Raw genomic sequence first — 141,627 nt, forward strand, 5'->3', positions numbered from 1 at the left:
GCTGACTCACTGAATCAATCCTTTAGTATTGATTCCAGTTCTTGAAAGACAACAGGAAAACGTAAACCAGATTTTAGAAAACATAAAGATCAAATATGCTCAAGCTCCCATTTCATTCATTGCTGTGGTTCAGAGAAGTGCAGGGCCACTGGCCAAATTTGGTAACTGCTGCTTCTTTGACAGTCAGAAGAAGCAATTTCAAAATCAGAGAAAATATGTCCATGCAAACTTGTGCTACAGCATGACATTCAAGGTTTGGGCCCTCCTGCATTGTCTAAATACTTAAGTCACCCTCACTTAGCACAGCTAATGCCTTCAGAAATTCATTGAAAGCTACAGTTTCCTTCCAAGCACCTGTTTTGCTCTGATGCTTTAATAACAGTTATGCTTATCACCATCTTCTTCCAGTTTCCATGCTCCTTCTCAGATGCCAGGTTGGGATTCTTTCTTTGTTGTTAGCAACAACTTTGACATTGCAAGGTTACAATTTAATGGTGCAGTCAACAGCAGTGCATTTGGTTCAGATGTGGGAGACATTTCAAATTCCTGATTAATTCCAACAGTCCAGTGCAGGGACTTAAGTCTGAATTTCCAATGTCAGAGGTCAGCGGGCAGTCCTGGGTAAGTGGGAATGTCTGATGTCAGGAAAAGGCATGTAAATATAAACTATGAGCTCAACAACGCAATGATATCTTGCAAAAAATGTCAAAAAAACTGCAAAACCATCTTCCTTGCTCACATCTGTAAGCCAGACGGAGCGTGGGGCTACTTAATTATCCAATATACACCACCAACCATCTCTTACTGTACAAGTTCCTATAACATTTGGATTCTATCCTGCATGGCAATCCAATATACTTAAATTCTACTGTTGACAGGTGAGCTGCAAAGGCAGCTTTACACTAGCTCCATTCTCTAACTCATTCCAGTGGCCAGAAAGAAACACTCCAAAATTTACATCATCCTGCTGTCTGCCAGATCGTGCTTACTGTTGCCACTTGCCTCTTGAACAGCCAAACCTCAGTCTTAAGTTAACAGGTGGTAGCCACCAAATGAAAAAATGGGGAGCTGGGAAGGAGGCATTTGAAAAAATAGCTACTTGGATTGCACAGAAATTCTCTGCCTGACCTTGGAAATGTGTCAGTGAAGGTTTTGTCAATGCCTGTGCTGTGTTTGAGAAGCTTGGAAAGTTCGGTTTAAAACACAGCCTCTGTTTATCTGCATCTGAAGCAGAGTGGTGATAGAAGGAAAGAAAAGTGTTTGGCAAATGGAACAAAACCCCCTTAATTCTGAATGGCTATGTACAGCAGGACTAATCTATTCTTGAATGCGTATCTTTAGCCAAAAGGTAATTTAATCAGTTATTTTTTCTCTTTTTTTTAAGTATTGTGAGGAACTATTGCAATAACAAGCAGGGCTTTGTGGCATTCAGGCATATCCCAAATATCCTGGTGTGTGAAGTTTCCCTAAGTGCCTGTCATTAGGGTGCTCAGTAGTAATGCTGACATGATTAAGCCATTGCATTTGCAGTGTCCTGAGCTTACAGGGAGGGTAAGGAGCTTCTATGATCCTTCTTAACCCACTTCTGTGGATTCTGTTGCAGCATTCAGGCAGTTTTGAGATCTGGGATTTCACTGATCTTTTCTAAATAATCAGACAAGACCTGGGTGTCAGAATTTATCCCCCTGTCCTTGGCACTGATGGAGCAAAGCATGTGCTATGATGGATTAGAAATGTCTACATGCATGTGCTGTCTCTTTGAAGGATGCAGAGCATCTCTAGTCACAGGTAATAGGTCATTTTTCAGTTGATTCCTTCATGACAGCCTGCCTGTGATGAAAAAAATCTTATGGGGGGATATTTAAACACAGATTTATTTTTTTTAAATGAAAATTAACTGAGGTTATGATTCCAAAAGTCCACAAACACCGTGTGTAATTAAACTTTGGCAAAGGCAGATTATACAACTTTGGCAAAGAGAAGCTTGCATCTATAAAAGGCAAGATTTGCCCTTTGTTTATTCCCTGCTAAATCAGTGAGGTATGTCATGGTATTTTAGCATCAACTTAGCATATTTTACTTTCCCTTCCAGTTTATAGGCCAGTAGAAAATAGAGATTGACCAAGCTGACTAATGACTTAGAGACTGCTCACAAAAAACACTGGAAAGCAAACAGTTTCTCAGCTCTACAGACAATGGGCAGCTTAATGTGCATTTATGGTGGGGCATTACAAGCTTCAGGTACCACAAGAAACCTAAACATAATTTAAAACTCTGCTAGCCAGCAATGAATCTGAAATGGCATTTAAACACAGAGAGAGGTCAGGCTGCATGTATGTAACAAACTTTACCAGTACAGTCACACTATTATTAACATCTAAAAGTACTGAGGGTATCTCTGCAAATGGTTATCAGAAGAATGATACAGCACTGACCACATCACCCATTTGCACTGCCAGTGGGACATAACATCCATCTTCATTAGCATTTTAATTTAGATTCAGGACTGCAGTTTTGATGTGAATCTCTTTGTTAATCTTACTTCCTGTGTCTTTGCTTGCATTGCTGGGTGGCTTTGAGTCACACACACTAGGTACCTCTCAGGTGAGACCAGAAGATGTGGTCAGACCCCAAAGCAGCATTTAGTCCAGACAAGACTGGAGTGAGTCTGAAAAAAACCTCAAGTATGTAGGGCCAACTTAGGTCCTTAGAACCAAATTATTTGCTCCAAAACTGTTACTTTTCCACCACTGTACTCACTAATGCAGATACTATTGTACTGGACTGTCATTACACACATATACACACATACATGTATCTTTCAGTATAAAAATAGCTTCCTTTGATCATGCTTTTAGATGTACTGGGTTGGATATTTAGCTAGCACAAGTCACTACCATTTAACTGAAAACTGCCAATATCAGCTAGTCACATTTCCTAAAAATTACAGTATCTTTATAGTCAGCTAAGTTAGCCAGCTCCTCCCCCGTGTTCTTTACAATATGAGTTGCAGCAAGCCCAGGGACAGATAGCTGGAGCTGTTCTAAGTAGTGGGATTCACAAAACCAAGGCTGAGGAAACCTAAATTCAAATAATGTACTTGGCAGAGAAATATGTGTTGTGATTGCTTCCTTGAACTCCAGTTTGACATGACCAGCAGACTGTGTAGATGTTCACCTCTCTGTGTGGACTGAAGTGGGTAGTTCACTATAATGCTTCTCCAGTCTCTCTTAGAAACACCCATTAAGTGAATTAATTGCATACAAAAACGAATGCCAGAATTAAACCCTGTCACAGGAATACCAGATAAACATTGAGAAGGAGTAAAAGTATTTCCATATTAAGGGATACGTTAAAAATCAAGCTCACAAAATGGGATGTTAGAAATAAATGAGTTAGTATTTGTCATTAGTAGCAATGAACAAGAGAACTTTCACTGTCCTTTAAAAGGTAAGTTAACATTGGATAAGGAAATGTGGGAGGGCGTGAGACTCAATTTATAAATGGGGTTAATGACGAAAGATCACAGTCTTGCTTTCCCTGAAGTTTTCCATAACAGCAGGTTCTGAGGGTAGTTAATTTCAGACATAATCTAAATTTCTCTGTGAGTTACAGTTTTTCCATTCTGACTGGTATAGAGAAATACCTTCTAAAAGTATTTTTTGAAAGCTACAGAGTATTATTGGTATCAAAAATTTCGGACAGGAAGAGAAAGAAAGTGCCTTAATGAAAACTGCTGTCACAGTATTTTGCTAGCTTTGACTTGTTCTGTCATTGTCTAAGATGAGATTTCAAATAATCCCAATATGAGATGGCCAACATGATGTGGTGTTCACTCACACTTCCTTATTCAGCATAGAAAGCAGCCAGAAGTTCAACCTAGTGAGAAATCCCAAGTATGGCTATGAAATTGTATCTGCCAGGGCTGACTGCAGCTGTGAGCTCCCTCTGATGCTTTTGCCTCTCTCCAGAAGCTGTCTGCCAAGACCTCACACTCTCACTGGTATCCTAAAGGAGAAGGAGGGCTGTGCAACTCTTGGCTCTCTCCTAGAGACTGAATTCCATCAGAGGAATCTCTCCCGTATGTGCGCGTTTGCCATTCCTTCACTTTGATGATCGTGTGCACTGCCATTTGTGGTAGCTCTTTCACTTGTGTTAAAATAAACACTGAATTTTGTATGCAGCCAGCAGCAGCTTTAATATAGGCAGGCAGCCTTTTAGTATTCACAGAGGGGAGAACACACAGGTGCAGTGAACCACAGCTGTTTGTAAACACTTTTTTTACCACAGCGATGATTTTGAAGCGTGAGTGATCTCCAGAAATGCTTCAGCTTCTGCACAGGCCTGTGTCCATTATAAAAACGTGCATCTTCAGGATCCTGGAGAAGTGTGAAGTCATGGACATCCTGGGCCTAATTCTCAAGTCCCAAGCGTACTGGCATGAAATGGCCTGTGAGATGAAAAGCAGGACTTTCACATTGTTATTAAGGCATTTTAATAGGAACTACTTCTCATCAGAGGTGGAATAAAATTAAAAACAAGGGCAAATGCTGCCTCAAGCAAACATCCTGAAAGACTTGGGTTTCTTTTTCTACCTTAGGAAAGAATGAGCTTATTTCAAATGTAGACAATGGAGAGTCAGCTTCTGATTCAAGAGCTGGACTCTCCAAGACAAGTTCCAGTCCAACTACCACTTGCGTTAAGTGGAATTTTGGATAAAAGTCTAAAGATCAGTCCATAGACTAGTGATTATTGAAGTGCAAGGAATTTGCTTTTGGGAAAACATGCATCCTGTTCTCTTGCAGGTTTCCTTTCCTGCCCAAGCAGGACTTGCACCCCATTTCTATATATCATTCCTTTTCTACAAAATCCAATACAATTTATAAAACCTTTTGCTTTTTTTTCAGCAAGCTTTTGCTGAACTTCTATATCCTTTCTCAGAATGGTACTTTTATTCCATTGCTAGCAACAACCACGGCTGTTACACTTTCTAAGAGATGCTCAGAATGCCTCTCAGGTGCAGCATCCAGTCCCCTCTGCTTGCTTTCTATTGCTACAGCTTTATTCTCCATGCCTCTTAACTGGTCTCTCTAGTTGTGCTGGCTGTATCTCACACCATCCCCTCTTTTGTCTGCTCCTTTATCAGACTCCATGACAGACCTGAAGTGTTTATCTTCAGCCCTAACCTGAAATGCTTCTGATTGTTCAGAACAGATCAACCAGAACTGGTGTTAGCATTGCAGTGGTCCTAGAGGCCCCACAGAGATCAGCTGTTTCCCACAGAGGTCAGCTCTTCAGGACAGAGAATGTTTCAGTCTGACTGTAAGGCCCTTGGAGCCATACATCATGGGCCATAATGCACAATGCAAACATGTATCTGCACAAACCAATGCAAGAGCTTAAAAGCTGTTTGAATACCCCTAGTAAATCTGTTTGATTTAACCAGAATTAGCAGCTAAAACTGAAGATGGGGAAAAGAATACTCAGAACACCAGGACTTGCTAAAAGTCAGAAGATAAGCAGAAAGTTGTATTTAGAGTTGAATCTCAGTGCACATGTTTCCAGGCCACTATCTTATCTATTAGCTTAAGTATAATCAAAGGTGTGTCATTCTCAACCATGTGTTTTTATTTTCTGTTAACTAGTTAAGTCCCTTTTATTGACCAACTGTTCCCTCAGTCAGGACAGCTGCACAGTTTGGATGAAAGCCAGCCACAAGGGTATCCCAACTAGAACTGTGGTAATTAAATCCAAATAATTAAGACATTCACGAGTGGCATGTGAAATCTCTGGAAACTGGCAATAAATTTTTTTGTGCAGGCTCATGTCACAGTGGGCTGGACGTGAGAGCTGCTGTGTGTTTCCATGTGTGTGGAGAGCTCACTTCTGTGGCCTTCTTATGGAGCAACCGATCAGTATGCAAATGTCAGCTTCCTAATTAAGCCCTATTTTCATGAGTTATTAAACAAGTAACCCACTCCCCCCAAAATAAACGTCAAAAATACTTTGAAATGGTTATACCAATTTCAACAAATTTTTGAGACAAAAAAAAAAATGCTCTCATGTTAACTTGTATACAAATCTTTCAGCAGACACAATTTAAATGCCAAGTTATTACACCATACTAAAGTATTTATACTGGAAATTGTGCATGACCCTTTTAAAGAGCTTCAGATGCATGCCACACTCCATCCACGGTGCATGGATACACTTCAAACTGCAGAAATGTTTAATTCTTCAATTTAGCTTATGAAACTTCTGTAGATTCAGTGTGCTGGACTTTAGCCCAGTCTTTAATACTCAGTCTGAAGCCTTACAGGGAGAATTCTGGAAAATGTTTTGGCATGGACAGACTTTTTTCTTACCTGCCCATATTAGACCAGAGAAACACTGGCAAAAAGTATGACTCAGTCACTCTGAGTATAAGGATGTTTGACACAAACAACCCAGTTGTGCTGTAAAAAGGAAAGGGGTAAAGCAATCCCTCAATTCTCTACTGTCCAGGTATAAATCATAGAAGTTCTTGTCAGTAAACTGAGAGGCTGACTTCGTGAATTACAGAGTAACAAGACTCACTTAAAGTCTCTGTTCTAAGGCATAACAGCATCCTCCACATCAATGAGGATTAGGTGGTAGATGAGGATTAATCTCAGCCACGTAAATAGGCAGAGCCTGATTTTTCCTTCCAAGCACTTCCTAGATTCCAATACTAATATTCTAGTGGACAGAGCCTACCTAATGTTGTTAATTAAAATCAACCTATAGAAGATGATTGACTTGTTTCCTAAAACTAGCAGGATTAACCTACTGCAGTGATCTTGGTAAAGAGTAGTGAGCTAGAGACCAAACCTTTCATTTAAAAAGAGGTATTAGCCCATAAACATTCCAGTTCCATTTCCTTAACCCAACTGCCAGGGCCCAAGAAGAGGCAAATAAAAAAGAGGAAGACAAAACACAGTTCTGCTTAGCAGTAATGCAGCAAAAAACCTCAGCCCTAATCTAAATCCAGAAAAGAGGCTATTTTATGTAGTGCTTTGATTACATGCAGCACACATACAAAGATTTTCGAAACTGGAGACAGGAACTGGATCTCTGATGAAAGATGTAAAATACTGAAAGCATTTATTTTTCACCTTGTTTGAGTTCAGTCAGGAAACACAGAGGTCTTGGAGCCTGCGGGCGAGTGCCCGGCGGTGCCGCGGCCCCGCTGAGCCCGGGATGCTGCTCTCGTTCCGCTGCCTCCCGTGCTGTCACCGCCGCCCTGGACATCCCGGGAGCCTCCCGAGGCCGGTCAGCGGCTCTGTGAATCTGCCCCTGTGCTTCTCTGAGACAGAAGGTGTCCAAGGCTTTTAAAAAATGGAGCCCACCTGTCTCCCCAGGCAAACTCTGGACCAGAGGCTCTGAGAAGGAATTCTGTGATGAGGGAAAGTCGTACCCATAGCAGTCGAGTCAGATTTACAGAGCAAGACAGAACACGTTCTGTGGTGCAGCTTTTGAGGATGCATAAAGAGAACATGGAAGGCTGATAGGCTCTTATCTAGTTAGAGGTGTCTGCTTGCCTCACAACATGAGTGTATTGCTATTTACACATAATACTCTAACTATTTTTTTTTATTTTTTTTAAGACACTGTAAGTCACAGCTGCCTCTTACTCCAGTCAGTAAATTCTATGTGGGCATGTTTGGGCACAACTGTAAAAGTGTACTTAATAACGAAATAGTGCCAAAACTCTAGCCTACCCTGCATTTGCAGGAGGTTTTGTCTTCCATAATTCTATAGATACCATAAATTATCTTCTGCACAAACCCAGGTTCTTATTAACCCTAATATACTACAGAAAAGCTTTATTTTTTGTTGGTGCTGACATTAGACAAGTCTTTCCTCAGATTTGCAGAATGGTCAGTAGATAAATTGTTGATATTGTTTCAGTGACTATTTTACCAATTCTAAGGAGCTGTTGCTGTACTTCCCACAGCAGTCAATTAGGTGATTGTAAACTTGTGGGTTATCATATTGCTCTGATATAAGCAGGTGATTTAAGAAGAATGTTTCAGAGCTGCCATGCCTCATGAAAAGTCTCTGAAAGTTCAGGACCCTTAAAGTGAGGTTTATCCTACCTCACAGGAAACAGACAAAATCAAGTGAGTTATTCCAAAGCAGAGAAACATAAGAAATATAGGCTGATAGCCACCATACAAAAGAAATATTTTCTATGGCTGGTATTCAACACCTTACCTCAGCTGTTCTTTCCCTGCAGGTAAGTGTCTCAGAGATGACTTCAGGTGAGTGGTATTCTGGGCTCTGCTCTTTGCAAGGCCTGGCATGTTTTACTTGACTGGAGGCTTGGACAGGCAAGCACTGATTCATCTCACTAAGTCAAGGTAATGACACAGCTCACTGAAGCCTCGTAAGCCATGACTGTCCTGCTGTCCACTCTGACCAAAGCTTGCTGCCCTCATGGCAGACACCAGAAAGGAAGAGGCTGTCCTTGAGCCCATTACTTGCACAGGCTCATATCTCTGCTCCATCAACTTTGTTGTTGTTGTTTTGGGGTTTGTTTTGTTTTGTTTTTGTAAATTATACTGGATTACATACTGGAGCTACTCAAGGGCAAGGACATCTTTCCTGCTCTCTGTGCTGAGGGGAATGCCATTATGAAGGCACGGCCCTTGGATGAGGTTGGTAATATTGCAACTGCTGTGGTGAGGATCTCGGGAGCACAGTCAAAAGTTTGGGGGCCATTTCCTAACCTCCTTTTGCCACTGACCTCTGATCTTTACATCAGCCCAGTATCTATATCTGCTCTATCTATACACCTTGTAAAGGTTGTGTGGGTGATACTGTATAGTTCAACTCATATGTCGCTGAGCAAAATGGCGCTTTCACTGCTCTTTCCTCTGTGGGTTTTGACACGGATCTTTCTGTGTAGATGTCCTGTCATCCCCCACTGTCAGACAGACATATGGAGGCCTTGGGGGTTACCCACGGAGCCCGGGTGTGCCCAGGGCTGTCTCTGGCAGGCTCTAGCAGTGCGGCCTGGCTACCCTCAGCCCCCTGGGCACCTCAGGCAAAGGGCGGCTATTTCTGCCGGAGTGAGGGCGGGATTTGGCAGCAGCCCTACCTTCCCATGACGTCTTTTCAAGCCGTAGTCAAAACAAGTCTGACACCTTTTCACATACCTTTTCACCCTTCTTTGAAGTACAAAACAGTAATTTCTGGGCCATGCTTTCTGAACCCCCTTTTGCAGCTCCGCCTGAGGGGGCTCGGGGCGTTTTCCTCGCTTTTGGGAGAGGCGGAGCAAAAGGCACGGGAGAAAATGGCGGGAGCGCCGTGAGGGGAGTGGAGGCGCCTCAGGGCAGGTACCCAACATGGCTGCTAGGCATGGGCGGCGAGCATGCTTGGCTGCTCCTGAGGGAGTCCTTCGAGCTGGCACACCTGTCTCCTTCCTCTCCATCCCAAGTATCTGTGATATCCCTGTGAAGAAATGGGAGAAAGTACTAGCAGCGTGCTTCAAGGAGGTTGTGCACCTACCACGGCTGCCATTGAGCAGGGCTGGGTTTGGCCCAGCAGCTCACATACATCAGCCTGACACAGTCAGGGGAAGCTTCTGGTCTGTAAAATGCTGTACAGGGATTTTTGTACTTGGTGGCAGGTGTTGCTAACACTGTCCTGAGCTACAGAGCTTTAAATTTGTTACCCCACATCTTGCTTCTAGTCAAGATGGAGGGGAATAAGTTGTTTTATGTGAGTGTAGGATTACTTAGATATTGATGAATCCATCTCCCAAAGATCACTTTGTTGCAAAAGCTCTCGTTGATTTAGGGGAGAGGAAAAAAAAAAAAAAAAAAAACAACCAAGAAAAAGAAAGTTGTTTGCTTAAGCTTTTGTAGTCAAAACTCTTTTTTTAATGTCTGGGTAGATGTTGGCTGTCCCTAAGTATTTTTCAGGGTGTGCTCATACAGCTGAACTGTCAGGGGTCTTGTTGCAAAGACCTGTGAAATTGGATCCTCTTTCCTGGCAACAGACAGTACCTGCCTCTGCCAAGTCCTTCTGCAGGGTTCAACCAGGCTGCAGCCAGCTCTTGCACATTGCTTGTTTTCTGGACAGCCCTCACCATTGCCAAAGGTAAACTCTCAAAATCTAGTTGCTGATGACACCGTTTGTTAGCAGCAATTTATCCCATGGTCAGGGATTTCCTGGGGAAGTCTCTGGAGTGAGCAGTCCCATGATCTTGCTGCTGTGAGCCTGCAATCTGTTTCCCAGAAGCAGATTAAGCCAGTGATGTTCAAGATCATCTTTGTACTGCTGAAACTTAGGTTGTGAAATTTTGTTTTACTGGACTCTTGATTAAAATTGTCATGTCCATTTATTATTTCAAAGGAAGTCTTATTTCCCGTTGTAAAAATTACACTTTTGGAAAAATTCCTAGACAGTAGAACTGAATTTTCCATTCTCAGTTACACATGTGGGTGTAGCTTAAGCCTGAAATTCCTGCGTTTCTTAAAAGATCTCTAGCATCATTCTGCTAAGCAATTAAAGAGCTATTCCCTCAAACAGAGAAGGGGAGAGAGATTTACTGCATTCTTTGTGAGCTGTTTAAATTCCTTGCAATGCTGAAGTTAGCTTGTTAAAGGCAAGTGAAAGATTTTATTACTGATCGAAGGTGTGTGGAGTCATAGTAGAAAATAGCTTTTTTAACAAATAGTTAATTAAAAAACAGATGTCTGATGACCTGAAGAGACAACTTTCTATACCATTCTCACAGATATTTGCTCTGTATTCAGACAGACTGTGCCTATGAGTTATTAAAAAACAAACCTAAACAAAACGAAAACCCCCAGAGCTGTGACATCTGGGAATTGAATCCTCGCTGCTGTTGTATACTTTATACTGCTCTCCTTAAAGAGTGGCAGTTTGACAAGGCACTTTTTTCTTGTCCTGGGAGATGAGGATCTGGGTGATGTGCTGAAGTGTGTGTTCCAGATAACAGCAGCCTGTTCACTGTGTTGGTTCAGCTCCATAAAATCTTCCAAGCTAGACAGGAATGAGTTACCAGAGTGGGCTGTGTGCAACAGTATCCAGTGTGTTGTGAATTTGGGAGTGTATTTGTTGGGGAAGGGCAGTATGGAGTGGAGATCTGCTGTCAGGTAAGCCCTTTTTTTTTTTTTTTTTTTCTCCTAAGAAGGAAGCCCCTTTTTGAGTTCTGACATCAACTTCAAAGAAAATGATAACAAGATATCCTTTTTTCTCCATTGTCAGTGGTTGAGATTTGGTGCTGTGCACAGCACACTGGTACGTATTGTTACATGGTAGGCAACATCAAGAATTACCAGCAGAGAGTAGTGATTCAGAATCTGCTTTCCTCAGCCTGTGGCGAGTGTTGTTTGTTTCTCCAAGCAATGACAGATGATAAACATCACAAGGAAAGGGGAGTGGATAGTATTGCCATAAGGTTACCAGCTGGAGGCAGAAAAATTACCAATCTGAACTGCCTTGTTGCCTGATCAGGAATTGAACTACTTTATAGAAGCGAGGGGGCCTGCTAAAAAGGCACAGCTCTGCAGTGAGGTGTGAGTAGTGGTGGTGGTGATGTCCCTTTTCTGGTGGTGACCTGGCTGCTGTACATGCACATCACCAGCCTCACAGGGCTCTCACCAAGGAAAGAAGGGAACCTAGAAGGTCACACCTTACATCTGTGAGACATCTCAAAAGTAAGACACAGACAGAGATGGATCTGCAATGGATCCATAATATTTCTTTTCGTCACACCTTACATCTGTGAGACATCTCAAAAGTAAGACACGGACAGAGATGACCTGCAATGGATCCATAATATTTCTTTTTAGAGCTTCGATACAGGCCTATAGGTAGAAGGCCAATAGTTAACAATTTATTAAAATACTAAACAGGTGAAGAAAAACTAGGCAAATTTGCCGAACACAGTAGTGGTTTTAAATCAGGACAGTCATATGCTTTTGTTTACTCTGTTCACTTGTCCAATTACTCCTTGCATAGATCAAAATCCAAGAAAGAAATGGAGGAATAAAATATGCAATAATTTGGCTTAGGGAAATTAGACTATGTCTTTCAGATATAATCAGCAAAATATTCTCTGCATCAAAGAGAATTTTAAATGCTATCAGGAAAATCTACTTCATACCTCAAAAATTCTGTATTGTGGAGTTTGAGAATGATAAACAGGCAAGCTTTTGGAAATCATGTAAGCAACTTGAATTGCTGGTACTTACAGAGGAGTTATGGTATGTGTATTCAGATTTCCTGAGAAAAAGAGTCTAAAGTGAAAAACTGTTGGGTGAAACTGCACAACAAAAAATTATTAGCCCCCTTGCTTCCAATTGTTCATGCTTGGTTAGCTTCCTCTAGGTCTTCCTTGGACTGATATTTTTCCTGTCCTTCAGATCCTAGGATAAGATATTTGAGTTATTTAAATGTCTGTGCAGGTACTACTCTTTTCATGTATCTATTCCAATTGATTTCCTCAAATAAGCAAGACAAAATTCTTGTAAATCCTAGAAAGCCTGTCATAGACAGGCATCATTTGTAAGAGCCTGTTCTTGGGCCCTCAAGCTGTTCCAAGACTACCATTATAAACCATGGAGAATCAAAAGAATAACAGTGGAACAATAGAAAATAGTTTCTTTTTGTGAAGTGTATATGAGATTCTCATTGTCAATTGGGAGCAGAGCATTGGAGGTTGCATCACAGCTCATCTGTGAATCACAGAGCAGATTTTTCTGAAGGTGTGTCAGTGTTGGATGAGCTGCTTCTGTTTGTGCATAGTTCATGACAAGTCTCTGTTTGAATGATTACTAATCTGCTGTCCTAAGTCCTCTCACTTGGGGTGTAAGAGGTCTCTCCTCTTTTCAGGAGGCATATGGAACAATTCTTAGCACGGCAATAGACTCACAAATTAAACCTTAAATTCCAGAGACATCTTTGTACTTTTGAAATTCAGTTGTTTTCCAGGTCTTTTGCTTGTAATACATTTTGTTTGTGTATTCATGGTTTGTTTTGGATCCTATATTGAGATTATCTGCAAATTAAGCTAGTAATAATACTTCACAGCCATGTAAAAAAATATACCCTTTTATCCTTTCTTTTCACTAAGCAGTTCTCTCGCTTCTTCCTTTTTTATATCAAGCACTGTTTCATTTTCTTCTCAAATGCGTTATTGTATATGAAATGTCAATAAAGCAGGAGGTGTGCTAGTGGAGCCAAGAGAGCAGGTCTCCCAAGTTCTCTTCCAGGGATATCTTATTTAGTTTGTACATAATGAATCAAATTGAGCTGCTTCAGTTGAGCTGCTTCTTCTGTCTTGGAGGAGATCTCTTTTTATCTAGCCTTTGCTTTGAAAGACATTCTTAGATTATATTTCACATTTTTCCTAGCTTCATATGGATTAGGTTTCCTTTCAAAGCTATAGCTTGACCACACAAATTCATTCAAAAAATAAAAACTACTATATTAAATTCCAGTTTGAGACAAGAACTTTGACTTTTCTAGAGGAAACCTCTCTAATTGTATTTTTAGAAATAAAGTATTAAGTAGTCTCTTTCCTGCCTGTCCAGAGTGGTTTGCTTGTAAGGATCCTGTGTCTGCATAGCTGAATGATTAAGCAAAAACTCCTAGGTGGTGTTCATATATTCATTATCGTGCTCAGGACGTGAGCCAGGTCTGTACAGTGAATAGTTAGTGTGCTCTGGGTCACATTACAGCCATGTTAAAGGTTTTGAGCAAACAGCAGCCTCTGGGGCTGAGGTTATCAGAAGAAGGGTGTTCCCCTTTCCTTCCTGCTCCTTAGGCAGGAAGGGCAGACAAGGGAATTTGGTGCTTTGCTCTCTGAATTGGGATATCTTCTATTTGAATATGGGGTTTGGAAGTAGACCCTGAGGAAGAGGTTGGGAAATGGTTTGTTAGGAGTTTTCTTTTTCCTGCCATGGGTGGGGAATGTTTTGATTGGCCTCCTCAGTATATCTTTCAAGGTTGTGGCTGAATGTGCATGTCAGAGAGGGTTCCCTGAGCTCAGCTGTGAGGGAGCAGAACTGAGCTTTGCTACGCCTCTACCACACATTATGGTAGAGAATAGAATATTCTGTGCTGAGTACTAGAATAGACTAGGATAATGCTTCTAATTTCTGTGACTAGACTGTAAGTTCAGCCAGATGATGATAAGTGCTATTCTGCTTTTTCTTTGCTTCTGTGATAGGAACCCTTGGTACAGCAAAACAGGAGCTGGTGATGTCAGAGAACTGGGATTCCAGAAAGAATTGTTGACCTTACCTCACTTTGAGAAATTGCATGGGTTAGCTTTTCCTTACAAGACATTGTCCAGCCTTTCCTACGTGAAGGATTTCTCATGTTTCATTTAAGCTGATTATGCTGCCTCCCTCCTGCTCTCATGAATTAATACCAGTGTGCCTGACTCTATCCACTCTGAAAATAGCTATTGATACAGATCACAGCTATTTATATCTGCTGGTGTCAACATGACGCAGGCACATGTTCCCAGAAGAAATCTGCCTTTTTACAGCTTCTCCATCAATGCAGTTAAAAACACTTCAAACACAGAGAGAAATTGAACAAAACTTGGAGTGTTCTCCATTCTTCCTTTTACCTGAAGAAGATGCAGAAAGTTGCATGTTCTGATAGATTTAAATGTTTTACTTTAAACCTACCAGAATTTGCCCCTGCATTTTTTCAGCTTTAAAACTAGACTTTTTCAAGTCATGTCGTGTTTAATGTATCCCCAGTGTACAGCAGCAGATTAGCTTCATGTCCAGGAATGCAACCAGAAATATTTACCATTCTGATCTAGTGACTTCTTTCCACAGAAGTAAGTCTTCCATATGCTTTGACATTTTGGTTCCTGAACTGCTGTCATAATTGTGCTAAGAAAATCTGATCAGGATTGAGTAAGTCAGAGACATTTTGTGCTCCAGATCTTGAACTTTCAAGATTTAGATGTCAGAGCAATCTAATGAAGCAAAGAAACATACTCATGGACCAGTTGAAAAACAAGTGTGGTGTTTCAAGGAGGATGTCTGAGACACTGATGAATGGAAAATTTACATTGTGTGCCTGCATCTCCTGATAGGTAGTTGAAGTGGCAGTACATTTTTTTCATATATTTGTGATCCTCTATTTATAATTTGGAGTATGAAGATGCATTAAATCTATGTATCTGGGACAGAGGCAGATGAGGATAAAGAATATTTGTAAATATATTTATACACTTTGTTAGATCTCAATTTTTTTGATTGTGCATTTCAATAAACTCTGGTGCAAAATGCTAGTTCCGAAATAAGAAATATCAAAACAATTAATTTCAATGGTTCAATATTACTAATATTTCATCCAGAATATTTCAGTGCTCTTTATTTTGCCATGTGCATTGAATTTTGGCAGAATTTTTCACTGTTATGAAATATGACCCACATGACTGCATTGGAGCGTCATGTAAAAGCAGCACATCAGTTTGTATATATCTGCAGAAGAGTTATTTCCAGGGCTGATGGAACAAAGTAAAGAGTGAGAGAATCAATTTTTCTAACTGCCAGCTCCAGAAAAGCATGAAGTTCAGTGGGAGCAGAATCCTCCAGCAGCCCAGTGTAAGAGACAGTGTGGAGTAGGGGCATCAGAGCAGTGCCATATGAGCAGGCTCTCTGAGATGGGTAACATGAGAAGGGCTAAATTAGACTCTCCCTGGGCTTAAGTGAATTTATGGGAAAGTCCCTCTCCAAGAGTTTCAGGAGCAAATTTCAATGCCTAGGGGCAAGCTAGAAGCAAGAGGAACTTGATTTGACATTTATGAATTGCAGAGAGTGACAATCCTTAAATAAACAATGACAAAGGGAACAAATTTTTCTAAACCTCACAGTGGGATGAACTAAAAACAGCACAGTTGCAGATTAAGAGTGCTGACCAGCATGTTAAAGACAAATAGCTGTAGCATCACTTGTATTTATTTATTTTTAATTTTGTGAACATTCAGGCGGCTCTCTGACTAATCAAAAAGAAGAGAGAGTTGCATTCTGTGTTGTTCTGAACAGGAAACCAAGTTGTATACGTGCAGGAAAAGAAGACAGAAAGTGGCCAGACAGGAATTTCTGAGTATCTGAGGTCAAGGGTCGGAACCAGTTATGGTAAATTTGATGATCCTACAATATCAGAGATAGTTTTGGGATTCCCTTTTCCAACAGAAGATGAGCTGTGGCTATGAAATTTCTCTCATTTTGGTCTGTTGTGGTACAAACACTGCTTATAGAGCTTTAAAGACCAGCAAAATAAATCTGTATTGAAATGTTCTTTTCAGGCTGGAAAGAATTTAAGGAGCTTAGTATGAGTTTCCTTCTCACCTCATAGCATCTTCTAGTAAAAAAGAAAACCACAACAAACCAAACAAAATAATTGAATAAGAAATCAAAACAATAAATGTAACAAACTGAAACATCCCTATCAGATCTCTATCCAAGAAATTTTAAAACCTTTAGTGTTTCAGCTGCAATGTTCACAGATAACCTTTTGCTAGAAAATCAGAACTGACTTAATTTTCTTCCATTCTTCAGAATGCCATAGAATGGATGTCCATCGCTGGATCTGGCTGTCAGGTATGTGAAGTCATTCAAAAACAGATGAGAAGAACCACACGCTCCAAGTCTTGGCTTGGTTTGTTTCACCAAGATCTCCCTGTTGTTGCAGTTGTCTGCAGAGGAATCAATTACAAAGGAGAGAGCCCTTCAGGGTTGTAGAAGCACTGAGAAGATAGGGTCTTCTTCAAGAAACTTGCAAACACCAATACACCTAACTCATAGTCAAAAGAACTGATGTGAGCATGCAGTCAGGTAAGGAAAGGGGTCCAGGTCTTCAGCAGCCCTGTTCAGTGCCAGATAACAATAGATGCTGTATGATAAACTGTCTACCCCCATGTACAGAAAGGATCAGGAGTTAACTATGCTTTCTGACATCATCACAAATAACCATTTGTTAAAAAACATGTCACAGTGTTCCGGTAGCCTTCAAGATTTTTGAATGATAAACCTTTTAGATATTGAGGATCATTAAACTATAAGGCACTTTTTAATGGGGGCACACTTATTATGAAGCAGATTGCATTCATAACTCACAAATTAGCTGTCTAGCACCTGTATTTTCATTAATTGCTTGCACTGAAATTACTACTTTCCTTAAAAGATGTTCTTGATATTTCATAAGGTTTTTATGGTAAACAGGTGATTTTGGATGAAGGTGACATAACCCTTACAGTAGGTTTTGGCAGAGAAGTTTCAGGTTTTGTGCAAGCTGAGAAGTTGAGTTGGCAAGTAAAACAAATGTCCACCTTTCAGTTCACAGGCCTGTGTGAATGGTGTTTGCTGTTGCTTAATTGTAGTGGTTTCATGTTGCACATCCCTTTTCCTTTCTCCACTCAGGCTGGCTCTGGGTTTTGAGGTTTAAAAAAGCACAGGTGCTTTGCGAAGCAAAATTTATTGCTCTCAACAAAGGAGTGCTCTGGGATCCTCCTCGATCTCTAACAGCTGCATTCTTTCAAGCTTGGTAATATATTCAGTGATAATGAAAGTAACTAGCTCATTGTGTTGGTATGAGCCAGGTGTAACATAAATAGACATTGTGCAAACAACTCCAGACTACCAAGGCAAATTATTTCAGGTTGATCCTGGCCTCCTGTAAACACAGATGGATAACTGAGGGGAAAGTCTTTGTCTGAAAGCTTACCACTGTTATCTGTAGCTCTGGCACCTGGAGATCTTCCCAAGGAGTGAAATGCATGACTTCCAGAGCAGGATCCCTGCCATACTGCCTTGAGAGAGCAAATACTAATCATTTGATTAAACCCTTGAAAACAATTGTGTTTAGCACTAAGCTGAAGATCCAGCAAACCATTAGAAGAGAGCAGCTTCCAAATGATGCACATATAGTGTCCCCTTCCTAGACCTGGAGTTCTCCAGAAACATGGGAAAAGAGCATCAGAGCAGATCAAAATGCTGCCTGTTGTTTCATGCATTTGTGACCAGCAGGCAGATTGTAGAAGAGCTTTCTGGAGGGGAATCACCAGCATGCTGGTACCTATGTGTCAGTTAGCTGACAGCTATACTGTTTAAAAACGTGGTTGATACCAAGCCTTTAGAATTAACATTAGCCCCAGGCAGAGAAGCATGTTGGAACATTGGCCTCCACTTCCCGCTGGTCTCATCACTTACCCACCCTCTTGCTATTGGGGCCTGGATGTGAGGAATACCTGAAGCTGTAATAATCAAGACCTGATGAGCATGTAAAACTGGGTGAAGAGGAATTACTGGAAATCTGAGACCCCTCCCTGCATTTACACAGCAAACACCTTTATAATTGATGTGTGTATTTATGTAGTTTTACTAGTTACAAATATATAATAAATAATGCCTTGGCAGGTCAAACATTTAAGGTACAATGAGTCATTCTCAATATTGAGTGAGAAGCCTTGGTCGCAGAATTTTTTATTGAGGCAAATCAGTGTTTTAAATGCACATCTCGAACTGCTTGTTAAAGTAAATGCCTGTGGTATGACTAGGCTAGAAGGAGGAAAGAGAAAATTCACTGTGCTTTCAAACTGGAGCATACATCGCCTGCTCTAACTTCAAGTTTTATTGGAAGTGCTCCGGTTTCGCCTAAGTGGACAGCAGCTTGGCAGAAGTTTTCCACACCATCTTTTTATGTATATTTACCAGCAGTAATCTCAAAAACTACTGAAATTAAACCTGTCAGTGAGACTGTGGTGTAAATCTCTCTCTGTGCCCAACCCACAAAATGTTATTAGTCAGCTGTTGCCCCAGCCAGAAAGTGTTAGCTCCTGAGTTTGGGCTGTGGTAGCTCACATGTTCAGCTTGGGACAATACATGGAGTGCCAGCCAACATGACTGTTCTGTCAGAAACAAAAGCTTGTGAACAGTTACTCCCTGCCTCTGAAGAAAAGGTCATTGTGTCCAGGGAAAGAAGAATGCAATAGACTTACACCTTTTAGCCATTGTGTCTTCCTTCCAGCTTTTATAAGAGTAACGTGGATACCACCACAGCAAAGAACCTGTCAAGTACTTCCTTTAACTCCTTATATGTCTGCTGCCACATTTTCGGCTCCATGTTTTCAGCATGGAGTCATTGAACAGTTTGGTTTGCAAGAAACCTTTAAAGGTCATCCAGTCCGACCCTCCTGCAATGAGCAGGGACATACTCAACTAGATCTAGTTTGTTCAGAGTCCTGTCCAACCTGACCTTGAATATTTCCAGGGATGGAGTACCTGCAACCTCTTTGGACAACCTATTCCAGTGTTTCATCACCCTCATTGTAAACATTTCTACCTTATTTTAGTTTGAAACCATTACCCATTGTCCTATGACAGAAGGCCCTGCTCAAAATAACCCCCATTTACTGCTGGACTGAGAGCTCAGTACAACAGCTGTCAAAAGACATTAGAAGTCACAATGTATTTCCACAGTTGTTTCTTTGAGATCCAAAATATATTTTGAACTATGTTGCACTGCAGAGAAGTGCTTTGTTCTTGTAGAACAGATTCAGGAATGAGTTGGATGTGACAGAATCTTCAGCTGGGTTCTTTTCTCATTATTACTAACTGGGCAACCATACAAATATTTGTATTATTGTTGATCAAATGTTAGAGTGCAGGGAACAAGCCTCAGTCTTAGCTGATCATTAACTCAACCTGATTCTTTCTTTCTTGGGTTTATGAAGGGAACTACAAGTAAATGGCCTAGGAAGTAGCCCTGTGTAAAAGGGGTTGGGTAGGAGATAAAGGGATAGTGGATTATAAACAAATGATGGTTTGGGGATTTTTTGTTGTGCTTTTTTAAATTAACAGGGTTAAAAAAAAAGCCACAGTGAAAGTATTTAATAACTTAAACAAAAGAGAATCAATATGTTGCAAGAAACATTGCCTGAACACAAGAGTGTGTGGCAATTGAGAGTAGAAGTGCCCTGGGCCGCAGAAGTCTGCTTTCTTGTTTCAGCTGCAGGAAATAAAAAAAACCAGAAAGCACAGTTGCCAGTGCAAGAACTAACTCCAGATTTGAAAGCCTTCCTGTTGAGAAATACTCCTTTCATAAGCGTGAAAGTGTGCTCTTCATAATTATAATCAATCTTCCACCTCATTATTTCTTTAATGTTTAGAAAATTATTTTTAATGCTTAGAAAATTTAGCAACCTTCTACAGAAATGGTAATATCAGATACTGTTATTTTGTATGCTATGTAAGTGTAACGTGAGCTGTTTTTCCATTTTTTCAAAATCAGTCTTCACAGATTCTCTCAAGCTAGAGAATATATACAGATGCTCATATATCCAGTCCTTCTGCTCTGCAAGCTGTGCAGTTTTAATGCATCTATTAGTGTAGAATCCAGAAATAATATTTTGCTAAGCCAACTCCTGTTTTATTTTTTAATATTTTTCTCTTTCTGTTCTTTTTTTCCTCCTCCTCTTCTCTCTCCAAACAGTGTGCCTTTCAGCATGGAATTTCCTGCAGGCAGAGCAGCAATGTAGCCCTTTGCAAGTCCTCCACATGTTCCATAGTACATGAAAAAGTTGTGCTGTCAAAATCAGGTTCCCACCTGCTGCCTTTGGAAATGCTGTTTTGTTTTTGTCTAGGAAGAGAGGCAGGGGCCCTGCTTGATGCTTCTTAGGGAACAGCAATTTGCACAGTGTGTACAGCTCATCCCTCTGAATTCCTGTGTTTGTGGACTCCTGAGTTTCACATTGTAACTGTTGGCAGTCAGCTTTAAAATGATGAAAGACTGAGGAAGCACACAGGTGTGTGAAAGAAATGGGAACAGAGAGCTTGCCAACCCTGAAGCATTTTGCACAGCTAAAAAGCCAATAGTGTCCTTTTGCTCGTGGCTGCTGTACTTAACTTCAGCTGCCCAATAGATGTAAGAATAAGCTTACTTTCATTGAAAACATATTTGAATTTAACTAAGAGTCTTCTCTGCTCTTACTGTTGTAACAGTCCTCACAATGTGTATTGCAGGGATCACAGCATATCCTCAAGAGAAATTTGAGTATAAGACACACATGTGGAGCAAGATGGATATACTTGTACTGCTTTTAGACCTGGATTTCAGAAGAGTCGGGCTAAAATTTCCTGTGATCCTTTGAAGAATGAGTATTTAGAATGTGTCTCTTTCTCTCCTGCTTGAATGGAAGCAATGTGCTTGCTTTGATGTGAAGATAAGCAGGTAACGTTTCCTTCCATGTGTCCTCCTGCACTGTCTAAACACTGAAACATGTCCATCATCTATGAATTCCCCTTATGCTGGTATTTGTGATCACAGCATGGTTTTGAGTATGCTAATCAGCCTCTGAAGTCCAAATCTCAGGATCTGAAGTGGTTGGAGTGGTATGATCTCTCCCTGAGTTGTACCTGTCACTAGGTGTAGTAGCAGTGCCCTTCTGTGTTAGGTTTATGTGCATTCTGAAAATCATTGCCCGCAGAAGAGTTTAAAAAGTTAAACATGAGGATCTACTCGGTGTTTAAGTGGCTTAGATCACTCAGTTCTCCTGATACCATATATATAATTTCTGTTATTGCTGATCATAAGCACTTTTCAGTGTGTTGAGAAGCAGTTTTTTGCATGTGCCTGATCATATGTACAGTATCATGAAGTCCTTATATTCAGACCAGTAGTAAGGTTACGTCTACACTTCACCATTTATTACAGGGTTAGGAATATTGCAACAGCGCCACTAAAGACCAGAGCAAGCACATTTTTCCTGAGGGAGTAGACATCTGAAAGCAGCAGTTAGATTCTTCAGGACACAGCTTCTACCTCAGAAGAGGTATAGCCTCCTTTCCTGCCTCTAATACCAGACCTAATTATGCACTACTATACTTAATGATGCATTACTGTATTGGGTAGGGAAGGTATTACATTCCCTGTTGTGGAGCTTGACAAGTATTGCTATGTTGACTAGTATTGCTATTATTTTCAGCCAAGTAAGGGAGTACTTATTACCAGACTGATGCAGTGGTATCTGAAATCAGATTCTGAATCTCTGTTCTTAACCACATCGTGTTCTAATTTCTTTTTGTTTGTTGATACAGCTTTAAGTGAGTGGTTTGATTTTTAGTCAAAGCCCAGGTAGTGCTTGATGCAATATAGGACTGATTTTCTGCTCCACATTTTTTTCTTGAAACAAAGATTAATCCATGGCTGAACCATTAGTTTGAGGGGAAGACAAAATATAACAGAGGATTGTTTATGCTATGGAATGCATATTGTTGACAACTGTGTGTTATGTAGGGCAGAACAATCATGTGAAGATGGAATTCAGGTCTCAATTAGAGCCTGTGTGAGCCAGTGGGTGATGTTTAAGGCTCTTTGCTGTGCACAGGTGCAGTCAGGTGCACATCCATCAGTGCAGACAGAGGAGCTCAACACAGGAAAGGGACAGGTTGGAGAGTCCTGCAGGCTGCCAGCTGGAGCAGCCTTACCTGTGGGAAACTCCTCAATGCTTCTTCTCTTTTACATTGTTGTGGCTGTAATCAGGCTCAAAATGCCAAAGACTAATTGTCCAAAATTTCTACCAATAACAAGTAGATCACAGTAACAAAAAAAAAAAAAGCAGAACAAATTGCTGTTTTGCTGGTGCCTCTCACCGTGAGTCTCTGAGTTGTGTCCAAGGTGTAGGCATCTTTTACTGAGAATTGAAGGACCAGTTTTAGGATCATCACTGTGTCCAAGAGGCTCCAGCAATATCTGAAGCTGCAGGAGTGAATGGCAGAACTAAACACTTCACTTTACTAATGCTGCCTGTTGACTGTTATGCCCTACAAGTCTCCACTGCACAGTGACAAAGAGCTTTTCCCCTACCATCTTGTAGCAGTCAGCAATCTTCAGCCACGTAAGTTTAATTTCTCTTCAAAACCAGACTTAGCAATAGCAAGATGGTCCTCATGGTTCTTAATCAAGTGGGCACAGCATGGAAGGAATCCTGTGTCTGTGGAGCTCTGTAGAGCCTTTGCTATCATAGTAGTGGCTCTTAACTTCCTGAAGTTGCCTGCTTTCAGCTAAGGAGGCCTCTTGTGAAAATATCTCAGTTCTGAAACCATATTCATAGGCAAAACATCATGTGTGTCAGGAACTACAGATTTTTTTTTAAATATATGGATATGTTGGAATCTGACTTCTGCAACAACTATAACAAAATGCAGACTGAAATGTAATTTATGTTTGCTTTACAATCTATGACTTTCTAAGTCTTGGTTTTTTGGTGCTGTGCAAACCAGAAATCTCCCAGCTCCTAATTACAAATATTTGAGGAGAGGTTCATGTTATTTTACTGACAGTATATAGTGACAGGCCAAAGTGATGTCTGTTATCCTCCTGCACCAACTGTCAGCTGACCCACAGTCAAGCAGTTTTCTTACTCAGTATCAAAAGAAGACACTTCAGTCTCATGTTCCCCGTGCTCACTTGAAGTTGTCGCATTTATCCTACCCTGTCATCTATCCAGTGAAGTGTGACAACATAGCTTGAAAGTGTCAAAGGTTGTAGCTTTTTTTAAGAGTATCTGTTTCATCTCTCCAGAGGTTATTAAAAAAACTAATAACAAGCTTGAGAATAGATAGAAAGGGAGGACCTGTACAAAAACAATCTCTTTAAAAACAATAACAAAACCCACCAACCTTTGTGTGATCCAGGATAGGGTGGGAGGGGAAGTGAAAAAATGCAAATTCTACCTCTTAGGTGTTTTCTATGTCTTTTTCTAAGTGAGAGGTTTCTGTATCTGCAGCCATGGCCCCAAAGGGAAAAAATGGATTAGAGTGAGATATCATGTTGCAGAAAATTAGTGTTGCAGTTGTCCCTGTACACAGACAGAACCTTGGGCCTGAGTCATTCCAAGCCTGGCTTCTCACCCAGTGGATTGTATGTCACTGCACATGTCCATGCCAGTCTTTAATGCACTTGGCAGTGAAATCTAGGGATTGGATTCTCACACATTACTGAGAAGCTTAAACCCATGTCATTCATGACTACAAGTATATTTAGGAACTTTCTGCAGTCAGGAATACGTGAGAAGTATCTGTCTGGTTGACTGTTGGGCTTTACAATGATTCTGCTAATACTGGGTACTCCTGTTGTTTGGCTTCAAGCAGTGAACTGAAAGCATGCCCTATAATGAATAAAACTTAGCTGGAAAGAATTCTTTTGTTCTTACATGGGTTTGCTGTCATCTCCTGAAATTTTATTCATTTCCTTTTGGAAATGTCTACAACAATCAAAGCTTGATATGGTTGCCAGCCATTTGGTTTAAATAAACAGCTGTATTGATTTACAGAGATGCTGGGCCCTGTGCCAGCTTTTTCTTTGCATTACTAGAGAGTCCGAAAGGTCCCTGACACCGTGTGCCCTTGGCTAAGCTCTGTCTTGTCTGCTACATCCTACTGTATTCAGTTTCTTTCCACATGTGAAAGAGGACTGGACATTAAAAATGTAACAATTTATGGTGTGGAAACTGGAAGTAGCCAGCTAGCTCTTGGCTTGGTTCTTTTCATCCCAAGCCCACATGTTTCTCAGCCCCTCTGGGAATCCCAGCATTTCCTTTTAAGCTGCTTTAAACATGATTCTCTTTCTCCATCTCTGCTTTTTATATTTTATAAAGAAAATCCTTGGAAAATTACTTTCTTGGAGACATTTCCTTTCAGAGACTATACTAGAGCAGAAAATATAATTAGAATGGAAGGCATTGACTAAAGGTTTTACACATTTGTCCTTTAACAGGCTATTTTAACACTAGGAGTAGTATAGCTAAGGCAAAATAGACTGTAAAATCAATTTTAAAAGCTGGCTAAATACCTATACTGTGGTTTTTCAGTTAACCTTGTACCACCATGGCAACAGTGCTACCAAGCTAGTTCAGATGTGGTTGTGGGAATGATGGCAGCACAGCCCAGAGTCTTTCTCTCTGCCATGGAGGCAGTGTCCTTTCTGTGCATCAAACAAGGTGCCCCAGAAATGGCCTGATAATCTCTGAGGCCCCTTAGCTCTTTAAAGCATGCTCAGTGGGGAATAAGCCATCTGGTTTTAAACTTAGATGGCCATCAAAAAGGTCTGGCATGTGAGCACTGCTATGGAAGATCTAGATTTTAATTTCTTGTGTTTGTTCAGAGTCAGAATGACTAAAGGCAGCAGGCACCAGCTGTTCATTCTAGTGGCAACTACCTCTTTAGGAAACCAGTAATGTGACTTGTGAAAAATGCTGGGACACAAATGTGATCATAATTTAGAACTTCCAGTAAATTCAGATTAACATATAATCAGCAGGAAAAAGAAACATAAGAATCTTTATTCCAGTGGCTCATGATCAGCAGACAGAATTCATCTCAGATGAGTTTTGTGATTAGTTGATAAGGCACTTAGAATTTTTTTCACCTTACTCTTCTGGACTTTGATCTTATCAAACTCTTCAGGTCTGCCAGCCTGGCTAGTGTGCAGAACTTTACAGCATCTCCAGAATGAACAGTGGTTAAAACAGCAGCTCCCTTTGGGGTTCTGTCAGCTCATCCAGAAGTTGATTTTTAGCAGTAGACTCTGCTATTAGCCACTCTGCCAATGGAAACCCTAAGTCCAGTTGTAGGCACACAGGTTGTGGTAATTGGGAATGGGCACAGCTGTGAGCAGCAGGTGAGCAGCACTGACAGCAATGAGCCATGGAGTGCCCAGGGGCACTGACCAACCCCCAAAGGGAGCAGAGGCACACAGGGGCAGTGCATCAACATGAGGGGTGTAAAAGGTTGGGCTAAAGAACAAGAATGGCAGGCACCTGCAGCCTTCTGAAGTGGTGTGATCCTGTATGGGCAGACACAACACCTGAAGCCTTCTGAAGTGCTGTGGTGTTACTCTGTATGGGATGAAGCTTTCTGAAGTTGTATGGTGATAGTGTGTGTACCGTGGCCATCTCAGCTGTGACATGTGCAGTGGCACATGCTGTGACATCCAGTAGACATGGTGACTTGTTTTCAAATTTCTTCTGACACCAAACTTTGATTATTAAAAAAAAAAAGGGGGAGTTGCTCTGCTAGCCTTGAAAGTTTTCCAGGGTCTAGCATCCCCTGGCTTCTTGTTCTTGAGTCACTGCAAATTTATCCATACTTGGAAGAGAGCAGGATGTGTCAGAGTAGTGGTGTTATCCTTTGCAATTGTGTTCTAGGCCTTACTTCATGTCTCTACCACTTAAAAATGTGCAACAATATATTGAATCAGTCTGTTGGTACTGCAACCTTGAGGTGTTTTGTTTTTTCAGCTCTGGCTTTGTACAGATTTTGTTTCAGTGTCTTGGTTGTATACTTGTAAATTTTGCCTTCTGCTTTGCACGTAGGCATCTTCTCATGAGGAAGATGGCCGGTAGGCCTCGTGTATATGTTACATATTGACAAAGGAGCTTTCTGGTGGATCTGATAAACAGCACATTCCTTAGAGAACAGCAAGGGCCTGCAGGGAACTCTTTGACATCCCTGACTGTTGGTGAGGTGTTACAGAGCAAGCTGAGGTCATTCCAGAGGTTATGTTTTGATCTTCTGTTTCTTTAGGTCAGCATTAAGTAGAGGGGATTAAGGGATTTTTAGCAGTCTGTGTGAGGGGTCCACTGCTGGCAATAGCCCCGAAAAGAATGTTTCTCATTCCTACTGCCTGCTGTGGGAAACTCATAGGATCACTACATCAAGTGCTGGGATTTTAGAGAGTCTTAAGCAAGAAAGAGCCTGAGGCAAGACACATCTTTCTTACCTAGCTGTGACATTTCTACAGCAGATACTGTTTTACAGCTTTTTGAGGGATTTCTCCTACAATCTTGACTCTAGATTTAGGCAGAGGGAGGAGGGTGGGAAGAAAGTAAGCATTTTTTCCAGACTGTTTCTCTTGGTTTTACTCATGTTAAATTTAATTTATAGCTGTTTAGATCACAATACTTAGAGGAAAAGTTGCTTGCCTTATAATTTGCTATTTGTCCCAAACCCTGTGTTAATTATCTAGCTCCTGCATTCATATGCTTAAGTAATTTTTCTCAACCTAAATTTTAAAAAGTGACATCCGAGTGTAGGTTTGGCTTGAGAGAAATCAATGCAGTGAAAACAGGGGATTCTCTTGGGGTAATCTGTGAGTCCCAGCTCTGGCACTGTTCACTTTGTGCTGTCATCTGGGTGCAAACCTCCTGCTCCCTGTTTCGTAATTCAGCCTGTGCTCTGCAAAGGATACACCCACACAGAGTGAGGCAACGAGGCCACAGGAAGGCTGCACTCCTCCACGTACATTAGTGGTGCTGAGAAACAAGGTTTATTAGCTGGTGTGGCTCAGGAAAATGCAAGTTTTTCCACTTCGAGGATCTGAACTGGCTTTTGTTTTCATAAAACGCTGTATCACACAGTCCATAGCTGAAAGGCACCAGAGGTTGAACCTTTTAACAATTCTATCAGAATTTTAAATACATGCATTTTTGTAGCTTATACTTTGAATATAATACCCTGTTACTTTATAGAGCTACCCATGCTGGAGGTCTCCAAGTGCTTTCAGATTATTAGCAAAATTCTCCATTACTGTGTCCTTTGCCTGTGATCTTTCTTCTGCTTGACTTAGCTGTAATGTCTCCTAGTGGGTGACAGTACTGCAGTCAACATCAAAGCAAAGAGCTCTTCATTGTCTTTGCTCTGCACTATACGTACGTATCCCAAGTATGATAAGAAATCTTCTGAATTAATTCTGCCTACCAAAGTCTGTCATTAAAGACAACAACAGTATGGCATAAAAATCTCTGAATCCCAAAAGAGAATTTTGCATGTGAATATTTGGTGAAGAGAAAGGTTCTGATTAGATTTTTAACATACTGTGACTTCCTGATTTTGTATCTTGTATTACTCAAGCCATCGGTTACTAATAGCTATTTGTCACAAAATCCCAGTGATATTTCAAGAAATGAATTGTATTGCTTGAAAACAAAGTACACCCCCAGAACAACCAAAAAGAAGCAGGATTTGTATTTTGTATTTGTATTGCAAGACACAGACAGGGGAACCCATCTGGTTCATGGATGGGAGGGTCACTGTTGTCTTTTCATTGCTAATTGTGTTACAGAACTGATTTCTTCCATCAGGAACTTATAATAAGATAATCTAATTGTGAATAATTTTGTTCACCAAACAGTTTTCCTTTGGGAATAATCTAATCAAAGTTTCTCAGGAATGTATCACCTCAAATGCATCCTATACTTGATCTCCTAGGACTTCTTCATTAGTGCTTATTTCCTGGGTTTCCTTCTCTTACCCTTGATGATTGATCCAGAAGAATAATTTTTCACTATTTTGGTGTCCTCCCATTTTGAAGACCTGTCACTTTAAAGAGATAATTGTCTTATTCTTATGCTTTCCAGAAGCACAAGTATTTAAAAGAATAACTGAATTTGAAAAAATAGTAAGAATGAAGGCTAGAAGGTGTTATTAGAGGCCTATGCTGTTCCACATCACTGCAGAATGTGAACATATTCCATGTAAAATAGCAAGGCCATTGTTGGAGTATCCATGACCTTCAGAATGTGTTCTGTATCATCTTTTCACATAATTATAAATGGGAAATAAAATTAATGTAATAAATTGCTGGCTTTTGCAGATGTACCATTACTGTACTTGATTCTTGCCTTTTAAAAAAACAGCATTGTATCTATTGGCATGATGTGATCCGAGAATACTGTTCCATAACTGTTGTTTCTTTCGACATCTCCAAGGAAATCTGCAGGTTGTAGTTGCAGAAAACACAGCCCTTACTGCTGACTATTGCCACATCTGCTCCAGCATTGCAGCAGTGAAAGTGTGAAGTGTGGGATCAGGTCACTCTGTGTTCTCAGATGGATGGATGGCACCACCTCCACAGGCTTGCCTTCCTATTTTCTATTTATTTTATTTTAAAATTTCCCTCTCTCTCATTATTTCAAAATACATGAAACCTGCCCCCAAAAATCTATCTGCTGACCAGAGCTGTTAAATGCTGGTGCCAGAGAAATGAGTCTGGCCTGACTGGACTAATTAATTTGGCCAAGGCACTTGAGACAATCTCAGAGTCACAGTGGGAAAGGGAGAGACAAACACCAATTTCTTATATGCAACTATTAAAGGAAACCATCTGCTCCAAAATACCCTTGGTTAGTGAATGTCTCCACAGGCAGTCTGCTAAGGAAGCAGTATCTGGAGCTGAGTAAAGCTGGCTTTTTCAAAAGCAGTACTTGAAAAACAGAAGGATCCATTTTAATTTGTTTTTAATCCGCTCCCCCTTTGCAGTCATTTGCTTTCACCCTAGCTTCTAACAAATTATACTTTTGGCTTCTGCAACCTTTTTTGCAAGACTGTTAAAGGGTGTATGGGACCATCCTAGCAGGAGGCCCTGCACAAGTTACTTTACCCTCAGGGTCAGAGCTGTGTGCTAAAGCCCTCTTCTGTTTTTGAGCAACTGAAGCAGCATTGAACTGCTTCAACTCCAGAGATTTTACTGTTGCTGCTGATTCTGTGTGCTTTGTTGGTTATGCTGCACCACTTCCACTTTTAATGTTTTTCTGGGTTTTTAGACAAAAAGATAGAAATAACAATGGTTTGAAAATTGAACCAATAGCAAATGTGAAGCTGAAAGTCCCATGTTTTCCTTGACATGTCATTACTGAAGGATCTAAGAGACATGTTTCATGTCTTGTCCAATATCTCTTCTTGCTTAAGCTAGCTACTAATTTTTGCAGGTGCTAATAAATCCTATCTCCTAGCTGAACTACAGTGTGAGTAACTATATTCTACCTAAAATTGCTCTGCAGTTTCGTTTGAACATGTTCTTGACTTCCCATGTTAAATTGTGTGGCACATGAATTGCCAAATGGCAAGTGCCAACCCTTAGCTCTGTTTCAGATATGCAAACTCTCTGGGAAAGGAGAGAGTGAGGGTTTGTCCCTATAGAATTTCTTGTTAGTGGTGTTCCCTATGGCTCTTCCTAGAGTCCAATACACATCTCCATTCCAATGAGAAAGGAATACAGTGGGGAGTATCCTGCTGAGATTTGTTATGTGCTCAGTTGTAATGAAGAAGCAAAGCTGGTGGACTCACAGTCTTACCAGAATTCATCCCACAGCTGTGCTTTGTGTTGTCAAATCCTCACAAAGAAAAATGGCTTCTCATCTTTTTTCTTCTTTTATTGTTTTTTCTTGCTACTGCATCAAAAAAGGTGCAAAGGAAAAAGGAATAATTTGTTTTTCAATATGAAATTATGTTTTTCTGTGTCTGGGTAAAGTCTTCAACTAAATAAGAATCATGAGAGCAAGGTAAGGAGTGAACAGAATTTCCAGAAGAGATGTTCCAGCAACTGCTTCAGTATTTTCTTATTTAGGAGACCTGAGTGTAAGTCCCATCTCTCAGGAGATTTTCTACAGTAGGTAAGTGGCTTTACTTTTCTGCATCTCAGCTCCTCAGTTGTACAGTAAGGCTGAGAGCATTGCCTTGCTAGAGCTTGCTGTAGTGAATACCAGCTCACCCTGTTTTCAAGGGGATATCCACTGGCTGGGAATCATTGCAGCACTGGTGCTCCTCTTTTTGCCTTCTGAGAATGTTAGACTGGTTCTAGCAAATGCTATTCCAGACTTCACTCGTTTCTGACTTCTCTAGTCAGAGACTAAAGAAAGGGAGAGTCCCAAGCCAGTGTGATGGTTCTTTTTCAAAGAACTGGTACAAGAGTTAGCATTTTGGGCAAAGTGTGAGGGTGTTTGTGTTTTTGCTTGCTATTTCTCTTACTCCACAGAAAACTCCGCAGATTCTTTGAATGTGTGTGCACAGTGGGAGAACGTGCCCAACTGAGATCCAAACACAAATGAAACAGAACTCAAAAAGTTCAAAGTTGACACAATCCAAGATCTTGCTACTAGAGGGGAAAAAAAAAAAAAAAAGCTCCTTTACTTTTCCTTTCTTTTCATTTATTAAAACAAACAAACAGTAAAAAACCAAAACAACTCCCACCCTACTCATCTTCCTTTTAAAATGTATGCATTTAAATCAGCACACTGCTTTGGAGATGGAAGAGAGAGAGAGTTCTATTCCCAAAGCCTGTTTTTAATCATCAGATGATTTTTTGAGAAAACCTCTGAACATTCAGCACTTGTGGTCAGTTTTCCCTGCCCAAAAAATGAGTGGTTTTTGCAGACATTCCATAAACACAGGAAGCTTTGACTGTGTCTCTAACAGATAGGGAAACAGAAAAGTAACATACACACAATATAAAGGCAAAAGCTGAACTTGCCATGATAGCTCAGAGGAATGCAGTCCAGAAGTCTGACTCTATAGCCAGAGCCAGATGTTTCAAACAGAATATCCCAAATCTGTAAAGTACAATTCTGACATCAGCTACCTGTGTTTTAGATTTCTTTTTAATTATTGATTTTCCTTCCTGAAGCATGGCACTTTGAGTCTCTGGTTTTATTTTGTTTCTTTGTAGGGGTAAAAGGGGCAGCATAACGGGCTAAAAAACTGCTGTGAAGAATTCCCATGGTATTTAGCTTCCTGATCATCTCATAACTGGTTTTAATTTTTATCTGACAAAATATTAGCCTCAGTTTTATCGTTTGCAGGAAGTTTCATGGACTTGTATTTTATCCAAGTTTTCATCAGTTTCAAATTTTTTGTTTTCTAGCTGCTTACTGTTTCATTTTTTTTCTAAAGAGTAGCTGAAAAGAAATTCCTGATTATTTTTTCCTGCACCATTTGTTGTTTTTATATAGCCTAATTGTTGTTAGTTTCCTTTATAAAAGAAACACTTAAGTTCTTTTCATCCATGGGGTTTTTTTTGAAAGAGAAGCCTTTACTTTTTCTAATTCCCTCACCAGTCTTTCTCCTCAGCTTTGCTTTTGCCCAGTTGCTCACCAGAATTGAAGCCACAAATACAGATGAAGGTATCCTTTTCCCTTTCAAATAGCCTTTTAATATTATAATTATATTCTTTTCCACATGAGTGTTAACCTTTTTAACCTCATCAGCCTAATGAACAGAGATTTTAGCAGAACCGTCAGAATTAGTCACCTGAGCAGTTAGTTATTAACAAGTGAAACTCAGACCATTTTTCCCAAAGTACATTACTTCTCTCTGAAAAGTAAAGAATTTGCCTGATGTTATTCTGTCCAGTTTTTTCATTTCTACCCAGGTAAAACTACAGGAGAGAACCTTGAACTGAAACATCCCTAACACTTTATGATTATTTCTGTGAATAAATTGTCATTGTTGGAATAGCTGAATCTGAGGGCTTTTAATCATTCTGAATTTAAATTATGAATCACAATAATGTGATACTTATTTTTTTAGAACCAGTATTCTTTGACAACCTTCCTAATTTTTAATTGGTTTTCTAAAATTCTCTGTTAATATGATTTCTCCCTTCATAGATCTTGTCATCATTGTCAGCCTGTTTGTCAACAGGAACCCTGTTCCAGAAGTTTTTGTTCTGTGGAAATGTTTGATAGTAAAAAAATTAATCAAATGAGACAAAACAGCCTCCCAAGATTTTGAAATCTTCAACATAGTGGAAAAACCCCTAAGCATCTTTCAGGATATTATATAATATTGGTGGCATTAAAATATCCACGGAAAACAAGAAAAAAACACTTTTACTTTTAGTAACGTGTATTCCTCCAGATGTTTCAGATTTCCATTGCACTCTTCTGTGGTAAATTCCTCTGTGAAAAGTTCAGTTACCATTTCATCAAGAGAGGGCTCCTTAATTTTTGGTGTGGTTTTGTTTTACCCCAAGTGCTCTGTGTTAACAAAGACAAGTTAAAATATTGTATGTTCTATTGCACTCTACAATTAAGATTTAAAATACTGTGTTCGGAAAAAAAATCCCCAAAAACATATCATTATTGGGTTTATGCTGAAAGCTGTTTCATTTGGTTTGGTGAAACTCTTAGAATCCCAGTTGGTTTCCAGTTAAAATCTGCTTTTGATGTATCCCTGCTCCATCCTTCTGCTTTCTCAAATCAGCCCAATCTGAAACTTGTCCCATGACTGATGGACACTGATGCAGCTCCTCCCTGCAAGCTCTGGTCACTGCTCCTTTGGGTGTGCTTTGAAACTGGTCAATAATAAGGAACAAAAGACTCCTGGCCCTTCACACTGTTTTATCAAACTTGCTGCCATGGTAGCTTTAGCACTGCCCATTTCCAACCTCAAGCCACATATGGTAAGAAATACTGTTTTACCAGGCAGTGTGGTCAAGTGGCATCATAGTCCGTAAGTTACAGATGTTGAAGTGGTTCAAGTGAAGTACACCAAAAACTCATCTAAAAGGGAAGTCTTAATCAGCTATTCTTAAGAAAACTGTCAGCACCCTTGGAGAATTCCCAGCTGATAATCAAATGTCATCTGACCCCCACCAGGTAAAGGCTAAAAGTGATTTACTTTTGGTTTTTTAAATCGAAAGCATGCAGTGTCTTTGCATCCTTTATTCTGCTGAGCTGTTGTTTTCAGCAGTGGTTTTGGCTAGTTCATCCATCACAGGCTTCTGTGGGAGATGTAGGCAAGCCCTGTAAAGGCAGGGTGCTGGATTAGATCCCATGCAGATTTTCAAAGGCAGAAATGCAGCAGTAGGACCCCTTTTCACTGGGAGCAGCTGGTGCCCAGTGTAACAAGCTGTCTGTGCCACCAGTGTCCCTGAACCAAAGAAGTTTTCACCCAGTCTGTAGACCTGTGGTTTTCCTTATGAAGAACTTGGGATTCTGTGGACAAAGAGTGCCCATGCTGGTGTTACAGACAGATACTGTATGTTTTTCTTGAAAATTAATGGGGGTTTCTGTAGTTGGTCAAAATTAATGGGGTTTTGTTCAGTGGTCAATTGGTCAGTGGGATTTTTTTTCTTTGTAATAATTAGGCATGGATAATTAAATACAAAATTTTATCAACTTTGTGGAAGTAAAGGACTAAAGGACCATTATGAATAACTGTTGCAGTTGTCAACATTTCTATGCTGTTCTGAGGAAATTAATATGCAACCACAAACATTTGTTCCAGGCAGACATTTGGCATTAAAAGATGCACTCCAGGATTTTTTTTCCCTTACGTTTGAATTTAATCTGTCAGGCCATTTTTAAGTGTAGGAAAGAGACTTTGTTTTTGAAAGCTGAGATTCCTGACATAGTTCTGGTTTCAGAGGGAATATTTAGAGAATGAACAAGGGCCACAGGACTCTGCCTCCTATTTTGCCCCCATTCTGCCTCTCTTCATCAGACTTCTTCTTCTCTGTTCTGTGTTGTTACGTTCTTGTGCTTTATCACAGCCAGTGATAGGGACAGATAAAAAATGTAGTTCTAGGTTTCTTCTTCCTCATTTTTCTCTTCCACTCAATAAAAGCCGATGACTGGTTATGCCTATTGACTCTCAATAGCAGTTGAGGGCTTCTTTGGGAACTTCTGGAAAATTTCATCTTGGTTATGTGTTGTGTACTCACAACAGTGACTGCTTCCTGTGCCCACATGTGAAGTAAATTAAGCACCCCATAATGTCCTGAAGGTTGTCATCTTTCCCCAGTCATCATAACTCTTCCAACAGACAGGTTTTCAGCTATTTCTGGAGTAAATGGTTTTTTCGTGAAGACAGGAGAGCAGAAGTTTATCTAGTCCCAATGCTCTTGCAGTCATGTTTCTACTGCCAAATTTCTGCTATTCTGGGGGAAAAAAAATAGCATTAACATAGCAAATGTTTTACCTTAATTTAAAATAATAAGGGAAGTCAGAAGAGAAAGAAGGAGAATGTTTAGAATGTTAAAAAATATACCTTTAAATTAGAGAGAGATTAAGAAAAAGAGAATTAGGAAATTTCCTTACTTATAAATTAAGAACCCCTGAATGGAGGGTTCTCTCAAAATGTTGTGAGTTGCAAGATGCTCAGCTGGCAGGGAAAATCACTCAGTGACTTGTTCATTTTTCTTTTAATCTTGAGTGTCTAGTTTTGCTTTAAAAATAAGCAGTGTGGGTTCTATGTTGAATTCCAGTACTGAGTAACATAAACCCTGAGGGGTTTTTTGTAAGTTCAAACAAAAAATGTGCCATGAGGTAACAAAGAATCTACTATTCTGGGTCTGAGTTTTGCTTCATACATTGTCTGTGAACTTAAGACTATTACTTGTTACTGTTATTCTGTCTGTGTTGTAAAATGGGCTTCTGCAGCCCTAAGATCTGAGAACAAAAAAATTCACTGAGAGCTGAGTGCTCATATTTGAAACATAAAGAGGAAGAGCAGTAATCCCTGGTTTTGTCAGACCCAGAACGTGCACGTTGCCTTTGTCAGAGATTGCTCAGGCTGGCCAAGGCAAAGCCGAGCAGAGGCTCAGGTAGTCTCATGCCTTCTTAGTCCAAGCTTCTTGTCACCAGCTGTATTCTCTCAAAGACAAGGCTCTGTTAAAAGGAGATTTGGTGTGATTCTATATAATTTCTAGTCCCAGTGATTTTAATGATACTTCTTGTAATTATTTTTACAGTTTTAGTAAAATTTTCACCCACTTCCCTCGATACTGATGCTGTGTGCTGTATAGATTCCTAGAAATAACTAGGCTGTATCCTTACTAACAGCAGTGTAGTGGAAGATAGCAATATTCTTAGTTGTGTACAGTTCTCACAGTGCTTCACAAATAGCAATTTTTCAGCCTGTTTTAACTTTCTTCACAGACTCAGAACCAGAGGCACAAAGCAGGTAAGTTACATGGGAAGGGCACTAACTGGGAATCAGTGATAAGCCCTCATTTAGAAGAGGGCTCCTTCCTTTTATGTAATCTCTACAGTGTTACATTGCTTTTATAAAACTTCTCTTTTACTTTAAAAAATCATGTAATGTTTTTAGAAATCCAATCCATTGAAACAATTTTATTTGTCCGTTGTTTACTGTATTTAAATTGAAAGGACATGTTTCAAAGCTGTTATGAAATTTGGCACTGTCATTTATTGAATAAATTATTTATTTGGGGGGAAGAAACCAAAAATATCCCCCAACTATTTTGTTAGAATTCTTGAGAGCTTAAGGTCTTTATGCTCTGAAAGCAGTTGTAAACAAAATAAACTTCATGCAGGAGTAGTGAAATTTAATGTCATACAAAGTTCAAAAAGGATTAAAAGAAACTTAAAGAGCTTATTCTCAACACCAAGCTCCTGTATTAATACTGAGAATTGATCTACCTCATCAACAGGAGGTGGGAGAATCCCATTGGTTTTGTTCTTATATTGTTCCGTCATATTAAATATTCCATACATAACATTTCAGACCAAGTTTTTTATTATATGTTTTTTAACATGTGGTGAAGGAGTGTACTATTTTCCCTGTATCTAGAGCACTCAGCCAAAACTAGATGTTTGATCTATGCATCCATCCTGAGGCTGTCTTTTGCAGAACAGGGGAGGTTCTGCAGATACCCTCTTTAATTAGAGAAGCCAATGATCAGGTCTGCTTTGCAGAGAATAGCCCCAAATTAGCAATCCCAGCTTTACCTCCAAGCAGGCTGCTGAGTCTGTGTTGGGCAGTACAGTATCATGCAGAGGTGCTAAGCAGATTTTGGTCCTGGCAGTGCTCTCAGTGCTAATTAGAGTTTATACCTTTGTGTACTGAAGCAGCTAAACGTCTTTCAGTTCTGGCACTGACTTGTCTGACACTTGCTTGGGGATTTTTACAGGGTGCTCATTATGTGATACACACATGCCCAAAGGATCTGTAAAGTGAACTGGGTAACAAGTGATGCTGTGAGAAGAAAAGATAAATAGTAACCATACCAGGAAGTTCTGAATATATCATTAAGTACAGGAAATGCAATTATACCCTGGAGTATTGTAGAAACAGGCATCTATATCTTGCTTTACATCAAAGTAACATGGGGAGTAGAGTGAACAAGAAGGGCTCAGGTGAAATGTACAGTATGCTGTAGTGATTTGAGCAGTTGTAGACAACAGAATGAAACCAGTGCTCTGCTTTTGCAAGGAAAATACCATGCAAAACAATCCTGTTTTGTGCAACTGCCCTGACAAAAACATGGTGTGTTGCTTTTCTAATCCAAGTTAAGGTTTAATTGCTCAGCATGTACCCCATCTTCTGACACAGGATTTATTTCAGCAAACCAACAGATTTTAAAATGAGATTTACCTGTTAAACACTCAAATTGAAATACATTACAAAATGGTTTAAAAGTCACACTTTTTTCCTTGTACTCACTTGTCATCAGGGTGCACTTGTTACCCATCTGCTGACTGTTACTGGATTTGTTAATAAAAGCAGGAGCAATGAGCAAGCACTGCCAGATCTTGCCTTAAAAGTCCTTCAGGCTGTTGTGGTAATAGCCAAAAAACTAAAAGCTGCACATAGAGAAGTTGAGCTGGCAATCTGTCAAGGATCCAAAAACTGCCTCAGTTTTAGACTTGTAGTTGCCAGTTGTAACAAGGTCTTCAGAAGGAATAGCTGTTAGCATGCAGAGCCCTCATTCCATCAACGATGAAATGAGTCAGGATGTCCCACTCATGAGTCCTGCTCATCTCTGTAGCTTAGATGCATGAGTCCAGAACATCTAAACCTCACTAACTCTCAGCAGTTGTATGTTCTGAAGTCTTGGCTCTAGAGCTGTGTACTAAAGAAGAAAGGTTGTAAGCAGCTTTCAGTTTCATCAAAATTTGTGTTTGATGTGCTGGTGTTAGAACATGCAGCCTTTGTGTTAGAAATCGTCATCTTTCCAGTAAACTGCTGAACTGAAATTGAAATCACCAAAGTAAAACTTGTGCAAAAAGGCTGCTGGAGAATTGGGGCTCTGGTTAAGCTCACTGCTGCCTGCACTGGGAAGGTGTGTGGGTGATTCTTTGTAAAACTTAACTCCAGCCATGAGCTTCCAGGAGCCTCTGGCAGAGGGCTCTGGTGACAGTCCAGTTGTTTGCTAAGCTTGTTGTTCCTGTAGACAAATGAATGTTAAAATAGCTCCTAATGAAACTTTAGCTCCTGGCTGGCTCCTAGGCTATTATCCAGCCATAGCAGCTATGCCATTTGAGTGCCAGTTTTCAATTCTGCTTGATTAACAATTGCTGCAGACCATAGGAGGGTTGAGATGGATGTTAAACACTCTGACATGCAGAGGATTACCACTTCCAGTGGGTTTATTGTTGACACTTGCAAACTGCTGCTTTGCCACCCACTGTTACAGTGCCAGTGAGGAAATGGGAGAGGTGTGACACCAGGTTCTAAACAGATTTCAAACCAATGTGTTGCTCAGTAAAACTGTTTGAAAATTTGAAATAAAGAGAAAATTTTACCTGCAAAATGAGTAGGAGCTGTGAACTTTAATTATCTGTAATGACCTTAATGCTTGAAACTGGCACCTGCATGCTAAAATATACATGCTGTGATGCACTGCATTAATTACAACAGTACCTTTGTGATGGGTGTGCAGAGGCTCTTCTCTCTGCTATTGCCCAAGGGCTATTGTGTGGCAAGCCAGTGGCAGTCTTGTGTCCAAAATCTGTGAGTAGCTTTCCCACACAAATGGAAAGCCATTAGTATGTGAGATAATTTTAACTAACTCAAAGATAGTTTTTCTCGGAAGAAAAATAGTATTCTTCACTGAATTTGTCAACTTGCTATTTCAGATACTTCCTTTGCATCTGGTAATTTGGATCTTATGCTGGAACATAAAAAAATATGTCTTCTGAGGTTTGATGAATTTACATTCAAATCAGGATTGATTCCAGGAAAACGATCGGGGAATTTCTTTTTTATATTTCATTGGGGCAGGGAGCAGTATGTAAATTATACAGACCCATGAGCTCTGCCCAAATTGCTTTTCATAGCACAAAGATTAATGAGAACATCAAGTAATTTCTTTAAAAATAAAAAACATTAGCTGCCAAGCAATTAGTGAAATGTTTCAAAGAAAGAAAAAGGAGCTAATGAGAGGACAGATTAGTATATATTTGTTATTCCTGTGGATTGGATTTCTTGTGTTTACTACTGCTGAATCTCATCTGGCATGCTAATAACATATCAAGTTGCAAAGATCTCAGTGATACCAAATGCATGTTTGCTATCAGGGACAATAGGAAAGACCAAGATAAGGCTGTGGGACACATGGAGATAGATGTCAGGAGAGAGTCTGCACCTGGGCTGCACTCTTGTTTCCTGAGCTGGGACTGAACATTTTCCCAGCTCTCTTGCTGTGGCAGCTGGTCTCAGGCTGTACAAATACAAGGTCTGAAGTGAAGGGGATAAAGTATTATTTGTTCTGCTACATGATGAATGGTTGTTTATAAGATAAGGCTGCATGCATCTTTCTTCCCTTTTTCTCCTCTCAGAAAAAAAAAAGACTTCTCTGGGTTTCAGTAGACAATTTTTTCTTTTAAGTGTTTGTTTATTTGTGGATTTTCTTGTTCCCCAGTGGCTCTACTTTTGATGGTAAAAAAAACAAAAAACCTTTGGACAAACCTGGCAGGGTTGGCTGTTGACAAAAATTTACACTGTTTGAAGGCACAAGCAGTTTGGTTCTCAGGATCTTCCCTGATCCTGAGAAAGGTGAGTATTCAGGTCAAATAAAAAGTCTCCTGTCTTCCAGAAATAACCTCTTTACCTTCTAGGCTTATATAATGAATTTTCACAGCTTAAATACTTATTGCTTGAGGTATGCACACAGTTTGATTGAAACAGAATCATTCCTGAAGGTTAAGTGTAATATTAACTTTTTTTGCTATCAGCAAATTTGCTTTTCCCGAGCCAAAATCATGCAGTAGACATTTCCCACTCTGCTGTTTCTTCATGGTAGAAATCTCTTAAGACTACAGTGTAAATTCCTCCGTCACCAGTCATAGGTAGATAGGTTAATTTAGGTTGTATGAATGTGGACATATTTTCCTACATCCTGTCCAAATTCAGATTGATGCCTTGATGTGTGATGGTTGAGAACTTCCACAAGACAAAACTAAATCCTGTCAGGAGAGGAATGCTCACATGTACAGCCCAACAACTTCTGTTCATTCACTTACTGCAGCAGCTTTTCTTTTTTGCTTCTGTGCTGCAGGAGCTGCCACTGCTGTATGAACTGCTGTGAACTCTGGTACATGAATTCAGGACATTCCTAAAACACTTGAACTTTTCCCAGTTGCAGCCAAGAGAAGGGAGATAGCTATCTGCCCTGATACTTCTGTACAGCATCTCTCTGCTGTTATATCAAGGGGTGGACATCAGAAATATAGTCAGTTTTCTTCTTTCCTATTTTTCATTCCTGCTCTGTTCTCCTATCATATGTTACTGTACCAATAAGATCAGTAGCACAAATCTGTCAGAGGTATGCAATGGCAATTGTTCCTTGTTCTGCTTAGGAAAAATCCCCAACAAAACTGCAAAGCTAAATTACAGGACACCTCGTAGTCTTGTAGATATGGCAGCAGATGTTACAGTGATAGTGTATTTATCTATATATAGCTCAAAGCACTGGCAAATGAACTGCTTCACAAGGATGGAACTCTGCCTTTGAAGGTATTGGCCTTCTTGTTGTCCACAACTTTTTCTCAATTGCATTCAGTAGAACTGGGTGTGATATCATTTGGGATAGTGTAAATCAGAGGAGATGACAAAATTTAATGCAATTTCTGCACCATTGTAAGGTCATGAGTGGACTCTCACCTGAAGAGTTGCTGCTTTTTGGATTTGTTGATTCACAGTTCTTTTCAGTTTGGTGTTTGTGTACAGTTGATTGTAGTATTTCTTTCATCCCCCCCACCCCCATTGCATATTAATTGCCTTTTTCTGTTACTTGGCCTTTTCACTCTTCTTTTCTATGGTACAATACCACAGTCTAAGTAAAAATGGACTGGGTGTTCTTTTTCAAGACTGTTTTTTAAACACTTTTTCAAAATAGAAGATTACTTTAGTCAGATTTAAGTAAGTGACTTGAGACTTCATTGAGTGGGACATAAATCCAACAATATATACAAATAAACAGTTTTAAATGATCTATTAATCTTTTTGTGGTCTGAAACGCTCTGAAGCTATAAAGAGAAAGACGTAGGAAGACATCTTACCAAGAGTGAACTTTGGATTTTGTTTTTTCTGTTACTTATTTTTTGTAGATTTTTTTCAGAGAATAACATTAGTAACTCCTAACTACCAGCTAAAGCAAATCTGATTTTAAAAGAAAGCACAATACAAAAACTTGGGAGACACGTTTGCTCAGTTGAAATCTAGCAAATAACAGTAGTCCAATTAGAGTGAAAGGAGTCTTGGGGAAAAAATAAAGAAGACCTTCTCAGAGCTATTTTAAGATCTTAGGTCATGAGTTAGGTCATGTGCTTCTTAGCATTTGGTGTGGTATCTGAGTAGACCCTCAGATTACAGATCAGGGCAGGTGCAGAAGACTGTGCTATAAATACTTTTTTACTTAAGGAGTTCACTAATTTCTTGAATGACAAACCAAACAGAAACATTACTTCTGAAGAGGAAAAGTATTTCAATAATTTAAAGCTTAATTTTTCCAATAAATCATCCCATAGTTCTTAATTACAAAAGCTAAACTGCTCTCCACCGTTACTTAGGAAATGTTGCAGAAAACTTTTCACAGGGTTACAGCATGTATTAAGCATGACTGGCATGTTCTGGAGTATTTCTGTACTTGTTTGCTGCCTACTGAGCTGTGCAGAGAACTGGCCATCGGGATTCCTGCCTTCTGGTTTAGGGCCTTCTCTTCCCTTATGGCTGAAGTGTAGATGACCAATTTCCCCAGGGGTAATTTTCTCTTTTTATTCTTCTTCAGAAATATTGTCCCTCAATTTTAGTGCAAAGCTCTTGGAGATCCTTACAGAATAAAATACACTGACTGTACTAATAAAACCTTCCCGATTCCATCAATAATCCACAACCCAAAACAGAAAGAGACCTAGGAGAAGAAGTAGGTAAAGCAACTCCAAAGGCATGTTTGAAGTTTATCCCAGTGATCATGTCCACCTCTTGTTTTTCTAGGTGAATACAGATGTTTTCAATTTCCTATTTTTTGATAATATCCTACACTCCTGTTGTTGGCTTCCTTTGTCCAAAAGGAACATTCCTGTTTTACAAGGGAAGCAGAGGTCTCAGAGACCTTTGAGAAATTGGTTTATATTTCATTTTTATTTGCCTCCATGTGAGGGAACACTCCACTTTTCAAATACATACAGGCCTGTGAGTTCGCTCTGACTGACCTAACTTGAATCCTTAATAGTCTTTTAGGAGGCATGTTTTATAGAACTGGCAGAACCAGTTGTTAGGTGTCATTTCCTACCCTTTTGTCTGTTATCAGAATCAACCCCCTATGACCAACACAATCTATGCCCAAAGAGCAGATCCTCCTCAAGGCAAATTTCTGCCCATGTCAAGGGATAGGTGACATGACAGAAACATCATTATATAAACAAGTCCCAGCCTTACTCTGTACTGTATTGTCAGTAAGCCTGAATTGTGGCATCACCTGCTCACAGAAAGAGTCATGAATTTCAAAACTAGGTATCCTTTCTTGGTGCTTTGAGTTTGCTGTTTTGATTTTCTAAAGAGTCCAATTAAATTAACAGAATTCAAAATTAGTTCAGTAGGTACTCCCCAGAAGAAAGTGAAACTACTGCTAATGAGTTTCTGCACCATTTATTGATGAGGAGGGATGAGATGAGATTAGATTATATTAGATAAAATGAGATGAGATGAGCCATTGTGGTGAAAAGCAAGAGTTGACAAGTAACATTAGAGAATTGGTACTATGTCACAAAAACAAAGTTTGTGCTGCCTTCTTTTTTCAGTAAGTAAAAATAATTTGCATACAATCTGTCTTCACATATCAATTAAAGAGGGAGAGGCTATACAAGCTATTTCATTTCTAAACCTATCTTTCTTGGCCAGCTGGAACAGAAGTTTCCAAGTAATTGAAATTGTTAATGAAAGGTATAGCAAGCACGTTAACACATGTCTGTACTTTTCATACTCTCTCCAGGAGGAAAACAAAAATTAAATCACCATCAGCCATTCAGCCCCATGCATACAGGTCATCTTGCTATAAACAAAGCTTACTAACTGGACATTTTCATGTAAGTAGAACCTCAAGATTTATTTTTTTTTTCCTGTGGAGGTGATGCCATCCTTCAGGTATTTTTTTTTAAACTTTGAGTTCCTTTCCTTCTGCCTGTATCTCATACTTTCTGCTGTATCCTAGAGGCTCCCATGTCACGGCTAACATTCTTTTAGAAAACTCCAACAGGAGCTGCACAGGCATTCTTTTAAGAGCCTATCAGCACCACTCCCAAATTAGCCAGACAGTTGTTTGTTTAATTTCGCAAGACATTTTCTTTCCCCAAAGTGAGAAGAGCTACCTCAGTGAATTCCCAGCCATGATACTCTATGTTTTTAAGGCATCTGCTGTGGCAGAGGAATATGTTCTCCTAAACTAGGGTTAAAACATACTGATACATTTAACAAAGCAGTCAGTTGTTAAACAATAGGTAACTAGGTATCTTTTAACTACTCGTTATACTTATCTCAGAAAGGCCCTAATCTGTTCTAATTGACTATAGTGTAAAATCAAGTGTAAGTGCAAAGAGACAAACTACACTTTAGAGTTGGTTGTGACTAAATCTGTAGAGTTTTTCAATATTCTTGTGTTTTGAAACATTCTGTGGAAGTGCAATGTTTTTCTCAGTAATTTTTACTGTTACTGTTGTACTAGTTTGGTTATTAAACCAATGCAGTGAGAAAGGCCTGCAGTGAGAAATCATCTTTTCTTTAAGTAGGCATAAGGAAAGCTTCTATTTTGACTGGACCTCTACTCCCTAGGAGCAGTATACATGAATCCCCATGCCAAGTTGTGAGCCTCTGAATTTTGTATAGTTCCTAGGTTAATTCAGATTATGGCCTTTCTGAGGACTTGGGGACTGCAACTGTTGGTCTGGACCCTCATAAGGGGACTTTGTAGACCTGAAGCTTTGTGGTGCAGCTTGTTTAAGCTCTCCAAGGCCTGCTTTGCAAATCCAGCCCTTAACTGCCCTGGTAAGTACCGTGGGCCAGAAGTTGTAGGACATTCCCTCCTCCTGCAAAGTAACATCAGCTCAGCTGATCCAGTGACAGCACCAGGGAGGAATTTTCTGCTACAAGTATTGAGTGTAGACAAAGGCTGCCTAATTTTCTTTGTGCAACCCACATCCTGTGGGACTCATGCACATCCCTGTACTTTCTACGCTGTACAAGGGAGCGTGCGTCCCGAGGACAACGTGTTGTGTCTTGCTCACTCTGCTGATGAGACTGTGAGAGACATGCCAGAAGTGAATTAAATAGGTCTTCACTTAATTATATGTAATTTTGTTAATTGTCTATCTGCTGCTGTCCCTCGCTGGCATTACGAAAGGGTGCAAGTCACCTCTGTAGCTAAGATTCCCTGCCCCAGCTTTTCCTGGGTTCCATCCCTCGCAGCTCTGGGTACCCTGGCAGGGCATGGCTCGCGCTGTTCCCGTTGAGGGTGGCAGTAGCTCCCGTCCGCCTTTTCTGTTCCCTCCTTGCGCCCTTGAGCGTGCAGTACCGAGGCAGGGCCCGGAGCCCCGGCCAGGTACTGCAGAGAGAGCGGTGCACTTCGGAAGCTCTGGCAGCCGCTGGCACCTCTGCCCTGCCCCAGCACTGCTCTGGGGGTCAGGGTCGCCCCTCAGCCCCTTCCCCTCGCTGTGGGTCCCGGCGGAAGGCCAGCCCTGCCCGGGTCCCACCGCAAAGTCTGGGCTTCGTGCCCGGCGCTGCACGGGCCGGCGCAGCGCCCCGCCGCCCGTGCTTGCTGCAGCCTGGCTGTTGAGTAGAAGTGCCCCCTCCTCCTCCGGCTGCCGGGGGAAGGTCTCCGAGCGCATTCATTCCGTACGGGCATGCGATTAACCCCTTACTGCCCGTCCTCCAGCCCCCGTGCCCAGCAGCCCCGCCTCCCCCTGCCGCCTGATGCGACCGGCTCCGCCACCCTCCTGCTGTAGAACAGATTGATTTCCACGGGTGGGGACGGCTCCAGCACGGGGCCGATGTCATCCAGACGCGCTGCCCGCTGCCAGCAGCCTTCGCGCCCGTCTCCTCCGCTCCCCGCGCTCCGGCTTGCTGCTTTTTTTTTTTTTTTTTTTCCCTCCCAGGAGTAGCAGCGAAATGTCCCGTCCTGCCTATTTGGAAATGGGAACAAATTGCTCCCCCGCCTTACCTCGCCCATCGCATCCCATATATAGTCATATCTGCGGTCAAATGGCAGGCGGCAGCGAATGGGAAGGCTGTGCCTCCCAAAAAAACCCGGGGGGCAGTGAGAGGGAAAGGGGTAGGGACGAAAGGAGGAGGGAGGGAGGGAGGGAAGAAAAAAAGCCCTTTCCAAAAAAGTATTGGATGTCTTGAGGAATGCAGTCAGCCCCCTGGGAAAGTACATATCTGTGAGGCGCTCCCTGCTCGCCGCTTGCATTCGGCCGGCGCCCCGTCCCGCACGGATCAACTCGGCCGCCCGGCAGCTCCGCTCCGCTCCGCTCCCCCGGGGGCCTGCGTCCGGACTCGGGGCTGTCCCGCAACTTTTCAAGTTTTTCTCTCGGAAGAAGTTCGCGCGGGGACGCGCCCTAACCCACCGCCACCATGGATGCCATCAAGAAGAAGATGCAGATGCTGAAGCTGGACAAGGAAAACGCCTTGGACAGAGCCGAGCAAGCCGAAGCGGACAAGAAGGCAGCGGAGGAGAGAAGCAAGCAGGTCTGCACCGAGGGCCCGGGCGCAGCGAGCGCCGGGGCGCAAATCTTTCCAGACTCCTCTTTTTTTTACCTCCTCCCCTCTTCTTCCCCCCTCACCGTACTTTGTTATATTCCACCCCCGCGCCCCTGCAGAACTGGTTGAACTTTCCCTAAGGCAGAGCTTCAGCCTGGCAGCCGCTGGTTCCCGGGGGCGCGGCAGGAGGTCCTTCCCCCTTCCCCACCATTCCAGCTGGGGAGCAGAGCCCTGGGACGGCGGCGTGGCCTCTGTGCCTTTGTCACAGGGGGACGGCTTAGAGAGGCTGCCCAGAACGCCTGGTTAGCACTGGGCAGATGTGCGGCGATTTGGCAAAGGACAGTTAAAGCTGTGTTCGCCCACTCCAGCATCACTCAGCAGATGTGTCCGATTCGAACTTCCCTCCCGCCCTTCTCCGGACACATGCCCCACTTTTTTGTCCTTCTCCAAGCCCCCTCCTTTACACCTGGGGCTTCTTGATTCAGGGAGGGGGATGCATTGATTGCACGTTTCTGGGAGATCCTGAAGGAGGAGGGAGAAAGGAAGAGCGATTTTATAAATTAGTTTCAGTTTTCTAAGCCAAGGGAGAAACATATTTGTGCGTTATATTTCCTCTTGTGCACCTAGTTAGAGGATGACATTGTGCAATTGGAAAAGCAATTGCGTGGGACGGAGGATACAAGGGACCAAGTGCTGGAAGAGCTACACAAGTCTGAGGACAGCCTCCTCTCCGCAGAGGAGAATGCTGCCAAGGTATCGTGCCCTTGCTGCAAGCAAAGAGGATCTAACTGTCTCTCCTTCTTTCTCTCTCTGTCTGTCTGTCCTTTTCTGTCTCTTCTGCACTCACACCTCTCCGTTTGCACGATCACGCTGCCTGCTGCACCTTTTCCTGCCCACCCTCCCCTCTCCACCACTTTCCACCCACATCACAGCTGGAGGACGAGCTGGTGGCTCTACAAAAGAAGCTGAAGGCCACTGAGGATGAGCTGGACAAATACTCCGAGTCCCTTAAAGATGCACAGGAAAAGTTGGAACTGGCTGACAAAAAGGCCACAGATGTAAGTTACCCCCATCCCTTTCACCACAAGCCCGATAGAGAAACCACAAACTCCCTCTGCTCAGGACAGCCTGGACTCCTACTCAGCAGCAATGCAAAGCTCTGCTGAAGGCAGGGTCCAGGCACCTCCTGGACAGGGAGGTGGGAAACACAGCACTGCCTCCCTGCATGAGGTTTTCACACTATCAGAGGCGTCTGATTGGGTTTCTGCTCACTTGACGTGTGCTTTTTATGTGTACTTGCCACTCCAGATGTGAAAGTAAAGAAATGGTGATTTATCTATTCAGGTGATGGGTAAAACAACTCAGGGTAGAACAACACTGTCTTGATAGTGAAACAGAAGCAGAGAGTTAGTAGTGAGTAGGTGCTGGAGAGGGAGATCCAGAAGAGCAAGGGCTGCTAGTTCTGTTTTCAAGAGAGCTGTTCCTAGGTATGCATGTGTTAGAACTGCTGGTAGATACTGGTTTGGCTCAATGGTCCTTGAGATAAAAGGTTCTCTCCTGCTTCCCCCCCCCTTGGAATCAGTGGAACTGCTTCACTTGTCAAAGAAAAGTTCAGTCTTGTGTGACGGAAGATTGTCCGGAAGATGATACTGCTAGTTTTGCAGTTCAGAGGACAGGGATCTTGGGAGCAAGCTGGGAGATATATATAGCTCAGCACTTTATATGGTAATAAGGCAAGAGCTTGTGCCTCTCCCAGGCCCTCATCCCACCCACCTGTCTGTTCCTGACATGCATTTAATGGATCGCATGCATGGAACCATAAGAGTCTGTGTAGTTAAGGTCTTGGTCTCTGTTGCCGCTGTTGGACAATTCAATTCTCCTTGAGTAAATCTCAGGTCTGAATTACAGGATTAGATGGAACTACAGTACTTCCAAAGCAATGATCCTCCTTTTCCTATAGCTCAGCTTTAAAAGTCAGCCTTAAAGCCAAAATGAAAAGGAGTTATCACAATGAAGAAAGCAAAGTATTTCAGGGGGAGGAAGGATACTTTCAGAAACGGAAATGTTACAAACAACAACGTCTAGAAGACAACATGCTTTTATCTTATTTTACTTCTAAAAGGAATAAAGAAAGAAAAGGTTTAGCTTCAGTATGGCAACTAGGTTACATAGCTTTGAAAGAGAACCCAAGGACTTAACAAACAGAAGTGTTCAAAGGAACAGGGGAGAGGGATCCATGTGTAATGTAGATCAGATGTCTGCTCTGTGCAGGCTGCCATAGGAGAGGCAGCTTCCTAGCAGGACATTTATTTAGCTTGTTCAAAGGACCCGCATATAGATCCAAGGGAGATATTCCTTATATGGAAAAGTATGCAGACTATTTGGAAATAGCTTGCCTTGGATGAAGGCAGGAGAAATGCTACTAGATTCCCTTTGTGAAACTAAGGATCTTCCTAACTGATCCCCATGTCACCTGCCCCTGCTGGAAAACAGTGTTTGGAAGCTAGTTGAGGGCAATTTTATTTGCAGTCTTCCCTGAGGTGGAGGGTGGGAGAGTGTCTGGCTTGTTTTCATCGAGGTAAATGTCTTATTTATTTGTATGCATGGAATATATCTGACAGTTTAGGGATGTATTTATTGGTTTTGGCAATGAAGAGTACATTTGGGGCATTGCAGTTGACCCAGTATTTACCTTATTAGTTTGGATAGTTCCAAGCCTTAGGAAAAGGGCAGAGGCAGGGAGGGAGTGTCGGCTCTCTGGGATGGACTCGCCTTTCGCTGGGACGAGAAAATCTTACCTGTCCGGTATGACTCATCCCCCAAAAGCCAGGCACATCCCCGGAGCCACCTCACCCGAGAGGGGGCAGCTGCAGCCCCTCTCCCCTCCCCGTGTCTCAGGAGCCAGGCCGGGTGCAGCAGCATCTGGCGGGTTCCTCGATGTCATCTTATCACATCGCTCATATGGGGGCGGTTTGCGGGGCAAAGGTGGTTCTTGACCCCGGGTCCGGTCCGGTCCGGTCCGGTCCGTGGGACCTCGCGTGCTGTGCCGCCAGGCGGCGCTGCTGCTCCGGCACATCCACCGGGCACGGCCGCGGGGCACGGCCCAGCACCGGCCACGACCGGCCCATCCCGGGCCTGACTGGCCCATTCCCGGTGAGGAGTGGTCCATCCCCGACCACAACCGCGGTCGGACCGGGCAAGGGCCGGCCCCTTCACTGCCACGACAGGCCCATCCCGGTTCAGGACCGGCCCATCCCCAGGACGGCTGGACCATCCTCCGTCCCCGCCCCGCTCCCAGCCCGGTGCCGCAGCCCCGCCCCGGAGCGCTGCGGCGCGGGGGGACTTCCGGGGCTGCGGCGGGCGGAGGGAGGCGGCGCGGGCTGGGCGAGGTGCGGGCATGGCGGCGATGAGCTCGCTCGAGGCCGTGCGCAGGAAGATTCGCAGCCTGCAGGAGCAGGCGGACGCCGCTGAGGAGCGGGCGGGACGGCTGCAGCGGGAGGTGGACCAGGAGCGGGCGTTGCGGGAGGAGGTAGGGCCGCCCCTCAGCCCGGCTTGGGCCCGGGGGTTGGGGGCGCGGGTCCCGGGGCGCGGCTGCCCCGCCTGCCTCCCCGGCCGGCGGAGTGCGAGGCCGCTTCCTTCGCCGCCGTGTCCCACAAGATGGGTGTTACCTGCCGGGCCGGCCGCGGGGTCGGCCCGCAGAGCTGCGTTCCGCGGCTCGGTAACCCGAGCGCTGCGTGGGCCCGGCCCAGGTGCAGCGCGCAGGGAGACAGCGCTAGGTGTGCTGGGCAACAGCAAACCCCGAGCTGGAATGAGGTCGGTCTTAGGCGAGATGTTTGAGATTACTTGTTTTGTATTAGGCTATGAGCAAGGTTTTATGGGGTGTTTCTCCCCACAAGTCCTAGTTCTTTTATCCCATGCAGACGAGTTGATGTCTGTGGGAAGTCAGCATGGCGACTGTTGGGAAACAGGCGAGAGCGCACCTGAGATGGCCCACAGTACCTGACAACACCTGACAGTGCCAGCGCACAGCCCCAGTCGCTGAACAGCTGTAGTGTGTGCTGCTCATCAAAGCTGCTCGCCAGGAGGGGAAAGGAACAGCAGGCTTGGTTTTAGGCGGAGGCAGGATCAGGTGTGAGCAGCATAGGCTTACGTAGCAGAGAGATGTAATTACGGGTGGCAATCACAATAAAAAAACCCTGATAGGGCTGTTCTTTGTCTTATCACTGACCTTTGGGAGTTCCAGCAGCTGTAGCTTAATGTTTCCTGCTGTAAAATGTACAGTGTTCTTTGAGGCAGTTTCAGTGTCTTCAGCAGTTGCGTAAAAACAAAGCAAAAGAACAAAGCTTTTGTGTAGTTTATTACAATAGAAAAATTGTGATTATTTTATCTCCTTATAAAATGGGCCTTTCTGCACATTCTGGGCAGTAAGTTCAAAGGAAGAGCCTCCTGATTACTTGCAGGTGATCTTACTTATGGAGCAAAATATGGCCACTTGCACTTGTGTAACTATTGCATTCTTGCAGATCACTTGGCATATCTGTTTGTTTCGGTGAAGAGCCATAAGTCATTTCATAAAGGTTTCTGTTTTTAAAAAACCTTCACTTGTTTGCTAAGTTTTGTGGAGTAAAGCACAGAAAAATTCCTACTTTCAGTAACATGTATTATTTTGACCAGCATATTAAGGAATTTTCATTGAAAAGGGGTGTTTTGCTGTTAACTTTTGTGGCAGAAGGAATAGTGCTGGAGGAGCGATTACAGCCTTCTGGTGGAGCCTTCCCTTAAGAGTTCAGCTACATTGCAGTAAGCTTTAGGACCCTAAAGGTTAATGTTTGTCTCTTCCCTGGAGTTGGCTTATGTGGATGATGCGGAATTCTGCAGAGTACGTTTACATGGTATTTAAGTTTTTGTCTGGAGGGGTCAGTGCTGGGGTGAATAAAGGCTGAAAAAACTGAGCTCCCAGGCACATGCAGACGTGTGCTTTTTCTACAGTGCTGGCTACAGATGAGGGGTTTTATTGTTGCAGCTGTATTTCTGCATGCTTGAGGAGGGAGGCTTTGAGAGCACTGCAGCAAGCGAGCTGAGGTGTGAATCTGCTCCTTCCCTCAGTGCAATGCCTTGCATGTATGGCATGTGACCAGCTAGGGTTGTTAGGTGAGGGGTTCTTTCTTCCTGTGCAAGGTACAAATATGCAAGCAACAAAAAAGCTACAGCTGTGGCCAGAACATAGCACAGCCTCCAGCTTTTGATTGTTATACCAGATTGTTAAAAGTTTCAAGGCTGTGATTAGCAGCCATTCCCTTAAAAAAGAATCTTCTGGTTTTTGAGTACATTCATCTTAAGGGGCTGTTGGTAATCACTTTTTCAAAATGCATTTTTCTACCTCCTTCTGGAAAACAGAATCTCCCTTATAATAATGATAATTAACACCCAGTGGTAACTTATCCATGTCATCACTCATTGTAAAAATATGTGGTGTGTAAGTGCCACGGCAGAAATGAGGGTTATGTTTGCATGGTGGCAGTGGGAGTGCCCCAGTGTCACTGGGGTTTTTTCCTTCCTTGCCATATAAGGAGAGAAGTCCTGCTCTGCAGAAGAATAACTGGGGCCATATAAGGCTGATTGGTAAATCCTTAGTGAGTTACTGGAGCAGGAAGTGAAAACTTGAACTTTAGTCACCCTGGTGTTTTGAAGCACATTTTATGCTCTTATCATGATGAGGAGTCTTGACATGATAATTATTAACTTGAACATTACAAATTTCCCTAGGGTAGCCTTTATGAAAGGTCATTTTCTTTTTTAAATGTGAAAGTTCAAATTCTTACTGTTTTAAAGCCAGAAGTTCAGAACCAGAGATTTTGAATACTACTGCATTATAAGATAGCTAAATGTTTTATATTTGGATTAATGTGGATCTCTAAAGGATGATATCTGTTCTCCTGATTCTGTGTGTTCACTGCCAATGCATATTGATGTTCAAAGATATAATTGCTTCCCTGTTCATGTGTTACTTTCAGTCATTCTAGCTGGACATTGTTACTTTTATGTCAAAGGTTGTTTTATTAGTCTGGTCTGTAAGTTATTCTTTCTTGTGTTATGAACAGCAAAACCTTTGCTATGGCCAACTATGTATCCAGGTACATCTGGTTAGAGAAGAAAAACTACCAAACTGATACTTTTGGTATCTACTTTTGCCAGAGGGTTGGTTTTCCCCTCGTTTAGACATCATGGGAGATTCAGATATGAACATCCTCACATATAACAAATATATATAATGTATCTTTTCAGTACTAATTAAGTGTTATTCTCTGAAATAATTAACTTTTTAGAATAATTACCCTTTTATATATACTTTATGCTTAATATAGTTTTGACAGAAAGTAGGTTTAATGAGGAGGTTACCACAAAAAGGCTGTTTTAGAACTTACTCTGACTTAGGCCAAGTGTAGGTTTGGAGCTGTAATATATAATAGCTTGTAGTGATAAGAGGCAGATGAGTTGCAAGTGTTGTACAGAAAGTTAAGTGAACAGGTAGCTCAAAAAAGGCAAATTGAGGGGTAGATTGAGGATGGAATTATGGGAGAAAAAAAAAGATGTTTTAAGGGATTGCTGCCTGTACTAGGGTCCTTGCTGGTGCCTGTTTTGTCAACTCTTGCACAGCTTGCCTGTAACCAAAACCTCTGGGTATTCGGGCACTTATTAAATGTTCTCAAACTCTCTCTGTGGCAGCTGTCCTGTTGTAAATGCTGATCCAGGTGTGTTTTTACATGTTTACACTGAACCATTCTTACGGAACTCAAGGAAATGTGGGGACAATTCTTGCAAAATATGGTGAAAGGTCATAAATAAAGGAATTGGGGTAACAGAAGAATTGAGTAATTAGCTTGTGTTCGTTTGATTTAAAAAAGGGAAGGTCTGTAATTAATGTCTGCAAATACAATAACAGAAAATATTTGGGTGATGGTGCATAATTCTTCCTGTGCAGTTCTTTCTAGTACAAATTGTACGGTCCTTGATGTGCTCCATTGAAAGCAAGCATTAATCACTTTTTTCCTCTGTTAAGCAATAACTTCACAATTCAATCATGCACATCTCTGTGTATGGACTTCTTAGTGGATGAAGTCAGAAATTACAAAGTGCTGTTAAATGGCACTAGCAGGTAACGTGGTAACCTTTTACAAGGGAAGATGTGTGCCTTACTATGAATTAATTTCTATTTCTTCCTGTGCTTAGGCTGAGAGTGAAGTAGCTTCTCTGAACAGACGCATCCAGCTGGTTGAGGAAGAGTTGGATCGGGCTCAGGAGCGCTTGGCCACTGCCCTGCAGAAGCTGGAGGAGGCTGAGAAGGCTGCAGATGAGAGTGAAAGGTGGGTGGAGCCACACCTGAATGGATTGTTACCCTTATGACAAAGATCATAATTGCCAGGGTGTGGGTTAGGGAAATAAATTAAACCACTCCTAGGTCTCTGAATATGTGTAATCTGCTCTTCCTTTGTGTACATGGACTTCAGTTACAGCTTGTCTGTAGCAATGTCCAAAATATCTGGGCTTGGATTCTTTTTCAGTTGTGATTTAAGTGTGGTAGGTTTTTTGATGTATCATGCCACATCCTGGGAAAACTGCTTGGCCCAGCCCAGCCTTCTCTTACTGGATGACAACTCCTTGTGATAATCTTGTGCTCTTGGGTAATACTTGCTTTCATTGTGGGTGGAAAATCTCACCTGGAGAGTAGTGAAGTGCTGGAAGAGGCTTTGGTTCTCCTGTTGTCCAGATTGGTATGTGAAGGTGAGCAAAGGAAAGAGACGGATAATTCCTTCAGATTTCCAGAAGTCTGTAGTGTAAGTTAGGAACTCAAGTTTTGTGACTTTGGAAGATCTTCTCTGTTCTTCGAATGGTATTTTATACCTGTGATAGAACTTTTATTGTGAAAGAAACCCACATGTTCTGCATGTTTATTTCTACCTTAGTAGGAATGGAGCCTGTTGAAAAGAAATTTGCCAGAGACTCACAGTGTGTTTTGAAACATTTAAGGTAATTTTGTATCAGACATATGCAACACAGAGTATTTTTTGTTATGAAGGATTTAAATTTTGCTTTTAGAGAGCACAGGGAGCTTCTAGGGCTCTGACATGGCAAAACCCAGGGGAGTCTGGCCCATAGACATAATTCTTGTCAGTCTTGCAAGGGTTCTAACATGCTGTTGATGAGTGTAAAAGCACAGATGCTTTCAGTCTTTAGAAGCAGCACCCTTTGTTAACCTTTCTATAAGAGGAGTTTTTCCTGCAATCTAAAATTAAAAAGTATTCTACGGCTGAATTACAATAAGAGCTAAACAAATCACACTTTTTCTTCCTTCCTAAGACATGTTTTGTTCCTTGAACTTCTGAAATGTAAGTGCACAGGGCTAAATCTATGGTGTGAGGACTCGTCTGTCTGATGTGTTTTACTCACCTGAATACCACTGTCTGAAAGTCACATACCACAGGTAGTAGAGCTGGAGATAAACTGGCAAGCCCTGAGCCTTGCATTTCCTGTTTTTCACGTTTTTCAGAGGAATGAAGGTCATTGAAAATAGAGCCCAGAAGGATGAAGAGAAGATGGAAATCCAGGAGATCCAGCTTAAAGAGGCTAAGCACATTGCTGAAGAGGCTGACCGCAAGTATGAAGAGGTCAGTTCTTGAGTGCAGGTCATCTCTTTCTGAAGCCCATTAGGCTGTGCCTGTAATTTTTGGTTTTCTCTTTTGCCTTATAAGTTCAAAAGATCACAAACACCCCTCTTCACGGCTGTGGAAGGAAAATCAGGCACTCAGATAACTCAAGGGACAAGGTGACAGGAGATCTGAGTTTAGATCTTGAATGCTTGAGAGTATTCCCTAAGCTCTTAGGAAGAGAAATATTTTCAGTTGCCTTTGGGTGAATGAAAGGGAGATCTAGAAAAATGTCAGATAACTAGGTCTCAAATGAATAATGAAGATACCACGTAATCAAAACTCGTGTGTTGAGCAAGAAATGAAGAGGCCCAGCCCCCTGCTTTGTAGGTTCTAGCAACAGGTGATGTGTAGTGCAGCAACATAATACCCCTGGTTGTCCCTTGCCTGTCCTTGTAGGTGGCTCGTAAGCTGGTGATCATTGAGAGTGACCTGGAGCGCGCTGAGGAGCGTGCTGAGCTATCAGAAAGGTAAGTGTGGAACTGCCCTGGGATGTTTGTGAGGTGCTAGAAGAGAACTATAACTGCATGAAATGTTGGCAGCACACTGTGTGTTCAGCTCCAAGCTATGTTTTGCTCATTTACTGTAATTGTTGAGATAAATGGTCAGTGCCAAAGTAAATGTGTTCCTATGTGTGTGCGCGTGTTTTGTCACTGCATGCTGTACCTGCACACTGATTTTGTGAATGGCTTTTGTGCATTTCATGTGTTCACTAACAGCCAAGTCCGACAGCTGGAAGAACAGTTAAGAATAATGGATCAAACCTTGAAAGCATTAATGGCTGCAGAGGATAAGGTACTGATACTAATAAACAGTTTTTAGGTTTAACTGCAACCCAAGTGTTTCAGCTTCCGTAGCCAGTTAGCTCACTCAGTAGTAACAAATAAGTCCTTGCTATGCTCTTTATTCTCTCTTTGCATCTCGCTTTGGTGGTTTTCTTTGGTCTCTTTTTTTGTTTATTGATTTTTATCTTTAAAACTGATCTCCTGTGCAGCCAAAAGAAGCTGAACTGTCTCACGTGTAAAAGCTCTGTAAATGTTTCTGTGTAAGCCAAGAGCTGTAGATAAATTTCTGTCTGGTCATTGTCTTAATGTGCACTTGAACTGGTATTTGGCATCACAAAGAGTTGCTTTCAGTCTGTGATGGATCAGCTGCTTTTGAGGCTGTTCTTTTGCCCTGTAATTGTTTTCATTTTTCTCTATCTTTCCCCCCTATTTTCTCCTGTTTCTTTTGCTTGACTGAATCTTCCATCCTCCCCTTTCCTGCCTTACCTCCGAAATAACAGCAAATGTGCTGAGCTTGAAGAGGAGTTGAAAACTGTGACCAACAACCTGAAGTCGCTGGAGGCTCAGGCTGAGAAGGTAGGCTAGAGACTTATGTGAGAATGTGTCCCTTACATTGTCATCTGGCCAATGGGCTTTTCTTTGTATGCCAATCACTTGCCAGCATTTCTTCATGGCTGTTGTCAATAGATGTTGGATTTACTACTCAATTCATATTTGGCTCCTACTGGAACATAGCGTATCTTTTAGTTCCAAATAGGTCAGTATTATTTGGCCACATGTTCTGTTGAGTATTCTGACAGGATTAAGTGTTTATTACAGAATGTCCCTCAAAATGGCATTGTGTGCTAACATTAAATTTCTCCAAAAGACATTCCTCTTTAAAACTGTAGTACTAATTTCTTCTCAAATTTCCCACCATATTGCTCTGGAATGTAACTCAAGGGAAGTTTGACTCTTGTAACAAATCATACTACCACAGCCTTCCAAGTGGAATTAATTTTGTTTTTCCTATAACAATTTCTTGTGTACAGATAATCTATTACAAGAGTTTTGAGTGTGGGGTTTTTTGGGTTTATTTAGAATACTCATCTAATACCAATGATCCTCTTTCTAATTACAGTACTCACAGAAAGAAGACAAGTATGAAGAGGAGATTAAAGTTCTGACTGACAAACTGAAGGAGGTAAAATGAGAGCTGTTCTTTGCAACGTATCTTCCAATGCACCTTTGATTCTTTTAGTATAAACACTACTTTGATGCTGTAAGGATGAACATACCATTTTGGAAACACTTTACTGTTAAATATCTCCCCTAGAAATTAGTTTATATTAGCCTTATTATTAACCTCCTCTCTCTGTGCTTTTTTCCTCACTTGAATTATTCCTTTTCTACTCCTAAGTACTGTGTGTGTTTCCTAAAGTAGTCTATATTTGTCCTGACTTCAGGCTGAGACCCGTGCTGAGTTTGCTGAGAGGTCAGTAACCAAGCTGGAGAAGAGCATTGATGACCTAGAAGGTATGTGGGGCTGTTTTTCTGCTTACTGTGGAAATACATCTCTCTTATTCCTCTTGTGTGAGGGTTTTTGTTGTGTTTTTTTTTTTAATACCCAATTCTACTGGGTTGACTTGTCCTGCTTATATAAATGGGTCTGCCTAAAGAGTAGACAAAATATTTTTTAAATGAAATGTGTTGATATCTTAAATGCTTCAGGTGAACAGTGTTCTGCTCTTGCCTATTGCTTTTTCTCTTATGTTCTCAAGACTCCTTCCCTTTTTTTGCTTTATACTCTCCTACTTGGAAGTATATACATGTTACAGGGTAAATGATCAGATGACAAGTGTTATTATCATCTTAGTAAAGAACTGATGAAGAGTTGCATTATGTTTGCAATACTTAGGAATGTAGCAAGCTAACCTAATTTATTACTGTGATAAGTGTGGGTCAGGGCAGGCTTTTTGTGACATAGACCAGTTGTTGGGTTTTGGTAAAGCTGATAGGTTGAATACATAATCAGAAGGACAGCTTATTCAACTTCAGAGGGTTTGTTTGTAAAGTTTTGATAAATCTGCCAGAACTGCAGCAGTGTAGTAGAATGTGCTGTCTGCCTCTGGAGAAAACAATTCAGTAGGACTTTGTAATTTAAAGTTATATGGAGTTTGCTATTTAGATGCATTACACTAAGTGTAGGATTTGGAGAAGCTAAATTGCATGGCGTGGCAGGCTGGATTCTGCATGAAGGTGATGAAATGCCTAAGTAGCTGCTGAAAATTTATGATCCCTGACTCAGGAAGGAAGCAGAGAAGAAAGATAAGTGTTTAGAAGGAGGAAAATTGCTGTAAGAAGCTGAGTTTGGCATCACACAAGCCAGAGTGGTTTAAAAACAAAAAAGTGGTAGAAAATGGTAACACCCTCTTTGAGCCCCATTTTTGGATCTTTCATCCCTAGCTCCTATATCCCCCCCTTAATTAAAACAAAAAAGCATTAAAACAAAAATCCAGGGCAGTGAACATGGATTTTTGCTTCTTTTCTACTCTCTTTTCTTGGTTTTCTGTACATCACAGGTTGCCCTGTTGGCAGTGCAATTAATGAACTTGTTGCATAAAACTGTTCAGTATTTTCTTGCATAGAACCGTTCACCATTTTCTTTCTTTTATTCTTCTCTAATTTTGTTTCATTTTGTCTGTCACAACACTTCTTTCTGTGCACTCTTCCTATTTCCTGTGGCTTCTGGATGGTATCCCCTTGCCACCACCTTCACCTTCCATCCCATGATCCTCCTGCGTTTCCTTGCACACCTCTGCCTTTCCTGGGGGAACATCAGATGAGCTCTATGCTCAGAAACTGAAGTACAAAGCCATCAGTGAGGAGCTGGACCACGCTCTCAATGATATGACTTCCATGTAAATGTCTTGCCAGCTTGTGCCCGCTCCTGCTTCCCTGCCCTCACTGATTGCGCAGTACCGGCCTTGTGAAATGATGCTCCCTGTGTAGTGGGAGATGCTTTCCTTTAGAGAGAATAGGTGTACAAAATACCATGAACAATTGCTTTACCCTGGCAAAGTGTGGGTGAGTGTTGTGCCAAGCCTGGTAAATACTCATGGTGATTTTGTAAGCTTGTGGTTACTTTTTGATTCTGTGTCTGCAGTCCTTGTGTTTTGTGGTTGCCCTTTGTTTGTAGCTCTGTGTTTATCCTTTCAGTTCACCTCTGTTCAAACATTATCTACCAGGTCCATCATGTTTGTTTTACCAAAGAAAGTTGCTGTGGTACATGTTGCATTCACAGTGTATTCCTTTGCCTGCTGTCGCAGTTTTTGCTCTGGCAAAGTTCCTGCAAAAATGTCAGAGAAATTTAGATTTAGCTGTATTCTCTATTAGTGACAGTAGAAAGTGTTTATCTAAATTTTCATAACTGCTCTGAAAATTTCAGCTGTTATCACTGAATTACATGTGTGGAAATGGATTTAAAATGCCTTGTCATTTAAACCCATAAAGGCAACAATTGAATTGTAGGTTTCTTCTATATATTTTGTAGATAGCAGTAGCAATTTTATTTGCATACACCAAAAATGTGGTAATACCAACTTTAGTCATAAGGAGAAAAAATAAAGAGTGGCAGGAAACTAGGAGAGTCAACAGCTGTAAGGTGTGACTCTGCAGTGTTTGCCACAAAGTGACTCTGAGCAGAGGTCAGCTGTGCTGCCTCCACCTTCCCATGCATGAGCCCTGCAGCTGACATGGGAGAGGGGAAGAGCTGTGGCTCTCAAGTGCTTAGGAGGTGCAATGTTTAGTCCCAGCATTCCCTTTTGGAAACCCAGGCATGCTTTCTACAAGACATAAGGTTTGCTTATGTCTTAGAGCTTGAAACGTATTTTGTTTGCATCCATATTTTAAATTCGTTTTTCTTCATGTTTTTTTTTTTGTCTCCATGTCTGTTCGTTACTTTCCTACTTCTCTCTACCAACATTTTAGTAGAGGTCTCATGTTGCCTGCTTTGTATGCTTTGATTTTTTGTTTTCAAATTCCTTCCTGACATATGGTTTTGCTTAGTGGCTTATCAAGCAAATGGAGTTCTTTTTCCCTCCTCTCTATACAGAGATTACAATATTTCTTCAATTTGGAATATTTCTAAGTGGAAAACAGACTTAAAATTGTAGTCTACTGGTATATGAGGACATGACTCTATCATTCTAGTCCCAGCATGGTGTGCTGTTTCTCTAGCATAGTCATCTCAGCATGCTGGGCTCTGCTGTGCCATTGCTGCTTTTTTGAAAGTCTTTACTGCACCTTTTTTCATTTTCTACCTTATTTCACTTTTTCTTTTCATGCAGATAATTTTCTTTGCTTCAGTTCTCCAAAGACATCTTCATCGGGTTGGATAAAACATCTTTCCAAGCTTTGGATGTTTCATGGGCTCATTGTCCTGTCTTCTAGCTTAGTTGACTCTTCCTCTATCACCTGTCTCAGAACATGCTCTGTTTGTGCTCTGCTGTACAGAAACTACATTTCTCAATGTAAAATAAATATCCCAGCTGTATTCCTTTTGCTATTCCTTTGCCTTTTATTTAAGTAACTATTTAAGTTATTAATAAAATTTGCGCTTTTATGCCATTAGGGATTTCATTTTTTGGCGTTTTCATTTTTTAGCTGAAAACACTTTTGCCTGAATGTTGACAATGCCAAGCCAGCAAGCACAGTGTGTGAAAACTGACCAGTTATTATCTTAGTTTTTCTCAAACTCTGCTGCAGATAAAATGACAAATAGATGTAATAGGAACTCTTCTAGTTGTTATTGTTAGGATAAAATTTGCAAGGACACTACTTCCTTGGGGTCACTTGGTCGTGGGAGCATGGCTGAGGGAGCAGTTACATCCTTGATGTAACCAGATTTTTCACTTTAAAGCCTGAAATCTTTTCCTAGCTTTATGCTGAAGACTTCTTATCTTTATTTAAATGTTTGTTCCTTAACTTAACTATTTGAGACAGATTTAAACCGGCAGAATCAGAAACTTTAAATTCTTTTTTTCAGCCAAAAATAATCCTTGAAATGTCTTGCAAAAAAAGTTTTCCCTCTTTCACACCTCAGTTTTCAGAGAAGATGATGCTTGCTAACATTTTGGGGTTTTTACAATATATTTTTCTTGAGTGGCATGATAATATTAGAAGTTCATTGGGCAGGTTTAATTAGATTTCCACTTGTGCTTAGTTCAGATTTGTGAGTTTGAATTGCAGACTCATGAGAAATATTTCAAAGCTGAAGTAGGAAAATTACAGTGATTATGCTATTAATGAAAGTACTGTGCTGCAAGGTGGAACAAACATCATGGATTTCAGGTTTCAGCTGATTTGTCACTGCCTGATTAAGGATGAAGCATTAAATACTGACATCTTGTGCTCTTTTTGTACTGTTATTTGCAACTAGAGAGTTTATTGCCTTATTTTAACTTTATTTACATCACAGTGAAAGAAGTTGTTTTCCAGTTCACATGAAAGCGAAAACCAGATTGATTTCTGGTGATGCTGTAACTCTATATATTGCTAAAGCTCCTAAGTCACCAAAGATAAATAAATTCATTATACTATAGCTGAACTGTATTTTTTAACTTTTAGAAAAGTAACTGTCTCTTTCTTGTTCAGCTTCAAGATTATTCAACAGTGCAATCTAAACTAGATTTTCTCCCCTCCTCCAAGTTTGTTTTCCCAATAAGGCTTGTGAATGGATGCATGCCCTTCCTGCCCTGCCATCCTTGGATAACTTTGGCATATCCCAGTTTTCTACCTATGACACATCCTAATGTTGCTGGCTGGGGGGAGAAGCCCAAATACAGGGTATTAATCAGCAATCACAGATAGTTCAGGTAATGAAATTCAGTAATTTACTGCTCCTCAACTGACATACAGTAAGTGTCTGTGTGTGAAGGGTAACTGATAGAATGGGATATATAAAAATTAACCAAATATAATGGGATGAGCATTTGTAAAATGACTGAGGCTAATAACTAATAACAAATGCAGGAGTTAGGGGGAATGTGGTCAACTGCAACTTGTCATCTGAGCCAGACTAAAATATGCTACAGCAACTCCAGCTTCTTAATCTATTGTGTTTTAGTTCACTGTTTTAGCAGTTTTTTGTCCACTCAGTTCCTTGCAATACAGGTGTTCTTAAGGAAAGTAAACAAAAAAGCAAAATCTGTTGCAGGAACCTGTCAGTTTTTAACATAGTGATTTTAAACATCAGTATTAAAATTTTGCCTTTTGTGTCAGTCATACATGATCAGCTCTGCACTGAGGGCTGACAGATTGCTGGACAGAATACTGGAAAAGAGCAGTGCAATGCAGAACCCCAGGTAGCTGCATGCAGAGTTCCTGGCTGGTCCTGCTGCTCTGATCTTTACTCCAGGGAGCTCTTGTGGTTCCCCGCTCTGGTGTGGTTCAGCACTCTTGTCACCCTCAGTTGTGGTGTTGTACCTGCCATGTCTGGCTGGTTTTGTGCCTGAGGCTTCTTCCCTGGAGTGCAGGGCTGACTCTGGGCTCTGCAGAGAGCCAGAACTCCCTGCTCGGCTGCTGGGGCTCCTGCAGAGCCAGCCTCTGCCTCTGGAGCAGATGGACACACAGCCCATGGGGCATCAAGGGCTCACTGTACACTTGGGAAGTGCTTTCCCTGCTTTACTGGGGGATTTAATTGTTTTGGAAGTTGAGAAATAATGTAAATCTCTGCCTCAGTCAGAGAGGAGATTTCTGTGATGATAGTAGGAGTAAGTTCACAATTCATTTTTGAATAACAGCTATATACACTTTGCTAGACAAAGTGAAATTTTAGTTACTCTAAGGCTTTGATGTTTTTTTCCACATATATGTTACATTATCATGGTGAGAGGGACAAGATCCATTTGTTACTGGAGGATCTGCAGGATCAGAGCTGTGAAATGTGCCCTGGCTTTACTGAGCTGGCTGTGGGAATTTGGCTAGGGAGGAAGCTGGGAGGAGTTGCTCACCATACAAGCATGTCCTGGAGACCAGCTCATTGCACAGCTTTGCCTTTGCTGTGTCCAGTGCCTGCAGGGGAAGAGGATTCCTGTGGAAGCTGTTAGGCAGCTTGTGGAAAAGTCAGAAACAGTCATTTCCTGTAGGGGAATAATCTGGGATCAAGAGGTCAGGAGTGCAGTGAGACTATTGAGAAGAGCATGGACAATTTGAGAACACAAGGTAGTCAAAAGCCATTGTGGAACATTTTTTTTCACTCTGCAGAGCAACTCTCACTAAATGTGCTGTCACAACATGGCTGTGGCTGTTCTGTTTCAACATGAATTGTCCTTTCTGTTTGCTGTTTTTGAGCAAAGTGTTCTTCCTTTTCATTTTCACCAAATGTGAGTCTGTTTACTTACGAAGTAAAACTCAGCAACTTAAAGGTATCAAAATGTGTGGATTCCAGTAACACCAGTAATATTTACCTATCAAAAATACCATTTCAGCCCATCAGACTTCCTAGGAAAGGAGTATGGGCTGAGTCAGACCTGGTAGTCGTTGCCTACTAGCATCTCTCCTGCTGTTACTTATGCTGGCTGTGGTGCAATTGCTTTCTCTCTACTGGTAAATGAGGTTCCACTACACCTTAAATAGTTTGCAAAGAAAAATGGCACTCATAAAACAAATTCACACACTGCACAGAACGGTAAAGTAAGACTTAGTACTTCTAGGAGTATAGCTGCAGTTCTTCCCTTTCTATTCCAGTTTGTGTCTCACAGCTGTTCCCCACAACAGGATTCTTAGCCAGTTCTTGATATGGTACAATAGCTGTTCCTTGGAGTAGCTATTACTAGAGTTCTAGAAACAGAGGTAAAATGTTTCTCTCTATGTTACTGAACTGTCTGTCATGTGACCAGTTTCTTTAGTAACTCTTATTTAACTGTTTTCTCTGTCTAATCTGTCTTCATTCTGCCTCTTTTTTCCCTTCTAACCTGCTTGCTGCCTGTACAGACCAACTCTACCAGCAACTTGAGCAAAACAGTCGCCTAACTAATGAACTAAAGCTGGCATTGAATGAGGATTAAACTTTAGTGTGACTATTGTTAACTTATTTGAAAACACCTTCTTCCAAATTTCCTTAAAGAATGAATCAGTAATTGTAGAAATAAGCAAGAAACTTAGAATTTTTTTTTCTGTTGATTCTGTGGTAAATTAATGAAAGAAATTCTCTTGGGAAAATATGGAAATGCTTCTTCTGGATGAGGCTTTTCATTATGTGTCTGCACACCTATTTGGGAGGAGCACTGAGCTCTTCTGCTGTGCAGTAGCTTCTTTCTACTTAAGTAAAGAGCTACAGCATTTCACTAACAGTATTCAAAAAGCCTGTGTTGCAGAAAGGCACTCAGTTTATCCAACATGAATTGGCCCTAAGATTTTTACCACAGTGAGAGAAAAATATTTGCTAGAATCCATATTTCTGTATTTCAAAACCAATTTAAAGGATACTACAGCTGTTTTGTCTGGAGGCTTTGATGTCAAAATTTTGCCTTACTATGAATTTGGCTTGCATTTGACTTTAAAAAAAAAAAAAAAAAGAATGGGAGCTCCATCTGACAATACCCAGTCAGTTTAAAGGTATGCTTGCATAGTATGAAGTTACTACTACTGAATCCTGGTGGGATGCACCACCAGAGCATTATGCTCATTTATTGTATTAACCATGTATGTTAAGTAATTGTCCTATAAAAGTGTGCATGCAACATAAGGCTACTAACTTCGAGTTTATTTATTTTCTAGAAGAAATAAATTTCTTAAAGGTCACTCTGAAAACTATAATAGTTTTAATTTTTTTGTTCTTTGTGTTTTTGAAATCTATGAAATTATTAGTCGTGTATCTGCAAAGAACTTATTTTCTTTATTGCCTACTTTAAAAAAAAAAAAGAAAAGGCCACTTATTATCTCACATACTCATAAGCAAAGAGCTTCCAGAGCATTGTGTCTCTGTTGGCACTGCATTTTCTTAACAAATGCAACTGTGAACAGTTGTAAACTTGCATTACTTGCTGTTTGTTTTATTAATTTGGAATTTTCTCTAGTTGTGTTATCTGGAAACATTGCTGTTTATGAGCATGCACATTGCTTAACTTTCTAAAGCCTCTGAGAGAAATGATGATTGCATGCCTTCATGTTCAGTGCCTCCAAAGAACTGCTATTCATGTTTTAATTTTCTAATCCCACAACAGAGAAAGTGGCGCATGCCAAAGAAGAAAACCTTAATATGCATCAGATGCTGGATCAAACTTTACTGGAGTTAAACAACATGTGAAAACCTTCTTAGCGGCAACCACACTATTTGTTTGATTATTTTTACACCTGCTTGCCGTGAAGCCCCATAAACATGTCTTTATTTTAGTTTCACCACAGTCACGAGAACATCTGCTAAATTATCAAGCAGGGGTCAGGGAAACACCAAAATGGGCAAGCCATACGCGGGTTAAACGACATTACATTATGGTTTAAACGTGCCATTTCCCAACAAAAATGTTACCTACACTTTGTAGAGAGTTCAGCAATTTGGTATGCTTAGTCTTTGAAGAATCCTGGCTGTGGCAGAAAGTGTCCCACCTCAAGTGCCAACTACAGTTTTTACACAAGAAGAATGATTCATGTTCAAGAAAGATCAGGTGGAAATGGTGCTATTTTGAACAAAAGGTTCTACTTGAAGTCTTTTGTTTAACATCAGACAAGTCAGGAGTTGTCCAGCACAGTAATTTATTTTTAGCAGAACTTGACTGGTCTGTGAGAATTTGGACTTTCTGTGCCTTCTAATTCAGTAAAATTAAGATATATAAGCAGTGGAGACAAGTGGAGGCTTCTGAAGGTTTTAAATTGTATTCTTGCAACTCAATACAGAAGTGTAGGTCAGCATTTCACCTTGAGTTTTCATTCAATTGTATTTTTCATGTTGAAATGAAAGATTCAATAAATTCAGGACAAAACATTAATTTGGAAGAGATTGTGTTAAAATGTATTTTATTTGTGGGGATTTGGGGTAGGGGAGGAATTTTTAAACTGATATTTGCCTCACTTTTTTCACACTTTCTTTGAGCAGTCTTAAAAGTATACCTGTATGTAAACATTGTATAATGATATGAAATAAAATGCACATTTTAGGACATTTTTTAAATTTTGTTCTCCTGTGGTTTGTTTTCCATCACATCAGTTTCCTGTGCATCCTTGTGTGAACTCTGCATGGGTGCAGTGTCTCTCACGGTGTAGAACACTGTTAACACACTGGCTCTGAGTCTTTTCTGTGTTGTTACGCCCAGGTATGGAAATGTGTTGGTTTGGACAGATGTGGATCTGCAGCTGCTCAGAGGGGCCCTTTGAGGGCCATAGTGCAGGAGCCTGTCCCTGTCACTTGACTGCATGCCCAGGCCTGTGCAGGATGCAATTATCCCATAGCAGATGGTAGAGCTTTCCAGAATTACTCCTCATTGACCAGAATGTTTTTGGTAAGACCATTGCAGAGCTCCCATAGACCTCTGTAGGAAATGAGTCCTGAAGGCTGTGCTCCTGGAAACACTACCATCTATTTGTTTATCTTACCTGGTAATACGTGCTAATTTTCTTCAAAACAGTGATAAACCTTTGAAAATCATGTGTCATGTTCATAAGAGATACATCCACTCAACTTTTCACTACTGGTTGTTAATTTCTACATATGTAGATGTCTTTATTTGAATTGTTAGATCTGTCAATGGGCAGCTTCAGGACTTGAAAAATAATTTTTTTTCCTTCTTTTTCTGTAGCATATTGCTGAAAGCTGACGCTGTCCATCATTCTAGCAGCAAGGAGCTTGGTAGGAGACAGGTACAGATAACCTTCCAGATCACCAAAGACTTTCCATTAGTGGGCTCTTAGCAAGCAACTGAAAACAGATGACTTTATGAGCCACTGGTGTAAGCTGGTAAAGTAATACACAATTTCAGGTTAAGTGGGAATCAGAAAGGGAAGATGTACTGGTATGAGCCTGGCCTTTTTTTGATTGTGTTTTAAAGGGAGGAACTTGGTAACATAACAAGCTTTTGTGTGATTTATTGGCTGCTGCAAAGTCATCCTAAATCGAAGGGATAAAATCCTTGGCTTCGTGTTTCTCTTGTGTTTTTGGGGAGCAAAATACATGATACAAGGCTCCTGCAAGGCATTAGCTTGTACTGGAGACTGACAGATAAAATTCCAACCACACAGTGCTGAGATAAGTTACTCTAATCTCTTGCTCCTTCCTTTCTTAGCACAAGGATGAGGTGTCAGGTAGTTGAGCTCTGAGAGTTCAAGTCCCCATCCATGTGTGCTTTCCACTGGTGCTGCTGGAGTCAGGAAGACTTCTCATAATGGAGTACTGTGCTGGGAATTGTTTGTAGAGTAGGGCCCAGAGCCACCCAGAGAGTCAGAGGCTGTGCAGGAGTAGAACAGAGGAGCTGTTGGCACTGGGCTACGAGTCTTGCACAGCTGAGTGTGCTGCCAGATGCACTGGATTGCTGCTATGGTCCCTTGGTACGTGCTTGAGTCCTGAACAATGAGTCTGAGTGAGGTCAGACCTTTTGTCTGCTGCTTGTATTGCTTTTCAGGAGACCACAAACTGCCTTGTGGTTTGGGGAATCTGAGTTCAACTCTCCCTGTATGTGAGGATATGAGAAGGCTGTGGTTTTCATATCTCTTAATGGTATCATGTCACCATTAATAGGGCAAACATGTGCAGGCAAGGAGATAAGAATTCATCTGAAAAAAAAAATCTGTTGGCAGGGTTGAATTCCCCAAAGTGCACTGTTGCAGATGAATCCATAAAGCTTCATAATAGGTAAGTAAAACTTAACAGTTTCAAGAAGAGCTGAATGGAGCAGCGAACATGATGATGATGAATCTCACTAAGTGGCTTTTTGCTGACTAGCAACAGACACATAAATACACGTAAGAGCTTATTTGCTGGAGCAGGAAAATTGTTTTTACCATATCTCATAAGCTACTACCCCTCATGGGTTCTTTAGATGCAGTGTCTCATCAGACAAAACACAGTGAAGCTATAAAATGATGGCTTGTAAAAACAAGCTGAGTCCTGATTTTACCCCATTCTAGCAAATTTGCAGCTACTTTGCTATTTTAACTAAAAATTTGTTAAATCACAGAACCCTGCATCGTTCAGCATCCCTCAAGATGTATGTCCTGGTTTGGAGAGTTACTCACCCTTTCTTTTAATGCAAAAGCATATTGGGCAGTCTGAAATATATCCTAATTGTGCAGCCATGCTCTGTAATTGTCTGGTTTGGGTTTTGAGCTGACCTCTCTCAATGAAATGAGTAGTTCTGAGAGCACCAGAACTGGCAAAACCTGCCTTCTTGCAGGTTCCTATCTCATGGCTGGCTGTAAACTTGGAATTTATTTTCCAAATATGGAGACATCAGTGTTGTCTCCTGCTCCCTCTTGGGATATCTCTGATACCAAATAATGTCCAAGGCCTGCTGCAGGGTGTGCTTTCCTTCCATCATGACCCTTAATGGCATGTTCTACCTTAATGGTTCCTTATGTTCACAAAACTTGCAGAAATGTATTTTATCTTTTAGAGTTCTGTGTGGTCAATCAGTTTAATCAAGAGTTATTGAATGGGTGAGAGATAAGAAAGAACAGGAACTTAGATTAGGAAACAAGGCTAAAGCAGTAGGCTGCACCTATGGAGCACTGCCTCAGCTCTGGATCTGTAAGTGTTATGTGTATTAAATGCTACTCAGAATCTGGGTTGTCAACTCTCACTATACTGTTAATGTCACAGGAATATCGAGAGTACTTTTTCCTTCAGGTGTTCCTCTGGGTGGGCTTCTTTTAATAATAAAACAGGAACATCAGTGAAAGATTAAGTGGGAATTGCACCAAAAAGGTCAAAGTGGAGGAACCAAGGATAATGCTTTTTATTTTCATGGAGGATTTTTTGAAATTGCACAGAGGAATAGCTCTTTTAATAGAGGGTATCTGTGTAACTTACTGTCTTCAGTGTGTGTTGTGTTCTTTCCAAGATACATAGAATCTGTACAAGTTTGCATCATCTTCTTGGCTTCAGTTGCAAACCCATCTAGTTTTCTGTAAGTCAGAGCCTTGCCAATTCATAAGCTGCAGCTGAGAATTGTATAAATGCAGGATGCCCCTCAATGCCAGCAGCTTAGTGAGCAATCTAGACAGTCCAGATGGAGACAATGGGAAACAGAAGCAGATAGAAGTCTTACAGACACATAAAACCCCATCACTGCTTTCCATTTATTATTTCCTGACTCATAATGCACCAAAATAAGAGGACATTCTATAGTATTTTGGATTTGAGTATTGTGGACCTTAAAGACACCGCAGCACTGGCTTCTTCCTGTATCTTTACTGGTTTGAGGAACAACTGGATAAAGATTAAACAACCTCTTTTTCATTAAAAAAATAGAGCAAAGACACACAAAACCCCCAAGTCCTGCAGATCCCACTGCAACTGCCAAAACCACATGTCATAACACACAGACATGCAGGGTTGTGAGAACATTTCTCTATTCTTTGCAGCAAGACTATATGGATCATGGGTATAAAGCCTTGATACATGTTTGAGGCCATGATCCAGCAAAGTATTTTGAATGCCTTCTATTCCAGGGCCTGACTATGATCTGCTTCTTGGGATTGTTCCTTTCTTTGATGTAGTTTTAATTCTTTGCCCTGAGGCACAAAGGGAAATGTCAATAATCCGTGTGGTCTGTCAAAGCCAACGCTCATGGCACACAGTGTTTCCTTGGCTAAAACCTGCAGAGTGCTACACCTAGTGATAGTTGGCTGTGCCACTGAGGAAAATTGTGCGGGTCTGGTGTTCCTACAGTACATTTTGTGAAAGAATAATCAGGGTGGAGCAACTACAAAGCTCTGGTAAGTTGTTTTAACTTGGGACACATTGGTATTGATACTAACATGGAGATCTGTGTGAATTTCTAGTTTAAAAATAGAGCATTTCTTTGCAGGCCCAACGGATAGTTTATTATGTTTTTCTTGACAAGAATATTACATGGAGAAATAGCCTGGGAAAATGCCTCAGAATCCTTCCTCTGCTTTCAGGATGATGGTTTTTTGCAGCCAGCAAGGATGAGCCTGCCAGACTTCTTTCTACTTAATCTGGATTGCTGTGCTACTTCCTTATTTTTTATTGTACACATGTAGACCATGAAATAGAATAAAAGGGTGATGTAATTTCTGCAGGCTGTCCAGAAAGAAAAAATCTGGAACATGAATTAGGTGAAAAAATAGGAAGGGAAACAAGATGATAGAATTGCACAGGGGGCAAAAGGCCAGTTGGGAGGGTATAGAGAACACAAAGATGATCTACAGAGGGATGAATCCTCCCCTCTAAATGCTGTGTTCTGCTTTGTCCTGCTCTTACAGCCTCCACATGTCTGTGCAGCCACCACATTCCTTTGCCACAGGGGAAGATGTTTGCTAAGGTTTAGGTAACAGGAATTCTTTGTCAACTTTGTCTGAGTTTAAAGTGTGCAGGAACTCTTTCTGTAAAAATCCTTTCAGTGGTTCTTGTCACACAGGCAGAATCTGGGTAAAATTTCTCTATGCTAGGACTTCATTATCAATTATCTTAACCAGGAAGTTACAACACTTTAAAAAAAAAAATGCAAAGCCATCATTTTTTGCTGCTTGGCAGCAGGTAGCAAACATGCAGCACATGTGTGTGTGCTTTCATTACATTCACATGCTGCTGTATCTGAGAGCAAGGCATTTCCAGGAAATGAACAACTGCTGGGAAGGATTGTGGATACAAGAGACAGCTCAACTAACGATCCAAACTGGCTGTTAGTCCATGGGAGGTGCTCAGTGCTGAGACTTACTGTCATAAATTGGAATGAAAAGCACATGAGCTTATGAGTCTGTGTGCAGGAGATACAGACATTACTGCCATTGTGAGCAATGAAGTTATTGACTCCCTCTGCATCTCCTTCAGTTTTTGTACTGCCAGCAACAGGAACAGCACAGCTGGCAAAAGGACTGATAGGAAGGGTTTACTCTAGATCCATTATATTTGTGAATCACAAGCTATTAAGAGTTTGGATTTAATTAAAGAAAAATTATAAAATCCAAGTATAAATTGAGTGCAGACTGTGTAGGGATTTGTGCCATTTCAGCTAAGTTGTTTTAAAGATCATTTTACCAAACCACCCAGGTGCATACACAGCTTTGGCCATAGCACACATATGGAGTACATACAGCTAAGGCCTGCCTGTTTGAGTAAGCCTTAGTCAAACAAACAGTTCCATTAGAGCAAAGTCTCAGTGTTGCAGAATTGAGCTTTAATAGCCATTGCACAATGAAAAGTTCTCTCTTGTGTCAACGCTGCTGGATCTTTAGCTGCTGTGACATTTGGTATGTAGGTTTAAAAACCAAGCAGCTGCCCACAGTGAGCAGTGCAATGTTATATTTCAATTTTTAAAGAAAAAGCTGGTGTTCAGAGGTGCTGAGCAGGGGTTTTTTTATCTGAGTAGGACACCTGCATACTGTATTAAAAGTGTGAGATGGCAGAAATCCCTTTTCAAACCACTTTAAACAAAGAAAGCCCTAATATCTGTTTTCCCAGTTCCTCTTTTGCCCGAGTCTGTTTTGCCTGTGAATCAACAACAGGCATGTCACTTATCAGTTACACATGTATTTCTCAGACAACATGGAGATTTAGCTTTGGTTCTATTTCATTTTCCTGGTTGGGAATTCACAGGAACAGAACAGCCCACAAAAAAAAAATGCTTTTTACTCACACCTGTTGGTTAAATTTGCCAGGCACTAAGTCGAGTAGGAACTTGTTAGCTTTCATTACAGCACTTGGAAAAAATGTCGTCATCCACTAAGTAGAGCACAGCCTCCCCTCCAGCACCAGCACGCCTTGAGCTTGATTCTCCTCTGATGGATGTGTCCTTATCTGCTTGTCTTCACGCTGCAGATTGCTTTTATTGGTGATGAAAGGATGAAAAGAACCCAAGCTGAGTGACAGACACTGAGATGAGTGTGCAGGTAGTCAAACTGTTCTACTGAGTAATGTTAATCACGCTAAGGCATAACTATAAGTTAAGTGTGTGATGTACATTGCTGTACACCAGAAAGTACAAGTGGCATCTAAATCAAGGAAATGGTCCTGGTTGTGTTCAAAGTAAAATAAATAAATGACAGTATTTCCAATTCAAGCAGTTGATGAGTTACTCCAAGTCACAAGAGAGATGAACTGTCTTACACTTAGGACATATTAGAGAAGTCACTCATCCCAGGCAGTTGTCTTCCCTCAGTAGCAGTTTTTTGAATTTTCTTAGTTGTTTCCCACAGTCCTGCTTTCAAAGGTACAAAAGAAATACCTATTTTAGTTTTTGCAAATATCCTATTGGAGTATAAACCTGTGCAAATGTCATTAACTTGATTTATCCTGTATGGAAAGGGAATAAAGTAAAATGCCTGCTTAGCAATTTGTATAGCATATAGTAATTAGACTTCTTTAGAGGGGCTATTTTGAAATATGTTTAAGTTTGGGACAAAAAGTAGCAAAGGAATTTTTGGGACAAAAATGAAGCAAAGGAATGGAGTTTGTAGTATTCATGGACTCACTCCCATAAGAATATGCAAGCCCAGTGCCAAATGCCTCCACCCAAATACCCGAGACGTTACTAATTTGATAAGAGTCCTTTTCCTGTTTTTTACTAGCCTGTGCAGTTTCTCAAGCTATCTGTACTCCTTTCCCACGAAGAGCAATTTTAGTGGCACAGAACATGACTGCAAAGCAAAATGAAGGTATAGTTGCAGCACGGGTAGGTGAAAGCACACGAGAATGGATGGTCAGAGCAGTAATCATGGAAAATGGGCTGGCAACCAGCCTGCACTTATAACTGGGTGAGTATTTGGCATAAACTGCAGAGAACCTTTTGCTTGTGGCAGTAGATATCAGTAAAAATACATGCTGGGGCTTCAAATCATGTTGAATTGCTTGGAAAAACTGCTAGATTGGGTACTGAGCAGGATCCAGAGTCTTCTGTCTAGAAGAACAGATAAGTACAGTAAGTGCAAATCAGGACTCTTTAGACAGAGTATGCCTGGAGATTCACACAGAAAATCTGGAAGCAGGTTTTTCCTCCTGCTGCTGTACCTGTCCAAGCAAATGTGCCTGTTGTCTTTCTTCCTGACTTGGAGACACCTGCTGGGGAGGTGGCACTTGGTGCTGGCACTTCAGGGTGCCTGAATGCAGTTGTCTGGCCCACTTCTCTCACCTGTAAGTGTCAGGCTGCCAGAGTCCTCACAGCCACCTCTTTGACTCACAGATTCTGGGACATGTTCATTTCATTAAGCTTTGTATTTTGGGGAGGAAGGGTGGAAAGAAAGGTAGTTATCACCTACCTGTGAGAAGCTCTTTCTAGAGCAAGCCAGAAAGCTTTCCCAAGTGCCTGCACATTTAATTCTATCTTTGGGCATATGAGCCTCACAATACCTTGTTAATATGTTTAATCTTTCAGGTGTTTTACACCTTCCATGGGTTTTACTTTGTTTTGAAACAACATGATTGAGTCTGAAAAGATGCAACTGGAAAGTGAAACTCTCTGTTGCTGTGTGGTGCTTCTGGCACTCTGAGCAGTGGTGATGCACACCATCACTTTCCATGGTGTCTTGTACCTCTGCCCAGTAAGTGGGAGAAAAGCTGGAGAGGGTAAAAAGGTTACATACAGCAAGTGAATTGTAATGAGACATGTGAGGATATTCTCAGGCACAAAATTGTTCAGTACTCTCTGTGCTGTTTTCTACCAGAAAGGATTGTTACCTGGAGAATAACTTCAGGAAAAACAGAAAAAAAAAATCTGCCTGTTTTCTTTTCCTTGGAGGGAGAGTGTATGTGTGGTTGTGCTGTTTTCTACCAGAAAGGATTGTTACCTGGAGAATATCTTCAGGAAAAACAGAAAAAAAAATCTGCATGTTTTCTTTTCTTTGGAGGGAGAGTGTATGTGTGGCTGTTTTCTCTTTTTTTACACTGATGTATTTCACAAATGTTCCTTCACTACATACTTTCAGCTGGTGAAAGTTATTTTTCCTCTGGGTCCAAAAAAGTTTCAAGTAGACCCTGAATTAAAACTATGAGAAAATCATCACTGCAAAACTGGAATTTTAAAACCAATGTTTTTGCAAAGAAGAAAAATAAGTGTGTGTGCCCTTTGGCTGATCTGTAACCACAGCATGGTCTTTTCAGCATTCCTTTTCTTAACATGCAAAATATTTTCCAAACTTCCATCCTGTTTTTTTAGGAACTGTGTCAGACTGCATGCAGCTTCTGAAACTAAGGCAGTAACAGTGTGGCACTATAAAACTTGCATATTCTATTTCATTGAAAGTTTATAATGCCCAGATGATACATCCTGAGTACACAGGAAAATGAAGTAAATTAAGAAGAGCTGATGATAAATGTGTTGATCTCACTGTCTGAAGATCCACTGCTTTAATCCTGCTCTTTCCCTTGGCTCTCTTGTAAGATATCTTACCTGCTTAAAGAGTTGTTCCTGACTAAAGTTGCTCAGCTGACCTTATGGAAAAGACCCAAACCAACCCAAAAATCTTGGGGAAGATTTAAATGTTAAACTCGAGCTGTGAGATTACCCTTATTTCTGTACCTTTAGGGGGATGGTGCCTGGCTCTGACTGCCCCAGCCCAGAATGGTCCAGGTGCAGATTGGCACTGCTGCTCTGTTACTGCACTGGTACACACACTGAGATCATGCTGCTCTTTCCTTACTTGATAAATAATAATACTCTGAGGACTGCTATACTGACCAAGAGCAAACAAAAAAAAGGTATGAGGGTGAGGAGACTGTAATAACTGAGTTCAGTAACTCTGTGACAACCAAGGAAGCTCCCACGGCAGTGGAACCACTCCCTTTGCTAGCAACTGGTCAAATGGGTGAGGGTTTTTACTGCCATCTACTGTGCAAATGCTTCAAGCCAGAGGGAAATAAAAATTCACTGTCTCTTGGTTCTCAAATAAACAAAATTCCTGCTGAAAAGAGAGAGAAAAATGAAATTGTTTCTGAAAAGAGAGAGAAAGCAGAGCTTGATTTCTCTCTGCATCTAGTATTCTCTTTATTTATCTTCTTTTCTAATTCAGAAATCGTTTGGGTCTTTTATTTCCTTCCTGTGCTGATAGTGGAAACATCAGGTTTGATCAAGGTAATTGTTATCCCTTCACTCTTTGCATTTTCCATCAACATACATTTTCCACATATTTATGTACACATATATAATATTTTTAAGTGCTATTTTCCTATTTTTCTTCATTTTATCTAGTACAAATACAAATTACAGTCCTTTTTGACAACTTTAACTCTTGTCTGTTAATTATATTCCATTAGATTCAACACTTTTAAATCCAGAAATCTTTACAGAAGTTAGTCTTTAATTAGTGGAATCCAGTTGGAATAATGGGAATCCATTGGATTAATGGACCATTTCATTGTTTCACAATAAATCCAAAAATGAAAACAAAGGAGCTTCCTTACACTATTACATTCTTCATTTTTAAGAGCCCTTTCCTACACATTCATCCTACAAGCTTCAGTCTGGGTCTGTGGCAGTTACAAATGGTATTTAATAATATGAAAGAGCAGAGATGGCTCATGATTTCAGGTCTGCCCAGCCCTTTATCAGGGGAATACTGATACTAATCACTTGTTTTCTATCTTTCAAACCTTACATGTTGTTTGTTAAAAACATTACCCATTTTTTTCAATGGAAGGGTTACATTTAGGGGCGTGTCACTGCAGAGTTTGTCAGTGAACTAGAAAAGCAAATGAGATCATCACAGCAAAAATAATGCGATCAAAGTCCAGACCTACAAGCAGGAACAGCCATAATAACATCTGTTATTATTATCTGTTATTATCTGTGGATTCTGAGGCATCAGAATCCACAAAAGCATTTGCAGAAATGCAGGAGGACTGACAGAAGTCATGAAATTGTTTTCAAAATTCCTGATTTCTTTTTTTGCCCCAAGAGTTACGTTTTAGGAAATGTTGATGAAGCCTCACAATTTGCAATTGCCTGATGTTTCCACAAACTGGTGACCATCAGCAGCAGCAGGGCACCTTTTGCTGGTGGGCTACAGCACTGCAGAACAGCACAAAAGCTGCTGCCCACCTTGCTGTGGTTCCCCAGCTCACTTCATCACAGTGTTATGAAAAAGCCAGTGAATGCTGTGGCATGCAATAGAAGAGCAGGATAACTGGGAAGAAACAGCAGCACTTTGTTTGAACGTCTTGTATTATTGGGCATTTGGTGTTTGTCTTAGAGGCTCTAAAATCTTAAGGGATTCTTGATGGTGAGACTCCAGAACTGGGCCCAAGTGGAGGAGAGCGAGCACAGCCCTGCCTTGTTGAGAGACCCATTGTCTCACACCATTCTTTATCATCTGAATAAGGCATATCTCAACACAAATCCAGCAAGTATAGCCTGGCAAGGAGGCAGAGCAGGAGAAAAATCAGCTGGTTTAGTACTAAACCAACCATGTGGAGATTTTTCCACCATGCCAGATGGGGTGTCCAGATTGACTTTTCTGGTTATGTTACATAAAGAAGATGAGACTCTGTGCCTGTACTTCTGAGTCACTGATGGGCAAGAATGAAGAAAAACATTGTCTTTTTTGTTAAATTGTAATTGGATCAGCCCAGTGCTTGCTGTCCTCATTTTCTATTGCTATCAGAAGAAAAAGAGTAGAAAATCCTCAAAACATTGTAAGCCTGATAGCTCAAGTCAAAGTTAGCAAACCCAGCAGTTTGGAGGAAGATAAAAAACAGATAACAGTAGGTCGTGCTACTGGATTTAGCACAAAGCTCTTCATTAAGGCAATCAGAGAAAAATGACAAGCTCTGTTTCTGGCCCATTCAAAAGTGTGATGTCAAAGAGTGTTCATGCTGAGCAGGTTCATGTAGGAATGCAGAGATTCCTGCTGCAAAATGCTTCCAGAGACAGTTTAACACCGTGAAAATGAGTTACAAGAGAGTAAATACATCATCTTGTACCAGTTGGGTATGAAGTTGTACTGTGATAAGCAATGGAGTTTTATTGAGAAAATACAAATGAGCAATAAATGTCTGCAGTGGCAAGGGTAGCATCTGGTCTGCACTTGACTTCACACATGAAAGCTATTTGGCCCGACTTTCTGCCAAATCCTGCCATTTTTGAGATCTCTGGACATGAAGAAGATTGAAATCCCTAGGTTAGCATCTCACAGAAGTGAGCCATACTTGTAAGCAGAAGTGGGGAGTCTGTCCTTCTAGAACTCTGCTTATGCCAGCTGTGCCATCCACACTCTTCTAGGCTGAAACATGACACTACAGCCAATGCTGGAAGATTAAGCTACTCTAAGTAATTCCTGACAAACCTAGTTCAAATATGGTCATCTTGCAGCTAAGAGGTTTTATCTGGGTGTTAGCCTAACTTCTGCCTGGCATATGTTTAGCAGCGAGCTTTTTTCATTTGATTCTGCAAACATTTGCTGGGGAGTGCAGAGTTAAGAAATTATTTTGTGACTTCAAGTGTTCTTCACCTTCTCTACCTTTTTCTTATGCATCAGAGCAATGAAAGTGTTGGCTAATACCAGGTTATTTTGTCAGAGCCACATTGGTGCTGGCAGGAGTTACAACCTCACCTCAGGTTACAACCTCATCAGGAGGAAGAGTGAGTGGTGCTGAGCCTGCTGGGGCTCTGCTTCAAAAACCTTTATTTCCAAAGAATTAGTTCTTGGGGAGGATTCACAGGGTTTTGGCTCATTTTGCCAAACATCACCTGTGGACGCAGCTGGTGGCTTTTGGTGGTTACCTAAAGGAACCAGCTCCAAGTCCCTTGTACGTGGCACCGGTGAGGCCTCCACTCAAGTGCTGTGTCCAGTTCTGTGCCCTTCAAGACAAGAGAACACTGAGGTGCTGCAGTGGGTCCTAAGAAGGACAAGGAGATGGGCAAAGGTCTGGAGCACAAGTTTGATGAGATGAAGGAGCTGGGGGTGTTTAGCCTGGGGAAAAGGAGATTCTGGGGAGACCTTATTGCCCTCTAGAACTCCCTACACAGGAGGGTGTAGCCAGGTGGGGGTCTGACTTTACTTCCACACCACAAGTGACAGGATGAGAGGACACAGTCTTAACCTACACCAGGGGAGGTTTAGGATGGGCACTAGGAAGGCTTTTTTCACTGAAAGAGTGACACTGGAATGGGCTCTGACCAGGAAGGCGTTGGGAGTCCCCGACCCTGGAGGTGTTCAAGGAAAGGCTGGACGCTGCGCTTGGTGCCGTAGTCCACCTGCTGAGGTGGTGCTCGGTCACGGGCCGGACTCGCTGACCTCAGAGGTCTTTTCCAACCTCATCGTTCCTGTGATTCCGCTTCTCTCCCTGGCCGGCCAGTCGTGCCGAGCCGCGGGGAAGCGGCCCGTGTGTCCCGTTTGCAGCCCGTGGCGACGGCGGGCGAGCTGCGCTGCTCCGCGCCAGCCGCTGCAGCCCCGCCGGAGCCCGTCCCGCCGGAGCCCGTCCCGCCGCTGCAGCGGCGGCTCCCGGGCGGCTCCCCGCGCCCCGCAGAGGGGGCGGCGGGGCCGGGGCGCGGCCCTGGGGCTGGGGGCTGGCGCTGGGGCTGGCTCTGGGGGTTCGGGCGGCGCCGGAGGGAGGCGAGTCTGAGAGCGGGCGGGCGGAGAAGCCGCCGTCGCCGCGGGGCTTCGGCGCGGCCGTGGAGAGGAGCAGGGACCTGGTGCGGAGGATCAAGGTGCTGAGGGGGCACCGCTGGAGGCTGTGGGTGCTGGCGCAGCTCAGGCCAGCTTGATACCGGGGTGTACGGAAGTGTGGCAGGCACAGTATGGGGTATGTGAGAACAAGGGGGGCCTTAAAGGCTGTAGGAGGGAGAGGCAGGAGCCGTCCGAGGGCACTTGGTTCAGCCCGGAGGAGAGACCTGACTGCGCCTGCAGCTTCCTCGTGAGGGGAGGCGCAGCGGCAGGCACTGATCTCTGCCTTTCTGTGACTGGGGAATGCCAGGAAACTATGTCAGGAGAAGTTTAGGTGGGTGTTAGGAAAAGTTTTTTATTTCCAGGGTGGTCAGGCACTGAACTGGCTCCCCAGGTAAGTGGTCGCTGCTCGCAAGCCTGACCGAGCTCCAGGAGTGTTTGATCCACGCTCTCAGGCACGGGCTGGGATTGTTGGAGCTCTCCTGTGCAGGGCCAGGAGCTGCCTCTAAGATCCCTGTGGGTCCCTTCCGACTCAGGATATTCTGTGATTCTGTTTAAAAAGCACGTTGTAGTTACTTCGAAAATCCAGCTGAAGCTTTTTTGAAGCCTTGCCTGCCAGTAGGTGATGCAGTTTGCCGGTTGCATATTGATTGTCATGTTTTGTTTCTTTTGCGTGTTCCATTCAGTAATTTAATTGAATTATTAAAGTAAAAATTATTACCTTGCTATTCTTGTTAGGTATGTTTCTCCCAATAGCTGAGCTGAAATGTCAGCTTTGCAAAAGCAGTTTGTACCGGTTCAACCAAACTGGTACATAACAAAATTTCAACTATAATTTGACAACAATAAGCAGGTTTATTTGTAGGGTTTTTGTAGCTTTTTAATTTCAAGGGCTTGGGAAGATTTTAATTTAAATATCCATCTAAATGTCTTCTCTCCATTTTGTTTTTTTGCAGGATGAAGCAGGAATCCCTGGTATTTTAGTTGGAGTTTCTGTAGATGGAAAGGAAGTCTGGTCAGAAGGTTAGTATATGGGAGTAGTAGTTGTACATACTGTCAAGAACTGATGGACATTTTAAAAATGAACAATTCAGACAAGCTAATCAGGCTGGGATTTTGTCTGCTTGATGTCCCATCTCTGGACAGTAGCCAGAAATGGGTGCTTAGGGAGTATCAAATGACACCTTCCTTGATAAACTTCAATCATTTCCATGAATTGATAATTTGTTAACTTCCTGAATATGCTAGTATGTCTCAGCAGTTAGATTGGAGAACCTTTCTTGCATTAATTTTTCAGATTAACCTTTGAATGTCCCCTGGGCATAGAGCTGTACAGGGCTCTGGTAGCACTGTATGTGGGAGGTAAAGAACTGTTCTCCCCACAGGAACTTCCTTAGCAGTCAGAGGAATAAGGGCTCACGTTTGGTGACCTGCCTCCTGTTTGTGGGCTGAGGTGTAGCTTTACTGGGAAGGTGCTGGGATTTAACAGGCATTATCCTTTCAGAAAGGTGTTTTTACTGAGGGGAACAGCATCTGCATTAACAACCACAGGCACTTGAGTAGCAACTATATAAGAGAAAGGGCCTTGGGCAAATGGCATGTCATCTGTTTTATTTCTTGTACTTTGTCAAGGTTTGGGGTTTTATTGTTCAGTTCATTGTTAGACTACAGTTTTATAGAGACAGAGGTGTGTTGCCTTCAGGCCTTTCTTGTACTGCAAACTGCAAATATGTCATTGCTGAATTTTCTTGCTTTTATGCTGCAACATCACTTGCACTTTCTTCAAACCTCACTCAAACTGAAGACTAGTTTGGCAGCTTGATAATGCCTTATTAATTCCAGTTCTTGCTACCGGACTTGTGGGTTAGTTACATAGGAAAACACTGTCACAGAGACTGTTAAGTTGTATTTTAATTGAGGTCATGCTGAGTGATATTGAAACATAGTAACACCTCAGTTCTGTGAAACCTTACAGTTTAGGTAATTGGTATGAATTTGTGAGTGATTTCCTCTCTCAATTTTTGTATTGATAAAATAAGACCCTTTACTGCTTCAGCCATTAATTCAGAACAGTAAAAGGAGTGTTTATAACTGTTGGTCAGTTACTTTATGGTCTTAGATTTTGGTCTCTTTGGGTTTATACACTGAAAATTTGACCTCAGGAGTGTAAATTTTGGCTTAATCTTAATCTCATTTATCATTATGTTTGTTGTAGTCTTAATCAGCAACTTGAGATGCCATTGCTAATCCAATGGGCTCTGACTAACTGCTGCTACTACACTAAAATGTTATTGACTGAACTGAAGCAGGGGCTGGGACAGCCCAATGCTTCGTATCCCAGTTTAGCTGGAGGAAAAATATTTTGAAGAGCCAGTAAATCTGATTGATTGCATGTACTTAATTCAGCATGTCTCTGTGCAGAGGACTCAGCAGAGTGTTTTTGTTTGCTGGCAGGTTTGGGCTATGCTGACGTAGAGAACCGCGTGGTGTGCAAGCCAGAGACCATCATGCGCATCGCCAGCATCAGCAAGTGTCTCACAATGATGGCTGTTGCCAAACTGTGGGAAGAGGGGAAACTGGATTTAGATGCTCCAGTGCAGAAATATGTCCCTGAATTTCCAGAAAAAGTCTACGAGGGTGAAAAGGTTTGTAATTGTTTATTGGTAAGAGTTTTAAAAATTTTTTGGTCTGGTCACGACAGAGCTGTGTACGGGTGCCTGATTCGGACCTATTCCTACAAAACACTCAAAATCATTTAGACAAGTAGTGATGTTTCTCGCTCAAAAAAAGCATATTTGGATCTTCACTTTTCTATCAAGTGTGTAGTCCACATATATATAGATTTTAAAAAATATTCTGGTTAATATGTGATATTTAAAAGGTCTTGCACCTTTATCTCTTCTTTGTCATGGTGAATTTTACTTTGTTGCTGATTTATTGTTTGTCTTTTAATGAAGAGAGCTCACATTATCCTGTCCACCTAGGTCACTATTACCACAAGACAGTTAGTTTCACACTTGAGTGGGATTCGTCACTATGAAAAAGACATTACAAAAGTAAAAGAAGAAAAGGAAAAGGCAAACAGAGCACTTAAGCTAACAAAATCCCATCAGGATAAAGAACAAAAAGCAAAAGAAGGTAAAGGGACTGAAAACACTGATTGTGTCAAACAGAAGAAAGAACATGATAGTGAGACAAAGAGGAGAAATTCAAAGCCTGGCAGGAACGACAAGGAATTTGAACAGGAAGAGTATTATTTGAAGGAAAAATTTGAAAGTGTGATTGAGTCACTGAAGATATTTAAAAATGATCCCTTATTCTTTAAACCAGGTGAGTTTCTATTAATGTAGACCAAAACAAGCTCCTCTGGTAAGAGTTTTGTTTCAAACAGTTTTACACATAATGATGATAGTAAAGTCCAGGGAAGAGTGGTTTTGTGTGGAAGTTTTGGTTTGTTCTGCTTCCCTCCCTTTTTTTTTTTCCTTCATGTGCCCCATTAAAAGCTCAACAGAGAAGTATTTGGTCTGTTCTGCACAAACCACCTGGTCATGTAGTATTTATGTATGAGATTTTCCTCCCAGGAGCAGTAAGTAATGCAGAAAGTGCTCTGAAACACACCAGTTAGTGGATTTATAAGTGCTAAAGAAGAAGATAATTCTGTAACAAATGTGTATCTACAAAGTATTTTGTAAGCAAATACCAACTTGCTGTAGTCATGTTCTGGGCCTTCTAGATAGGAACCAAAAGCAAAAATTTTTACTGAGGCACTAAATCAGACCTAAAAAAAAAAAATCTATAAAAAAAACCCATAGGATCACAGAATTACTGAAGTAATTTATTTTTGGGATTATTTAAATTAGGTCTAGAGAGGACTTTGAGGAACTTCAAGTGTAAGTTTTAAACTACTTAGGTTAAGGTAAATGACATGCATTGCTGATAAACAGTAAATAATGTATATTTAAGGGGAGAAAGGCAGAAAGAGAGTGAAGTTAAACACTCACCATCCTGGAGAGCTCACTTCAAATAAAAGTTCTGTCTCAACTGCAGGCACTTTAGCAGTTGCTCAGTATGTAAATGTTTCATAGAAGGCATTAGCACAAGAATGAGATTTTAAAAAATGAAATGTTGTTTTTTAAATAAATTCTGTTGTCTTAAATAATATTCATGCTTGTGTTCATATAATGTTTTGGGATATTCTAGAAATAGAAGCACTGTGCTAAAAGTGATGAATAGCCTTGAAAAATGTGAGTGTTGCTGTTGTTTTCCCTTCTCCAGGGTATGGACACACAAACAAGTCACAGTAGCTGAGCTTCTTTTGAGCAGTAATTTTATGGCTTGTGTCAGCTTTCCAAATCCAGACATCCTTGTTAGACCTGATGTGGTAAATCTCCTGGAAAGGATGTTAAATGTCAGTGTTGACACCTTGGCATGAAACCTGACTGCACACAGAGATCCCTGGAAGATTGTAGTGCTGTTCTCTCAGCAGGATCTGTGTCTGCTGCTGTACAGAATTTCCTAGGCCTAGGATCTACAATGGTTGATTATTAATTGCTATATATAGTTTTATTTGCATGCATGACTCCATTTAAGTATCATGCAATTAACTTGGGGTTTTCCCTTTCTCACTGTGTTTTTTCAAGGCAGTCAGTTCTTGTACTCAACATATGGCTTTACCCTCTTAAGTGCTGTTGTGGAGAGAGCTTCAGGACAAAAATTTACAGATTATATGCTGAAAATGTTTCGTGATTTGGATATGCTGTCAACTGTCCTAGATGACAATGAAGCAATGATATATAACAGAGCAAGGTAAACAGGGGTGGAACTCCTTATTTTTTCCACTACAACTGTTGCCCTTTTTACCTTAATTAAGACAGCTGAATTAAGAATGTGTGATTTTTATTTTCCCAGACATTTGAATGAAGTGTTGTATGTTACCTCAACATTACTCATGTAGCTGGTTCCAATGCCATGGCATAGGTTTTGTAATTAGCATGTGAAATTACAGAATAAGAAATAAATATTTCTTGTTCTAAGTGTGAACATGGGAGGTGAGGGGAGTAATAGGGGTGGCTTCAAAGTTTACATTTACTTTGGGTACAAGTAAGCTCATAAATGCAAATAAAATAAGGAGTAACTAGGAAATTATGTCGGAATATATAATTACCTTACTTTGCTTAATATACTGGCAATTAAAGGGTTCCAAGGAATTGTAATAGTCTCAAAGTAACACAAGGTTTTCATAAATCAAATTTCAGTATGAATGTTGACCAGAATTAAAATCCTGTTTAACATCAATTTATTTTAAAAATTAATTTAACATAGGAAAAAAACAAAACAACATCCCCAACCCCCCACTCCTACCAAAATAAAACAACAAGCTGAGAGAAATTTCTGTAACTGGATAATCTATTCCAATACAGTGGATCAGGCTAGGGTTTCTTGTCTTATTTTATTGAACTTCCTGTCTGGGCTCAGAAATTGATTATTGACTCCTCTGTTAAATTTTGGTGTGGGACAAGAATTCTGTTGAATGACAAAGTAGGTTTTACTAACAGTCTTGTGAAAATGAGACTCAGACTTTTTAAGTTTAGCTTCTAAAATGCTCTCAAAGAACAATGAACATGTTGAAGCTGAGGTTTATACTAAGTACAGGCATATATTGCAAGTGTGTGTGCACAGCTTCACTGCTCTATTCCAAGATGCTTTGTGCTGGTGTTCAGTTTGCTTGCAAAATTTCAGAGGCTCTCTGGCTGTAGGATCAGAGGCTCATCTGGATGATGGTGATGTTCTCATAAATTATCAACTTTGTACAGTCAAGGTTTTTTAGAACATGTTCATCCTTTTATAAACTGAAATATGGGAGGGATCAAAGAACTGGGAGAGATGCTCTTCTGGGAGTGTTTTTATAGGTACTTACTGTCAAGCAAAACTGAGATGCTGATGGGTTTGCTTCCACAAATTGGAGCTTGATGCCTCAAAATAGAATGTATTGACATGTTGAGGTTTGTTTAATACTTTGGTTATACTATATCTATCTAACAGGGAAATGCTTAAAAATCTGTGTTCTAGATCTTTTAGAGCTATAAGTGGATGTCTTTGTAACAGGGTTTTCTGTGATCAATAAACTCATTATGGGGACAACAGGATACTAAATCACTGTCAGAGTTGACGGTAGTCTTGCATCCTGGACCATTCATCATTCTTCCTTTGTTTCAACCTCTGACTTCCAGTGTTATAAGTTATTCAGAAGTTTGCTAGAAAGCTTCCCAATCTAGGTAGGGCTTTTCCTTTTCATAACTCTCCATGGACCTTATGTGGTCTAAAGACCAAAGGCTGAAATTCCTTGGGTTATATACTTATTCCACAAGTCCTTTTCATATGTTGTATGAAATTAATCAAATTATGATTGGACTGTTTCTTTCTTTCAAAAGCACAATTTGTCCTGCACTTCTGTTGTATTGTTCCTGATAGTTTATTATGCAGCTCTGGCTGGTAGTTTCTACATTTGTGTTATACAAGACTTTAATGTTCCTTGCTTTGTTGTAGAGTATGGCAACCATAATGGGGCACTGGGGGGAATCAGCCAAAAATGTGAACTACTGTCTGAGAGCAGTCACCTAAGCCTCAGTTGTAGAATTCCTTGTTCTTTAAAAACATTTCTAGTACAGGGATTTAAGAAAAAAATCTGTGGTGCCTGTTCTATTTATCTCTGTCACATCTCTTATTTGTATATTGCCTTTATTCTTACTATATCCTAAGATTAAGCAGAAGGATTGGTACTTTTATTGAAGTTCAGCTTCTAACCTAAGAAGTCACCTTAATTTTTGTTTTTCTGTCTGAATTACTTGTTGACTTTTCTGCAATAAATATATATTTTAAAAATATGTTTTAAAAACCCTCTAAATGTTCACAAGAACAAGCTAATACAAGCTCAGTTTGCTCTTTTAAGGTAGGGCAGCTTAAAACCATGGTGCATAGTCCATGAAAATGACAAGTTGAATTTTCTTGAATTTTAGGTGTTACATTTACAACAAAAAGGGACGGCTGGTAAATGCACCGTATGTGGACAACTCTTACAAGTGGGCTGGTGGTGGCTTCCTGTCATCAGTAGGTGACCTCCTGAAATTTGGAAATGCCTTGTTGTACAGTTACCAAGCCGGACAATTTAAAAACAAGAACGCCAAACTTCTTCCAGGGTACCTCAAGCCAAGCACAGTTGCAATGATGTGGACTCCAGTGCCAAAAACAGAAGTGTCATGGGACAGGGATGGTAAATACGCCATGGCTTGGGCTGTGGTGGAGAAAAACCAACAGTATGGCTGCTGCAGACAGCAGAGGCACTATGCATCTCACACCGGGGGCGCCGTGGGGGCCAGCAGCGTGCTCCTCATCCTGCCTGAAGAGCTGGACCCTGAAGCTGTGGGTACCTGGCCAGTGGCACCCCCGAGAGGTGTCATTGTCACTATTATCTGCAATATGCAATCGGTTTCGCTCAACAGCACTGCCTTAAAGATCGCAAGGGAATTCGATAAAGAGAAACGGGCACAATCTGTGGGCTAAAGGAGATGTGTGGGACTGAGCTCACTGGGCTGAACAACAAAGGGAGAAGGGTGTAATTGGACTTCAAGTTCACTAAGAATATGGGAAGAAAAAACACAAATAATTCACTTAATTAACCTCTGCTAGTGGTGCTAAAATTACGTCTAACTGGAATTCATCTCTCAGGGAAGTTCCTAACTTACAGAAAATGAGAATGTATCAGTCAAAGGTGACTTTCTGTAGTACCTGTGTAAATGATCATTATATTTAGCAGGTTATTTTTACCAACTAGTGAAACACGTGACCAAGATTAAAAAATAGCCTTTTTTTTTTTTGCACTAAGTACAAATTATCTACCTAGAATGTTAAACTTTTGAAAAATTTCACATCTTGATTTTAGCACACAAATATGTTGCTTGTTATTCTCACAGTTCCAGTCTGCCACAACTATTCAGTATTACTTTTTGAAGAAAAAATTGTGTCACCATTGCTTTTTGTTTTTACCTACCACTTCCCTAACTTGCTTAAAAAACCAACAAAACCCAAACCTTGAAGCTACCTCCAGAATGCAGATTTATACCCAGAAGCAGGCTTTTGTCAGAGCTGTGGATTAAGAACTAGAAAAGAATGAATCTAGAGCAATGTAAAGTAAATTTAAATGTAAAGTAAAATTCTCTTCATTTTTTAGATATTCTCTCATCCATTTTTATTGGACACAGAGAATGTGTAGAATTAGTTTACTGTGCAATAAAGGTATTATTTCTAGAGTCAAATCCACCCAAATAGCACAATGTGCAAGGTGTCAAACTGTCCTGTTGTTTTTGAGTGATATACACTTGGTAGCCAGAAATGGCACTGTATTCTGTAGCCTAGATACTCCCTTGTAAACAGGAATTAGGAACTCAAATAGCTCAATACAACTCGAAGTCCATGCTTGAAGCCAGGAGTAGAAGTTTCACCAACCAAACACGGCCATGGCAGCTGGAGCACAGCTCAAAGTGCTGCATCCAGGGGTGGGGACACCACCACCTCTGTGGGCAGCTCCTTCCAATGCCTGAGCACCCTTTCTGTGAAGAGATTCTTCCTGTTGTCCAACCTGATCCTCACCTGGTGCAGCTTGAGCCAATGTCCTCTTGTCCTTTCACTTGTTCCCCGTGAGAAGAGGCCAACCCCCCCTGGCTCCACGCTCCTGTCAGGGAGTTGTAGAGTGATAAGGTCACCCCTTTTCTCCAGACTCCTTCAGCTTCTTGTCAGACTTGTGCTCCAGACCCGTCCCCCAGAGAAAGAAAGAATGGCAACTGCCTTTCTCTGGACATGCCCCAGCTCCTCAATGCCTTTGCTGAAGTGAGGGGCCCAGAGCTGGACACGGGACTACAGGTGGGAGATTTTCTAATGATCAGTTTCACAATGGGAATAAAGTAGCATCTGAAGTGTCCATTTTATGTATTTCACAATGGCATGGAAGATCTCTGTCACCTCAAAGATTTACCCCCACCTCACTTCCCCTGCAGTTACATTAGACAGTACTTCCAGGCTGAGACAAAACAGAAATGTCTTTCAGGAAAGGTTCCTGCACTGCTTAGCAGCTCTGCTGCTCTGAATATAAGGAGTAAGGTGTCTTGGTTAGCAGCTAGCAGAAGACAGCTCTACCTGCCTCTTTCCCAAACTAATGCTTTTGGTGTTATCTTCACAGTTGTCACCTGCCCTGTGACACAGCGTGCTGCCATCTCTGTTCCCACTATGCCTATGGTAATATTTATTAGCCAAGACCAAGAAACCAGGAAATTTAGTATCTGGAGGGGTCAGTGTTTCACCTGCATTTTTAATTGGAGCTAATAAGACTAGTTTAGTATATTCTTCATAATTACAGTCATTATTGTACCTTAAAAACTGTTTGCTTGGGATTTCTGGCCCACTCACCAAAATTTCACTTCTTTATTCATTAATAATGTATTGTCTTTATCTCAAGAGTATCCAATCATTTAATCTTCTAGTACCTGGAACAAAATGGGTCCCTGACAGTCTCTGCTTTGATATTAAATTAATCATGAGTTCTTATCTTTTAGGGTAGACAAGGCAGAGATATGAGAGACTAGGAATCAATCTGGCCTTAGCATATGTATTCAGGTCACAAATAATATTGCTACTTTGAACTTTGTTCTAAAACCAGTAATTTGATGGGCTGGCATTGTACATGAGAAACTAACTAGACTATGTCTGGTCAATTAAGAGCAGCTTTCATGATAAACTTACCTGTGAGTGAACCTTTGTTGTGAGTGGCACTGACATAAACCCCTATTTTTCTTAGAAGGCATGTGTATTCCATTGGTACACCTGTTTCTGTATCAAACACCTCCTTCTGCATATGGTATTCACATGTTTGCTGTTTGAAATAACAGAAATAAAACCTACCTTGCAAATGCAACCAATTGTAGTATCAGGTTTTTGGTTTATTTTATTGACTAGACATGTACAAGTTTTCAAAGTCATAAAAAGAATATTAGCTAATTAGAAAATCTCAATAATAATTAGCTCACCAAGACACCTGATACTTTTAAAGAGCTGTTGATACATAACTTGACATATTACTTAATACAATAAGATATATGTAAGATTCTTTTTTAGTATTTTCTCGTGGTTAAAAACAAAATCCATTTTTACCAGCCATTTAGAAAGACATGGCTTTCACAAACAAATTAAACCATTTTCCTTATTGCAAGAAGGCAATTATTTAATGTCAGTATTTAATACTAACAATATGCATGGGTTTGCTGTACTAGTTCCTAGACACCATTCACACCTCTTAGTGCAGTTCCATGACTTACAACTGCTTATATGCCAGTTGCCTTCTCTATACTGCATGTTTTCAGTGCTTTGCAAAGGACTACTTTTGTTTTGGTTTTTTTTGGATAGACATCTCAGTTTAGAATACCAAGGGCAGTTTTGGGGGGAGGGAAATCCATGCATTCCAGAGAAACAGCTGAACAGAGATGAGTAACTTTTCATTTTTATTTATCATCACATTACCCAAGAGCGGGGAGGGACTACAGCAACATTGAAAGCAAATGAGCCATTTAAAATCTTATCTAGCTTTTGCAACCCTTGCAGTTACGGTAGCTGCAGTAATAGAATACACAAAATGCATTTTTAAAGCAGTTTCTGTCACTATATGCATTACACTGCTGTAGTTTATGATTAGCAAGGAAGGATGCAGGAAGTCCAAGGTTTTTACTGTTCAAACAAACTTATAAAAATAGAGCTTGGTTGTCTGCAAACTTACAGGAAGAACTTGCACTTCAGATCATTTACTGAAAAGGAGATTCCAGCAGATTAGTCAGCAGTAGCATGTAATTTGTACAAAATCAATCATAATTACATTGTTGTTGTAACAGGCATTTTTAAACTGGTAAGGCTTTCAGGAACACAGATCCAAAAATCACATGCTGAACTGTTCAGTGTTGCTTTCTTCTAAATGAACAGCCTGCAAAGAAATCACGTGAGTAGAGATATGAATAGCCCTTAAATTGTGAGACTGCCTTGAAAAATTATCCATCTAATGTAAGTAGAAAAAATCATGGATTAAATTTAAATTTCATGTACCATAAGAGGTGAAGATTTAACACTGTAGGTCTTCTCTAGCTCAACTTGAACAATATGGCTGTCATGCAATTCATCTTAAAATAAGATTAAAATGTACTATTCCTTTTCTTCCAGATGCATTTTAAAATGTCAGTCTACTGTTCCATCCTTTAGTGATACAAACCCCAAACTGAAACAGCTGCTGTGTGTGTTGTTACCATTTCAACTGCTCAACAGCCTCACTTCAGGTGTTCTGTCCTCATGTTTACCACCCCTGTGTAGCAGCACATTATATAAGCACTGCTATGTGTAATTTGTATACATGCTTGCCTTTTGCCCTTTAAACAAGAAATTAATAAAATCTGGATTAATTTTTACATTTTTTAAATCCTAAAGTGTTTCCAGTGCTTTTCACATGCCCCAGAATTGGGCTGCACTCAATGATACTGGTGTTATACCAGTTACCTGTATATACATTATTGGTGGTTATTTGTTCCCTTATAATTGATATGAAACAAGTGTTCTTTGAGCCAGGGAACTGCTTTACAGTAGGGCTGTTTAAAACCAAACAGGCAAGCCATTAGTGACTAGCAGTGGCACAGAATTACTTTAGCCTGGCAAAAGCACCTTTGATGGTGCTTTTCAACACTTTAAACACAGCTCAGAGTTAAACAGCAGTATTCATTACACAAGCTGAAGGGAATGACAAGTCACCTAAAATGAAATGTGTTTGATGACAATGTCGGTGTTTAGCTCCCTGGCAGATCTGTACAGCCATTTAAAAACAAAGAATCTGAAGAAAAATTCACAATTCTGGGCCTATTAACAATGTTCATAGTAGCCAACTCTAAGCAATTTGCAAAATCATTGTTCCAGTATCAGTTTCCAAAATCCAAGCCAAAATATTTACAGGCTATAAAATGCATTTATATAATGGCATATTTAGGTTGTGTAACATTGCCCTTACCTTCAGTGAGCCTGGCTTTGCCCCCAGTTGGCTGGCACAGGACAGTTGAGCACCCTACACACAGAACTACTGTCTGAGCATGGCTGAAGACAGTGGTGATCTTGTAGCATCCTGAAAAACAACATTATGAAACTTTCCACTGGGTATTTCTAGCACCATTTTTTATGTGTTAATTGAATCAGGTACTCTAAATACACTTGTCCAAAATGCATCTATATTTCCTTACACAACACACCAAGCCAAACTCAGCAAGCCATTGTGTTCTGAAATGCTTGCCTTTACTTACAAGCATAGGAAAGCAAGTTAGGTAACAGGAACTGGTTTGATTCCCATATGAAAATCAACAGACCCTGCTGGCTGACAAGCCCTAATTTGCCTATCACATCTCCTGTAAAGAAGTTCAGCAGTTCCAGATTAGCCTCCTCTGCTGAACAGAGGAACCCATGTAGCTGGAGAAATATTTAACTTGTAACAGTAGAACACTGCTGTTGACAAAGTCTGAAAGCTGGGAATACAAACACTGCTGTTCCAATCTGTGTTTGCTTTCTGTTTAATAATTGGTACATGTAAGGCTTGGTTGCATTCTGTAAAGCTAACATAATATTTAAATGGAAAGACTTGCACAGAAAAATTTCACTAATTCCCTATGCAACGCTTTTGCCTACAATTTATAAATTCTATGATTTAAGAAAGGATGTGATCACTCATACACGGCTTAGAAATGGGATTTTCACTGCTTTTCAATTTCTTTCCCTGAAAAGTATTTTTAATTAGCCAAGTGATATTTTTGGAGGGAGAAAACCTGTAAAGGATTTAATCTGCATGTGGATGTACAAAATAAATAGGTAAAGGTGAGCAGAGATTGCATTTTCAGCACGTGTGGATCAGAAAGCTAAGACAGACTATATGTTGTGAGCAGGGTCCTGTGACTAAAGGTCAGCTTGGTAGGGAGAAGTACTATCAGACAAAATAACAGATCTCTGCTTAAATCACAAAGAGCAACTGTACAAATCTTTGTGAAAAACTGCTAAGAGCCAAAATTTAATCACAGCAAATTTTGTTTTTCCCCTGTTGAAGCTGAACTTCCATGTGGATGAGTTTTTAACGTTTGTGGGTTGGCAGGCAAATGAGCCCAACCCATCTGAGTACCAAGGTAGGAACTTCCATTTCCACTGACCTAGGGACACATAAGGCCATCTGCTATTTTCAATGCCCTCTGCATAGGATTCTAGCATTATTGAAGCTCTCCTGCTTTGCTCTATATACCCTCAAACACAAAAAACAATTAACCCAACAGTAATGAAGATAACCCATGACCTATGGGCCTATGTTGACACTAACTGTATCACAGTGTATGCATTCATGTATACTGGTTTGAACAAAGTGTAAAAAAAACCAAAAAAAACCCCCAGAGGCTTAGCCTTCAACCCTGTATTTGTCTGAAAGCAACCACAGTTTACTTTCAAGTTGTTTAAATTAACTTACCTCGCTTTCAGATGGAATATGTCTCAGAGCTTCTTAGAAAACTAGGCTACTAAGAAAGAATAAGATTAGAAAACCTGAGTACCTCAACAATTCCCTGGTTCTGAGTCAGGAAGATCATTATTGTAAGTGTTTTCTCACTGCTAGAATCTTCTTATGCTGCAGCAGTTGCTAGGAAGTTACCACTCTGGGCAATGTGGATGTAACTGTGCTGAATAAAAAAGCTGTTCACTGGTAGAGCACATTCCTGTCATGGTGCTACAAAATCCCATCGTTTAGTTTATGATAGAGAAGTTGATTATACAGATGTCTCTGAGCCAAAGGAATGAAGATCTCTGAAAAGTGGACATAGGCAACATCTTATAACCCTTGTATATGAGCTAGATGGCAGCTTAGTTCTTAACAGCACATGCAAAAAAGGCAGTGGTGTATGTTTTACTTTTATGTATGTGTGCAGTATCCTTTGCATATATCCTTGTCAAAAGGATATCCTTGCTCTTCCAGAACTAACTTACAAAAGGAGGAAAACAATGCTGGCTTCTGTTTGAAACTTGTGCTATGGATACTTTAATGCAACCATTTAATCTCACTTTTTATACACGTAAACAGGTGTTTTATAAAAGTGTTTTATAAAGGAAAAAACCCAAATAAAGAAGCCCTCATGCCAGAACCTCCAGAAAAGAAGTCTGATTGTTTACATGAACTTTTTCCAAATATGGGAAACACTTTTATTGTTAAAAAACCCAAAGCAATATAAAGATCTTTTTCTCTACAGAATAGACATACCTAACTCAGATAAAAAATAATAATCAACCGTTATACGTACGCTACACAAAATTAATTTTGTTCCTTCCATAACGCATGAACATTTCAAATATTTACCTGGACATTTTACATCCATAAAGTAGGAGTTTGGGCTCTGCACAAGACGTTTCTTTTTGTGTTTCCTCTTCTCATCCTCTAAGGAGGGATGCACTAGGTCCTTGGCCAGCTGGGTGGGGCAGGAGGAAAAGCGCACGGCGCGTTACGCGGGAGCCGGCCGGGCGCGCCGGGGCTGCCCCGAGCGCGGCCGCAGCCGGGCCCGCACGGCCGGACCGGGCCCGCCCCGGCCTTGGCGGCCGCCGGCGGCTCCCGGGAACGGCGGGGAGCCCGAGGACGGTCGCGTCCGCTCCGTCACCCCCCGCCCCGCGAGGTCCCCACGGAGCCCGGGCCAGGCGGCACCGGGCTCGGGCAGAGCCCGCACACAACTCACAGGCATGTCCGCCGCCGGGCCGGGCCGGGCGCTGCCTGCGCCGCAGCCGCGCCTGTGCCGAGCGCCGGGGGCGGGAGCGGCGCTGGAACGGCCGCGTGTCGCTCCGGCACCGCGCTGCGCGACACCGGCCCGCCGGGCCGTAAACGCCTGTACGAGTGCGCCGCCTTCCCGCTAGATGGTGGCTAAATCATCCTCGTATGGCGCACAAGTGTAGAATTGCCGGGGCTGGAAGGCACCTCTGGAGATCATCCAGAGCAGGTGACACAGGAACGTGTCCTGCTGGGCTTGGAATGTCTCCAGAGAGGGAGGCTCCACAATCTCCCTGGGCAGCTGCTCCAGTGCTCTGCCACCCTACACATAAGTTCTTCCTCATGCTGAGATGAAACATTTTGTGGTTTAGTTTATGGCCATTGCTTCTTGTCACATCGCTGGGCTCCACAGAAAAAGTCTGGCACAATCCTCTTGGTACTGGCCTTGAAGATATTTATATGTATTAATTAGATCGCCTCTCAGTCTTCTCTCGTCTAAACTGGCCCAGCTCCTGCTGTCTTTCCTCATAAGAGAGATGCTCCAGACCCCTCATCATCTTTGTGGGCCTCTACAGGACCCTCTGCCTGTCTTCCTTTTCCTGAGCAACTCAGAACTGAACATATGTTTGCTGTTTCATAGTAAATGAAATATTGCATGAAGTTGTACCCGTGAGCATATTCTTTTGCAGTTTCCCACCCCAGTCAAAAAGAAAAAGGCAGAAGAATTTCTGTTAGTTATCATTCATGTGCTTAAATGAATTTAGAGAACTTATGAGACATAAAAATATTGCAGAGAGTGGAAATTTAAAGAAAAAAAATCACTTTTTTTTTAGTAACAGGCTGAGTGTTTTGTCTGTAAGTTAATAATCACAAATGTAATCTGTAAAATCACGTGTATTTATCCTGGAACATTTAAAAGTGTAGTTCAATAGAAATCCTCCTGGTGGCACAACAGACCTTACAAAAATCACTTGGTATGGAGTCTTCCCAAAAGTCCAACGCGAACGTGTCAGGACATTGCTTTCTGAGAGGGAACGGATGCATTTAAGCAAAACTTATTTGAAAAGTTTGCCATGAGCACAAGTGAGGATGTAATTTCACAGAGGCATATTGCTCTGACAACAATATTCTCAAGGCTGGTCTTGGTCTCTCCAGTGCTATAACAACTTTCAAAATACTTTCCACCCCAAACTCTTACATTATTCTGCCAGAATAGCCCTGTGTGTTGCAGTGCTCCAAGCCATTATATTGGTTTTCCTCTCCTCACTGTCCCAGCCTTGTAACACTGTAATGCTCTGTTAGCATTTTTTCCTTACACGCTGGTGTGGTGATGACACACAGATAGAGGTATTTTGGAAGTATTTCTTGTTGTATCATGGGGAATTTAATAGGAAGGGCTCTGACTCATACTTTCCTCTGCATGCTGTCCTGTGGATCTAAGAACATAAACCAGTTACCAGCACAGAGTCAGTTCTTGTGTTCTAAGCTGTTCCTACTACCTTCCTGTCCTTTTCAAATGCATGTTATTTATGTGCAAGCAGAATGGAAAGAGGATAATTGCTTAAGGCTTTTGATTTAGTATCTGCAGCAGAGTTCTCTGTGTTAAATAAAAAATAAAATACCTTCACCATGTATGAAGCACCACTTACAATAAAATAGAACTTCTGAAGTGCCACGCTTCTTTGTCTTTTCCTCCTAGCTTTCCCTTAGAGGTCTTTCCTGCAAAGAGCCTCTGGTGCCTGAGGAAGACTTTAGAGTCACATTAGAAATGGGCTTCCATGGAAGGAAGGGCACACAGGATGATCTGAAAACAGGATGTGTTTTGGACACATTCCTCTGGTTCTCTATTTTGGTTTTGCTTGTAGATTCATTTCCTTTTTGTAACAGCTTGTAGTTCAGTGATCTGCTGTATGCGTAAATTCTAATGGATTACCTTTAATCTTACAATTTAAGCTTTTTATGAAGTGTACTCTTAAGAAAACAGAAATGCATCACTGAGTTTAAGTGTCAGTTAGCAAAGAAAGAAATGCTGTCTGTACAAGAGTGGTTTGGCCTACTGAGACATAGATTCAGGTCTGAGAGAACAACTTCCTCCTTCCAGCCTTCTCCCAGCAAGCAAGGACTTTGATCTCATGAAATAAAAAAAGAAAGAAAAAAAAAAAAAACTTTATCTGTTTGCTAGAATGACAACAGAAAAACTCCCAAAGCTGATCTGGAAATGTTTTAAAACAACATAATGACAGTTGGGTTTTCTCCTGCATTGCGAGTGCCAGTCTCACGTGTTTGAAAGCTGAGTGTGTGTCCCTGAGGTCAGGCATTGTGGTGGGTTCCTGCTGGGCTGGGACAGCCTACAAACCCTCCCTGTGCACCTGCTGCTCCTGGTGCTGCTTTCTTCTGCACCTGAATTTGGGTAGCTCCTTAGGATTTGCTATCTGACAACATTTGGGAAGTTTTACTACAGAACCTTGTTCTGTAGTCACTGCCTGTGGTCACTGCCTGTGGTCACTGACAAAGTGTGCAATGACTGATTCTAAAAACCTAAATTCACCCTACTAATGCTTATAGTGGTTGTCTAGAATACTAAAATGGGGGTGGTTATCTCTGTAATACTATTGTTAAAAGCATTTAGATTTCTTTTTGCTAACCACCTTTAAGCTGGACTCAAAATAAGTTCACTTCAATGTTTGATCCAGAATGTGGCCTGTCTGTCATTTTGCCTATACTGCAGAATTAGTTTTAATTCATTGTAAACTAATGGTGTAAACTGTGGCATGTAATAATTTGGTTTAAATATGCTTGTGCTCAGATATTTTAGATTAGCAGTGGAAATTGAAGAAAGTAAACTTTTAGCACTACTGTAATAGCAAACTTTGAAATTAATGGATTTACAGATAAGAATTTTGCAGTGTTTTTTTCTTCTGGAATTGAACTGTATATACTTTGTGTAATTTTTTCCCCAATAATAACTTAATTTAACCTCTTCTATATAAAGTTCTGCAGTATATACACATGGAAAATTCATACATTTGGATCACTACAGTAAAGGAGAGTACTGTTCTTTGTACGTTAAACCAATGCATTGATCTTAAAACTAAGAGTTAAAAGCAGGACATAGCTGTATAAAGTTCTGCAGTATATACACATGGAAAATTCATACATTTGGATCACTACAGTAAAGGAGAGTACTGTTCTTTGTACATTAAACCAATGCATTGATCTTAAGAGTTAAAAGCAGGACATATCAACCTATCAAATGCAGTAAGACAAAGTGTAGAATGAACATAGAAGTGTCTGCCTTCTAGTGAAATAAATGAAAGACTTATTTACTGGAAACAGGTAATAAGTGACTTTTTTTTAAAGGAGTGTCCACATGATGGTTATCTACAGTAATGAATTCCAGAGGCACCTGCCAAAGTCAGAGTTGTTAGAGATACACATCGAAAATGTTATTATATTGGGTAGCAGAGTTCAACAGCTATGGAGCAAAGCTCATGTTAATGACTTGTGGTTAGGTGGCATTCAGGGCAGGACTGCCTCATAAGATTATTGTTGGTAGGACTTGGACTTGCTGATTCCAATTAGTACCAAAATAACAGGATCTTAGTTCTACCAACATGTTTTAAACTCTGTTGGTTTTTTAAACCTTGTACTTAGGCAATTAAGATGCAGAATTTTCTACTGTTTTGTGTGTATTGAGAAGGGCTTCATTGAAAACAGATTTTCACTCAGTTGTCTTTTTACCTAACCTTTGAACTAAAGGAGGAAAAAGGATCTTTGAAAGCTAGAAGTAATTATGTCTATCATTTGAGAAATTAAAAATGAGAGTGGGAACAAAGTTCTAATATAATCTGTTTTTTTTCTTTAAAATGTAGATGTTGGTAAACAAGTGTTGTCTGGCTTTTTAAATGTATATGTAAAGATTTTTGAACTTAGTGCATATGAGTAGAGGTCATCACTACACTTTGCTGTTCCTATTAGTTCCTTTCTTGAACTGAGGGCTTTAACAGATGCACTTTACCTACACCTCAGTGACTAATGGAATTCTGCCATACCTTGATTAGGACTCACCTGTTTATTGGATGAGTTTGAACTATGGTACTGATCTCCTTTTATGACCAGATGACCTGCCTAGTGGGTGAGGGAAAGGCTGTGCAGTCTGCCTGGACTTCAGTAAGCCTTTGGCACTGCCTCCCACAGCAGTGTCCTGGAGAACAGGCAGCCCATGGCTTGGACAGCTGCACTCTTTGCTGGGCTAAAAACTGTCTGCACATCTGGGCCCGGAGCACGGTGGTGATTGGTGCCACGTCCAGCTGGGACCAGTCACTAGTGGTGTTTCCCAGGGATGAGTACTGGGCCCCGTCCTTTTTGAGGTCTTTATTGATGATCTGGATGAGAGCATTGAGAGCACCCTTAGGAAGTTCATGGACGACACGAAGTTGCATTGGGAGTGTTGATCTGCTGGAGGGCAAAAAGGCTCTGCAGAGGGAACAGGACAGGCTGGATCTGGGTGCCAAGGCCAGCTGTGTGAGGTTCAACAAGGCCAAGAGCTGGAGTCTGTCCCCAGGTCACAACAACCCCCTGCAGCACTACAGGCTGGGGCAGAGGGGCTGGAAAGCTGCCCAGCAGAAAAGAACCTGGCAGAGCCTGGTGACAGGGCCTCAACACGAGCCCAGGTGTGCAAAAAGGCCAAGGGCACCTGGGCTGTGCCAGCAATGCTGTGTCCTCCAGGACACAGTGACCATGGTCATGTGCTGGGGGGCACATCCAGTGGGCTCCTCAGTTCAGGAGGGACATTGAAGTGCTGGAGTGAGTCCAAAGCAGGACAACAGAGCTGAGAAGGGTCTGGAGCACAGGTCTGATGAGGAACAGGTGAGGGAGCTGGGGGTGTTTAGCCCGGAGAAAAGGAGGCTCAGGGGTGACCTTATCACTTTCTACAGCTACTGAAATGGGGGTGTAGTAGGGTGGGAATCAGCTTCTTCTCCCAGGGAACAAGTGATAGGATGAGGACATGGCCTCAATCTGCTCCAGAGCAGATTTAGGTTGGACATTGGGAAGAATTTCTTCATAGAAACAGTGATTAGGCATTGGAAAGGGCTGCCCAGGGAGGTGACAGAGTTGTTATCCCTGGAAGTGTTCAGAAAAGGACTGGAGATGGCACTTTGTGCTCTGGCTTGGTTGACAAGGTGGTATTTGGTCTAGGGTTGGACTCGATCTCAGAGCTCTTTTCAAACCTTAGTGATTCTGTGACTCTATTCAGGCAAAATGGTAGGGTAGTAATTTAGGGATTGTAAAGGGTTTTTTAATTCTGCTTTTTTTGAAATGTACAAAACAGAATCAAACTGATACAGTCCCATCTGCTTTCACATAGTGACAAAATGTAAACCATAGTTTCAAATCTCTTCTATTTCCTACATGTTCAGTGTTCCCCTCAGAGGTTCTCCCATGCCAGAAGAGAAAAGAATTGTTGATCTATTTGCCTGCAATGCACTATAAACCAAATGTCAACTTTTCCAATTTGGTGCAATAACAAAGACTGGGTTCCAAAGACATGTTTTCATGGAACAGGTATCATAGAGGTGTGGCTATTGAACCTTAACAGCTTTGATAGTACTCCTCAAAGTTTTATAACATATTGCAAGGTATACAATTGAACAATTATGGGTTTTTTCATATTCTAGAAAATAAAAAAATGCAACTTAATTTTTATATCTTGTTTTTAAAGTTCATGGTTAAATAAACATCTGTCCCTTGAATGTGGCAAACTGGCACTTTTCCAAATCAGAACAGAACGCACCATCACAAAGCACCAGTGTAATTGAAGAGGGAAGTAATTTGCATTATTCTTCTATAAAAATACTCTTGAGTAACAGATGGCGATCACAAACATACTGCTCCAGAGACATATGAAAGCCTACGTGTTCCATAAAACTCAAGAGTGAATATTAACCCCAAAATTCTCTCTTCAGTGCTGAAAGGTGTTTGTGTAGTCATCTTCAGCATGGCCATAATTACAGTACACAGCAACTCATTTCTCTGAAAGTACAGCTACAGGAAAATATTTCTGAGACATTTTCATTTGCAGTTTCCTATAATCCAATTATTCATGTTAGACTGAAGTAATTAACCAATTTGGTCTGACTGCTTCGGTGCCAGGTTGCCATTATAATTTATAAACTCAATTATTGTAATAAGTAGTGTGACAACTCATTTTAACATTTAAACAGCCTGACTGGTAATTATACAGTACAAAAATGATCCAAGCAGCCATGTTTCCAAATTCTGGCCTGAACTAGGCAGAGATCCTCAGGTGTGTTAAAAAAAAATTAAAAAAAAAAAAAGGCAATTCCCCCCATCCTTGATTTGCAGCTTTCATTCTCCTCTATCAGACAATATCCTGGTCTTCCAGAGGTCTCAATAAAACAATTATTATAAATAAGATTTTTTTTTCACTTGAATTATGATGAAGCACATAAATGTACAGATATAAAATTAGATTTTGAACAAATTAACTGGAAATTAGATTAGCATTCATGACAAGCTCCTACTGAATTCACCTTGTACAAAGTTTTAAATCACATCTGTCAATGGATTTTCCATTATTTGGTACCACAAACATATTGGTTGGGGCTACCACCAAACTGAGACCCTTAAGGCAGAAAATGTGGATAATTTATAACTAGGAGCAGGATACCTTTTGCTTTTTCAAAGATTATAATGGCTGAAGGTATTTGTTTGGAGTAATTCCTCAGTGCACAAATACAGCAGTAGCCAGGCACTAGACTGGCTTGGTCCTATTTCACGCCATCAAATTGTTGTTTAATAGCATGAGGTGATTTTTTTGTGTGCTTGCAGGAGGCTAACCATGTATGAGAGAGCTTTAATATTCAAAACTAATTTTGTTTGATTCTCTATAGAATTCAGTATAAATATTTGTGAAGTTAACACACATATAAGAAAAAAAACCAAACCAAAACAAAAAACCCCAAAAGTGAGAAAGGACCATTTACAAGTAGGCTGGGTTACAACCAACAGAAACTTTAATGAATGATTTGGGGAAATCTTTTTCCTATTTTTGCTAAGAGGGAACTGAGAACTGTTCTAGTGATTTATAGTGTTAGAGAGTTCTGTTTATAGCTTGTCTGAAGGCTACAATTTTTAGATTAAATTAAAGCAGTAAGTCCTTGTTGTCATTTTGAAGTGTTTCAGTAGTGCTATTTATTTTTATAGCGCCTTGTGACATCCTGTGGGGAACACGCTATAATGAATGCATAATGAGGCTGCCTCACACCAAGAGATTATTAGCGGAAAAAAGATGGGGGAAAGCGTTTCAATTGCTCTAGAGCAGATCTCTTGTAGAATACCCCCGTTTGCAGTGAGACAACATGAAAATAATTTTTGTGTTGTGCGCACAAGTTTCTTCCTGAGTTGACGCGCCCAGGGCAACATGTAAACTTCTGAGGCGGCACACTAGACTCACTCAGTGGTGACGTGAGAGTATTTTGCCGTTATTTAACTTGAACACAGAGCTACCTGACTCTGCTGACAACTCCTGCTAGGTTCGAGAGAGAAGTGAGCCCGGGGGGACCGCGCAGCGACAGCAGCGCCCCGATCCCGGTGGGTGAGCGCCGGGCCTGCGGACCGCGGACCACAGCCTGCGGACCACAGCCCCCGTCGGGCCCGGCGGTTCCGGCGCCGTGACGCGCCCGCAGCGCCGCCTCCCTCCGCCGGCCAGATCTCCCTTCCTTCCCCTCCTTCCCCTCCTTCCCTCCCGGCCCTCCCGCCGGAGTCCCGCCCTCCTTCCGTCCCGCGTTCGCCCCCTCCTGCTGCGGCGGCGAGCCGAGCCCAGGCGAAGATGGCGAAGACTTACGACTATCTGTTCAAGCTGCTGCTGATCGGGGACTCGGGCGTGGGCAAGACCTGCCTGCTCTTCCGCTTCAGCGAGGACGCCTTCAACACCACCTTCATCTCCACCATCGGTGAGGGGCCGCGGCCGGGCGCCGCCATCCCGGCGGGAGAGGGGTCCTGCCCGGGCCGAGCGCGGAGGGAGGGAGGGAAGGGCCGGGGGCACCGCCCGTGTCGGGGCCGCGGTCGGGCCGTGCCGGGCCCCGTACGGGACCGGGGGCCGGGGGCAGCGATAGCCCAGCGCGGCAGCGCTCGGGAGGGATTGTCCGGCGGAGGAAGGTGCCGCGGCCCTGGCGGGGCCCGCAGGGTGCGATCCGCTCCTGCAGCGGCCCCGGCGCCTGCCGTGCCCGCCGCAGCAACAGTTGGGCCGGGCCGGGCCGTGCTGCCGCCGCTGTGGTGCCGCGCGCGGAGCCCGCGGCCCCTTCCCGGGGCGAGGGGAGCCCGCGGCCCCTTCCCGGGGCGAGGGGAGCCCGCGGCCCCTTCCCGGGGCGGTCGGATCCCCGCGCCGATCCCGCAGCGCTGCTGGCCTCAGGCAGAACCGCCGCTTCTGGGGCTCTCCCGGTGTGGGGCGACTCGTGTTGGGGTGCGGATGTTCAGAAAGTGGTGAAGGGTTGCTGGGGCTGCCTGTGGCTCGTGCCGAGCTGCACGGTGGCAGTGACTGAACGCTCGGGGCAGGTGGTTCGACTCTCAGTTCTTCCCTGCACGCTTCTAATGCGTCTGTGTACTCACGGTTTTGAGATTTGGAGTAGTTGCATTCGAGCTCCTCGACAAATGTTGAGTTTTGTCCTGAATTTGGTTGTGAAAAAGGGTTCGTTTCTAAGCTTCACTAACCTTTTTTAATGACAGTGAAGTGTGATATATCAAAACAGGTGGTTGTGACTTATATTTTTGTCAGACTTGTCAGTTTTAAAATACACTGCTGAAATAAACATAAGCAAAATTTTCAAGGCCTTCACTGAGATAGAATTGAATTGAAACTATAGTGCGGCATGACTTGAGATTTATGTTCAGCTACTTGTAGCTGAGGTCACTTTTAAAGTGAAGTACACAGTTTTGGGGATGAAGGGGAAAAGTGCAGTGGAGGTTACTAGTATTTAGGAGGGCTAAACTAATGCTGACTTAAAAAAATAACACTAAGAGAATAAGTAGACTCTCTTGAAAAGAAATTGCTTTAAAGATAAGGTGAAATAGTGCGTAACTTGTTTTATGTTACCCTAATGCCCTGTCCTTTTCAGACATTTTATTTTGCTGAGTTTGGCGCACAAGGAAGAAACAATCTTTATTTAGGCACATGTGATTGACTAAATTAGGTGTGGCGTGATTTCTAATGCTTTAAGAACAGTTTTTCTGCATTTTTCTGGCACATTTCTCTCTGCAACCATTTTCAAAATGCTGTATCAGTAACACCAGCCGATTAAGGCCTGAGTAGCATTTTACCTTAACATTTATTATTCTGTACCTGTGGTAGATAAAAGGCTTAATAAACATTCATAAATGCTGTATCATTAAAAAAAAAGAAAAAGCCTGCTTTGGTACTGTGCTGCTTCTTTATACTTCTGAAGAGATAGCTAACATAAATGGGTGTGTCTGTCTTCCAACCATTTTCTTGATGTTTCTTGAACTGCTCAGCCCCTTGATAGATTTTTTTTTTCCCCTCACTGATTCACTTTGAAGTCTTCAGGACTGTGAATATGCTGTTGTTTTTTCTTACCTTATTCAGTAAATATAGGATTTGCTCTCATTTCCTTCCTTTATATTTGTTTGTGCAAGTGCCGTGTTTTCAAAACAAGTCATCTTGAAGAAACTTATTAATAACTGAGGTGTACTTTTAATTCTATAGGTAATAGTTGTGATTTCACAGTTACGTATTCCTTCTTATAGCTCTAGTCCCCTTTTATTTTTTAGCAAAGAACCTCCAAGCAGGAAAGTTGACAATGCAGGAAATAGTGAAACTGTTCATAAAAGTGCTGACCTATGCTTGAATAAAAATACTTGGAGTTGTTTCAGTCTTTGTCGTGGATTGCGTGTGTTACTTGTAGCTCTGTCATGTGGCTGTAATCTGTTCTTGAAGATGTGCTCCTGTGCCCTTTCTCTCTTCTCAGTGCTAGTTGATTTTACAGTCATATCTGGTCTATCTGATGAGCTTGGGGGAATTCCATTTTTAACAATTCTGCTTTTTTTCCGTGACTGATAAGTCATAGTTAACCGTGCTGTGGAGGGAGGCACAGGGATGCTGTGCTTCTCCCAAACAGGCTGCCCTGCCAGTTCAAGTTTAAGGTGCCCAGATGAGCATTTCTCATTAAATACAGAGTTTTCCTGGAGTATGAGCTGCCAGGCTGTTTGGTTTGTGTGTTCTCCATGAAGTGGATCCTGCAGTAGGATGGTGCTTATGATGTGTGTTCAGTTAACAGTGATTTGTGATATTATGTGCCCTCAGTTCTCCTCTGGTGTGTCTCTCCTAACAAGATCAGACTTGGTTTTACTGTAGAAGTCTAAGAAGGCGTATGTTTGAGATGTGTTGACATCAAATTTTATTGTTTAGTCTTATGTACTTACATGCTCTTTGTGAGATGAGTCATTCAGATTTTTTTTTTTTTAACTATGATTGGGTTAAATTTTTGCCAGTTTAAACTTTCTTCTTAGATTTTAGGTCCAGAAGTTAAAGCACTCTCTGTTGCCCTAATGAAAGGGCCCACATCATATCCAAGTACCAGATAACTTCCTTATAATTTCCCACTCCTATTGTTCTTCTGTAGTTTAACCAGGGTTAAACTACAGCACTCCAGTTACCAAAACAATGGAAACACTTTCCAAAAGGAAAAAACTAAAGTTAGGAGGGAGATATGGAAATACTACTTTATATAGACTAATTGCTTTACTTCTCCTCAGTGCTCATATTGTAGAAATCACATGAATTGTAATGAATTGTAGTTACTTTGTCATTGTGCGTGGTGTATTCGAGGTGTATTATACTTCACAGACCCCTTCTGTTTTGCTGTCATGCAAAATGTGCCTGTAAGGCTACAGCATCCGTGTAGATTGCTTGGAGGTCAGGAAATGCTCCTTTGACTTTTCTCCTTGAGACTTTGGTCATGCTCATAATCATAATCAACGTTGGACTGGTTCAGACATCAGGGACTTCCAGCCTGGTGCCCCATGGCCAGCAGTTGCATAAGAAGTGTGATAAAAGCGCAATGCATATGTATTTATAATTCGTCAGACTTTTTTTGTTCTTTTTTTGAGTGACTGTTGGTACAAGAGCCTTCATGTCTTTGTCTTCACTACCTGGCATAACTAATACCTTCAGCAGACTTTGCTGCCCATTATGAGAAGTGAACCAGTGACCTTTGGATTATTCAAAGCGATGCATTTTGACTCTGTAAAAGCACAGATTGGCCTTAAGCAACTTTAGACACGACAGGTCCTTGTCCTTCAGCAGCTTTTAATTTTTTCTACAGGGCTCTGTAGCTCTGTCAGAATTTCTGAAAGTGCTGGCGAGGCATAATGCTGCTGTGGTCCCTAGTGAGGATCAGCTTTTCACTGTGAACATGGGATAAAACTTTTTTTTTACAATGGGAGTGTGTTATGTAAGGTTGTGTTGTTTAGTTTGCTTTCTGGGTGGAAACTTCTGCTTTTGCACATTACATGGAAAGTAAAATGCAGTTGAGTCAGCTCATTTTCATACTTAGCAACTCCTAAAGCAAAACTTATCTTGGAATATCTCATGAGCGTTTTGCTAGTAGTTTCAGTGCGATACACAAGAATCAGAAGCATTAATTTAGCAGTTTCTAAGTATCTGAACTTGCTGTTCAAGTAGTGGTGTCTGGTAAAACTGGATTTGGTTTATAATTTGAAATAATAAGATTTATTTTTTGCATTCCTTTCAGCTTTTTTTGTATCAGCTGGTTTCTATGAGTGTAAAGTTGAATCTTTGTAGCTGATAGCATTTCTGATTTAGTACAAAGGCTTGCTGACAGAAACAAAATTTGTCGTATTTATTTTTTTAATCCAGGATGATATCAGCATTTGGCAGGAAGTTGCTCACAAGATAGCACTGTATCTGAGAGTTGAAACCATTTGTTGATTTTACAGAAGTAACTTTTCCTTAGTCTACATCTTCCAAAATAGGACACTACTCTGGCAGGCAAGCACGTGTGTGCTGACCTTTGAACACTTCTATGAAAATCCTTTGTCAAGCAAAATTACCAGCTTCCCTTTTGCAGTGAAATTTCCATGTCTCTAATGTGTAATGGAAATCGTTTTAGTGTATTCAAGTCAAATGATGCCTCATTGAATATTTCTACTCTTCTTCTTCACAGTTACTTATTTGTATGATGGACAAGGACTGATTGTTGCTTTCTTGAGGTTTGGGTTTTTGTTACCCGCCCTCCCATTAAGCTGCAGCATTTCCTGTCCTTAGTCAATCAATTTCTTTTGGGCTTCTCCAGATGGTTGGAGCTGTAGGAGAAAACTTATCAATGATAGATGAGCAGGGAAGGGAAGGCAGGGAAGCATCAGGAAAGCATTGTCAGGAGTACTTTATTAATGGTCATTACTACAAACTGATTGTCATCTGGACTTTGAAGTGACTGAGGTGAGTTCAGTGACACTCAGGTGAGTCTGTCACACATATCTACAGAGTGGAAGTGTGTGTTCGAGGCTTGTGAGATGTGGGTCTAGGATATCTCTTTAGGACAGGGTTTACATGGTGTAGAGAAGACAGTTCTGTGCAGGTCAATATGAAAGTGGAAGAATGATTCTGTTTTCAAGGTCAGTGGTGGGTGGTCAGCAAGATGCTGTCCTGATGTTGAACAGGAAGTTTTAGCTGAAGGTATAGCAGGTTAAAAGCATTGAAGTTTGTGTGTCTTGTAACTTCAGATTTGATACTAACACCTAGCTGATAGCAAAGGACATCTTAACTTAGATTTTCATCTGCTGGTGAGGTTGTATTACCTTACTATATTCTGCAACAAGCCAGCAATAGAGTTGAAATTGTTTGGCTTTTATTAAAAATGCTGCTGCAGCTTTTGTGTTGCGTGTTTTACTCTGTGAAAACACAGTGACAGATGTCTGAGTGTTGATGCCTATTCCTAATTGGCAGATGGAGGTCTGTTTTGGTTATGTGTTGCTGGTTATTTGAGTGACAGGAGGGCAGTTTTGAGCTGCTTTTGTGACTTGGTTTGAATGCAAAGTTAAGAACACAGACTAACTTTGAATAAGGGTAAGAACAAATGTCTTGGTTGATGCATACAGGCTTTGAGAGAGGTATTGAAGACACAGCTTTTGTTTGGGAATTTTTATGTACTTTTTGGGATGGATTTCCTAGTCCTTCTGAAGTAGAAATACATCCTTTTAGTAGAAATACATCTCAGACTGTCTTACTTCAGAAATTAACTAAAATTCATAACAATAAGAAGAATAATGCAGTGTTTATAATGATGGTTTATTTCATGTTTTGTGCTAGAAGTTACATGGCTTTAATTCAAAGGATATTATATTGCTTTTTATCTTTAATTGGATGTTATGGTAGCTTAAGTGTCAAGTCATCAGGCTGACTAGATATATCAAATAACTCTGATGCTTTTCTAATGTGGATAAACTAGGACAAATAGTAACATCAATAAAGTTGGACTGTGTCAGGCTTTTGTACAGAGTTAGGATCACAGACTCAGGATATCCTGAGCTGGAATGAACACACAAATATCTTCGAGTCCAGCTCCAAGCTGAACAGACCAAGTGCCCTCATCTGTTCCCCGTAAGGCTTCCCCTCCAGACACTTCACCATCCTCGTGGCCCTCCTTTGGACCTTCTCTCACTCTTTGTGTCTTTCTTTTACTCTGGGACCCAAAACTTGACCCAGAGGCTTTTAGTTACCAGACTTGCAACTCAAAACTCAGGTCAGTAACTTCCTGTCCCAACATAGGTTGCAGTGGGTTGTAATTTAGTGCCTTTTAGAGGGTTTTTGACTAGTAATTGCATCTAATATCAGTTTAATCTTGTGGTTTATAGTAAACATTCGTGTTAAATGTAAACTATGACACTTTTGATTAGATTGTATGTAGTTAAATGTAAACTATGACACTTTTGATTGCACTGTATGTAGTTAAAGGCAAGTAAAGTACTGCATGTGTCAGAAGGCTTCTCTTCTAGAGAAGAAACACTTGACCAGGTTGAAGACATGTTAATTTTGCTGCCATCATGTAGACTCTTCTGCTTTGGGGACCAGAGAAAATAAACCCTGATGCTGAATGTCAGTGGAATCCTTTTATATGTATGGCAACATCAAAAAATATTGGTAACTAGTAGGAGTCTAGCCCCACATCTGGAGATTGGGAAAACCAGGCTGAGTATAAGAAATTGGGCAAAGCTGAAGTGTCTGTCAGCCAGGGAACACATACACTGCTTCCCCTCCCCTCACACCTCTCAACAAAATCCTCCTTTCTTCCACCTGCCAGAGAACAATAGTTTTCCTTTACCGTGTCAAAATATGTTGTCTGTATTGTGTGACTTCTGCTGGGATTAAAGACAGAGTATCTGTGTCAACCCAGGCATGGAAAGGAGGAAAAAGAAACAGTCAGAGTAACTTCCTGGGAGAACTTTCCTGGCTTAGCAGAGGTGATGTAGAAAGGAGTACTTAGAACATGCAAAGCAGGAAAAGCAAATGAAGGAATTAAAGAATTAATTAAAATTAATTCATTAAAAGAACCTTGCGTGATGTAGGAGAAGAAAACAGCTATGTGCTAGAAAGGTCATACTTTTCTTTCTTAATAAGTTAGGTGGCTGTGCCTGTTAGTATAGGTAGCGAAAGCCTTTCAAAAAAAGGCCTATTTTGTCATTTGTGTAAGAAGTTAAAGCAGCCTTTCTTCTCTCATGTTCTTAACTTCTCAAACAAACCAGCAAATGACAAACCACAACTTCCCCCATGCTTACTTATCTCCATGGATAAAAACATAGGTTTAAAAAAGCCTCTGATGAAAATGATGTTTTGGGGCTGCTGAGAGTGGTGTCTCTAACACTGACTTCACTAACTTTAAACCTTCTGCTTTGACTTTTTGGTCTGATTTTGCTGCCTCACTAGGTACTTTCTACACTTGCTTCTAACACAACTGTATTTCAGACTCTTAACTGAAATTCCTAGATTAGATTATTTATTTTAACAAAGATAATTCTTGCTGGATGAAACATTTTGCACTTCTTGAATCCTTTTGGACAGAGTGCCAGTTAAAGCCAAGAGCTGTCTTACTGATATTGTTGATATGTGCTTTTTTTGTTCTCTGTACTTTTTCTTCCAGTGTGAGCATCTGTGCCCTCTAAAGTGAGCAGAGTGTTTGTGGATTCCTATAAAAGTTCCAAAAGTTTCATCACTTCTGTCTTTACAGTGATCATGTGTAACTTATACCTGCTCTAACATTATCCAGTTTAACTAGTTTTTATCTCTGATGCTTTTGTAGCATCCCTGAAGCTATCAAGGAAGCGTTGGGCAGTATGAGTTGTTGGGCTGTAGCAGTGATCACCTGTCCATACCAGCTGTTCCCGTGCTGTTTCCCATACCTGTGTTAAATCTGCAGCTGGTGGGGTTTTTATGTGGTGCCAGTTGCAGGCAGGGCTGGAATAGAAGGTACAAAGTGCATTGTTTGAACTGTGTGAGGGCATCTTATCTCTAAGCAGTCATGGACTTGCCAGTTCTTGCTTTGCTTTGTGGATCCTGGGACACTCAGTGTGCTCACTTTTCATGTAGCACCTCTTCTGTTTTAAACAATGTCCTGCCCCCCAGAATCTTTATTTCCTCACTCTGAATAACCAGTTCATGTAGAGCCCTGAGTTAAGAGGCTTTTTAAAGAAGTGACATCTCCATTTCTCACTGGCTAGATGTATAGACACCAGCACCAAAAATTAGGGAGCAAAACCAATCCTAATCTTTTTGGCCTGCTCTTGTTGTCACAGCTGAAGCTTGGTTTATGAGTAATAAAAAATGAAATTTAAATTGTGGTGGCAAGGCTTTATTGATTGCATAAGCCATTTTTTCAACCTTTTAGATTCTTAAGATGCTAACTTTGGACAAAGTAATTCTTTTTGTCTTTTTCCTGACAGCAACATTAAGTTAGAGTTATTTTGGCTAAAGACATAATTTTTTATGTTTTCTACACCTACAAACATAGATCATTTCAGGCAACAGATTCAGGATAATTTTTTTTCCTGTTCTTGGGGTTGGGGATTTTTTATGCTTTATGCTTTTGATAAGGATCAGTCACATGTCATCTTGTATTAAGTACTGGACTTCTGAAAGAGTAATCAAATTTTTGTATAAGCCACCTTCTAGATAGGGAAATCTGGTGTTCTTACCCATTAGAGCACATGGCAGAGATTTTTTTTTCATGTTTTAGAAAGCTGCACACTGCACATCCTGCAGACCTGAGGGACAGAAGAGCTTCAAAGCAGGTGAGAGGTGTGCAGGTCTTCCACAGCTGCATCACAAGTGAATGAGTGTGGCATTGGGTCCCTGGGAGGTCACTGCAGTATTTCTCCTCCGTTCCCAGCCCCAGCTGGAGTGTGACCAACAGAGCAATTCCTGCACTGCCATGCAGCTGGCTGGCTGATAGCTGCTCTGGGATCCACACTGGAGCTGCTGGCCAGCTGCCTCTGGCTCTCTGCTAGCTGGGGCCTCAGTTTGATGCCTGCTTCAACAGAGTAGCTCTGCCACTCACAGAGGAGAGGTCTGCCTGGGGGTGCCTGTGCTCTCAGGTTGTGCCATCAGCTGTTGTTACAGATGGTGGTAAGGTGAATTATGGAACTCACACAGATGAGGGAGTTCAAAGGAGAAAGGATTTGGTAGTGACACCTGGTTTCAGCTGTGAAACTAGCCTCAGTTCAAGTCTGTTGGTCAGTTTTCATGTTTGCTGCTCTCCAGTTGCATCTTGGCTTGAAAGGAATATGTTCTCTAAGCAACTAAGTTAATGCATTCCTCTTAGAGACCGGCAGTCTATAAATAATCCTTAAAATAAACAAACTTTGCTGTCTGTATCAATAGTACAATTTTAATCTATTTTAAAATTGTTTTAGATGTAACTGAGTTACCATCAAGTGTAGCTTATTTTACATTCAGTATAGAATGAGAGGTAGACCATGAGTTAATTTCTGTGCACTTTCATGGTGTCTAGACTGTAAGCTCTAAAGTACATTCTGCAGGGACTCAGCCCTTTTAAAGTTGGGCTCTTGTGACAGTTGATAATTTCACTCATGTCCAGTAGTATTAAGTTTCTAGTGTTACGTTGTTTTATAGTCTTGAATTTTATATTGAGTACTTTTGGTGTTTAAAACCATGCCTTTCAAAGGTTGCTCAAAGCAATCTGCAAGTTGACTTCAGAACAGTGAGAAGAGAACGTCAGTGTTCAGGATGTTGCAGTGTCCGCACTGAAGCGCTGCAGGTCGCAGTTGCGGTGGCAGGACTCACAGGAGCACTGGTGCGAGCAAGAGGCTGAAGAGCGCTGGATTCAGAGCTTAGCGTGTGGTTAATCAGATCACACTGCAGTGCTCTACTGAGCTGTAAAAAAAACATGGGTGTTTCAAATGTTGGTCTAATTCTGTTGGTTATAAATTTTATTCTGAATCCCTTGTTCTCTTTTAAGTAGAAAGTAGCTTATCTTAAGAAAGGAAGCTTAGGGTGGCAGTTGTGCCATAGCTGAGGGGACACGTGCTGCAGGAAGTGGCCGTTTGCTGGCACCCTGAGCACTGAGCTGATCTTGGTCATAAGTCTCAAGGCCTTAGGAGCAGGAAACACATGCACATGGCATCCCCATTCTTTATTGCCTTACTTACTTTAGCCATTTGTACGTATTTATTTTGCCAGTCTAAACTTTGAGAGCCTTTCTGTGTTGATAACTTCCAAGGTGCGAGACACTGTTCTGTGCCTCGTTGTGTGGAGCACTGGGTTTGAGTTCTTGGTGGGGGTGAAGAGTTAGATGGAGAAAGGCCAGTTAACCTGAAGGAGCCTCTCCAGCCCACTCCAGGTCACCAGTGTGTTGTGGGTTCTTGTGGGCTGCCCAGAAATAATGCAATTCAGTTTGTCCCTTTAAGTTGTGAAAGAGTAACTAGAAGTGGTTGCACTTGTGTTTAATTCTAAAATAATTCATTTTACGACTTTTGAAAAAATGTTGACCTTTACCCTGGTGTGGTGGGTGTTTCGTGTTAGTCTGCTGTATTTTGAATGCAATAAAAGACTACTGCCTCTTTAATTTACATACTGATACAAGACATTGCTGAGATCATCTGAAAATTCTTTGCAGATGTTACTAGGGACTAAAGCTAAACGTTCAAGTTCAAAATGGTTAGACTTTGTTCTTTTGTATGAGGCTGTATGACACACTGGTATGTTGCAAGGGTTCTTTACCCTGCCTTTTACAGTGATCTTGACTCCGACTTAGTAATTTTTTAATTTTTACTATAATTATTCTAGGAAGTTTAATTTAAAAGCAAATTTCTAAAGCTTCATTTATCTGCCTTTGTAGATTGAGACAGTATTACTGATGTAGCACAAGAAAATGTTTTTTGAAAACCACATAAAAATAATTGTGTATTTAATCCAAACCCTGCAATAGCTCCTGCTGAGAACAACAACAAAAAAGGAGTAATCTCTGGGTAAGCTTGTGGGGAAAATCTGTGGGAACAAATTGATGTCCCTTAGCTGTTGGTTAGATATGAAAAGAACACGTTTCTGGAGTACTGATCTGTAGGTCTGTCCATGGAAGGTGATGAAACTCCTTGTCCTAACCCAACTGGTGTGTGATCTGGTACCTGCCGTGTGTCACCTGGTGGTGGCACAGGTGTGTGACAGGGCCCCCAGTGCTCACAGCCCCTCAGGGTGTGATGGAAATGTCCTGGCAGCAGATGATGCTGACAGAGCTGCTGTGCCTCAGGGCTGGGAGGCTGCTGCTGCTGCTGTCCCTTGCAGGGTGAGCAGGACTGCAGCAGCTGCAGCAGAGGGGCACTGCTGCTTCCCAGCTCTCCTGTGCAGCTGCAGCCACTCGCTGTCCACAAATGCACAACCTAGAGGGAGAAGAATCTTCTGAGTAATTCTCTCCCAGGATTCAACAAACTGAGGGTGAAGCATATTGGTTTTCAGTTATGTGCCTCTTCTCACTTACTTTTTTTTTTTTTTTTTGAAGGTAAGTTACAAATCTCCTTGCTTGGTTCGAAGTTGCTTTTAATTCACTTAACCCAAGTGACTGCAGAAAACATTTTTCTTTCTTTTTGTGTATCTTAAGACTCCCACATGTCCTGCAGTAAAGAACTCATAAGGAGTTCTCTTTTCCCAGCTCAGCCCATTGAAAAAAATCAAAACCCCACAACCTCATATATAAACCAAGTAGGCTAGAAAGGACCAATGCTGTGAAGCTGGATCAAGCCTAGCTTGAAATTTGATGCATACATTCCAATTTTTCCAAGGCTGATTTGCTCAGAAGGGTAACAGGACTTTGTACCTTGACTCCTTCCCCCATCCCTTTTATTGTGGTCTATGTCCAGTGGTGGTGAGTGCCACAAAGTTCTCTTTATTGCAGAATGGTGTGAGTGCCACAACGTTCTTATATTGCAGAATCCCATTAAAAAAAAAAAAAAAAAAGTTTTATTTCCATTTCATTCTTCCATTCTTACTTCAAAGGAGTAAAGTAAGATTTAGACATATAGGAAGACAGCTTCTTTAAGAGGGTGAAGCTTTTATTATATGAAGGTCATGCAAAACAGTTTCCTTTTTGTTTTAATAAACTGTGATGCATCTTTTATGTTCTGTGATAGATGGGACTAAAATAAGATTTTTCTAGCAAGCTAATCTGGTATTCATGTTTTCACGGCATCTTTGCCAATTTTTGTGTTCACTGACTTCTTAAAATGTCTTTGGCTTATATATTAAATAAAATCAAAAGGTAAATTAAAATGCTAGTACATAAAATACTTAAAACAAAAAGCATTGATTTGTCAGAGATGGAGCAATACTCTGCTGGGGTAGTTAGGCTAGTGTATGCTATCAGAGACTGATGTTTATTTACATCCTGAATGCTGCTGATTTCCTGTCTGATTTCTTGCTACAGCTGCACACATAAGGTCCTCCTGCTGCAAACTAGTGTTGAGCCACATGAAAAATTAACTTAAAGTACTGGTGAATTGGGTAATAAAGCTAAACGTTAAAAATTCTAATATTTGCCCACCAGTGGTAGGATTTCTTGTTTCAGTTTTGGTTTTTTTACACTAATTTGTATAAGTTTCTTTTGTGTCTGCATTTTACTGCTCGAAGAAAGCGTTCAGGAACATGACCCTTCCAGAAGCATTTTGCTGAGCAGACTGAAGTCCTAAGAAACCTTTACCTTCAGGACTTATTTTCTGGTTTTCAGCTGGAACAGCTTTCTGGCTTCAACCAGAATACTTCGGTTTGGTTTCTTTGCTTTCTTTGTGCTGTAGCATTTTCTGCAACAGCAATTTTGTTGAAAAGAAGAAACAAGACAATCTGTCCAGGCAGTGGTGCTATGTAGGGAAAAGTTGTAGTGGACTCCTAGCTGGAACAGATACTGTAGCATGAAAAACATGAGATATTGGCTCTGATGGCTACAGGGTTAAAATCAGGGTGAGGGGAGAACAAAAGAGTAACAGTGATGCCCAGAGAGTAAGCTACTGTTTTAAAAACTAAAGTAACAAAATGAACTTTTTCAGCCTCCCTGCTCAGTTTGTCCTTACATTCCTGTAAGAGTTGCGTCAGGCTGGTTTGTTGGGGTTCATGGCAGAAAACCACTGGTACTAGAGCTGGAAGAGGAACTGCTCTGTATGTGCTGCTGGGCAGTCCTGGCTGTTTACTATTGTAGTGTTGTGAGCTCTTTCTAATATTTCACAATGCCTCTTTAAAATTATTGCATGGCGGCTTAATTATGGGTAAAATCTGCCCAAGTGGGCTGGAATAAGAAGAAAAAACTGGGAAGTTGAGTAGAGGAAGAGGGAGTGGCAGAAGAGCTTTGGGATATGAGATGGACGTGAATTCTTGGCTTAAACCAAAAGAGGCCAGGTGAGGCCAGTCCCCCTGGCCTGTGGCATTTGGCTGTGTGTCACTGACTGGGCATGCCCTGAATTTTATCAGCTGATTATTGCAGAGCAATGCAAGGTAGACACAGCAGCATACAGCTGCCAGGGTTTTCTGTGAGAGCCTTCCTGAGGCACTAATGATGCTGCCCAGTGTGCTCCTAGACAAGAGTTTTTTGGAGGCTATGGAAGCAAATACCCTCAGTAGAGTGAGGAGGGAGGATGCACCCCTGGCCTGTAGTTAGCAAGGATCTGGAAAGGATTTGGAAGAACATTAAGCCCTCAGCTGCTTTTACCCCATGCTGCAAGGGAAATGCAAGCAATTACAGCCCTAACTAATGTGCAGTTCAGGTTGCACGTTCTGGGTTCTATCCTTGCAGAGAGCAGGTTTGTGATTCCTGCAACAAATGCTTCTGTGTGGCTCTGATCTGTATTTATACAGACTGACATGCTAGGTGGGCACCAGTGTGTCAACTTCCCTGTGACAACTCCACTTTAGCAGTTAATTGTCCTGTTAGCATTTGCACTCTTAAGCATTAATCTGGGTCTGTGTTTTCTAAAAGCTTCTAAAACTTAACTTCAGATGGACATCCAGATGTTTCTGGGCTTTTTCTCCCTACTGGAAGCATTTAATGTTGCATTTTAACACTGCAAGCTGTGTGATCCTTTGCAATCAAACTTTAATTCACTGGCTCCTCTTCATTTGGCCTAAGTAACTTTTCAGACTTTTGTATCCCAGTGTATGACTGTGCAAAAGAAGTATGGATTAAAAACAGAAATCTTCTGTCAGGAGTTAGTGTTGAAATTCTGTAGTTGTTGGAGTGTTTTCCATGGTGTAATTTCGATGTAGCTGTAAGCAGATCGTGGTTTGTGCTTTGCCATGCAAGAGCACTTGGGCGGAAGTGGCAGCACATGTCACCAGGCTTGCTCTGAATGTGTGTAGCTCACCACTTCCTCATACTGAAGTGAAAAAGCAACAGAAACATCAGTTTCTAGTTCATTTTAACCTCCAAAATGTTACAGTTGCAGAGGTACTTACAGCCTTTCCCTTTATATTCTTCTTTTAGCTTTGAAATAAATAATTGAGAATTTGGGTGAAGTTCACACTAGAAATCTTAAGTTCTGAGAAGATACTTTTTGTGCAGGTCCTGACTTTTAGAAGTCATCAAAGGAGTGGTTGTATAAATCATTTCAGTGCTGCAAGGAAAATGAGTAACCACGAGAAACCAGTCTGTGCAAGAGCTGGATTGGTGCACATGGGAAGCTTGTGCTGCAGTCAGGAGTCCTTCTCAGAAAGCCTCCCCTACAGGATCAGTCACTGCTGTGCCTCAGCTTCAGCAGCTCACAGTGCAGGCAGAATTCTCTTTCAACCACAGCAGTCTCTGAATCCAGTTTTCCTGCTAGTTGTTTCCCAAAGCTTCAGGCCTAGACACAAATGAACTTTTAGAACTGATTTAATTTGCTGTTGCCACAATAAAATGCCCTTTCCAGAGAAATCCATATTTGTGCTTCATAACCTTTGAGGCCAAAACAAAATCTATTCAGGGCAAAGGTCATTTGTTTTCAGATCTGAATACAATTATGTGTGATTTCAGCAGCTGTGATTGCACCTAGTTAGGAGAAAAAATTTTACAACAGGGCAGGCAATATCCTCTGCAATGTAAAATGGAAACACTTGCCGAAATTATGTTACAGAGGATAGGCGTTTTTTGAAAGTGCATATAATTTTTATGTCATTTTTAGAAGAGTGTGAATTAATTAAAGTATCTTTTTTCCTACCAGTGAATCTTGTGAAATTGCAATTGTACTAGTAATCGTAGCGTTTTAAATTAATGCAATTAATTTTGTATGCTGTTTAAGTGCTGATGTGGTAGTTTTGCTCGTAATTTGTAGTCTAACTAATGAGCTATGTATCCATGGCACATTAAGTGGCTGAAAGTTGTTCTTTTCAGTATATTAAAATAGTAATATTGCATGTGAGAAGAATGAAATTCAAATAACTAATGAACATCGATATATTCCGTTTCTACTGTGGTGTTGTAAAAACTCCCATAGCTTCCTGTTTAGTGGATGGATGAATTCTTAAAGCTAGAAACAGCATTTTTGCAATTAAGATACTTTTGATAATTGTAAATTAAATCATGTTTTAAGAAAGTTTATTTAATTTCTTCTAACTTATCCCCATCTTTTACAAACTACAACTAAGTATCAAGTAACTATTTAAGATGCAGTGAAGAAAAAGTGGGCCATTTGTTTCCAAACCAATTAATTTGGGGGATACTGTCACAAGATTGAAACATCTGGCAGTCATGTAGTAGTGAGACTTGAGCAGTCTCAATTTGACCTGTGTTGTAATACAGATTTAGAGATCCAAAAGTTAAAGTAGTTAGGATTAAGGGGCTAGTCTGTTTGGAAATCCATTTCACCCCTCTAAACCTTCAAAAGACATTATTAAGCCCTTCTGAATTCATTTTTTCAATCTTTTTTAAAAGCCTATGGCTTAAAATCTGAAATTTATTTTCAAAATCAGTCTGAGAACTGATGGGTACCATGTGGAAGTATAAAGGGGAACAGGAGAGAAGTGTTTTCTTGATGATTTTTGGAGCTTCCTAGAAAATCTAATTGTCCCCAAATGAGTATTCTTGGAAAAGGAGTCTTGTATCTCCTGTGTTGTATTTACTGTGATGTCTGATTAGATTGCATCAAACATCAGTTTTTAAAAGTAGATGCTGGCTTTGAAAAGGAACTGAGGGGTCACAGGATTTATTTCTGACTCTGAGCCAGAGGTGCCAGGGAATTGACTTAAACTGCAGGGACTAGTCAGATGTTCAGGAGAAATACACAGTGACCTTGTTGGTGTGAAATGGAAGGACCTGGAGATCAAGCCTTCCTCTAATGATCTTGCCTAACTAGTACTGAGCCTGAGTATGGCCTGCTTTCATTGTGCAGAATAATTTATCCTTATTATATACTATGTGGATGTTGGATGCAGCTGAGAACTTCGTGCATTCTCAGCACTTCCAAGTGTGTGGAAGAAATTGCAGCTTCAGAATGGTTCTTTTGACTAAGTTTGCTTTTACCAAATTGCCAAAAGGAAACTGAACACTTCCTTTTCATTAAATGCAAAACTGAGGAGTATCTCTTTCTCTGGCAGGAATCGACTTTAAAATCAGAACAATAGAATTAGATGGAAAGAAAATCAAGCTACAGATATGGTAAGTATTCCAAAGTAATTCAGGTTTTCAATTAATTCACTTTGAGAAAGAATACTTCAAAGCTTTTGAGCTTCAGTGTACCAGAAGTTTCATACCTTTTATTAATTTACTGTTCATAAGGTTTATGCTTTCTTCTGGCTTGCCCTTGCAGTGGTTCTGCTTCAGTAGCACTAGAAATAGCCTGCTCACATGCAAGCATTACAGCAATTTCCTAGTTTATCAAAAACTGTCCTCTTAAATGTACCTTTACATTTAAGATGTGGAGGAGAAATATTAACTCAGTAGCTGTAAGCTAAAATATGCAAGCCAATAAAAGGTAATCTCCTCTGGTACTTTGATACCTGGTTGTACTCACCAAGGCACAGGTGAGTGCTAATTCCTTGCATGGTGGCTTACTAGAAACTGGGTCTTCTGAGCCAGGATCCTTGTGACTGAGGAGGTGCAGTGCCACAAGTGGCTGATAAAAATGTTCTGTCTGTAATATAGGTTAAAAAATCTGGGTTTTGTCAGGCCTTTGGGGTTCAGCTCTCCCGAGGTGTGACTGGTATCACCAAATATATAATGTATCCAAACACTTGGGTCTGCTGGGTCACTCACAGACAGGTGCTGCTTTCAGGTCAGCCAGGACAGAACACCAGCACACTGAGCTGTAGTGGCTGAACTTAGCAGCAAACTGGATGTGACAGTGCACTATCCTGAAATACTTTATTGCTGTGTGGTTTAACTTCTGTTTAAGACAGGACGTGGATGCATCAGAGCTTTTTATTTTGAATTACTGGAGGGCAGGCTGTGTACTGCTGAGTTTTATTGCTTGCATGAAAACTGGAGTGGTTTTGTGCCACGTTTCTGGTGCTGCTCTAACTGCTGATGTAAGGAGGGTAGCTTAGGAGTGAGGAGACTGCTGAGGGCTGAAGAAACTTGTGCAAACAGCCAAAGGTGTGTTTTTCCCAATGAACAAGTATCAATGCATTGTTACTCTTCAATAAGGCATCTCATGAGTGTAAAACAAATCCTTTTTTTCACTGACTTGTAGGGATACAGCAGGCCAGGAGAGATTCCGCACAATCACAACAGCTTACTACAGAGGAGCCATGGTGAGTGCTCACACTTCCAAAAACCTAAACACAAAAACCTAAACATAGCTAGTGGAACTGGTTTGCTGCTCCTAAGTTTGTGTCGTGTAAGTCTTCCACTGAGGACTGGATAATTGTGGCTTGAGAGGTGGGGAATGAAGTTTGTGGTTTGGTTGGGGGTTTACTCTTTGTTTTTCCTTTTTTTAATTGCTGGTACTCAGTCTAGGCCTGTTTTTTGTGATGAAACTTCCAGCCCTATTGTCTTCTTTAATATAATTAAAATTTCTGCAGATTTTAATAAAATAAGTTACCAAGCTTTAATCAGAGAGGTTTGGTTTTTTTTTAAATGCAGTCAACACCTTTAAACACTTGCAGTGTTTCAAAAATGGATAATGAATTATTTTAATATTAAAAGTGTGTTTCACTGAATTGCTTTTCCTTCAGCCAGTAGAGAATGCAAAGTCTGGGCTAGAAATACAATCACCTGCAACACCTACTGTTATGTTTTCCTCCACTGAGAGTGACTTGAAGTCAAATAATTGACTTAAAGCCTGCACCCTTGTGGTACAATGCTTGTAATGGTTCTTAATGCTATGTTTTGAGATATTTTATGTTGGGACACCTTTAATTTTGACTTGGTGGTTACTCCCTGTGCTGCTGTTTGCAGTTCTTTCTGCTTTGTATGAACAGATCTGTGACATTCATAGGCTGTGGGTCCAAATAACTCCACTGTCACAGAGCACAGGGAGAAATAATAATGGTTGTGGCACTGTATTAGAGCTCTCCAGTGCTTAAAAAGGCTTTTTCACTGACCTGGTCTTCTCCCCAGTCCATGGCCAAGGACTTCTGTTTTTCCTATGGGGAATGATTGGAAAGGCCCTAGGAAATGGAGGTGAACCTTGCAGTCTGTCCTCAAGGCTCTCTGGTTTCTCATGCTTTGCTAACTGTTGGGATCCCATGCCAGTGTATGTACAGAATTGCTGGAAAAAGCTAAAGCTTCTGGGAGAGCCCCAGGGGTAAAAGTTTCTGCTGGTTGGAGCTGACAGGTTTGGTATCCTGGACTGCTTAAAGCTGCTGCATCTAAATGTGACTTTAACCAGAGATCCTGGTGGCTGGTGTGGTACAATTTCTAAACTTGCCCTGACTGTAGGCTAATAATGAAAAGCTTTGTATAGGTGGAGTGTTTAACCTCTAACAGTGGCAAAAAATGTTAAATAGTAATATTGTGGGTAAATTCCAAGCCATGGGATAATGCCTTGAGACAAGACTTACCTATAATCCAGTGCTGAATTTTTTTTTAACTATAATTAAAACTACAGCATACATCAAAAGTCAGCCAATAGTACTAGCTCATCTAACTAGATTTTCCTAACTTTATTTAGGGAATTATGCTGGTGTATGACATCACAAATGAAAAGTCTTTTGACAACATAAAAAATTGGATAAGAAACATAGAAGAGGTAAGTGCTTTGTTCCATTTTATGATTTCCCTGGGACAAATAAAAATCAAGTAATTACTCACTTCCATTGCAGTAGCCAGCATACATGGCCATGCACCACTTAGGGGTAAAGTGCCTCCTGTTACATTTCCAGAGCAGCCAAATGCCTGTGCATGTGTGCAGCCTGCTACAGAGCTCATGGCACACATTTGATCTATTACAGTACATGGGCAAATGTAATCTAGGGGTATTTAATCCAGCCTATTTTAATATTTTAATTGCTTTTTTCAAGAGTCAGCCTCTCTCAGTAATGCCTTCATATTAGATAATTTCTCTAAAATAAAATAGTCTGTTGTGGAGGAGTTTGACACACAAGTTTCTTTTCAACAATAATGCACTTTGTTCCTGAGAGATTACTTTTTCTTCTTCCAGCATGCCTCTTCAGATGTAGAAAGAATGATCTTGGGTAACAAATGTGATATGAATGAAAAAAGACAAGTCTCAAAAGAAAAAGGGGAGAAGGTAAGATTTGGTAACTCACCTTAATTAGAAGCCTACTTCTTGTAGGATTTTAGCTTCTGTGTGTTTGATATGTTTTAGGCACGTGAGAGAGAATGGGTCTCAAATCTCTTTGTTTCAGAAACTTTTACATATATAGGATGCCAGGTTTGGGGTTTTTTGTTTTTAAATAGCAGTTAACTGTCTTCAGGTTTGAATAAACTTAATGGTACTGTTGTCTTGAGGGCAAGATCCTGTAAAGAATGTTGACCTTTGCTATAGCATGAAGTATTCTAGAGCTCAATATAAAGTTTTCTATGTAGTTTGACCACCTTGTACTCAATTCACTGTGGTGGTTACTTATTCTAGTTATAAGTGCTGTTACTAAAGCTTAAGTAATTAATTAGTTGTTCTACAGAACAAACAAGTGAGGAAGAATACTACAAAATCTCTTGTGTACAGCTGAAGTAGTCTAGCTCTTGGTAACATAGCTTATGGGATGGTTGCATTGTAGTTCTCTGGTCCACAATCTGTATCAAGAAAGATTGTACCTTCATGATTTTTTAGAGCCTAAATAAGTATTTTGGTCAGAAATTAATGTCCTTTTTTTGTTTTGTTTTGACTTTATGTGAGAGTATGATGAGTTCTAATACTTTATCTCATAGTCTTTAATGTCTTGCAAGAGAAAATAGAAGTGAAGCTAGCTTGGTTTGGTTTTTAAAGCTTGCTGTAGCATGCAGCATCTATTCTATTATGAACCTATTGTGAACCTGGGTGAAACAATACTTCTACAAAGGAACTTCAAAGCCACTGAAAAACTTTAACCTCTCTTCCAGTTAGCAATTGATTACGGAATCAAATTTTTGGAGACAAGTGCAAAATCCAGCATAAATGTGGAAGAGGTAAGAGATGGGTGCTACGCTTGGGTGTTCCCTGAATGACTTCTCTGGAGGTGTGCTTCATGGTCTGCTGGGCTTTCTCACCTGCCCTGGGACCTGAAGTCCCAGCTGTACTCCTGGGTCTACTGCTATGATCCACCTGTTTCTGGCTTTCTGGTAGTGTCTGGAATTGTTGTAAAAATGGGTATTAACAGAGTGGTTTACTATTACTGTTGAAAACAGTTGCCTTAGATGTCTGTGCCTTGCTGCTTAAATTTCAGGTCCTTTTGGGCAATTAATAGGTTTAATTTTAGAACAGTGCCTTGTGCAGGAAATGGGATTCTTTACTTTCAGGGTAACATGCTACTGTGTCACAGAGCCTTCAGATTACTACTAAATACATGCTGTGCAGATGAGGCTGAAAATTCATGTATTAACGTGAACATCAGGTCATGAGCTCATGTTAGAGGAGGAAGAAGTGGTACAATGCTATTTATAGATTTATAGATTTATAATCTCTTTTCCTGCAAATAAATTTCGTGCTAAACCCACAAGATCTAAGTGAGAGCTTAAGGAAATAGAGTGGGAAGGAAGAGTGGCCCAAGTCCAGTCTGTCTTGCTATAAATCACTCGTGTCATCTCAGGGAGGGTGGGGGAGGATCTGAGCTGTATAAGAAGTGTGGACAAAAAAAATAACTCTATCAAAGGCCAGTTAAATTAAGATTTATTCACCCAACAATGTAGACTTGTGTTATCCTTATACCTAATCATTTAAAAGTCTTTTTAGGGGATTTTTTTTTTTTCTTTAAGAGTCCTGCAAACACCTACTTAATTCAGCTCATGCATCTGACAAGTTAACTAGAAATTGAAGACATTGTTACTTTAAAATAACAAGAGGGGTGTTGTGCCAGCCAGGCTGTTTTTTTTCTGATTGTGGGGTCATTGTTTTACAGGATAGAGTTAGAATGGACTGATCTGCATCATGCTGCATCTGGAGCGGCTTGATCTGATTTTCAGTGTCCTTGTGATTCTTAGAGCAGACTCTGGAAGTGGGACCATGGGGAGTCATTTCCAGAGGGGAGACCTGCGTTCCTCTGGAGGGTCAACTTGCTCTGTCATGACATGGCAGTTTCATTTTAACCCCTGCACATCATGAAATGCACAGCAGTAGTTTGTGCTTACTCCAGAATGTTTGGCTCTCTAAATATTTTTTTAAATTGTCACATGAATGGTGAAGAAAACATTAAAAAATGCAGCTGGTGTAGGCATTTGGCAATCACTAATGATTTGGTTTACTTTCCACCAAATACTTTACTTGCAGGGAGTTACACAATTGTGATATTCTTGGGATCAGAAGAGAAATAATTTATTTGTTGTGGTTTATTTACATTAAATGAGTGCCTGTCTATGGCTATATTCCAAACACAATGGGAGGGGAAGTGTTTATACTTCTTACATTCTGGAACTGTCCTTTCATTATTAGGGTCTCCAGACAGCCTAAAGTCTTGCTTTTTCCTACTCCTGGAGAATTGCAGAGCTTTCCTGCTACAGAAGTTTCTTTGCTCCTTCATACATTGAAATCTGGGATGCTGAGATTTGCCAGAGTAATTATTCATGGGTTTTTGTCTTTAATTGAGATACTGGAAGCTTAAATAGCCTTATAGATAGTCCAGAGTAAAAACTTTGGAGGACAGAAAGCAAGCTAACCTTAATGTGAATTCCCAGGCCTGCCCTTCTCAGACCTCTCTGGGTTCCTAATTGTGATGCACAGTTCAGTTTAGGGGGGTAATAAAAACAGGATTAGCAAATACAGCCTTGTCTTCAGCTGATTTTTTTTTCTCTCCCAGAGGTGTGCAATAGAAAGGTCTGTTCATTTGCTTCAAAGATTGGCGAGATGGAGGCTAAAAATAAATAGTTTTTTCTTGTAAAGGACATTTGCTGAAGTTTTACATATACAGATATTGTACATAGAGTGTCTTGCAACTCAAAGTGCTTCTAGTGGCCTACAGAGCACTGTATGGTTAATGTATCTGTCTAGTCCAAGTTTATAATGTCCTTAATGTGTCTTGTGCCTAACTCTTGTTTTTCTTTATTTCCCCTCCTCACCAGGCATTTTTCACACTTGCACGAGACATTATGACAAAGCTCAACAGAAAAATGGTTTGTATTTCCAATTAGCATACAAACTAGATAGAGTGAGAGGACAGTATCATAATACTGAGTAGTAACCCTACCAAAATCTCCTAGGGATTTACTAGATAAAATTTGAGCAGTGATTTATCACACTTTATTACACATCAGTGCATAACTATTCATTATTTTGCATGAGAATTAACATTGGGCAGCCTGAAACTGATGTGTTGTTCCAAAATGCAGTAGTGTGATCCGTGTTATTATGTAGTCTCTTCTCCAGCTAATTCTTGAGATTTGGGTTGTTATATAAATGTTTATATTTTTTTACCAAATGATTAATGAAGTCTGGATAACTGAGGAGCTCAAGTCGAATCAGATCTCTGCTCTGGTTATTACTTTGCAAGCAGAGGAAGTGGGAAGGGAGACTAGGAAAGCTAGAGATGCTATTTTCTGCATTTATGATGTTGACACTCTTTTCTCTTTCAGAATGACAACAGTTCATCGGGGGCAGGTGGGCCAGTAAAAATAACAGAAAATCGATCTAAGAAGAGCAGCTTCTTTCGATGCACGCTACTTTGATGAACTTCTAATGATAAGACTGCAGCACACTTAGAACCTTTTCTGCTTCTTTGAAAGCACAGGGTCACAAAGCCTCAGAAATAATACCACCAAGCTGCTGCTGAGAGCTCCATTGAACGTAGACTGCGATACACAAATACCAAGCGGATTTTGCTCACTAAGCCTATTGACCTGTCAGGCTCTTCTTTCTCAGATATGGAAGCTATGAAGTGGAGACACAAATGCAAGATTTAACTTGTTTTCCTTTTTTACTTTCTGTTTTATTGCCTGTTGCAAAAGCTGCTATGTTTCTTTTAACTTTGCACATCCATATTGGCCTCTTACTGCCTGTTACAGCACAATCTTACATTTGTATTTGCACAGTTTGACTTGTAAGTAAGATTCTTAACAGATTTGTGCACAGTTTTATTTCTCTTTTTAAACAAATTTATTTTCAAGCAGAAGAGCCAGGGGAAAAAATTGAGTCTCATTTCCATTATTTTCTATGCTGTATACTCATGGCCATGCAGTATGGATGTTGTTGCTCTAGTGATGAGAATTACTGTAACAATTGGCATTTAACAAATTTGTACAGATTTTGTCTCTTAGATGCACAAATCTGTTCATGCAGAAGCTATGGCTTCTATCCTGAATGTAGTATGCTTTTCTTTCTTTACCAGACTTAGCAAAGTTGTGTTCTGAATTGCCAGTCACTGTCTGATTCACAGATGCACCTTTCAGTTATTTGAATAAACACAGTGTCTTTCCTCACTTAACTTCCCTTGTTAGCTCAGACTGTCTGCTCCTTTTTTTGTTTCTGATGAGGAAGCACACTCTGGATTTGAAATCACCACAAATTGGCCTCATCACTATCACTTAAGTGGCTTGTGGAAGCTGAATGCATGGGTTTTGAGTAACCTCTTTGTGGATTCACTTGTTGAGAAATGACTGCTTCTAAAGGTGACTTCCATTTCTACTCTTAATTCTAAGGATAGTTTGTTAATGTTTGTAAGCATTGGCACTAAGGAAGCCTCTCATTAGGGCTATAATGTACTCCTAGTTCTGCTGTTAATGCTGAATGTGTGTCTTTGGTCTGCTCAAGCAGTTGTTTTTTCATCAAAAACTGGTACAGTGACCTAGACTGTTAGAAGCAGAGGTGAAACATAGTTGCCTTTTTTTACTCAACTGAGCATTGTATAACCTAGTCTTTGTTCTACTACTTTTTTATTGTCTTCTGAAAAATTTCCTCAATGAGCAATTAAAACAGGTGCTTTAGTTCTGTTGGTGTGCCAAACGTGGACCATTGTAAGCTTTAACTACAAGTTTGTGTCCAGCATGTTTGCTGTTAGGGGATGGGTGTGTTCTGTCATTGTCAAAGGAAATGTCTGACATGCTTTTGCTTCACTTGGTTGTCTGGAGTTGTAAACAGTGAGTTAGTTGTTACCACAGAGAACCATTTTGTTGTGTCAGGTACTGAATTTGTCATCTCTGGGTCTGTTTGAAACAGTTCGAAAGCGAACAGGCCAATAGCGTTAGATGTAAAGCTTTTGATTTTAAAGGGTTTAAACTTAGTAGCTGGTTCCATAAAGTTTTAGGTGGTTATCAGCCTGTCCCCACACGTAGTTTAATAGTAGTTCTTGTAACTAGACGGTGGATCTCATAAACTGCTGTTGCTGCACTAGAACAGAGAAACCTTCATGGCAACAAGGTTTAGTGAAAAAACAAAGCAACCCTAACTGCTCTGTTGTCTACCCTTGATGTTTTTCTTGGACAGGCTAAAGCAGTTATGTTTTCTGTATGGTTAAAAAAAGTGCTTCTATACAGAAAGTGTTGTGACACCAATTATGAATGTTGTTTATTTTCAGTAATTTACCTCTGACTTACTTGGTGTCGTAATACTTTGATTTTTATCTCAGGGGTTGTCTGCAAACCAAAACTGACATGTTCTGTGTTTGGCACTGTTTACAGAATGCTTTGTATTGTTTTTCCTGTCTTCACTGTGTGGTTAAATGTTCATTCAATATTAGTCTCCATGAACTTCCCTTTGAAAGAGCCTGTAAGTAGTAGAGTCTATGAAGTGCTTCTTGAAGCAGCAGCGAATTGGGGTATCTGCTCTGTATGGGGGAGGGTGGGAGGGAGAAAAGAACTTGCTATTTTCTTACATTTAGCTGTGCTAAACTGTACATAAATGTGAGGTAAGACCATAGGAAATTCACTTTATGCATGAGAAAGTACTGCAGTAAATATTTCCCTTTGCTTATTGTTCGTGTACAGTTCATCTTTTTCTATTTGTAGAAGAATTTAATGCAATTTTGTTGTCATCTGCTGAAACTGAAGAATTCTAATTTCATGTGATCTTATGGATAAGGTAAAATGCAGATTTCTTTCTTTATGTCTTTGCCCCCACCCCACTTCTCCAGCAGTATTAAATGGCTGAGTGGCTGCACTTTATCAGTGTGCTAACTTTTGGTCAGTAGAGACCTTTCTGTGTACAGTCTGCCCTGTCAGACGTGGGAAAATGTGCTGTATCTTAGCATGCAAATCAGCTGTATGTTTTACTGGGATATTTTAGCTATGGTTTCCTCTAGACAAGCGGGTGATGATAATGGTATGTTCTGCCTATGCATCAGATGCTGGGTATTACAGGCTTTTCTAATATCACTATGATTGTTTTGTGCAGTCTCTGTTGTTACTTTGCTCAAGACTATATAATCTTAAGTTTTGAAGGACTCTTAACTATACCTCAGTCAACTAGTTAGTACTCTAATGCCCATTAGAATGAAAGTCATATACTTATGATTCACTTAGCAGCAATTGTATTTCTGTTTTCTTCCAGAAATTGCCATTAACCTTTCAGGAAAGCAGACATTTTTGGGTGGATTTCAATAAAACAAATATGCTGCTTATGCTTTGGAGTTTTAGGAGAACTTTCCCTCAGCCCCATGCCTGTGCACTATATCTTGACCTATGTTTTTCTAAATGGTTTTTACAAAAAAGCCAAATGAAAAACAAACTGGTCTCAGTGCTTTGCAATTTTAGCTTTCAGTCTGTGCTCAGCAAAACATGCACAAGAATTTTTTGTTGAGTGTATATAGAATGTGTTATTGACTTATCTGGGAGTTCTAATATTGCTAAAGCTTAAACCACTCATGAAACTTAATGCAGCTCACTTTTCTCTTTGGGGGACAGTCTCAAAAATGCTGATTGAATTTTCAGACCTGTAGTTCTTTTTACAGAATATTTCCCATTGTGACTTTCTCATACTAGTCTGCTGAAGTTAAGAGAATTACGTGAATCATTTTCACAAGTGAATAAAGAAGTCTTGAATGTACATATCACATTAAAATATTGTGAAAACATAATGATTTGAAAGTCCATCAATAATATGTAAAATGCATAAATGTGTTATTTGTGAAAATGCATCTGTTGTTGGGTTACCTGTTAATGTAACAGAATTTTTGCAATGTTAAACTTGCTAAGGATTGGTCTGTAGGTAATAATAGGTCTTTTTTCTCCTCTGTTCATTGAACTGCTTATACCATTCTCACTCTTATAAATAAAACTTGTATTTCTTTCTTCCAAAAAAAAGCAGGATTTACATTGATTTTTCTTGTTTCTGGTGAATTTAACTATTTCAGTGCATTCCTATGGCCTTACGAACATTTTTGCAAATAAAACTTCAATTACCATTATTTTAATGCTACATAGCTACTAAATTCAGAATAAAAAGTATAGTCCTTGAGAAAATGCTTAATTTTGAAATAGAAGTGTTCTGCTGTGTGTGTTTAAGCACATTTTACCTCTGGTATAAAGGTGTAATGTGAAAAGCTCCTGCAGATAAAAGTGAACTTGTCATGTGGTTAACTTGTAAACCTAATCATTAAATGTGTATTGATGTATATAGATAAAAAACCCCAAACCCAGCTCCTAAGAAAACCTTCATAGTCCAATAGTTTTATTATTTCATGTGAACTTTTTTACAATGTGTGTCTCAAATAAAAGTTACATAATGAAAAGCATTTTGGAGTATTTTGTATGAAATATTCCACATAGTTTTTATACAGTTGGCATTTCCACTCTACTTTTGATACATTTGTTGTGGAAAGGTGTCCTGCTGGGTTGTATCTGCAAAGCTTAGTTCAGTGATGAACCACAAGGGTTTTTGTCTGTCTTTGCTTGTTCCTAAACTTCACTGTTCTTTAGAGTTGTCCAGAAAAATCCTTTCTTTCTGTAGTGATTGCTTAAATCTAATTATATTATTTTGATGACCTTCAGTTTCCTAGGAAACCGTTTTTCCAGACGTTTAGTGTCATGAAATGCCCTTTTAAAGTAACTTCTGAGCAATGCCTGTAAAGGTAACATGAGACACAATTTCCAGTTTGATTAAGAATGATCTACTGACTTAAGCTGTTAACATTCTCCTTTTTTGTGGTTGTTTCAAATCAGCATTATTTGAAAGGTATGATTCTGAAATAACCTGCACAAATATTGCATCAATATAGCAAATACTGTTTGTCCAGTGTCCTTCAACTGAGGAATAAATCCCAAACTGAGGGATTTGGCAAATAGTTGTTAGCTGTTATGTTAGCAATAGTTTTTGCCTTCCAAATTATTGTGATTTGGCACAGCTCACAGCTGGTTCAAAAATTAAAAAACCTAAGGAGAGAAGGGTTTTATCTACCCAAGACAAAAGCAAGTTAATAGCTGAGACATCCTAAGAAGTGAGTGGGAAACTCAGGGGTGACAGATAGCTTCTAAAGTGTGTTCTGTATGTGTTCCCCTCATCGGCTGAGGTTAGCTGAAAGGATAGATTGTCTCCACCCTTAGCAACACAAAGCTGGAGTTCCATCCTTGTTGCACCATACTGTTTCTTGGTTCTGGTTTGCTTTGTTGCACTTGTTTGCAGACTTCTGGCTGACAAAATTGCTGTTTTAGGAGCAGCTGTTTGAGCATTCTTACATATGCCCTAGATCTAAATTGGGTTTAGATGCTCAGCAGTCCTTAAGTCCTCACAGTAGTTAGTGACATTTTAAGTACACTTGCATTCTGCATTTGTTAAAAGGAAGTAGCAGACATACCTACACTACATAAAAATGGTGATTTGTTACAGCTTCTGTCTGGATCTATTTTTGGTGGCAGACTAGCAGTTATGACACAAATACTGCCCTCTTGAAATCAGAGGCAAGTTGTTGGTACACGTGTAGAATGGATCCACTTTTTATAATGTGGTAAATTGGCTTTTTTGTAAATTATTCTTCCAACTTGGTTGACCAGCACCTCTTAAGAATTCTTGAACTATACCAAAATCATCAATATAAAAAGATTTCATAATAATTTTTCTTTAGAAAGATTCTCATGTTCAAAAGATGAGATAGATAAATGAAGCTTTTGTCTCACCATCTGGAGATTTAAAGAAAAGGCATGACATGGAATGCAAAACATACTGAAAGGTTGTGCTCTTGTATCTGTTGTAGTTGATTCAAAAATTTTTTACTGTCTTCAGCAGAGCACATCAGCAAGAAGCTGCTGGTGTGAAGAAAGGCTGCACGAGTTCTGAGTACATAGCTGGTACTAGTCGTTAGTTCAATTTGTGAAATAAAGTTGTAAATTATGAGCAGGATAGGAGCATTTTCCCCATCTGAGGAATTAACAGGTTTAATCAACTGAGGAAAGTGTGTGTAACTTAAACTGTACTACTGATACACCGTACTGCCTCCACTGTGACCAAGAACTCTGTGAACGTCCACTGAGTCTTGAGAATTTCACCCTAGTTAATCTTAAATATCTTCCTTGAGTAGGTGGCTGAGGTGCTTACTGCAGTTGTGACCTTTTCTGCCTCTGCCACCCATCCAGAGGCGTGTCCATGACACACAGCTCTGTGTCCCACAGCCTCCTGTTGGTGCTGGGCTCTCAGATCCCTGGTCTTGCTTCCACACAGGTCTTGGTTTCTCGGGGAAATGCTGCCATTGTGCTCGCTGACCTTTCTGCCTTGGTTTAACGCCTTTGTAGAACAGCATGAAGGGACGATGCTCCTGAGACTTCCTTTGGGACAGGAGCTGGCAGGGCCCCGGGCTGACGCCCTTCGCTGCGTCCTCTCTCAGTGCTGCCCCACCCACAGACATTTTTGTATGCAGTGGAAAAGTGCAGACTTCACTTACCCAACTCACTACAAGTGAAGTGAAAATTATAAAACTTTTTTTTTTTTTTTGTAAGAAAAGGTGAATGTTTAATTTATTTTTATGCTGTTTGCAAATCTGTACTGCTACTTTTACTTACTATTTTTTTTTTTTTTCCCCCTCCAGGCAACATAGGAACTAACTAGCTCTGGCCTGTATTGTAGATGAAGGACAGAATTTCTTCAACAAGGCTGAACAACTTCCGTCCCTGTCTTAATGCTGCTGAATGCTTCTTCTGAGCTTCCTCACCCAAACTGCAATGACTTTGTAACCCTCACACTTGTGCTCTGAACCAATAAAACACAGGCAAAAGGCAACCACATGTGTCCTATGTACTGTTTATATGTAATTTTCCAGAACAGGACTGGTAGATGTACATGAAACTAGGAAATGGCTGTGCATCTCCTTGTGTCAGCTGTGAGGACAGACTAGCCTTTAAAACCACGTCTTGATTGATTAATTGAGTTCTGCTGTTTAGGCAGACGGCTGCGTTACTGGGCCTTGCTTGAAGGGAGGACAGGGACAAGCCCAGTGCTGCACGAACCTGGGAGGGAACCCTTCCCTTTCCTTATAGGAGCGGCGAGACCCCCGGCTCGCCTCGCTGAGGGGACCGGGAGGGGAGGGATCAGCGGCAACATCCCCCTGCCGTGTCCCGGTGAGGAGGCCGGCGGTGGGACCCGCTGCCGTGTCCCGGTGAGGGGATCAGCGGTGAGGCCCACCTCCCTGTCTTGGTGAGGAGGCCGGCGGTGTGGCCCCCGTGCCCATCCCGGTGAGGGGATCAGCGGCAACATCCCCCTGCCGTGTCCCGGTGAGGAGGCCGGCGCAGGCCTCGGGCCGCCCGCGGCCCTGGCAGCGTGAGGCGGGCGCGCTGCGGTCGGTGCCGGCGGCAGCCGCAGCCCCAGGGCAGGCAGGGCACGCAGGGCAGGCAGGGCGGGTTCGGGGCAGAGGGCACGGGCTGTCCGCGGAGGGGAGGCCCGCGATGGGGACGGCTCCGAGATGCGCTTTTCTGAGACGGCGAAAGCACCTCCCGCCCGCCCCGGCCTCTCCTCCGCGAGAATATAAAACTTAGGAATCGTCATTGAAAAATTTAATTCTATCAGTTAACCCTTCAACTTTTTCATAAAGACTGCCACCTTTTGGAAAGAAAGATAGTTTAAAACGAAGTTTGTATTTAATTTATCTATAATTTCAACGTGCTCCACTTCTTAGGGTAAGACACCCTTAGAATTTAGAGTGGTGTGGTTTGCTGGAGACCTGTTCTTTGTTATTCATTAAACACCCATGGAAAGCAAAGAACAAAAGAGGAAACTGGTGAAAATTGTCTGCGCCATCTCTTTCAGTTTCTGTGTAGCAATTCCGAAAGGAAAAGCCCTCCTCGATAGTCCTCCAGAGGGCACATGACCTCAGGCTGAGAAAAAGGTTACTAAGGTTTTGTTCAATATACTCCTCCAACAAAATCATAGAGGAATAATGATATAAAACCTAGCAAATATTTTGCTTTTGTCTATATTTTTCTAGTGGATTAATTCCTGGGATGCTCTATAAGGCCTATACAGTCTGCACAGAAGCAGTTAAAGTTTAGTTCTGTAAAAGGAGCTTAGAAATGTTCTGTGCTGGCAGCCTTTAGGCAGCCTGCTGGAAAAGTGAACCAGTGAACATAAATGCAGAGGATCACGGTGCCTGTGCAGATACGAGGTGTGATTATCAATTGAAGAGAAGGGGCTGCTATTTGAATTTATCAGTGAAAAATGAGATGCATCCAAAGTGGCTCCATTTTTATTCATAAGTTTCGACAGCTGTGTGTGTTACTAACTGATAGAAACCTCTTTAGTAAGCTATTGTTGCCATTGCTTAAAAACCGTTTGGTGTTCCTGGGAAGATACTTGGGTCAATCGTATGTAACTATTAAATTTATATTGTATGTGCCTCCAAGAATGTTTTAATATACTAAAGACCATAGGTAGCTAGTTTGGTAGAAAAATAATCCTTGAGTATAACACTTGACTTTCAATTCCTTGTTCCATAGGAAGTGTTCTGGCATTCATGCTTATTTTTACATTTACTTTTGCTATTGTTTCCAGACTTGACTGTATGTTGTTGAGAGGAAGTGAAAGAAGTGACAGCTTCTCTGGCTTTCTCATGTGTGAGTCACTAGATGGTGCCATTTCACTTCTCTTGAATAGAAACTATCTTACACATTCCTTTTAGTGACAGTTGTTGGTCAATTGTTTTCAAAAGAAAACAATTGGTCTTCTGAGTTCTTTTTTTTTTTAACTGTTGGGGGTTTTTTTCTGGACTATGCAGTGTAGATGTGTTGAGTTAATCTAACTAATATATTAATGAAAAGGTGCAAAATTTTAAAGTTCTGATCTTGTAAATTGTCATCAACTTTCAGTTTTATGTTGGTTTTTGTGTTCTACTGATCTAACAACGAGACCAGGCTTTACAAAAATACACATTTTAAAGGTAGAATTGTTTGAGGGTCTTTAAGTATCTGCAGCTAAAGTGAATTATGATTCACCTACTGCTTCAGTGGGGCATAGTGGTTTTCATCCACTGACAGCTCCTCTGCATTTCTCTGTGTACTGAGACACAAAAATAATAGAGTTACCAGTGGCTCATTTATATCTCTTGCTGTAGTTCTGGAATATCACAGAAACCACTTTGTGCAGTTTTGTGTAACATGCTTAAAGTTGTTTGGGGAACAGTTGTTTCGTAATTTCACATGGAAAAGGTATGTCACACAATTCATGTGACAGGCACAAGTGATGGATATTATTTTCAAGTTTAACCACTATATTTTCTGTTTAGCTATCGAAAATGGAGAGGCTTCCAAAGCCAATTTTTGCAAAATGGATCGGACACCTTTTTGTTGTGAGAATGGCAAAGTAGAACTTTACATTCACAGGAATGCTTGTTATTAATAAAATTACTTATTTTGAGAAGTCCTAATACAGGGTTTGACTTGCTGGCCAGCAGTTTTTTCTCAGTGAGAAATTATGTTATAAAACTGTAGCTGCCATATTGTGGTCGAAAGTGTTTTACAATTTGACAAGGTGCAGTGAGTTAGGTTCGCTATGGAACAACTTTATCAGTTTGAGAATGTTAAGAAAATTAATCCACAAACACCAGAGGTTTATGTCCAAAAAGGAGACAGAGGAGTCCTGTAACTTTACTTGAATAAAGGGGGTGGTCATGGGGCATTCCTCATGGGGTCTTTTGTAATATGATTTTTAGGGGATGCGGCCTCCTTTTAGTCCTGATTTCCTGGCCACATTTTCCCTCCTCTTTCCCCACTGGCTGAGGTACTTGAGAGGTAGAGACTCCCTAAAAAGCCTAATACCTAAAACCCCCTTCTAATGCATACTCCACCCCCAGCTCATTTTTCTTCTTCCTTGTATCTCTGTTCTTTTTCTCTAAATCCAGAGATTTTGCACAGTCTTAAGTGAGTAACAGAGTGTGTAAATTAGTGGAATTCCTATGGAATTATGGTTCCCCCATTGCTTCTTTCACCTCTCTCTGTCAGGCCCACAGTTTGTTTGTAAAGGCACCTCCTTCTCATTCCTTTCAATCCCTCCTCTTCTTATTTTCCTCAATAATTGTCTTTACAAACCTTATTTAAAATTAACTTAACTTTCTGTTACAGGGTCCTTTTTGGAACTATTTGCTTTGCAATTATTTGCAATGACATAATTTTCTGTCCTTTTGAGGCCATTTCTGGATCTGTAGGCATGGCTGCTACCTGCATCCCTTTGATCACATATTGAATAAGTTGCACTAAGCCAAGGGATCATACATGGTAAAAAGATGAGAGCTGCTACAGCACATAAGAGGAAAAAAAAAGCATTCCTTTAACCCACCACGAAAACATGTCCCATTTCCATCCTTTCCATGTTTGGACTGGTACATGAGCTAACTTTCTTATTCTCTTTGCTATTTGTTTTACCATTGTCATCTATTTGCAAATGGCACTTTGAGTCATTTAATTTGCCACATACTCCCCCTTTTTCTGCTAATAGATAATCTACTACCATCTGATGTTGAAATATTGCTTTCCTCATCTGAATGGATTGGTCAGCAAGAGGGTTAAGGGCTGTAGCTGGCTGCTTGGTTATTATTTCAAAGACAGCTTGTAACCTAATTATCCAATTTAAATTATAAATGGGTTCTCTGGCACCTGATATTAATTCACTAGGACTCCATGTGGCTGGTCCATGGTGTTGTATAATTTGCTCAGGTGGCCGTTCATCTTTTCCCTACTTTTGGGTGCTCCCTCCAGCCAGGGCTGCAACAATTGACTCCTTTTCTCTAATTAGATCATCATATATCTTGATTCCTAACTGAATTCCCTGAAGCTGTGATAGCAGGAAGAACAACAGTCCAATATACCCTACACAACATATCCCTGACCAGTTCAGAGGTAACCTGTGATAGGCATGTTGGCCACAAGTCCATAATGCCCAACCTCCCGGGCATGGATTGTCCTTAATTACCTCTGGGAGAACGTGCAAACCACCTCAACATTCTCCCAAGGGAATCTTTGGAGATATCTCAGGACCATCATCCCTTTTTCTAGGACCCCTTCCTTGCTTTAACTGTGCACTGGCCCCTTCTGTGTAGGAGCAAACGTTGGACCTTGCATTACTGGAAGTGGTATGCAGCCTTTGCTTGGTGAGTTCCTGAATGAGAGTGGCCACGTTTTTTCATGAGAAGGAAAAACACATAGCCTCGCTGTTGGAGGTGCAGATAACAAACTGCCTAGTGGAGGTCAAGGGAGGTAACCAATTTCTGTCCTGGCATATTTGGTGTGGAAGCACTTGCCTCAGTTTGTACAGGGATGGAGTTGGTGTGCATCTTTGGAAGGTGGTCTCCTGATAGATTCAGTTTGGCATATGGTATCCACATCTCAGAGGTGGCCTTGTTGAAATTCCCATAGCATACATCTTTCAAACAAGGTAAGCAGCTACCCTGAGGCTTGCTGTGCAGCTGATCTAGTGCCCTGGGCAAGTAATGCCCAGTAATGCTGTTCTGTCACCTTTTGTATGGGGTCAGTCCCTAGATGTTTTGTATTTTGGGGGAGGGGATGCCATTTCTTTTGAGATGGGCTTGTAGTTCCTGCCTTTGGGAAAGAAAGCAAGTTCGGATGCACACATTGGGAATATAAAAGCTTTTCCCAACAGGCAGCTCTCTGGGTTAGAGCTGTTGAGCTGTTCAAGTGGAAATGGAAACAGCACACTGCTGAGCATTCTGTCCTGGTAGCTTTAGTGTGTGAGCAGTCCCTGGTGCTGTGCCATTTGGATCCTGACTCTGTGAGACTGAAAGGTTAAGATGGTACCTAGAGCTGGGAAGGAGAGTGCCGATAGCAGGATGTGTGCTGATAGTTTGATGGGTGCCGTTGAAACTGTAGGCAGCAAGAGATTTCTCAGCTGACGTCTTTGTGAGCTGTGGTTTTGACGGATGTTTTCAAGCTTGTGCCCAGATTCTGTGAGAGTGAAAAGATTTGTTAGGGCAAAGGAGTTTGTGTTGTCTTTTAAATGTGGTGCAGAGAAGGGTTTGCACTTTGAAGTGGAAGATCAGTGAGACCTTTTTTGCCCTGACTCGGATGATTTGAGAGCCTGAGATGTTTGTCGCTTAGCTCTGCCCTCAGGGTCGTTTCGATCTGGGCTCGGTGCGTTTCCTTCTTTTGCGAGTCAACACCGCCATCGTCTGGTTGTTTTCATGAGCGCTGACAGTGCCCAGGAAAAAGCCAAGCGCTTTTCTGGTCCAGCCGTTTGTGTAGGAGCAGTTTTGTGGAAGAGCTCTGCTATGGATCCTGGCTCCTGGTGACTGACAGAATATGATCCTGCATGTACCGGCAAAAGAGGAATCGTTTCATTGTTAACTGTGCACAGCTTATAGGTTACAAAAGAAAAGGCAATTCCAGCACAGCATCTTTATTTAGAATGTTTTCTTGTGTGATCAGCTGCTCAACATGTAACTAACACCCACTGAACTGCATCCAGCTCCGTGGAGATGTGTGCTTTCCCTCAAGCTACATGCACCATCTTACCCTCTCACTCTTGCACATCACAAACCCCTTGCAAAAGTCCAGCAGATATTCCCAAAGGAAATGTCCAACAACAAAAAGACAGTGCTAGCCTTAATCTTCCCTTTGCAGTCTCTAAGTTAAACAAAATGCACTAGTGATTTGCACTTGCCTTCTCAACTATATACATATATATATATATATATATATAATCATCACATTCTCTCAAGGTGGCAAGGTCCATCACTAAAGTGAAGCATTTCCATTTGCAGTTCAGACTGAGAAATGTGCCAGGAGACAAAGTGTCAGGACATCTTCTGCCCTCTGCCCCTGCTAGCTGGCATGGCCCACAGGTGGCTGTGGAGCAGCAGCACAGCTTCCTCCACAAAGCCCTGTGTATCATGGGCACACAGGTCTTCCTCAATTCCCTGCAGGCAGCTCAGTCCCCAGCTTCCCAAAGACCTGGAACCATTCTTTCTCCTAATCTGTTTGCTGCTGTGACCATTTATAGGGTGATCCAGGATCTGGGCCAAGCAGGCATTGCCATGGACACTGTACTGGCTAGTGTTCGGACTGGAGGTGATACGGAATGCTGCAGGGTGGTTTCTGTGGGAAGAGGTAATGGGCTGCCATGTGCTACACACAGATGGTTCCATCTCCATGTCAGACTTCTGAGCTATCAGCAGTTTGTGGCCTCCATGAAAGCATAATGAAGAGAGGGTAGACAATGCCAGATAGAGAGAGGAGAAAAGAAAGAAGGGTCAGGAAGAGCAGAGAGACAATACATAATGCTATAATGCTTTGGTTACAAGAATGTTGAGTGAAGCAGACAAGCTGATCCTGGATAAGAGCAAGGAAACGTTGTGTTTAATGTTTGTTTGGGTTTTTCTTGTTACTATGTGAACCTTTTTCAATTGGCCAAACATTAATTTCCTCAAGTTGAGTCTGCTTTGCAATAGTATTTGCAAAGCCATGTCCCGGTGCTTATTTTGTCCTGGTAGAATTCTCATCTTATTTTCTATGCTTCTCATTCACAGAAGGTGGAGCAGGAGTGAGCAGCTGGGTGAGCAGTTGACTGTGCTTATCCCACCACAGTTATGGACTCATAAATGCACCTACACTGGCACAATGTGTGTGGGGAGTGATGCTGTCACCAGCGTCCCCTAAAGCACCACCAGCACCCATTTAATAAGGGAGACTGTCTGATCCTTTTCTTCTCTGGGTGCTCAGGGCTGGAGATCAGTGCTGGACACCCAGATCCATCTCTCCCAGACTGCATTCTGGGCCTGCAGCTCAATCCTGATCTGTCCAGGGTTCTGCTCTAAACCTGGACACTCCCTGGTGCTGATCTTCTCTAGGCCAGCTTGAGTTTTCCAGCCAATATCTTACCCACAGGAACACCCATACTCTGTGGCAGCTTGTAGCAGTGCACAGAGAAATGGAAGGAGCTGGGCTGTGCCTGGAGCTGGGTGGAATGTGACCTGCAGGAGCAGGCACCGCATCCCCACACAGCTGCGTTGGTGGTATAGTGGTGAGCATAGCTGCCTTCCAAGCAGTTGACCCGGGTTCGATTCCCGGCCAACGCAAAGTACATTTTGTCATCTCACCTTTCACCTGAATGGTGCACAGAGGCCACGAGCTTTGTTGTGCCTCTGTAACCCTGGATGACAAACCACAGCTTCTAGTCTGGTCGTCCGTTCCTTGCCATGAAACACCCTGTTACGACGGACAGGGTCCTTCTCGTGCCTGGTTCTCCCTAGTACCCTTTCCAGGGATTCAGAGGAGGGTGGTTAAAAATGTTCATACAGCATCAGCTCTTGGGACCCTGGAGGACGCTGACCTCACCAGTGTATTTTTGCTGCTGAGGTGGCTCTGGGCTGGGCTCCTCACTGTCGGTACAGGAGCCAGGTGAGAGGGATTTTCAGGGTTGCTGTTGCAGCTGTTGCACCTGGCAAGAGAAGCTGCTGCTGTGCCGTGGTAATGATGAAGACTGACAGTGCCTAGGTGGGGACCCAGGCGGGAACTGCACTTCATGAGGCCAGTTATGCAGTTTGGGGGTATAGTGGGAGGAGGCCTGTTCTTTATAAAATGTCTAGATGTAACATTGGGGTGAAATTGCTCTCCATCCTCCACCTTTTCCATCTCTGCAGTGCCAGCTTTGACAAATGACAAATGCTTTGTCATTCCCCTTCAGAGGGGATGCTGGTACATACAATGAATGTCTGTGTTCATAATACACAGTAATTTCATATGTAGGGCTCTTTCTTGAATACAAACTGTGGTACATGTGGGAATTTCATTTGGAATGACCCGGTTAACAATCATGACTGCATGTCTCAGACACTCTATATCACCAACCTTTATGTAGGGCTGCTGTTCTTATTGGGGCTGCTTGCAATTTAGATACTCCCTCACTTTCCTAGGGACCAAGGTGAGGCTGACCAGCCTGTAGCTCTCTGGGGCCTCTTACCCTCTTCAAAGACAGGAGTCTTTTGCTTTGTTTTAGTCCTCAGGCATCTCTCCTGTCACCATGATCATAGTATTGAAAATGGCCTGACAATGACATCAGCCTGTGCTGTCAGCACTCATGGGTTCATGGGCGGGTTCATGGACAGGGGGATTGGAACTAGATAATCTTTAAGGTCCCTTCCAACCCAAACCATTCCATGTTTCTGTAATTCTTTGATTCTATAAGTTACATATGTCTGTTATTCCCTGACCTAATCTTCTTTCACCAAGGATGCACCATCCTTACCCCAGAGTCCCTCTGACCTCTCGGGCCTGGGATTCCTGAAGCTTGGTTTGCTAGTGAAGACCAAGGCAAAGGAGTCATTCAGTGTATCAACCTTTTCCATGTCCTGCCTCACCAAGTTCTCCAGCTCATTCACCAGTGGGTTGTGTGTGGCTTTTGTCATGTGTTTACACATGTACTTACAGAAACCCTCCTTGTTGTCTTTGACATCCCTGACCAGATGCAATTCCATTTAGCTTTGGCTATCATAACTGCATTTCTGCATGCTCAGACTGAGCATGAAGATTTGAAAAATAATAATTCTTAATTAGCTTATGCACTTTTGTCCTGTAAACTGCCAGCCAGATGCTTTAGGGAATATATCTGTACGGCCAATCAAAACACTTCCACCCACACCCAGGCAAGCACATACATGCACCACACTTTGCAGGAATCCTCTGAAGAGAAAGCAGAGGCCAGGAGCCCTGGAGACTCAAGAGAGGATGATGGAGCAATGGTTCACAGCTATTGCAAAAAAAAAAAACCCAAAATAATCTCAATATGAAGAGGAACTGCAGGTGTTCGTTGTTTCATTTTTACAAAAAAGCAAAAACTAGAACAACCAGTTGTATGTATAGAAATACAGAACTAGAGCAAGGGTAAGCACATGCTCAGCTTCTCCTCAAAATGAATCACATTGCAGTGCTGAGAGCACATCCTCTTTTTTGCTGCCACAGGGCTGCTGTGAACACAGTGCTGCTGTCCAAGGCAGACACAAGGTGTGCGATGTGCTGAGTAGCCCCAGTCCCAGGCTTTATGTTCTCATCAAGGTTTTTTTCCAAAATCTTTATATCTCCCACTGACAGCAGTTTGGGGAACCATGCTCCTGAATTTGTGAAAAACTTCTACAAAAATCCACACACCTGGCTTCTTATATGTTCCCCATAAGACGCTTGCCTATTTTCCTAAAATCTGATGGACGGGTGGTTGTATACCACAGGTGAATGGTGGCTTCTAGCAGGCAAGCGAAAAAGCAGAAGATACCAGATGGGCTTTGTCTCTGTTATGCTTTCAGCAGCACAGTGAGGAGTTAGCCTGTGGTTCCCGGGAGGAGGTCAGAGCTGTAACAGCGTGTGGGGCGCCACAGTGCGTTCATGCGCTGTCTCCCGTTCTGCGGTGTCCCCGTCACCCCGCACAGGCTGTTGGCACCACCGGGATTGCGGGACGGGGCGGGATTACAGATGACAAGATGTACTTGTGGAAGCGATGGTATACAGATAGCAGAGTGGCGCAGCGGAAGCGTGCTGGGCCCATAACCCAGAGGTCGATGGATCGAAACCATCCTCTGCTAGAATTGCTTTTTGTTCAGTTTTCTCGGGCGGCGGAGCTGTTGCCGGGCCACCAGGTGGCGGCGGGACGCGTTCGCACCGTGGCCGGTTAGCTCAGTCGGTTAGAGCGTGGTGCTAATAACGCCAAGGTCGCGGGTTCGATCCCCGTACGGGCCAGCCTAGCTTTTCCCGAATATTAACTTTTTTCCCCTATTTTGGCAATGATGGTGCAGTGAAATAGTCTGTTGGAAGACAGGGATCCTACCTGTGCTGCTCAGCCCTGGCATATGGTCCACTGAGAGAGCTTCTAGGCTCTCCCCGTGTTTTCCCTACTCTTCCTTTTGCAGCTGTTCATTCCAGTTAAGGATAAACTGCACGGGGTGCTCGTGGCAGGTGCACCATCTCCAGCAGCCCTCCAGACCTGGGACTGACCTCAGCCGTGCCATGGCTGGGTTCAGGTGTGCAGCACTAACCATTGCACCTGCTGGTGCTGTGGAGGGGCTGAAGGTCACACCTCGGCCAGCAAGGTTTATTGTGGCCATCTGAGGACAGGTAAGAATCAGCTGGGGTACAGATGGAGCCTTGGTGGGCAGGCAGGCAGGCAGTGGAGTCAGTTGTCCTGAGAGAAGGACTGTTGGGGTCTCCCCCCTTGAGTCAGGACACTGCCCAAGGTCTCTCTGTGAGACTGAGAGCCCTCAATTTATTGGGTGAGTGGTGAGTGTTTGCACATTCTGTGTTACCCTTCTAAAATCTTGAGAATTCTGAAGTCACTCAGGTAGTACAAATTCCACTTGACATCACACATCTCTGTGCAAATATTGACAGAGCTTTAATTAGTTTGATTTGCTTATCTGCTTTAACTGCTTTATAAAACAAATCTCATAAAATTATCTGTGGATTTTATAAGCCTCCTTGGCAATGCTACAGTCAACGTTGCCCATTTAAATGGTGAATAATTGTCAGGAACCAGGTTTGCACAGGAAGTGCATCCTGCCATGCACCTGATTAAGCACCTAAGAGTGACAAATGTCCATGTGCCCCACTTTCAGCCACCAGCGAGGCTCAGTGTGCAACCCCAGGAGGCACAGACTGTCTGTGATCCCAGACTGCCAGATGGGCATTAGACACCCAGGCCATCATACCCTTATCCCTCTATTTTCCCACATTTATGGCTCTCCAAAACCACCTTGGTCCTTCCTTTTCCCCACTTTTCGTTCCTCCCCTGAACTTCCCATAAGTCACAATCTGAAAATGCTCTTTCCTTGTACCCCACACTGTGACCTTTGCCCCTAGTGAGGGACCAGATGTGACCTGCAGAGTGGCCCCATTCACTCTCTGCCTGGAGCCACCTCTGAGCCCAACAGGAGCCCTGGGAGCAGCTGGGACAGGGAATCCCTGGCACAGTGGAGTTTCCCAGGGCTACTCCCCCTCCCCCTGCTTGTCTTCATTCCAGGAGATGAGCTTTTAACCACATAACCTAATGCTGCCTCATGGGGTAGGAGGGTTCCCTGCAGCCCTCGCTGACCCTAATCCCTCAAAAACACCCCACATCCTGCCCTGTCCCTTCCAGTGTCCCTGGCAGCCTCAGGGGACCTACAGCCCCCAGGATATTGAGCTGAAGTGCCACAGAAGGCAGCCCCTGCCCCAAGGTGTTGCACCCCAGCCAAGCCCCAAGTCACTGCAGCTCCCAGCAGCATCTCCAGCCCTGCAGAGCCAGGAGGGAACAAG

The 141,627-nt window shown here is 41.4% G+C and overlaps 4 protein-coding genes, 2 long non-coding RNA genes and 3 other non-coding genes across 28 annotated transcripts; 7 read left to right on the plus strand and 2 right to left on the minus strand.

Annotated features, from left to right (window-relative positions):
• Positions 1-9,876: 9,876 nt before the first annotated feature.
• On the plus strand, positions 9,877-20,873 carry LOC121354334. Its single transcript, XR_005955265.1, has 4 exons — positions 9,877-10,125; positions 16,587-16,628; positions 16,720-16,862; positions 20,518-20,873. It is a non-coding gene; the product is annotated as an uncharacterized LOC121354334 (long non-coding RNA).
• A 13,260-nt stretch (positions 20,874-34,133) lies between these two features.
• On the minus strand, positions 34,134-45,359 carry LOC121354335. The gene is made up of 2 exons (XR_005955266.1): positions 45,259-45,359; positions 34,134-34,740 (listed from the first exon to the last, which is right to left on the minus strand). It is a non-coding gene; the product is annotated as an uncharacterized LOC121354335 (long non-coding RNA).
• Positions 45,360-45,452: 93 nt separating this feature from the next.
• TPM1 (tropomyosin 1) lies at positions 45,453-65,437 on the plus strand. Of its 10 annotated transcripts, none has more exons than XR_005955262.1 (10): positions 45,453-45,785; positions 46,730-46,855; positions 53,028-53,161; positions 54,346-54,463; positions 54,902-54,972; positions 55,788-55,863; positions 56,408-56,470; positions 56,733-56,802; positions 58,109-58,353; positions 59,616-59,821. XR_005955262.1 is itself a non-coding variant. In XM_041468863.1 (10 exons), the coding sequence occupies exons 1-10, from the start codon at positions 45,672-45,674 to the stop codon at positions 59,617-59,619; spliced, it is 855 nt and encodes a 284-aa protein (XP_041324797.1). In that variant the 5' UTR covers positions 45,453-45,671; the 3' UTR covers positions 59,620-59,821. The 10 variants fall into 10 exon arrangements, 7 of the variants coding, with proteins under 7 accessions (XP_041324797.1, XP_041324798.1, XP_041324803.1 ...); XM_041468863.1 differs by having other exon boundaries at positions 58,109-58,187; XM_041468868.1 differs by lacking the exons at positions 58,109-58,353; positions 59,616-59,821 and adding exons at positions 46,425-46,550; positions 64,494-65,437 and having other exon boundaries at positions 45,507-45,785.
• Positions 65,438-72,091: 6,654 nt separating this feature from the next.
• On the plus strand, positions 72,092-87,996 carry LACTB (lactamase beta). 2 transcript variants are annotated; one of them, XM_041468850.1, is made up of 6 exons: positions 72,092-72,195; positions 78,993-79,059; positions 80,491-80,681; positions 81,021-81,366; positions 82,677-82,842; positions 85,053-87,996. In XM_041468850.1, the coding sequence occupies exons 1-6, from the start codon at positions 72,163-72,165 to the stop codon at positions 85,594-85,596; spliced, it is 1,347 nt and encodes a 448-aa protein (XP_041324784.1). In that variant the 5' UTR covers positions 72,092-72,162; the 3' UTR covers positions 85,597-87,996. The 2 variants fall into 2 exon arrangements, with proteins under 2 accessions (XP_041324784.1, XP_041324785.1); XM_041468851.1 differs by lacking the exon at positions 72,092-72,195 and adding an exon at positions 77,718-78,080.
• A 574-nt stretch (positions 87,997-88,570) lies between these two features.
• Positions 88,571-93,072, minus strand: RPS27L (ribosomal protein S27 like). The gene is made up of 4 exons (XM_041468853.1): positions 92,856-93,072; positions 92,486-92,594; positions 90,122-90,232; positions 88,571-89,056 (listed from the first exon to the last, which is right to left on the minus strand). The coding sequence occupies exons 1-4, from the start codon at positions 92,859-92,861 to the stop codon at positions 89,028-89,030; spliced, it is 255 nt and encodes an 84-aa protein (XP_041324787.1). The 5' UTR covers positions 92,862-93,072; the 3' UTR covers positions 88,571-89,027.
• Positions 93,073-100,610: 7,538 nt separating this feature from the next.
• RAB8B (RAB8B, member RAS oncogene family) lies at positions 100,611-130,132 on the plus strand. Of its 10 annotated transcripts, XR_005955271.1 has the most exons (11): positions 100,611-100,860; positions 117,000-117,060; positions 118,094-118,154; positions 119,516-119,593; positions 120,005-120,094; positions 120,907-120,972; positions 123,058-123,108; positions 123,568-123,592; positions 123,723-124,599; positions 125,935-126,007; positions 129,942-130,132. XR_005955271.1 is itself a non-coding variant. In XM_041468908.1 (10 exons), exons 1-9 carry the CDS (start codon positions 100,737-100,739, stop codon positions 125,982-125,984), a joined length of 606 nt encoding a protein of 201 aa, XP_041324842.1. In that variant the 5' UTR covers positions 100,613-100,736; the 3' UTR covers positions 125,985-126,007; positions 126,476-127,658. The 10 variants fall into 10 exon arrangements, 6 of the variants coding, with proteins under 6 accessions (XP_041324837.1, XP_041324842.1, XP_041324843.1 ...); XR_005955268.1 differs by having other exon boundaries at positions 123,723-126,007; XR_005955269.1 differs by lacking the exon at positions 129,942-130,132 and adding an exon at positions 126,476-127,658 and having other exon boundaries at positions 123,723-126,007.
• A 7,222-nt stretch (positions 130,133-137,354) lies between these two features.
• Positions 137,355-137,426, plus strand: TRNAG-UCC. Its single transcript has one exon. It is a non-coding gene; the product is annotated as a tRNA-Gly (tRNA).
• Positions 137,427-139,850: 2,424 nt separating this feature from the next.
• TRNAM-CAU lies at positions 139,851-139,922 on the plus strand. The gene has a single exon. It is a non-coding gene; the product is annotated as a tRNA-Met (tRNA).
• An 80-nt stretch (positions 139,923-140,002) lies between these two features.
• Positions 140,003-140,076, plus strand: TRNAI-AAU. Its single transcript has one exon. It is a non-coding gene; the product is annotated as a tRNA-Ile (tRNA).
• Positions 140,077-141,627: the final 1,551 nt, after the last annotated feature.

This window comes from Pyrgilauda ruficollis, unplaced genomic scaffold (assembly GCF_017590135.1).
Source record: "Pyrgilauda ruficollis isolate IOZ18807 unplaced genomic scaffold, ASM1759013v1 scaffold23, whole genome shotgun sequence".
Lineage (NCBI taxonomy): Eukaryota > Metazoa > Chordata > Aves > Passeriformes > Passeridae > Pyrgilauda > Pyrgilauda ruficollis.

What these genes read in the sequence shown, in the direction of transcription:
- RAB8B (XM_041468903.1), top strand. Translation starts at nt 100,737, where the DNA reads ATGGCGAAGACTTACGACTATCTGTTCAAGCTGCTGCTGATCGGGGAC. An exon ending in GGATAAGAAACATAGAAGAG is followed by an intron (nt 119,594 to 120,004) that starts GTAAGTGCTTTG and finishes TTCTTCTTCCAG; the next exon opens with CATGCCTCTTCAGATGTAGA. An exon ending in CAAAAGAAAAAGGGGAGAAG is followed by an intron (nt 120,095 to 120,906) that starts GTAAGATTTGGT and finishes CCTCTCTTCCAG; the next exon opens with TTAGCAATTGATTACGGAAT.
- RPS27L (XM_041468853.1), bottom strand. An exon ending in TATGGATGTAAAATGTCCAG is followed by an intron (nt 90,233 to 92,485) that starts GTAAATATTTGA and finishes GTTGTTTTTCAG; the next exon opens with GATGCTACAAGATCACCACT. An exon ending in CAAAGCCAGGCTCACTGAAG is followed by an intron (nt 89,057 to 90,121) that starts GTAAGGGCAATG and finishes ATTTCTTTGCAG; the next exon opens with GCTGTTCATTTAGAAGAAAG.
- TPM1 (XM_041468869.1), top strand. Translation starts at nt 45,672, where the DNA reads ATGGATGCCATCAAGAAGAAGATGCAGATGCTGAAGCTGGACAAGGAA. An exon ending in CGGAGGAGAGAAGCAAGCAG is followed by an intron (nt 45,786 to 46,729) that starts GTCTGCACCGAG and finishes CCCACATCACAG; the next exon opens with CTGGAGGACGAGCTGGTGGC. An exon ending in TGACTGACAAACTGAAGGAG is followed by an intron (nt 56,471 to 56,732) that starts GTAAAATGAGAG and finishes TCCTGACTTCAG; the next exon opens with GCTGAGACCCGTGCTGAGTT.
- LACTB (XM_041468850.1), top strand. Translation starts at nt 72,163, where the DNA reads ATGGGCTGGCAACCAGCCTGCACTTATAACTGG. An exon ending in AAAGGAAGTCTGGTCAGAAG is followed by an intron (nt 79,060 to 80,490) that starts GTTAGTATATGG and finishes GTTTGCTGGCAG; the next exon opens with GTTTGGGCTATGCTGACGTA. An exon ending in ATGATATATAACAGAGCAAG is followed by an intron (nt 82,843 to 85,052) that starts GTAAACAGGGGT and finishes CTTGAATTTTAG; the next exon opens with GTGTTACATTTACAACAAAA.